A 138,586-nucleotide genomic window follows, 5' to 3' on the forward strand; every position below is an offset into this window, starting at 1 on the left:
GCAAGAAAAAAACACCGGAAAAAAAACCCCAAACCCCACTGTTTCCCCAAAATGCATGTTTTTGGAGGCTGTTTTTTAATAATGAGCATTATGAGTCATTTGTGACTCTGAAAATTCCAGTAAGTCAATGGAGTTGTGTCAGACCTGAATTACACTCTAATTTCGGACAATATATCCTGAACTACACAGGCAAACTCCCCAAATGTGGAAGGAGAAAAAAAAAAAAGCAAAAATGTGTGTTAGAATCTTCCATATTTTAAGACACTTTTCAATTGCTCAAATTAGACCCAAAATTGTTACTCCGTTCTAAAAAGACACCTAAAAACTTGTGATCTCTGGATATACATGACCTCCAAAGGTTGATCTGTGTCCTTCTTGAGTCATATAAAGCTGAAATCATACATAATAAAACCTGACAAAGTGGGGAAAGAACCACATTAATTAAGCAACAACAAAAAAATTAACAGAGTATTTTAAAATGTATCTAATTCCCCATCAGTCAAGCAAATAAGTAATAACTGGAGGTATAGCAGCCTTAACTACAGGCTACTATAGTTAGATAGCCTTAACTAGCTCTGGGAAGATCCAAGATCTGTTTTTCTCCTAGGAGGAATGTGGCGTTGCATCCACTAAGTTGCCTGACTGAGCACAGCCAAAGTGACTTTGAGAGATACGGACATAAATAGGTACATCTACTTTTTGCACAGCAAAGTCAACTTCCATCTGTTAACAATTTGACTTTCTGTCTAACTGGAGCCTAAGAAGAGTTTCTGAGAATAGCAAAGTGCAGAATTATTTCTCTGGACTTCCCATTGATCCAGGACTTTCACAGCATATTTTGGAATGTGGAGCAAATCTTTATACAGTGCAAAGTCAACAGCTAAGCGAGCAGACTAGTTTACACTGAACTGAGCAGAGTAACTCACTTATCCACGTGCTTCCCACTGCTTGCCGTTGGGAAGGAACAGTGGACAGAAACTAAAAGCAGCAGAACTTTTATAAGCAAACCACTGACTGCATAGTTTTTGTATGAGCAAATCACATCATCTTTTTGCTTCCTGTTCTACACTCTGAGGAGAAATTCCAGCCCCAGTACCAAGGAAAATGTCACTGTAGTAATAAAGCGCAAGAACAGTAGTAGGAGACAGAGCACCTGCACGGGTAGCAAGACTCAACTACATCAAGTCTTGAGTTTGCATCAGCTCTATAGTTGATGAGAGTTTGGTCTCCACACCCAACAGTCTTTAAGCATACATCTTGAACATCAATACTTAAAGCAACCATCATTCTACACTTCAAATAATTAAATTCAAGCCCATCTGTGTTCAGTAGCAGTTACACCTGCTTGTTCTCAAAAATACCAACAAGAAATGCAACACACACACACACAGCAGTCCCCAAATGTTGTCTCTGTAATTTTGATTGCTGCAGTGGCCTTGAGGGCTGACCCTCGGAGAGTTGGGTTTTTTATTAAAAGCAGTCATGTGCGACTCAGTGGTTCCAACAAGAAAGAGCAGCTGTCCATCCACTCCTCCTGTGAGGCCGTGAGTACAAAAGAGCCCTGTGTTGTGGTGTTTGAAATTTGTTTCTGCACAAAACGATAATTCATTTCAGGGGTGAGCAACTATGGCAATTGTGATGGTCCTCGGGCCACGGGAAGGGGCAGGTATGGAGGAGGAACCTGGGCCAGGTCAGGCAGCAGGGCTCGTCATCCAGTGCGTGGGCAGGAGGGAAGCAGGGAGGGGTTCACGCGTTTGCCTCTGCCCTAGGCCCCGTGCACCTCAACACCAGCTCTGCCCAAGCTCCTCCGGTGGTTTCCTCTTGCCTGCACCTGCGCGACAGAGCCGGGGAGCCTGGCTGCTTGCCGCCGCCTTGCCCTTCCTCCAAGCAAACAATAAGGTCCCAATTACACAAACACGCTGCTTGACTCAGGGTTGGCTCACATGCCTGACAAGCTACAAGATGAGGGCCCACTGTTCCAATATGGGAAGTTTCAACGCAATAAAAGCACATCTCATGTTGTACTGTGAGGTTTCATACCTGAAAAAGCCTTTTCTGGGGACCAGTGAGTTGGCACTAGCCACACAGCTCCAAAACAGCATGGGAATCGCCTGCCAAAAGACACCACTGAGTCAGAATTCAGAGGGTATGCCTACACTACAGTCACAACTGATGTGACTGCAATATAGTGTAAACATAGCCAGGCAAGCTGTAAATTAGCTAGCTTGGGCACCAGCTGTAGTCTAGCCATGGAGTTCAGGCTAGCCTAACCACTCAAGTATTTAACCAGCTTTTTGGGCATGTTTTCCAGCCAGCTCTGAGCTCCACGCAGTCACAGCTGGACTGCTACCAGCTCCACAGTTGACCAGTTTAAAACCAGCTCAGGTATGTCTGTGACTGCAGCATAGGCATACCTAAGCTTCTAAATAATTTAAATTCCTACTGTCTCAACTTCCACTCTTCTAAAAACTTGGAACTGCAACACTGGCTTGTATAAGATTAAACATTTGGGGTGCAATAAATACCATTTTAGGTTTGAAATTCATGGTTCTTTCATGACACAAACTGTTTTTACCAAAAATAATGACTGTTGCTGTCAGTGTGACCACCTCTCTCACACTCAGTCCAGAAGCAGTTGAGTACCAGGTGTACGAGGTGGCTATCTGACCTGAAACTCTGCAGGACACAGGAAGTTTATACACAGATATCCAAATACCTCCAGCATGCCTTACCCTGTATCTGTGGTCTAAGGGAAAAGTCCACTCATTTCAGTGGATGTTTTCCCTGCATACTACCGCTTGCTGGTACAGTGCATTTTGTAACACGGAGCACGTTGGAAGAAATGCCAGCTTAACACTTGTATTGCTTGGGAGCAGCAAGCTGCTCAAACATCGCTCCATAACCTCACATTGAATGAAGGACTGAGAAAATAACACAAAATTCTAAACTGTTTCTTTTTAACTGATTTTGGGGAAGAGGAATATGGCTTTTACCTCTAAAAAGCCATAAGTCTGTCTTCAATTGAAGTCCTATTCATCACAGTCGTAACCTAGCTGATTTCATTTCACCATGACTGGATTTGGTCCTTTACCAAACATCTGAATATATTATAACTTTTTATGTAACTTTTTAAACACAAATTTGTTCACACCAAAGATTGATACATTCCCCTCCACACACCCTAGATACCACCTCCTGTCAGCTTATACCAGTAATATAGTTCCTCTCCCTGGTGCTTTAGAGTCCTCAAGGCCCTGTCATGTCTAATTCTCCACCTCATGGCAAGCACTACAAACCAAAGGACACCCATGGAATATTCATTATTCTTTCAATACCAATAACTTTGCTTTCACCAGGAATAGAGTTGATTTTCACCAGAAGCTGGGAGGGGGCACAGCCAGGACAGCTGACCCAAGCTAGCAAAAGGGTATGCCACACCATATGATGTCATGCTTAGTATATAAAAGTGGCTGGCCAGGGAGGAGGGATCACTGCTTGTGCATCTGTTTCGGGCAGAGAACAAATTGCATTCTGTATCACCTGCTTTGTAGATTCTTTTATAAACACCATTGATGTCATTTTCCTCTCCCTGTGCTGTCCCAGTAAAGTGTCCTTATCCCAACCCACATGTTTTACCTTTTCCTTCCAATTCTCCCTATCCCACTGGGGCAGGGAGTGATGTGCAAGCAGCCGCGTGGTACTTAGTTGCCGGCTGGGGCTAAAACCACAGATTTGCACACCTCTGCTCTTCTGTTCTGAGACAGAAGTCATTCAGCGTGTCAACGTTTGAAATGCTGTGGGCATGATGGGAAGAGCAGGGATGGAAAAGGTGTTGCGCTGGGAGATGTTAAGAGCTGCCATCAGCCAGTTCTTTGATCCAGAAACACTTCCAGACCCGGTTAAAACCACTGGGTCTGCAAACCAGATGGCAAGGACTCTCTGTGTTCTCAGCTTCTCCCTCGTGGTTTTTCAGTTCCCATTAAAATCAGTAAGATTCTGCTCCCTTTGGAATTTGAACATCCCTTCAAATTTCTGTGTTGTCAGAATTTGAAAATCAAACACAGGAAGGCAACAAGATGCTGACAGGTGTACAATCTTGCTTGGCATCGCAAAAGCATCATTCACAATCCTCCCTCTCCCCTCATTTGCCAATGTAAATTCAAACTGACTTCACATGAAGACAGTACAATTACACCGGATTAAAACAGGTTCATCTGAGGCCAGAACTAGCTAATAGTTAGCAGGAAAACATAGTGAATTTACCAGGAGCAGCAGTACTAAATACTACTACTAAATATTTTGGCTTTTCTTATGATTTGCCATCAGCTCTGCCTTTGACCTAAGTGTTCTAGTTACCTGTGTAACCTTGCCAGTTTCCAGAATAAAAGAATGCAAAACTGGGACATAACTATTTTATCTTGAGCATGTTCATGCAAGAAAAATACAGCAGCTCCTTTCCACAGCCCTAATGAAATGTTTTGTGCCCGTGTGTACGTTCTAACACAGCAGTTCTGTTTATTTTATTGGCTTATAATAAAAAAATGACACTTTATGAGCTACATGATAGTATTTCAACAATACCTTGTTGTGACATGATATGGTGTAATTACTTAGCAGGAGATACTACAATTTATTGTTATGTCATTGAGTCATACCCTTCAGGGCTTCAGATTGGTGTCTTAACCTTGCTTTTTAAATCCATATAAACTAGCAAGCTAAGTCAAGGGATACATTAAAAGATCCTGTAAATAAAGACATAGACGAAACATGTGCCTGCACACAGCAGTATTTGAAAACACTTCCCCAATCCTTTTCTCTTCTCTCTTCGTTCTGCTTTTACAGCATTATTGACTAGGTTAATGATATTTAAAGAAAACAGAACTAACAACCCAAACATGCAAAACCCAGATATGTTACATTAAGGTCTTATTCAGGTGATCCTACGGAGTCAGAGATGCTCAGTACCTACCACTGGCTTTACCCACAAAATGAAGCAGGTAACCAGCCCCCACAGGGTGACCTCTCCATCCACAAGAAGCATCGCTTAGCTTTCCATCCGTCCATGCAGTTTGCACTGCAGGGCAAGGCCATGCCAAGCACAGCATCTGCCTCCTCCTTGTTGTCATTTTCGTACCATGTATCTAATCAGGAGAGAACGTGACTTTATATGGCACCCTATAGCAACTGTAAGCGCAATAAAGGGGATTAGTGACAGCACCTTTCCCTAACCAAAGGTCATAGGACAGGATATTTTTTCTTTAAAAAAGCGTTCCTCCGAGTGAAGGCCTTTGGTCTGTCCGCGGGTGTGGAGATAAGCAGCTCCCTCCCCACTGGCTGTACGTGCAATACGCCCCGATGAACACTCTGTCTCAAGCAGCCAGCGCAACTTGGGTCGAATCCAGCCTCCCCAGCCGCCGCGGCGTGCCCCCGCACCTCGCCGGGACATGTGGGGCCGCGCCGAGTCCAGCTGGGCCTCGTCCAGCCGCCCCCCGGAGAGGGCGGCAGGCACCGGGCGCTGCCGCTCCGCCGGCTGCGATAGGCGCCCGGAGAGGGGGAACTCTGGGCTAAGGGGGACACCTGCCCCCGGCCGGTGCCAGCCGCGAAGCCGGGCAGTGCGGGTGGGCGGGCCGCCGGGGGCTCCCGCCTCCGCCGAGAGGAGCTGGCAGTGCCGCTCCCCGTCTGCCCCTTGCCCTCCCGCGCAGAGCTGCTCCCCGGCGGGAGCGCACCCAGGCACGACGGGCCGATCGCAGCCATAAAAACACACCCCGGCACGGGCCTCAGGCAGCCAGCACTCCCGGAGGCTGAGGCCGGCGAACTGCCAAGCCGGGTCGGAGGCGGGCCGACACCTCTGCCCCACGCCCGCCAGCCTGTGCCTCGGCCCTCGGTTTGGTCACCACCTCCACGGCGCGACGGGGCGCGGCGCGGGCAGCCCCGCGGCGGCTGGGCCGGGGGAACCGCCGCCCGGCTCCGCGCCGCCCCGCTCCCTTTCCCAGCCCCCGCCGGCGAAGCCAGCTCGGCGGCAGCGCCCCAGAGCGAGCACCTCCCTTCCTTCCCCCCGGGCGCTGGGTGTTGCTGTTGTTTTGCTGCCGCCGCCGCCGCAGGTCGGCCGGGGTGGGCGCGAAGGGAGGGGAAGGGGTGCGCTGCGGGGCCGGGCGCCAGGCGCACGCCTCTGCCTGACACGGGCGGGGAGGAGGAGCTGGACGGGCAGGTTTGTCAGCGGGGCGGCGGCGGCCCCCCTCCCCTCCCCTCCCCGCGCTGCTAGGGATAATTAGTGTCTGTGCTAGTCCGTCTGTCCCCGGGAGGCAGGGCGGGCAGCGCAGAGTCACTGCGTGCCCGGCTGTTTGTGAGCGCGGTGACTCGCCCCGGCCCCTCGGCGGAGCCTCCACCCCGCGGGCGGGGAACCGCCCGGCCCGCCCGGCCGCGCTCCCCGCCGTGACCCTCCCACCGCCACTCACCCCGCCGGCCCGGGGAGCCTGGCAGGGCGAGCGGCGCCGGCGTCATGTGACAGCGCGGCCCGGTGCCAGGAGCCCGGGGGGAAGGCGAGCGGGCGGGCGGAGGGCGGGAGGCAGGGCGGCGGGCGGGCAGCTCCTCCTCGCACACAGACCCGGAGCCAGCGCGGAGGCGCCTCAGCCGCGGGGACGCGGGACACGCCGGCCTCGCGCCTCGGTGCCGCTGGAGCGCCCCCAGTCCTCACCACCTAGCGCGACCCCCGCCAGTGCGGGAGCCCACGGAGGCCCGGCGCCCTCGCACCGCCCGTCGAGCGTAAGTGTGAGGGCGGGGGGGGGGGCGGGCCGTACCGGCTGCGGGATGAAGGTGCCGGAGGACGAAAGTTTCCAGGCGCTGCGAGCGGCGTGGAGCCCGGGGCAGCAGGGGACGGGACGCCGCCGGCAAATCGGGGAGCAAGAGCCGCGGGCAGGCCGGGAGCTGGTGGGGACGGGATCGCCGTCCTCCCGCCGCGGCGGGGAGGGGGGGAGCATGGCTCGTCTCGGCGGGGGGGCGCGGGGGCTCGCAACAAAGCTCCCTGCAGGAAACTTCTTCCTGCGTGGCCTCCGGCGCGGTGAGGCGGCGGGAGCAAGGAGGCGGGGGGCGAGGGGGCTGCTGTTGTCCGGCGCGCCCGCCCGGGCGGGCAGCGCACCTGTGTGGCCGGCGGCGCCGCTCGGGGCCGGCTCGCCTCACCCGCGGCGCCCTCCCCCGCTGGCCGCGCTCCCTGGCGGGAGGGGGAGCGTGGGGCCTCCCGCCCCTGGCGGGGGGGCCTGCGGGCCGCCCGCCCCTCAGGGCCGCCCTCCTGCCGAGTGGGGCCGCAGCCATCGGGTCCCGCACGGGATATCGTGCCGGACGCGGCGGAGGTGAAAAGGACAGCGGGTTCCCTCGGTTCTGAGGGCGGTGGGGGAGATACCACAGCAGGAGCTCGGCTCTTGGCGGTTCCCCACCGGTAGCGCGAAGCCGATCGGCAGCGCCGCGTTTCCAGTTTAGCGCCCGGTGAAGTCAAGGATGAGATCGCCTGTCAAAAACATATCCCTGGCATTGCCGCCGAACCTTAGCGCCCCTTAGCCATGGTGTAGGCGAGCTTAAAACGCGTAGTGCCCGGGACAGCACCGCAGTTCAGCGCGGGGTTAGAAATAACGACCGCAGTGAGCTTCCCTTTCTGAATGCAGTGTTTCTGTAAAGCCGAAGGGGCAGTAAGAGTTACTTGCTTGGGACCCGTGTCAGGTGAGCCCCTGGCACAGCAAGGGGAGCCCTGGAAGAGGGAGGTTTAGCAACAGGAGCCTGTGCCAGGCGATCGCAGCACTTCGGGAGAGCTCGTTCAGAATAGCACAAGTAATCATTCAGGAGCTAGATGACAAAATACATTAAAGTCACTGTGTACTCCCCTGGTGACTGGGGTACCGTTCCTGCACTGACCCCCCTGTGTTACTTGCTTCCACGCCTGTGGAAATTCAGGAAGTGTCACTGCTGGTGGAGATGAACTCTGAAAGTTTCATTGTTGGGAAAAGCTGAATTTGGGTGGCTGACAGGAGAGCTTTGAAAAATTCATTAAAACTAATAACCTTTAACATATATTACCTGTATTGAAAACAAAGGATTATCCTGCTGCCCACGAATGATTTTTCCATAGAATACCTTTAAGATACACTGTCCTGATAATTGCATGAGGACCTGCTTTTTGTGTGAGGGGAATTACATCTGGATTTGATAATCCTGCCTGACACAGATTTACCTCGCACAAACTTTCCTCTTGTATTTTTAAGAATATTTTGTCTAGTATCAGAATACAAAAAGCCTGAAGCTGACTTGAGTAGCTTTTTTTTGTTTTTTTCCCAGGCAGGCAAATACTTTTTTTCCCCCTGCACACCCTGTTACAGATATGTTACAGACCATCAGGAGACTGGAGGTAAAGGTAGAAAAAGAAAATAAAAGATACTAAATAGTCTCTCCCTTCCCTGAGAAACTGCAAAATTTCCTCTAAGTAGCAGAGCTGTGAGGGAGCCCTTAGGTACTGTGAGGATTTGATCTACGCAACACCTGTTTAGCCAAAAGCAAAAGTCTACAGATAAATAATGATGTAGATTACAGATTAGTCAAAGGCTCTGAGATAATAGAGATGGGAGTTATACAACCACCAAATTACATATATTTCCAGTTTCAGTACAAAGAAACTAAGAAACTGATAGTATTGGCATAAAACCTACACATTGCTGTCCCGGCCAGTTGTCACCTCATGTGGGTGTTAAGTCATGAAACCCCCCAGCGATGATTAGTGTTACTGTAGTACTCATCCACCTAATTTTTTGTAACACCTTGTCACATTGGATACTACTAGATGTCCCACACGTGGTATATAAAGAACAGATGCAAAGTGTGTAAGAGAAAAGTATTTGAAACCCCAGGTCTGAAGGAAAGAAATGTTGAAGTTATTCTGTTGCATGACACTTAGCTGTGTTGTGCCTCCCCTCTGCCTCATGTCATCCTCTTACTTCATTTATTCAGCTGTGTATTTGGATGTCCTAAGATGACACCCGAGTGCAAACGGAACAAGAATTGGGTACACTGAGTGATGCTCATCCTCAGCTATTGAGCAGTACAGAATAAAAATCAGACACTGTCAAGGAGCAACCCCCAGCTTTACAGATCACTCCTGCAATGGTCTGAACCCCTTAGCTCTGCCTACGAAGAAGGTGTTGCTGTCAGGCTGGGCGCTGCCTGTTTGATGTCATGAAGCTATAGCTCTTTTTAGCTACTGGCGTTCTGTAAATCCACTAATAAACCAACTGGTCCTAGGGAAGGTTTCAGCTAATCATCATGACCTGTGGTGTCTAAAATCTCCTGCTCCCTTATGTTGAGGGAGCCTGTTTGTAAATAGGGCAGGTCCGCTGCATAGGGACAGTGTTTTTATTCACACCCAATGAACAAACACCTCCACCCACTGTTGTTGTTTTAAAAGACTCCAGCTGCTCATGAATATAGGGTCAGGGAGGGCCGCCTAAATGTTTCTCTGTGCTTTCTCCTCAGCTCAGCCAGCAGAGCTGTTTCCTGTTCTTTGTTTCAAGGCTGGGGTTTGCGTCACACATTCCAAGTGGCATATGTGGTGCTCTTTCCTGTTTCGGACTGTTTTCTGGGAGATTGGTAGCCTCGTCCAGGCCCCTTGTCACTGCCCCTCAACTCCCAATCCCCACCCAATGAGTTATCATGTCTCTGCACACTCAGGATTGCTTAAGATGCCTGTGTTATGTCATAACGAGGTTTCCAAGTTAACCTTTAACGCACACCCTCAACTTCAGTATAGTTAGGGGGTGAACTGGAGCCCTGCACTCCTTTTGCTCAAAACTTGTACTCGAATTTCCAGAAAGTTGTGAGCCAGTTTTCTGCTCTTGCTGGCTCATCAGCTGATCTGGAATGGTTCCATTAAAGTCACGGAGTTACACTGTTGTAAAGAGAGAAGAGACTCACATCTGTAGGCTCATAATTTGTTTTCGCTTCTGCCCTTACCCAACCTAAATGGCCCACCATAAGCACTTTGTTTTGCCAGACCTCAAAAGGAATAGGTATTTTCTCATTATACAAACTAGAAGATGCACTGTCTTCCAGAAGTAATAGAGAAAATGAGGCACTGCTGGCTTACTTTTCTTTGGAATAAATAGGTATGGCTGCCCCATATTTTGCATAAAAATAAATCTTTCACTCCTGTTTTTATATTTGTCTTCTCTCCCCCCCCCCCCCGACTGTTGCAGGCAGACATAGAGAAATACCAAGAGGAAATTCAGAAAGAGAACATAAATCTTTCTGTTGATTTGGATCTGACAGAAGATGAGCTAAAGGACCCAAGCCAAAGCTCATTGAAATCAAGAGAAAGACTTTCATTAACTTCAATGGGCTTTGGATCAGGCCTTGGATGAAAATGCAAGATGGAGTGTTTATTCTTCTCTGTCACTTATGGGCCAGAATATGCATGGTTTCTGTACACACACAAGTACTTCCACTTTTTCATTTTACCCCTTTTTTGTTTTTAAAGTAATTTTTTAGTTCTTGCTATTGCTGTTTTGGATGCCAAAATTTAGTTGTTTGTGATAACTGCAGGTATCTTTTAAGAAATATCCAAAATACATGCATTAAACTTCCTCTTTCAGGGCTTAGTTATATGTGAAAAATAATTTTTAATGAATTTTGTGCTTATCCTTAAATCAACTTGTTTTTTGTCTGTTCAGAAATCCAGATAACAAGAAGTATTTGGCTGCACAGTTTTGGTAAGTTGTTTATTTTCATTTGTTGTTGTCAGCTGTTTTTACTTAGTTGTTTTTCTGTTGATCTTGAATACCATAGATGCATTTATCTAGTAGAACCTGATAAAATACCTTAATTTTGGTACTGTTACTTTCCACAGGATTTCAAAAGTATTTCTTTTTTCCCCATGACAGAAGAAAAGTGTTGCATTTAACTGCATTTAATATTGGAAACTGGTGTATAATAAATGCAGTACATTTTGTGGTTCGCACCTTTTTGTAGCCAGAAGTTCTACAAAATCAGGGGCTGAGATTAAAATTATAATAGTTTTGTAAACCAGCTTTTTAATATTAATTAACACTGCTAACAGGAGGTCTTTTAGAGTTCTTTCATGCTGTCAGTGTTGAAGCTTTGTGTTCTCATTCTGAGGCTAGTTGCTTCCAATTCAGAATATGAAGTTTGGCAGGGCCAGTTTTAGGAGAGATTTAACCCTTCCCTATTAAGCATTCACTTGATGCCGAGGCTTCCTTTGAAGGTTTTGTAGCCATAGTTGGTATCTCCCAGGGGAAGGAAGTGTCAGTCAGCCAAATGGAAAGATAAAGCTCCAACAGGTTTTTAATAGTAAACTAAGTCAGAATGGAAAAAAAAAAAAATCAGATGCATTGTCTGCCTGTGATGCAGGCAGTGTGTGTTACCAGCAAACTAACCTGATCCATGAAGGCATGACAGACTTTCTGAGTCTATGCTGCTTCGATCATTTTCTCATTTGTACCCACTCCACTATCCAACTTTTCTCCCTGGTTTTTTCCCCCCACTTCTGTAGGTACATAGAAGTTCATCAACATTTCCCTGTATTCAAATCCACATTAAAATTAATCATTTAGGTCATTATTCATAAATGTAGGCTTCCTTTCTTTAGGATTAGATTTTTTCCTCTTTCCCATGCTATCAAAAATGTTGAATCTGTTTCACATGTTCTGTGAAATAGTAGAACCCTTTTTGTAAGAGAGCACCATTTTCTGTCATTCTTCCCTTTTAATAAAAATACAGGATTTGTATTTCTCCTATTAAATTATGTTCAAAATTAACCTCTTAAGGAAAACACAACAAAAAGACAGTTCAGTTTGGAAAGGAAAGATTATCATACCATTCCACATACTTCACTTGTTTTCAAAAGTCTGATCTTTTATCCTTTCTAGACTGTTTCTCCTTCTAAGAAGTAGCCTGAGACAGGAAACCAGACAGCAGCCTGCCGTGATAAGGGAGAATATTGTCTAATGGAGGTGCCTCAAGAGCTTTTTTGACTCTCTCCCTTTGGTTCAGTAAATGTAGAACTGAAGGTTGAGCAGAGTTCATGGGCTCCATTTTTTCTTGGAAGAGAAAATTCTTTATTAATGAGCACCACAAGAACTTTTTCCCCCCAGTTTTTAGAATACAAGAAAGCCATTTCCAGGCATGTGGCTTCAAAGAGTCTGCAGCAGTATTATTGTAAATTTAGTGGGAATGCTGATTAGTCTGCCACAGACCTGATCAATGATTATGTCAAAGCAATTCTAGGTCAAAGTGGCCTGAGTTAAGTTAGGATGCAGAACCCAGATTTTTCAGCCTGCTTGCAGTTCTGAAAGGAGGAAGGTAAAAGATTTTAAAGTCAATAAGAAAGAAATGTTCTACTTCATACCAATCGAGTAAAACTCTCAGCAGAAATTAGGTCTTATGTACCATTTTCCGTTTGCACAATATTTTAAAGTTTTCAGCAGTTATCATTGTCCAGTAAATAAATGCAGAAGCTGCCAATCAGTGAAATGTTTTCATGGTGTACTAGTTCTTCATGATTGTTTCCCTGCGGTTCTTCATGGGCTGCCTGCTCTGGTCCCTTCCCCCAGCACCATATCTGGGCTTTTGCTCCTTCCCCTGCTCTTGCTCGCTTTGACTGAGTCTGGCTGCTGTGCTGAGCTGGAGAGTTTCTTTGCCTGCTGCTATTTTGGGGCCCAGTGCAGTTAAGTGCTTGCTTACTTCCCATTAAAGTTAATGGAACTTTAGAAACACTTCTTTGCTGACTCAGGTCCTGATGAGCAACTAGTACAGCAAGTGCAACCATATCTTGTTACTAGCCCTGGAAAACGCTTTTCTTTTTCTAACCTTTCCAGGGAATCCTGCTCCCAGAAACTGTTTTTTCTCTGTCAGACTCTCTTTCAAGGTTTCACTGAAGAAGACTTCCAACCAGGTTCAGGAAACCTCCCCACCCTTTGGATTTCATCAGTGGAGAGGCCTCTGATATTATCACTTCTCCTTAGTATCAGGGGAAGTTTGACTTGAGGCTCACAGAAGTTAATAGTTTCAGAGCAACAGGCGAAGTCCCAAAGGGCCCGGGCTTAAGAAATTCGGCCAACAGGACTTGCACAGGCTACTAGATACCAACTGTGCTGCAAGAGCTGCAGTGTCTCTGTCGAGAGCACTCATGCAGTACTACTTTAGCAGATATCATTACATTATTCTGTAATTATACCAACAATAACAACCATACCTTGAACCTTCTAGACAAAGCCTCACTGTACCACAGGGCACCATTCCTTGCTCCCCCCCAGCACAAAGGCTGAGAAAGCAAACGCTGTGCATGCTTTCATGCAGGGTGAAGGGAAGCAGAAGTAATGGTCACCACCCCCCTGTCCTCAGCAAGAGTCAGGTCACTGACTGCTCTTCCAGGTATTTAACAAGAGCAAAGTCTCTGTGGTAGAGAGAGGCTTTGAAGTTGTTGGACATGCACAGTCAAAACTGGCCCTCCACCCCACCCTTCCCTTTTATAACGGGTCTGCAGAGTTGGTGGACCTTGAAAAGTTAGATGTACAGAGCAGCCCAGAGTAGCTGCAATGCAGTTGCTCCTCTCCAGCTGCTCTACAGTCCAGATGTCTAGGCAGGGTGCATTCTTGAACTGCTTTGCTTGTTCATCCAGGGTAAATCATCTGTACAAGTCCTTACTGTCAGAATACATGTCAGGTACCCTTAAGCTTTCATTTACTCTTCATTATATTTCTGAAACAGTAAACTATACCTGTCAGGAGGTTAATATTGAGAAGTCTTCAATCCTGACAAGGTGATGAGCTCTGATGATGATGAACTTCCCTCCTGGAAGGGATACTTCACTGCGTATTGGATCATAAGGGCAGAGTGTGTGTTTTTTCTGGCTTGCTGCCTTTACTGGACTTCAGATAGGAAAATGCAGGGGGACTTTGCCTGGACTTCTACCTTGCACCTGCCTTATTTGCATACAAAAACCTATTGCTTCATTTGTCTTTCTGAAGTACAGGGTGTGAGCAGAATCTTATCAAAAGCCATGTCCTGTTTGGACAAGTTGGACTGACTTGGCAGAGTTCCACAGGGTGGAGTGAATGGGCGGAGGCAAGAAAGTAAAACTGGGTGGCTTGTTAGCAGAAAAAGAGAGGGAGAGCAAAAAAAAAAAAAGAGGGTGGAATGTTTGCCTACTGGATTTTAGTTAATTATTTTGTTTCAGATTACATGCGTTTTAAATTCTTCTAACCCACATGAAAAACATCTTTTCATACAAAATAGTTTATCTAATAACGTGAAAGACAAAGGGCCTTGTTTCTTAAAACACTGAATATGAATATATTGTTGTTTCCTCACAGTTTTTTCCAGGGTACCTCAGGAATGAGAGGCGGTATTTTGATTTTCCAGAAATTAGTTGTATTTACTAAACAATTTGCGGGCTTTCAAACAAGTGCATTATGAAATCATTGTGTAAAGTAGAACCCAACTGTTTTTTCATTCCTCTGTAATAGAAACAGATGAGGCTGTTTACCTTCCCTATTGCCCCCTTCTCAAATGTTTAGGAGAGAGAGACTGGGAGGTTTTGAGTTAGTAGGCATCATTTTACAGAGAGACCAGAAGAAACTCCTGACTTCTTACTGGCAGCAGCATGCTTTATTTGTGTGGGAGTGTGCATGCACATATTTTTTTTTGGTGAGTGTGGCCCAAGCAATCAGTAAGGAGCATTATTTTTAAATACAAAGGTAATTGTTTTCTGAGTTTGTTTGCAGCCTTAGGAAAGTGTCCTCCTGAGCTAAACTTCAAATCCCAGACCAGAGGTGGTTTATATTGACTCTGTAGTGGCTGACCCCCTCATCTGGACCAAGAGGACCAAGCATTATGTATTAATTAATTGTCCTTTCTTGAAAATTGTTTTCCAGTCACTATCAAATGAAGCAAAGGAACCTCATGTTTCAGTGTAACATGTGATAAAGAAATGCTCAGTATCTGTACTATGATGCAGCAAAAAAAGTAACGTTTTCCTCTGCTGTTCATAGATGACTGCACCTGAGAAAGACTGAGTTACTTTTCACTTTTTCTCAGGGCATTACACTTTCTGTTGTCTATGTTAGACTAATTCCTGCACAGGAATTTAGAGTACTCTCAGAAACACTCAAAATGTATTTCATGACATGTGAAATGTGTATCAAGTGTCTTTCACACACTTTCTTGAAGTAAAAGGTAAAAAGGAGTATCTCTTAAACTGAAGAGAATCCAATTCTGAAACAATAAAAATGACAAAAAGGGTAGCCTGGAAGCATGATTGCTTGGTTAAGACAAACTGTTTTCTTTCTGTCTTTTCTTTCTCCCTTCCCTTCTCCATTCCTTCCTCCCTTCTCCTTCCCCCTCCCTCCCTCCACTGAAGTACAAATTGGCATGTCACTATCAATACAAATGCAAACTAAAAATTTGATAGTTTCTGGAAACCTGAAAGCAAGTAGTTCCAAATTCTTATATGAGGGAGGTCTGAGATGCTACAATTTGCTGTATTTTTTAATATCTAAAACTATAGCTTTTTTTTCCCCTGTTTTTTTATACACACACATGCATGAAAGGATGTGGGAGTGATGCATGTATTTAATGTATAGGTGTGAGGTATATTTCTGAGCAGTCTTCTGAAGCCTTAGTTCTAGCTATGTGAAATGTTAAAAATCTGGAAAATACAACTCTTCAAAGAAAAATAGTTAATAACCTTCTCACACACACTAAAGTATTTACAAAATTACCACAACTTTTAGCAAGTAGGTCTTTTTCAGGTCTTTTGACTTTTGTAAGAAGAATTATGAAGATACTTTTGACACTTGTTTCTATTACTCAAAATGTACACCGTTGTATTTCCATAAGTCTGTAAACTTCATTCATATGCCTGAAGAATTACAGACTTGTAACAACAACTCATGCCATCTTTCTCTGGAGGCTCTTAATTTTTTATTTATGAACACATGTGATATTTAATTGCAAGATTCTTCATTAATATAGGCTTACAGGAATTGTTTTAATTTGAACAGGTACATCTTAAAATTTTAATTTAAATTTCTGGGAGAATTTTGCAGCCCCAGCTACAAATTCTGTTGGTCAGCCTTTAGCTACTTCCTCAGGGGGAGGTTGCCTGGATGGTGTAGCCTGGCTGCATTCGTTTATTTCCAGTGCCATCTGCTGGTCAGAATTGAATTGGTGTAATTTTTTTTGGTTCTCGCATCTCAATAGAGGTCTCACCACTTCAGGCAGGGCTGTGCAGTGTGTGGTCAGAACCTGCTCCTTTAACATCAGTCATATCATGTGTAACCTCAAGGGATGTATAAAAGCTTGCCAACATCTAAATGGCATTGAGAACAACTTCCCTCTGCTTCTCTTGGTTTACTCTGTACCCTTACAGCTTTCCCCAGAAGATGTATCTCCTCCTTTTCTTCACAGCACCTTTCAAGTTGACCATAGCAATTGTAGAATGGTAGTTACAGCATGCTTTGTGCTGAATAGTTTTACTTCAGGCAGTCTGAGAGAAGCTGGAGTTCCATGGGTGCGGTTGAATACTGTAGAAGAAAACCCACCGAAGCTGAAAAGAGCACAAGCACCTGTTTTGAAGTGCTTTTCTTTTGCACACTTAGCACAATTTGTTGTTGAATTGTCACTGACTCTATTCTCAGGGAAACAACTGATGTATTTTTTATGTTAAGTCACTGCAACATGTTGAATGAATCTCACCAAATTAGTCCTGGATTTTAATCTTTGGTTTGCATTAATGTCAGTGGCAGTCTGATTTTTCTATCGGGACAAGAGGTACTCTTTCCAGAATCAGTTCCTTGTGTTACCAGCTAAACAAGATTGTTCTGAAGTTATAATGCTGATGAGAAATACATAGTCTAAACTGTGATGTGTTTATGCACTAATGACAGGTAATGAAAGGTGACAATTTTGTGGTCTTGATATGTTGACATACACAATAAAAATTCAAATCAACTTTCAATAAAATAAGCAGATGTCCATTTGTTTTAGTAGCAGTTGGGAAAATATAAATAAATTTAGGCTAAGTGAAATATTAAAGGAAGCCCAGTCAAATAGTGAAGAAGCTGTGTTAGAGATTAATGAATATTCGCATTAATCTAACAAAATATTAAGTTCTTCACAGTTCAGAAAGTTGGTTAGGTAGTTTCCTCCAGCTTTCTAACACCTTGTCTTTCCCCTGCAGGCCAGGATACCAGAGGCATCAGAACAGGTGACTGTAAAAAAGATGCTAATGTTTGACCCAGTCCCTATCAAGCAAGAAGCCATGGAGCCTGTTTCAGTGGTAAGACTTCTGAAATATTTTAGCCTTTGTGACGGCTGTAGAGTTTTTCCATCTTTAAGTTCATGTTAAGCTTTATCTAAACTTTGGACTGGTCCAGGAAGAGCTGTGATGTTTTATTTTGCTTTTAGGGCAATCAAATTTACAGTCTGGGAAAACTATTTCTGTAGTTTATGAATTTATTGCCCGTAAATGACCTGCCCCATTGCCTATGCCCACACTCCTATCCCCAGAGTAGTGGACAAAACATCCCAGTAGTTCATGCTGTTGATGGATGTGGGTTGAAATTAAGTTGCCAGACTTCACAGTGAAGTGGTGAGAGCCTGTGGTTTTGATGTTACACCTTTGAACTAAAGGAACAGCTGCTCATCGGCCCCTTTTCTTTTCTGGTCTTGAAAACATGTCCCTGAGGCTATCTCCGCGCTCTAACCAGTAGAAGATTAGTCCTGACACAAAAAAGTAATGCCTTTTTGCTGGGTAAGCTGGGTGCATTAACTTGCCACAGGAACAGATGAGAACCAGGGCAGTGGAGGAGAAACGGGGAAAAAAGAGGAAGGGGAGACTCTTTGATGGCATTAATTAAACAACTTGGTATATAAGGACAGCTCAGAGAAGAGTCTGATAAGCAAGAGCAGCAGGAACGTGTACCTGGGAGGGGAACAATTGTGATGATTTAGGCTGCCAGGGAATTACAGCCTTAGGAAGCAGTTCCATGTATCCTTTACCTATTCAGCAGCAGGCAGCTGCCAAAGGGAAAGGTTTGGGCTTTTCTCCCCCTTTCCAGCTTTTTGTCTGCTTTTTATGACAAGCTATTGTGTGGTCACAGAATGATTTGGATCCTTTATGTGGGCTTTTGAGTGGTCAGAATTGCTAACCAACCAAAAATACCCTTAGTTTTTGGTCAGATCAGGAAGCAGATCTGATGAGTCCTGCAGCTGCTCAGTGCCAGAGCAAGGGGAGGGGGAGGATGAGGGATCCGGACCTCCCCTTCCAGCAGGAGCCTGCAGTAAGATCAGATTAAGTGTAACATAAAACCACACCCTCAGAAAGGTTGATCAAGTGGAAAGGTGAAGTCAGTGTGCATAAATTGGAGTGCATTAAGCTTGTGCTGAGAACGGCATCTTTCAGTGAAAAGTTTGCTTCCTGGTTTATTTCAAATGTAGAACAATTGACATCAGTTTAAATCCATCTCTAAGCAGCCTGCTTTCTTCAGTGCTGTTAACACTTTTTGAGGGTTAAATTCATATACATTTTTAAATTACAGTTTGTCTTTCATAGGGTTTTTTCACTTAAGAGCAGTGATAGAAAAATAATTTATCACTGAGGGTGTATGACAAATTCCAGTATTTGGGTCAAGAAAGAACCTTAGTATTGGCCAGCCTGTCACTTCAATCACAATTACTGTATTATCTTAATAAAATTAGTGGCGATTAACTACAATGATCTAAGTATATCTAATGGTGTCCATCAAAGGCAGAAAATGGGCTACTTTTACAATAAAAGTGTAATTACAGAAGTAACAGAAAATCACTGTAGAGACACTGTGGGCTGTCATTGTACACATCTGCCTTCATCTCCCAAGGAAGGTGGCTTGGGGTGATGCACGAGAGACACAAGATCCTGCCCCAGACAGCTGTGTGTTTCTGCAAAACAGACAGGGTTGGTCCCTCAGCAGCTGACCAGGAGAGGAGTGAGCAGTCTTCCCAGACTGACAGATGAAAGAAAAACTGCAGTGGGAGGAACAAGGGAACATTACTGAGCCAAGTGCATTTCAGGGCTGTGGTTCCAAATGTTGCTTATTCTATATCACGTTCTCCTTGCAGAGGTGTGGTACATTCCATGTGTTGGATCTCTGGAGTCATCTTGGGTGTTCTTACAACTTGGTGACATCACTGACCAGCCATTAGAGACTATTCAGGGCATTTTACCAATTCTGTATTCTTTCCTTTTTGTTACTGCATAATGCAAAAAGAAAAAAACAACACAAACCAGGAAAGGAAAAGCAAGTCCAGAGGACACAACATTTTTGAGAATCTTACGCAAGTTACCCTGGTTTTCCTCAGGCTGAGGAGTGTGTGTTTCAGTTTCTGTACAGGCTGTTTAGCCCCAGATCCTCAAGGTCCTGGGTTCTGCAGCACTTCTTGGTGTTACAGCTCCCTTGGAGCTCTGCTGCCGTGGCTCCCTGGCAGAAGCTACTTTGGAAACACGTCTAAAGGGAGAAATCATGGTATGAAGAGAACATAGGAAAGGATAGCAGCCACTGAGTGTGTTAGTTTTCTTGACCTTGTTTTGAGAGGTGGAAGGAACTGTGCTAGTGTGATATTCCGGAGGTGCTGAGCATAGTGTTCAGTTCACTGTGGGCTGACATAAGACAGAATTCTTAAGTCAGGGTTTATTTGTACTGTATCTGTCATTCTGATAGCACTAACAGAATCCAAACTAAATTCAGTCCCTTAGGAATTATTCATTATTTTACCTGAGCATACACTGTCTGTAGGGGTACAGTCTGTCTTTTCTAAACCCTAGTAGTTGGGGTGAGAGAAGAAAATAAATTACAGCTTTGACACCTCTGTATTTCAGGGTGTGTGGCTGGAAGGATTAGCTATACTTCTCAGATGACTGAAGCTCGCACCCACAGTGTTTCATCACACTACGAACAGCTCATGCTATTTATCAAATTGAGTTATTGAACACATTTTGTGATAGTTCTTAATAAACTGGTGGCAAAGTCATCTGAGTCCTGCCTGCATATTTGCTGTGGGGATTGTTAAATGTTCAGACAAATGCTGGTTGCTGTTCAGTGAAAGAAGTTTTTTTATGTTTTACCATGTTTCTTTAACTTGAAGCAAAGAATTTTTCTTTGCCATCCCATTAGGCCCAAAACTATTTGTTTCACCCATTTTTAAAGGTAGTGATGTGCTATATGAGAGGTAAAAGTCTTAGGTAGCATGCTAGAGTGCAGGTTTTGCATGGTGAGAATGTTTTTTTTGTGTATTAGCTACTATTTGGATTAAATCCTGTTCATCCTTTCACGAGTGTAAGCAGGTTCTTCACCTGTCTCTGTTTTCCCAAGAGGCAGGATAAATTTTAAAGTTAAATTCATTTATGTCATTTAGAAAAGACTTGGTGGATTGCTTCGCAACAAAGGAGGTGTTGCACTGTGGCAGCATAACAGAATGTAGCACATCACATTAGGTTAGTGCTTGATAATGTCCCCTTGTGGTAGCAGCGGTCATCTGGGAGGTGAGAGGTGTGCTCAGGACATACTTGGCCAGTCTTTATTCTTGAGAGATAGTCAAGAGGAAGAGCATGGGCTTATTGAGTAATTGTACGAGCCACTGGATTTTATTGTGGACAAACAGTAAGGAAAGGTAAATTAATTGCTTTGTAAGGCTCAAAGGGAAAGAGTGATGATAACGAACATAAAAAATGAGCTAGCTGGAGACTTAAGGGACAATATGAAATACAGTCCTGCATCTTTATAGTAATCTTCTGTAGTGGCATACTATTCTGCACAGGGATGTTTAGGAAAGCAGAAATTACAGGAAAGTGGAAATTTGTTGGGTCATTTTCAATCCAAATCAGCCCAAAGTCCTACATACGCTGTTAATTCCCACAGTGCAAATCCAAGGAAAATGTTGTCAGCTTAAACACTTTAGGCAAACAGCCATGGTTTCCAGTTCTGCCTTGTTGCACTAGAATGCTTTGCTTAAGTTCAGGGACACGTGAGAAAAACCTGCAGTTGCAGAGTATGAAGTACACTCTTGGTTCTAGCTAGTGGCATTAGAAAGTCAAATAGCAGGAGTTGGGCTTTTTTCCTTTTATTGTTTGCCATTGTCAATGTGTCCTGCCTACAGAGAGAGACTGAAGTCCTCTGCACTCTCCCATCCCATACCCACCCAGGGGTACTGCCTGCAAAGGGAGCGAGAGTGAGTTACCAGATTTGAAAGCAGTGATTCGTACCTACCTAATGGCAATTGCTGTGTCCCAGGGAGCTAGAAACTGAAACTTCAGAATGCTTAAAGGTACAGGAAGCTTAGCTTTGGGACCAGGAGATAGATCTGAGGTGACTTAACTCCGAAGTAACAGGGTTTCAACCATGCTTCATTGACAGTGATGCAAAACTGTTGTCCATCAGAGTCTGGTTAACAGCAGATATTCTCCTTCTGCTGGTTGTAACATCCTTCTCATCTTTCTCACCCTTTTTTGTTCCCACACAGATAATTTTTTGCACCACATTTTTCTATCACAACTTTATCAACAGTTCAGCTAGAAACATGCCAATTTAAAAAGTCTCAGAAAGAAGAAAAGTTTAGAAGAATGATTATGCTGCCCCAAACTGCCAGAAAAAAAAAATAGCTGACTTTAAATCAGTGCCAGTTTACAACAAGGAGAACCTTCTATGCAAAATAATGCAAGGTCTATGAGGTAAAATACCAACTCGCTGCAATAATCGCCTCTTAAAAAGATTTTATTTTCCAAATTCTTGGAAAGCACTTTTTGCTTCTCTAACTATATTTTACTGAACTTTTCAGGTTACAGTTCTCTGCACAACATTTTAATAGTTGGGTAATATTTTTCAACACACTCAGGGTGTTACATGAGGAGTTGAAAGGATAACTGTTTATATAGTAAGGTTACAGCTTGGAGTAGAGCTTTTTCCTCTCTAGCATTCTTGCCGTGAAAGAAATGTTTTTAAGTAGCGACTCATCCCTGACGAACCCACGGCACTGTACATGCAAATGATGCTTAGTGGAGGAACCTTTACAGTTTGTTGAAGCTGAGTGACATTGCAGGGTAAACCTGTAGCAGCAATTTAAACAGAAGTGCTTCATATCTCATGTGTTTAAATTTGGGGTTTTGCCGATGCCCATAACTTGATCAGATTTAGTAGATACTGTTCAGTATTAAACTCTGTCAACATTCAGTGCCCTTCATCACTTAGAATGCTGATAATTCCATCATTTGGCTCAGCAGTGGTGCAAGTCTATAGAACTTGGTTTAGCCAGCATTGCTTGTGATAAATGGCCTTTCAGTAGAATTCTGAGGAACCAGTTACCATTGCAGATGAACATTTTTATAGGTTGAGTTTTTGCTAATAGTCATAAAGAGATAAACGGAGTTTCAGAGGTTTTAATGTAATATTTACCATTTGGAGATTAATCACCATTTTTGTATGACACTTTGAGTATTTTACAGAATAGGTGACTCACCTTTGTTTTTCATCACAGTGCTATATGAATGCAGCAGGACAATTTCATACTTTTCTAAACTCACTGTTTCAAACAGTAACTGAAAAGAAGAACAATACATTTGAATCACTTTGCAAAAGTTCATGTAGTTAACGTTGACATTTAAAATCAACTAAATGTCCCTCACAGGGAAGACAGAGGTAAGATACCAGGAAGTTTTCACCCAAAGAAAACAATAATTGAAGTGTCATGGAAATTATTGTATAAAGATACAGTAGTTTTAAGTTTTAATCTCATTCATCAAAGACTTCTTGGTGCCAAAGAATTCAGCAGGTTTTTAATATTGGTGTGAAACTGCTTAGCCTTAATGTGAAGCTTTACTTACCTAGAATCCAAAGATAGTATTTTATTTCAACACATTTAGAACACCTAAGGGCTAAAAATCCTGTGTGGGTGCATTTTCTGTCTTTCTGCTGCATTAGAACATCAGTTTCCATTTTGAGTTATGTTACTAAACAACCCTAGTTTTCTACAGTTCTTAATACAAAATCCATCTAGATAGTTGTTTAATAATTCTACGCTCTGCAGTGAATGTTAATGCTTCCTGGTTTACAAAAGTTATTTCCACTAAAATGTGGAGATCATCACATAGGTCAGGGTTAGCTTTGGGGTTTATATCATCTTGTAATGAGAATTGCAAGCTACCACTAACATGGATGTGCTTCCAACATGACAAATGTTTATTCCTTGTACTAGTTTTCCAAAATCAGACTGTCTGCTTGGCTGCTTGATTTCTTCACAACAAAAAAGTTTGGCATTTACCCTTTGCACTCCTGAGATTCTTACCCCTTGCTCACGTAGTTCAGCTGTGTATTTTAGTGCTTCTGGGGGTCAGATACACAATTGCTTTCTTTAGTGATGATTGTTTCCCAATTACTTAAGCAGTTGATTGGGACACATGACTTGCAACCTAAGTCCAATTTAACTCCCCTCTTCCTTGACTTCATGTTCCTCAGTTTATGGTTATATGCTGGGCATAGCACCATGTATCTCCCAGGGCAGTTAAGTAATGTGCAGCTTAGTGCATGAACAGCAGTTTTTAAGGGAGAAAGAGCTGAGTAAGCCTTCTTTTCATCATCTGTTTTGCGTTGCTTCTGAAACAGTTAGTGAATCAGTACTTGAATAACTTCCTATGTTTGAAAACTTAGGCTTGATTTAATTAACTTTTATTTAGAAAGTACATTAAAGTCCTTTATTGAAACTTTTTTTCATTTTGCCTCAGTTTTAGTAGCTGCCTTTCTGTATCATCAGTACTTGTGTGTGTGTTGATGTATAATTTGATTTTCTTTATTTTTTCCTGACAGTCATACCCGTCCAATTACATGGACCAAATGAAGCCAAACAAATACAGCGTCATCTATTCTACACCGAGTATGTTGCACAATAAGTTCTACTCAAGCCCCGAAGGACTATCAAATGGAATCCAGATGGAGCCAGTAGACCTTACGGTGAACAAACGGAGCTCACCGCCTTCAACTGGAAGTTCTCCTTCCCCCCTAAAATTTCAGACTGTGCACAGGAGAACTTCACCTGGATTGACTCTGTCCTCACCCAGTTCACCTCTCAGTAAATTCACACCATCACCCCCAGGAGTACAGCCTATTTCCATGCCAATAACAATCCCACCTGTAATGGCTGCTGCCCTTTCACGCCACGGACTGAGAAGCCCTGGAATACTCCCAGTTATACAGCCTGTTGTGGTCCAGCCAGTTCCTTTCATGTATGCTCCCCATCTTCAGCAGCCCATTATGGTGTCCACAGTTCTTGCCGATGAGATGGAAACTCCAAGTAGCATGCAAGGTTGGTGTTGCCAAAGGCCTTTATGTCATCTCGTCCTGAGAAAATAGCTGTGTACCCAAGCACTTCATTGTGTGCTTTTCACATTTTAGGAAATGGAACAGAACTCCTGTTCTTCTAAAATACGCAGACAGGGAATTTTCTGTGTAAATATTTTATCAAACTTGCCAAGGTTGTATTCTGTTCTGATTTATACCTGCCTAAAGCTGTTGTCTACTGAGATTTAGCCTGATAAAAACGTTGGTCTAATGAAAATTAATAGAGTTGTTTTGAATCATAGTTCATCAGGAGATAACTTGGAAGATTTTGTATTTTGGCATAAATTGTTGCACTAAACAGAGCTGGAGGATTTGTTTTGTTTTAACTATAAATTTTTACATATACTTTTAATTTCCATAACAGTCCGTATTTTTGACGTGTTGCCTTCCCTCTCCTACCCTCCCCCATGCAGTGCCTGTTATTGAATCTTATGAGAAGCCCACACTGAAGAAAACAATTAAAGTAGAGCCAGGAAGTGAACCCTCAAAGACTGACTTCTATCCTGAACAAATATCACCTCCAATGATGACCTCATTGTCTCCGCAGCAAGTAATGTTGCAAGAGTAAGTAGCTCAAAGTAGTCCCAAGATCAGCAAAGCAAAAAGCAGTTAATTGCAGTAGTTACCAGTTTTGAGTGGGAGTGTTGCCTTGCTTCAGAACAGGGGGTAAAGAAAAACAACCTATATATCCCTCCACACCCCCCACTCTGAAATGTGGAATTGATACTTATTTATATATTGCAAACAAATAGATCTGCCACTTGTGTAATCCATTCCTAAAGTAAAGCCAGTCCCAATCCTACAATTTACTGAAAGTAGGACTCCCAGTAAGCCAATGACACCTGTTTATGTAAAACCAGCAGCAAACTGGAAAGACACAGTAAAGAATTTCATGCCAATATCTGTATTCATGTTACCTAAAATACCTTTTCTTAACCTTCAGATTCTTGTAACTTTCTTTTCTTGGAGGACCTCTTTGTCTTTTAAAAAATTATGGCCACTTACTGGAAAGAACTTCCTCAGGCCTACAAGTTTTGTGTATGCAGTGAAATTCTGTGTTTACCTGAGGCCATTGTTCTGTGGGAGGGGTTTTGTGGCAGCTCAAGTAGTTCCTGAAGCTCACTCTCCTCCCAGCCACTTGTTTCCATCTCAGTACCAACTCACTGTGCTGGTACCAGTGCACAACCTGAATCACTGATTTAAATGGGTTTAAAACAGTCCTTTTTGCAGAAGGCAATGCAAGGGCTACAAAGATGAAGTAAGGTCTGGAGCAGGAACTTTTTAATTTGAAACACGAAAACTTTCTCATGAGAATCCATTGGCACCCTTCTGTTTCCCATTTTCCTAGGGAAAATTATGTTAACTTAGAAAATCATGGAATGGCCCAGAGCTTGGCTTATCTTTCAGGCTGCCAGCATGGCTCTCACAGGAGCTGAAATTGGAAACTCAGCAGGGCTTATGGTACATGACCTTAGAATCCATTTCTGCCCTGTCCTCCTACTCACTGTCACCCTTGGAGCAGTTGTATGAGAGCTCCTCGAGTGGGGAAAAAAGCTCTAAGCCAGACTCCCAAAACCAGTGTGGGAGTGTGAGGTGATTGAGAAAGAAAAAGAAAGCATGGGACGTGTCTGTTCTACCTTTGCTTTCAGAATGCAGCCTCTTCCTCCTGCTCATGGCCATTCCCAGGTTAGAAGGCACACCACAGCTCCAGGGCTAACTGCATTCTGCACAACCACTTGTGGACACCCCTCCTTCTTTTCAAGTTTCTACCCAGCTTAGATGCAGCTTGTAGAGGGCAGGCTTTTTGCCATTAACTAGTTGCCAGCTAGCTTTTCTAAACTGCATGCTTTTAATTTGAAAATAACTTTACATGTTTTATTATAATCAATATATAATAAAATAGTAAACATCCATGTTTACTTGGTGGTTACTTATCTTCCGTGATGAACCTGCAACACCAGGGAGGTCAGGTCTGTATGTACTCGGAGCTAACCTCTGCTAGTTCAGGGCTGTCAGGTGGCTTAGTTCACTTCTGTTCTTTGTTAGGCCCCTTGAGCAAGAGCAAACTAGTAGGTGATGTTCCTGGATACCCCACCCTTCCTCCAGGGCTGGGACTTCTGCAGCCTTGTCACTTGCATTAGTGATGAGCATTGATCATTTCACAGTGAGTCCCGTTTCCGCAGGAAACCCATCCGCTGAGCAGAGGATATAGAACTTGGTATAACGTGTAGGTAGCGTTGTTACAGAAGGTGTTTGAAGAGTCCATGTTCCCAAAGCATCTTCTCTGCTTGCCCATGTAGAGCATTATGTTTATGGAGAGCTTGTTCTCACATTGTAAGGGCTTAAATTGCTTCCTAGCTGTCCTGTAGAGCTGCAGTTCTTGCTTGTTCCTAAAGCAGCGCTCTGAAAGTTTGTAAATGATTGTTTTGATCTGATTATCATTTAAAAAATAATACACAGACAAACCACACAAGTTACAAGAGGAGAACCTAGACCTCCATAAAATTTCTAGTTGTTTCACAGCTTCATCAGCCTCTCTCTCTCTCTCCATTGTAAGCTATAGTTAGGCAATGATTTCTCATTTTTCATAGGCCCCAGCTGCCCAAATTGCACTATCAGACAGGAAAACTACATTAAAGGGGGATAGGAAACCTTCAGTTGCACTTCTAAGAGACTTATTTTGCTTTAGTGTTAGTTTTTGGCATGCACATATACAGTGTTGGGGCCATTTAGTGTAGGGTTTTTTGGTGTATATCTGATAATTGATGTAACAATGCAGTTATTTCTAGAATCAAACTTGAGGTAATAATCTCTGACCAAATATAAGAAGCTTCATTAACACAGTATTTTCTTGCAATCCTGTGTTTGCTTGCAAAAGTAAGTGTCAATGTCTAACTCGTGCTGTCAACATACTGTGGTCTGTTGGTTAAGAAGGATGAAAAAGCTGTTGAAATTCTAACATGATTTTTGGAAGATACTCTTGTCTATTAAAGAATGACACTTGAATGGTTAGATGTATCTGGTTGTGTAAGAGGGAATGAAAGAATTAGGGCTGCGGTTTTATTATTGGCACTTAATATTTACCTCTGATTTTGGACCCCACCTTAGCTATTTTTTAAAACTGCCACACCCTATCTGATTATTGATAAGGTTCTGTAGTCTTGCCAGCCTCCTTTCTTCTAAATGAAAAATGAGATGGAGACAAATTCTCTCTGCTTTTTTACATGCTCTTAGATTGAAAACCATCACAACTGGTGTACAGCCAATATCCCTTTTCTCCCTTTCTCCAGGTGTCCCCATAGAATCCTAGAACAGTTTGGGTTGGAAAGGACCTCAGAGATCATCTAGTTCCAACCCCCCTGCCATGGGCAGGGACCATATCTAGAACTAACCTCCACACATAAGGATTTAAACCAGGCTTGCTTCCTGTCCTAAGCCTGAGCTTCTCCAAAAGCACTGGTATGCAACAGCATTACTACCAAGTGTTGTTTTAGAGAAGCATTTCTTTGGAAGCTAAAAGCCTGCCTTTCTTGTCAAAGAGAAACTGTCTAGCATCACCAGCTGGGGTTTCCTGCCCTTACAGTATTTGTAGGTAGATTTAATGTGTACTTGAAGACTACATCACTCAGCAGTCCCAGAAACACACAAAAAAGAGAATTTGGCTCCCGATTTCAATAATAAAAGATTAGTAACAGAGTGAAACTTTACCCATATTGGTAATGCCCATCCTGCTGCTGTGCAGAGTAATAGAAAATCTTTTTCTTGCTGAACCACACAGGATTTTCTGCCTGTATTTTGCTGAGAGTAGTTACTCATTGTTTCTGAAAACTGGATCCTAAAGGAGCTTCCTTTGAGTAACCAATAACCTAGTGTTATAAACCATAATTCGATTGGTAAGGAAATGTGGAATACAGAATTGGAGAAAGGACGGGAGTTCTAAAAAGCCTCCTTCTGTGGCATGGAGGAGCTGGTCTGGCCACAAGGAATGCCAATATCTGCACATTATCTCTTAAGCTTCAGTTAAAAGCTAAAAATACATTAAAAGCACCATTAAAGACCAGCCAGTGGCTTGCAAAATGCAACTTCGTTATTGAGGTTGCAAGACTGGCAATGCCACTTACCTTTTTGATGAGCACACATATTTTCCAGCATTGGGAAGGAAGGAGGAATTGAGGTTGTTCCCAATCCTAGAGCAGGGGGTGCTCAAACCTAAACATCCACAGCCAGTGACAGCTTGTAAGATGCTCAGTGTGTTGTCAAACACACAAATGTTTATGTTTGTTGCAGAAGTGCATAGTTAGTACATGTCTTACCTGCACTGCACCTGTAGGCTTCAAAAGCCAAAAATGATGTTTATGAAGGTGGAGGGACAACTTCAGACATCCTGTGGGTGTGCCACACAGGCTAAACTCTACTTTTAGGAATTGACGTCAGTGGTACAGGGAGGCCGCACCCTCCTGCCAGCACCAAACAGGAAATTCTTAATTACTCTGTAAAGGAGTGGCTGGAACAATAAAGATTGAACTCTGCTTTGAAATCCTAAAGATACAATTTCTTTAATAGGATGGAATAGCTGTTTCCAATTACAAACAAATTAGTTACATTTGAAGGAAGAAGAAAGATTGTGAACTCAGAGTTTGAGAAGTCTGGGTCTGACTGAAAAATAGGAATTGGAAAGGAGCATTGCTTTATAAGTTTAAAAAAAGTTAGGGAGTAGTAAAAATGGCTACGTCATGCCCCAAAGTGAGCAAACATTTAAAAATACTACTGCCAGGACACAGAAAATTTGCAAAACCCTCCTGAATTTTTCGACATGCATGTAATGTAGTTCTCTCTGCCAAGAGACAGAGTGGTAGTGAATAAAGGGCTCAGTCATGAATCATATTAGCTGAGGTTTGCTGTGCTGAATGTTTCTCATTTTTAACATTCAATCTGACTTTGCAGGAATCACCCTTCAGTTATAGTTCAGCCAGGAAAGAGACCTTTACCTGTGGAATCTCCGGACACACAAAGAAAACGCAGAATACACCGATGTGATTATGAAGGCTGCAACAAAGTCTACACTAAAAGCTCACATCTGAAAGCTCACAGAAGAACCCACACAGGTTTGAGCATTGCTAGGCTTTCCTTTCATCAAGTCTGTCGTAAAATAGTAGGCTAAGCCTTTAGTTTGTGCTAATAACCAGGTGACCACGGGTGTAAATGGCAAAATGGCAGGAGTTAGATCTGGCATTGTTCTGAATGTAATTATAGGCTAAGCAAAAGACAGGAGAAACTCCCAACAAGAGACTGTAAGCCAAAGCAGGATCATGGTGTGTGCTGGTATGCTTTATATTCACTAGCTCTCTGCACGTTTTCTGTGCAGTTCCTTGCAGCTTACTCACTCTGTACACCCTGCAAACGCCAAATCAGTTCAAGTTGAACTACCTCACCTCTTACATCACTATTAAATTTGACTGAGACTTCCATGGGAGTAGCCCGTTTGCAGAAATCTGGGATGTGCTAAGTACAAACACATCTGCTTCATGTGGGCAGGCTAACCACTGGTCCAATAGTGCTCTTTTGTGAGGGAGTGTTCCAGTGAGTACATCCCCATCTCTGTTCCTCTTGGCATGCTGGATACGTACATCCATGGGTTTTACCAGTAATAGGACACTTCAGGGTAAAATGGAGCCCAGTTCAAGTCTGACTTAAATCTCCTTTACCTATTGGGCAGCACAGTGGTGTTAAGAAAGAGAATCACATCTGAGAAAGTAAGAATTGAGAGAACTTTTAAGTTGAGCTATTGGTGACAGTGGTGCCTGTGACTTGTACTACAGTGACTTTAAGAGTTATTTATACTACAGTAACTTTAAGACTTCTGCCTGCTGTGCTGAATGGTAGCACCACTCCTTTCCCCCAACTAATCTAGGGTATGAGGTCCTAGTTTTGAAAATACTTGAACAAATGTTTAACCTTTCACACTTCTGGGCTTGATGAGACAAAACAAGTGCTAATATGGCAGAGGGAGGAACAGAGAGACAATAAAAAATAAGTTGTGGCAGGAAACAAAATTTTGATCTGTTGACTTTGACTACCCAGTTCTTAGTGCAGAGCGTCCTGCAGCCCAGGGCTGTTTGGAGGCTTTTTGAGTTAAAGCACTTGTTGAAATTTGACAAGGCAAGAGGATAACTCTGTCAAGTACTTAACTGATGCATCTGTGTCTTAAACCCCGGCTTCTGTGTTTCTCTTTCCAGGTGAAAAGCCATACAAATGCACTTGGGAGGGGTGCACGTGGAAGTTTGCTCGTTCCGATGAACTAACACGGCATTTCCGCAAGCACACAGGAATCAAACCCTTCCAGTGCCCAGACTGTGACCGTAGCTTTTCCCGTTCGGACCACCTTGCCCTCCACAGAAAGCGCCACATGCTGGTCTGAATGTCTTCTGCCCCGACTCCTGCCCAACTTTTGGTTTTTTTTTTTTTACACTTGCATTTTAATTTGGATTCAGCTGGTCTGAATCTCTGAGTTTATACCATTAAAAGCTTATGTATGGTCAGTAACAGATGTTATCTAACCCTTCTATGTCCTTGCCACGGGTCAGACCTAAAGAATGTGAACACTTTTTGTTTTGTTTTTTCTCCGGGGGATGCTAAGCAAACCCTTTCCGCAGACAATATGTTTAATGTATCCATTGTGAATAAGGGAATTTGTAAACTAACAGCTTTTGTTGGTTTCTTCATTTAATCAACCCAGCATATACTGATAAAGTAGTAAATGTTACTGAAAATCCCAAATGCTAGTTCTTGCCAGAGACTTTTATTTCTGTGCCCTATGAGGGATACACTCATTTGATGCTTCACAATGCAATGAACAGACTCTTCCCAACCATGTTGGTTTCTGCAACCTGGTTAATGCGACAGTTTTAGAAATCCCCTCTGCCCAGACAGTGGGCAACGCTGTAGAAATACATCTGAGCAATACAGTTACTTTACAGACAGATTAATATCGTTTACCCCAGTCAGTGAGAAGAATCAGCAGAAATTGGTCCATACATTATATTGTGCATCTAACCCAATGTCATCGGTCCTGTATATTATAGTGTAGTATATGTCCTTGGTTTTATTGCCTGATGCCCTGATGGATTTGTTAAATGAAGACCTTGTGTGACACTGAATGTCTGGTTCCTGTGCAGGGGTATGGATGGGACACACACGGTACTCTCCTATGACATGGCATTAAATGATCCTCACAGAAACCCTCCGCACCTCATTTCAGGGATCTAGTCTGTCCCTCTACAATCACCCCCCCTACATTCCCTCTCCATAGTTGTTTTCCTCTTTGCCATACCTCAGAAAACAGCCAGCTTACATCAGAAATGCCCCAAGCTGTATTGTTGCGAGTGCATGCCACTTTAAAACATTACAGTGTTTAGAACTCCTAATCCCACACATGTTCATGAGAAGATGGCATCAAATATGAAGTGCTTCTGATGATAAATTGAGTCATGTATCCGTTTTGGATAAAAACCTGCTAAATCCCATTTGGTAACTGGTGTGTGACGGGTGGTCTCCCAGCAGTAGGCAGGTGAAGCTTTCCTGTGGATGTCTGTGGCAGCAAAACACCACAGCAGCAGGTGGTAACTCCCGTGTCAGTCAGCAAACACAACGTTATCCATAACCTGAATTTGAGCAACCTGCAGTTGACCCTAGAAATGCTCCTGTCTGGAAGCCCACTGGAAGGTTTGTCTGTCAGCTGGCAGAGGTGGTGTTGTGTGGGAACGGGGTGTATTTCTCTGGGCTGTCACGCAACAGTGTGTATTTCTTCTTTCCCCTACGTAAGGCAAACACCATTCCCTGCAAATTAAACATACTGAAGTCAGATTTTCATTTCTCCTGGAAAAAGCCACTGGAAAATGGAAGGGTTTGGGGAGGAGTAGTTCCGTAAAACTCTCCAGGAGGAGGCAGGTGGAGAGTCCACCAGCGGGTGGGTTTATTTGAGCTAGTGGAGTAGGTTGGTTCTGCTGCTATGCCCTGCCAAGTCCAGCAGCAAAATGAAGGGGTCTTGCAGAGTTTGAGCAAGGAGCCTTCTCTTGGCAACAGGAGCTTACCAGCTGCTCTGCTGATACCCACATGCCCATAGAGGTAGGATTTTCTCCCAGAGAAGAAGCGCTCCTACAGTGATTGCTGTGAAATAGAAAGTTTGGTTCAGCTATTGAAGGAATCTCACGTGGGAATATGGAACCCACAGTTATTAAAGGATTACAGCCCTGAACATGTGCTGTGTGGAGGGGAGAACAGGGATTTGCAAGGCAGGGCTGGGAACATGGCTGCAAAGCTTTCCAGAGGAAGATGCATATGGGCTGTTACAGCACTGTAGGTCCTCGCCACTTCGCTAGGCTTGAGGGCAGTTAGGCCAGACCCATCTTGTAACCCACCCTCACCTGCCGAGCGATGCAGCTGAAAAACCTGGGAGACGAATCGGTCTTGTCTTTCTTGGTTGGCCAGGTTGTTAACAAACATTAAAGAACTTGCAGGGAAGAGAAGGATGATAAGGAGCAGCTGTTCCAGAACGGGGGGTTTTGTTGGATATTCTGGATATAGCAGAATTGGCCTCCTTCCTTAGGCTCCAGGCTTTTGGTGGCAGTTCTGTGGAGGCAGACAGATCACTGACTGGAGAGGCACAGAGGAGACCCTGTGCCATCAGACACAAGACATTTAGTATCCTGGGATGAAAACTATTCTGTTCTAGAGGAAAAGCAGATGAGAACCTATAGAAATAACCAAATGGTCCTACTTTTAGCCTAACAAATGCAAACGCATAAAATCTGGTGTGTTTAAAGAACATTTCTTTCCAATGCTCCGTTTCCCTTTTAAGGTTTTCACAAGATATTTTCTGTCCTATTTTCTTTTTCCTCTTTTTTTTTTTAATTAGAAATCTAAAATCAAGTACCCTAAAAGCAGAACTTCTTTGTAACCAAGAGTTACTTTGAGGAATTTAGGTTATTTGCCATATTCTTTCATTAGCCTATGTACATTTTTCCTGAAAATACTTATGCTAATGGTGGGGAAAATACAGTGGAGATACAACAGAACTTTATCCACATGCCTTGTGATTTAGGGCAACAGAAATCTAAATATTAAATATAAATATTTGAGATTACTTCATGTGAATGCCTTGCTTCTAGGATTTTTCACTTGTGTCTCTGGTGTCTTCTTGTGGAATGTCAAAAAAAGTCACAAATATTCTTTCATCTCTCAGCTGAAAATGTGAATTTGTATCTTGGCTGGCTCACTGATTCATTTTAGCGACCTTTCGTTTGAGAGGTATCTTGTAATTTTTAAATATACATGAGTAAGTACTTTCTAAAGCCAGCCCTTCCATCTCTGCCCAAAGAGAAGCCAGTTTAGGGACAACAAGCGAAAACCTGATCCTGCAGAATGTGTCCTTTCAAAGCCTGCTGCCCTGTGAGGTGTGTAACAGATTACACCCTTTTACTGAAAGGAGCCTGTTTAAGGCACCTGATTACAATAAATTACTAGTTTCTAAGACAACTGCAAAAAGCTGATCAGGTGGGTTTATTTGAATATCCACAGTCATTCTGCACTGATAGTTCTAATGCCGCATCTTGTCCAAGTATGTTTTTGTTTCTTTCCAGGTTGGCAACACATAGATGAATACAAATCCTTCCTATAAAAATTTACGAAGCATGTTACATATCTTAAGAGGGCTACACCAGTTTTCATTGTATTTTACAGATATTAGCACTTTTTTTAAAAAGTACTTTAAATATTAGAGGGTCAAAATAATCTTTCTGCTTAGCATCTCTCACCTGCAAATATAGCAGGGATGTTATATTTACTTTAATACTTGCATAAACTATGCAGATTTTTTTAAAAATAAATTGTAATATATTTTATAAGCTAATAAGACTGGGTAATTAAAGGTTTCTAGCGTGCATTACTATAACTTTCAAATATGGAGACATTTTGGTAATCTTTTCTTACTAAAGATGTGAATGTGTAATGTACTTTCACTGTTTCTACTTTGGTAGTCCAACGGGAATTCAGTAATGACATTTTGTCATGTCAAGCTGTGAACATAAATTTGTACTGTACAGTCCTCAGTCCTCATACTATATTTAGTATACATTGCCTATGTATTATACTTGTCAATAATAAAACCCTCAGAATATTGTTAGTGGTCATGTCATCATATGCTGCACATACGCAGGTACAAGGGTGAGGAGTCCCAGGGGTCTCTGCTGGCTCTGGCAGCTGGCAGGAGCCCTGGGGCTTCTAGTTAGGGTGAAATTCCAAGTAGCCCATCGGTGGGTCCAGAGGACCAAACATGCAAGTTTCCAGTTTTTATCATTCGCAGAGCAGCTGTCTGGGCCTGCTCCTTGAGCTCTGCTCTTTCCAGAGCAGACAGTGCAGATGCTGACAGTGCACCCATCGATGCACATGGGTCCTGCTCATCCCCAGGCACACCCATGGGCTTTGCTGAGAGATAATGATGACACGTAAAACTGGCAAAGAGTGGTTTATACTTCCTCACCCCTCTTCAGATGCCGAAAAAGAGTGAGCCCAGTTCAATTCACTATGCATCTTTTAACACTTGCCCTTCTTGCTGAGGGAATTGCATCGGGGTGTTGGTGCTCTGCTGCCTGGGACCCAGCAGGTCACTCGTGTGAGCACCTATGTTACACCGTGGTAATGTACAGCAGAAACGAGGCATAAAAATAAAAAAAAATCCTGCCACCAGCAGGCAGAATTGAGTCACCATCCTGGGTGTGTTTAAAAAAAGGGTAGATGAGGTACTTAGGGATATGGTTTAGCATAGGGCAGGAACGGTTGGACTCAATGATCTTAAAGGTCTTTCCCAACTTTGTGATTCTGATTCTGCAAATGTCAGAAAACCAGGATTGCTCAGTGTAAAGCATGACAGTGCTCACAGCACGCTGTTGCTTTATAAGGCTCATCTGGTAGTGATCCAGTGGGTGTCTGCGCTCCACAGCCCACTCGTCAGGAGGGAGGGATGGCAGCAGCTGCTGTGACGAGGGGCTCATCCGACCCACAAGAGGCTCCTGCATTTGCTGGGCCGATCCGATTCCCCCTTGCAGTTTTCCAAAGAGGCAATCGCATATATTCATTCTATCTAGCCACCAGCAACCAGCGATAACTTGAGCGGCCACTGGGTGTTCCCCTCGGGCAGGGACAAGGCAGCGTTTCCCCGAGAGACGGGCATTCAAGAAGAGATTTCCGTCCTCGCGGCTCAGGCGGCCTTCCCGCCGTTTCACCTCCTCTCACAGAGTGAGAACCCCTCATGCACCGAAATCTGCTCAAGGGTTCAAAGAATGACCTTTGTGTCTCTACTGCAAATTGTAGCCATAAACCCACTTTTAACCTGTCCTCTACTGTTAAAACTCTGGCCTGGCCGAGCACTAGCAAAGTCGATGCACAGTGTAGCTTCCAGGTGTGCTGCCAGGCCTGTGAGCTCAGGGACATCATTTTTATAAATATGGCCCTTGGTACAAGGGCATTTCAAGTGCTCGAGCAGGTACTCTTGTCCAGAGGACTCCCAGACTTCCTCCCAAGAAGCAGCTCCATGAACACGGGTTTTTAAAAGAAATCTTCAACATTGTATTGCCTCATAAAACACAGTGAAGAGAATATTTGCTACATTTGACCAAAACAAAAAGTAATGAAGCCTCTGTGTACCCTCTCAACAGAAAGAGAGTTTTAGGCAAGAAGAAAATGGAAGTTCCAACAGAGAAGTCGTGAGAAACACTGTCAAACATGAACTTAAAACCAAACCAAAACAAATAAAACAACCATAAAACAACAACAACGAAATGAATCTGCTTTATCAGACCAACCCAGAAGTGTATTTCAAGGAGCTGCAGTGTATGGTGGGTGCAGTATGCAAATTACCAAACTGCTTGGCATGTACTGGAAAGATTTGTAAGGCAGGAAGGATGAAGGGGTATTACAGGGTTAACAAAACAATATGCACAGCAGGCTTTAGAAACTATTCCTTTCACACCTACCTACAACACAAGTATCAGAACAGTCTTAAAGATGAGGGCATCTCCCACAGCCCAGGCCCTGTACGGGTTGCTGTGAAGAACAAGTGATTCTCAGGGGAGGGTAAAACCTTCCTGACTCAAACTCCTGCAGAGAGTTAAGCTCCTCTGTGTCTTTGAACATGTCCCCTCATCATAAATAACCTGTGTTTCAAGCACACTGCACCCAGCAGCTCCCACCAAAGTGCTGAGGGTTTGGCAGTACACAGAGAAGGCTTGGTCCTGGCTTCAGGAGGGAGAACATCTCAGTTTTGTGTTGTCACAGAAGTCAGTAGCCAACTTCCCCTCAACTGAAATTAAGACTTAGTAGATATTTTTAGCCCTTCTTTCCAAGGGAAAGGGGTGAGACCCTGGCACCTTATATCCTACTGCGATACCCAGTTGATCTGAGCTGGTACATGGTTGCACAGTGGTGTCTCAGCACCTCTGAGCACCAAGAAGGTCTCCCATAGCTTCCTGTGCACTGCTTCACATAGCTACCACCGCACACGCCTGGCAGGTGCTCAGCCAGCCACCTCGGTGAGTGTTAAGGATCATATCCTCTTACTGGCTTGCTCACCTCACATGTCACTCACCCATGGTTGTGATCAGAGGGCTTAGCATTTCCATTAAGCCATAAGTGTAATTACAGAACTACTCATCACCAGTGAAATGACACCAGAAATTCAATAACAGCTGTAAAATGAGAGGTTTATTAGACTGTCAAATTAAATCCAAGCACAGCAAATTATTAGGCATCTCCTATCAAAAAAATAGCATTAATTAGTTTGATTTTAGAGAGAAGTTATTTTCCAATGAAAATTACCCCTTTTTCATCTGCATGATGACCCTCAGCTGATTAAAAGGGCAAGGTGGAAGTTCGGTGGAAGACTAGAGACAAAAGGGGCTTCACCTCCAAACATCAAGCTGCTATGTGTCAGAGAACAGGAAAACCAAGCAGTTCAGTATAACTTGATGTGATCATAGTTGAAAGCAGCAATATTATAAAACTATAAAAAATAATCAGGTATTTACTATTATTTTCAAAGAAATAGGAAATTCTATGAAATTATGAGTTGGTAGGTGAATGTGGGCAAGTGGAATGTTTAGCACAGCAAAGGAAGACTATTAAACGGGGAGCAATGGCTCCAACTTTCAACTTTTACCCAGAAAAGTTTCTGCCTGTGACGAAGGGGAAGACTTCCAGGAACGTAAGGAGGCTGAAGTTGTAGGGATACTGTGCCCTGGATATCTTGTATATCAATGTATGGGAAAGAATGTATACGAGAGTTTTCTTCTTTGTACTATTCAATTTTTGTATCATCCTTAAACCCAAGGAAGCAGATCCATGCCACCCTAAATTCCACAACATCCGTGTCAGAACCAAGATTAAGGGAATGCTTTGACAGACCCAACGACATTGAACCAACCACTATTTTTGTTACTTTCATATATGGCTTTAAATGGGAAAAGTCCAAAATAAAATGTAACCCAAGTCTACAAACATAAGTGAAATCACTGTGATTTTTTTCTCTTCTCGCTGTTGATGATGAGCAACTGCAGAAAACTTCTGACTACTTTCACAACTAGAATAAGCAATAGCATTGTCTGTAGGTATCAAAATTACATTTTGCTACAAACTAGGAATTCTGTAAAAAACTATAAAAAAATTATAGCTTAATGCAAGGCAGACAAGTCAGTTATTCACATACAGACTTACACTACTACTAGAAGATGCATCACTCTGCTCCTCATTTGCTTCAAAGGATTTTGGCAGTTTGATGCTAATAGCTGCCCTCAGGTTAGCCCAGAATAGGGGTTGCTTGCTCCTCTCCTGTGGCCATTCCAGGTAGGTTCGCTTTGCCATGAGAGCCTTCAGCTTGTGATACCTGGCAGGGATAATGTACGGAGGGATGGGCTTCAGTAAAATGAGGATTAAGCTGTTGGAATTCTCACTGAATAGTTTGTGATGGGCAAAGTACAGCTCATAGTGACACCACTCGCTCTGCACAAAGTTGGGAGACAACACAAAGATCGACTTGTAGCTCCTCTCGATGCACGAAATGATGTTCTCCACAATGCTCCTGCCGGGGATAAAGTTCCTCTCGTGCTGGCACAGCTGCACACAGCCCTCCCCCTTCTCCAGGTTCGGGATCAGCTCGTTCTTCACCCACTGCGAATCGCGCTCGCTGTAGGAAACGAACGCATGAAACTGCAGGGCTCTCTCCTGCTCCTCAGGGCTGCTGTGCCAAGCTCTACGCTTCGTCTGCGTCCACTGCCACGTCATCCGCACGTACCACGGCACATCCAGGTAGATGCAGAGGAAGGCCACGACAGCCACCAGCACCAGCGTCAGCAGCAGAGCTGTCACAAGCAAGAGTGTGGTGTTGCAGGCCAGTTCGCTCAGGTGGAAGTCCTTCAGCTGCCTTCCTCGCAAGTCCTCCGGGTACTCGCAGGTGTACGCCGCTGGCCAGCCAAACAGCCTCCCCCCGGACTGCCGCTCCACACGGATGAACTCTTGCAGCTCACAGGAACACTTGAACGGGTTCTGCCCGGCCTGCAGCTCCCTCACCCTTGGGCAGCGCTGGAAGAAGTCGGCAGATGGGGTGAGGATCAAATTCGCCTCCACGTTCAGGTATTCCAGGGACACGAAGCCACCGCACCCCGGCAGGTCAGCCAGCCTGTTCGCTGCCAGGTTCAGCTCTGCCAGGGACTTCAGCTCAGCCATCCCCGTGGGGACACTGGTGATCTGATTGTTCTGCAGGTCGAGTTTTTGGATGTTGACTGGCAAGCACTCAAAGACGGCATCCGTCAACTGGTTTGAGGACAGGTCCAACTCTGCCAGAGACTCAGCCCACTGGCACTGTGAGTCTGCTACATCGTAATGCAGCAAGTTGTGGCTCATGTCCAGATGTTTCAGTGATTTCATACGGCTGGTCATGAAGCTTACCTTCAGAAGGCTTTCAAATTTATTCCTCTGCAAAATAAGGAATTTCAGATCTGTCAGAGTGCCACAGTTCTGGAACAATTCATCTGTCAGGGCATTGTGAGAAAAATTTAAATACTGAAAGGAGCTGGTTCTATTGGGGCAAAGCATGTGTGGCATACATGCGTCGTATATTGTCAAGCTGGCGATATTCATCTCTGAAAACTGTCTGTATAGAATCTCCTGGTTGAAATAATAAACCTTATTGCGAACATGCTCCAACGTTAGCCCTTTCATGGAGCCACCCAGCGAAATTACGTGTTCCAAAGAGCCTAATAAAGGTAGAAATTCATATTCAGTCAGCTCCCCCAGTGGTCCCTTAAAAGTCAGATTTCTCACAGTCAGTTGCTCCACTGGTGAATACCAAAATAGCAGGAAAAGTTGCAAAATGATAGCCCATTGTAAGTCCACAGTGTCAAGCATGAGATCTGTTGTCTTGATTTTCTTTAGAAGCGTTAAAGAAGGAGAGGGAAAATCTTTGTAGCTCAAGCTATATCTTAAATTCACTATTTTTAAATTTTCTGATGTGGTCATTCCATCATACAAGAGGAAAAAACTGAAGTTTTGAGTTGCTGCAAAAATAATGTGCAGGCTCCTTGTATTCAAGGCCGTCAAACTCTGAGGCTCATACAGAGAAAAGTCTTCTAAGGTTAGGAAGACAATGTCCAGCTCCAAATGCGTGATATACCTGAAGTCTGACCTTCGTATCATCGTGGCACTTAATCCTAGGTACTTCAAATGAAACATGTTCCTGAATTCCTGACAGATGGGCAAGGTAGTAAACTTATTGAAAGAAAGATCTAAATGTCTAAGATATGCAAGAGTTTGACAGTAAACTTTCAAAATATTATTGTTAGATAAATCCAAGTACTCTAAATCTTCATTAAAAATGAAGACACTAAAGTCAAGCTCTGTAATTAGATTGTGAGAAAGATTTAATACTTGAAGGCCAGAAAGATAAATAAATTCTGAGATACCAAGTCCAGAGATCCTATTATGTGATAAATCTAATACATGAGTATGGACTGGGATGTTTTTTGGAACACTGGTTAGCAAACTGCTTGAGTAATTTGCAATAAATTCATTTTCCACAGTTGGCTGGATGTTATTCCACAACGTGAATGTAAAGACACAAGCAAAGGCATAGATATTTGTAAGGGATCTCATCATGCTTTCCAGGTTTAGCTTCTTTTTTTGCAGAAAAGCAGAAGCATATCTTTGTTTTCTGCTCAATATGTCTCAGTGATGAGTCCAGTCCTATGAAAAGAAAACAAGGATTTTGCTGAAATTGTTGAATGTTTGAATTTGCTTTTTATTGCTAAAATAAAATTCAACACAAGTTTCATGCAATAAACATTTTATTTTTACATACTCTTGAATAAGTTTTTATCAATTCCCCTCATCCCCATTTGTTAATTCCATTTATCAATTTTCTCAGTTAAGTAGAAATAGTCTTTTATAGTGGGAGGAATGCAATCAACGGTGGGTTAATAAAACACAGAGATGTTAGGAAATACGAATTTCCCAACAATCTTGAAAAATACAAAACCAGTGCAAAAAGACAACAGCATATTCAGGAGTAAAGGAGAATGCAACAAACCTCCCATCTACTCTTTCCATACAGCCTGTGTCCATACACATTTGGGGACAGAACTCCAAAAGTCCCACGGAAGCTTACAGGAACCAGTGCAAATACAACCTCTTCAACTCAGAAGAGACAAAGAATGTTCCTCTTCATGCCCCAAAGATCTAGGACACAGCCACACACCCCCTCAGTGTCAGCCGAGCAGAGCAGCTGATCAGCTTTGTCTTAGCTCTAGCACAAAGAAATGGGGGTCAATTTTTCCACTAAGCAAAGAATCTTGAGGAGGAATTGTACTGACTTGTGAATACTGTAGTGCCAGTCTGACCAAAAGCATCCTAACAGGAAAACTGCTGCATCACTGGACACTACGCATGAAGTGGCAGCAACCGAAATCTGAGAGAAAACAATGCAAAGACTCCAGGAATTCCTAGGTGTCCCAGGAAATTTCCTACATTGTCCAAATTACCCCACAGTTCCAAATTGATAAAGAACCTCTCCAGGGGCACTAAGGGACAATGAGTCTAGTTCTAAAGATCAAAAAACTCAGGGAGAGAAAGATTTTGTGGATATGGAAAATGACGCAGCAGAATTAATATCTGGCCACAACTATCAGCAGCCTGCACAGATCTGGAGAGGCATCAGTCCTAGCATGAAAAACCATGGGCATTGCTCTCATGTTGTCGAGCATTTAAAACAACACACAGACAACATGAAGTATGAGCAGCTCATAAACTGTTTCATGAGGCAAATATCCCCAGTTTTTTTCCTGTGATGATTTTGTCTGTAAAAACCCCAAAACTTTGAAATTCCACCAAAACTTTAAAATTCTTTTGTTAAATAAAACAATCAGAAGCCTATTTTTTAGTTCTAGGTTATAATGTGTGTTAGACCTAATACTTTGATTGACTGATATCAGAGCACATCCCTTCCCCTCCAAGACTTCTACCACACTTAAACAAGTTTCAAGTAAAGCATAAATACGTGTAATTAACATCACCAAAAGCAAGAAAAGAATAAATCGGTAAAATATAAATTTCTACCTCAGAGAATCCAATTGAGAGGTCAAACTCTGTCTTCAGAATTTGTGCTAGGGTACACTGTGTAGCACGGGATTAAAGCAATATTGAGGATCAACAGTTACCCCACCAACACTATTTTATGATGGTATTAAATTAGAGTTGGCTGAGAATGAAAATTGCCATACCAAACTTATTTCTTTCCCTTTCTTCTTTGTTGAAATTCAATGCACAGATCAGCATTTTCAATGAAATTTCAAACTACAACAATTTCTTCCAACAGTGAAGACACACTAGCACCTGAGATTTAACAGAATCCAAAGTACACATAACAAAAAGAAAAAAAAATACAAAAAATGGAGCAAATATAACCCACCTTTTGTGTCTGGAATTCATGTCTGAACAAAGGAGCAGCAGAAGTCCTCTGCATACATGGTTCACATCCTCTAAACAGAATTTCAAACACATGTAATCTGCAAACTGGGGAATCTCCCGTGAGATGCTATTTACTTAATTATTACTGCCCCAGGAAGTAGAAAGAACACAGTTTCTTAGATAAGGTGTATAACTTTCCTTACCATGCAGGTACTAAGTGCACAAGGGAAGGAAACTTGTAACAGTATGGACTCAAAATACATTTGCCTCTGTAATATTCACATAACAACAGTTTAGGAAGAAACAAAAGAATCTGTGGCACAGAATATTCACCAAGGCAAGACCGTTTGAATAACTCTGCATTTCTAATTTCATGTCTGCTTCTGATGGCTACACATATGTTCTAGAAATTCACCAGCTGCACTTCCTTTTTTTGCACACACAGAAAAGAGGAAGCAGAACCCTCACCGCCAACTTCTCTTCGTATCAAAATCTTTTGTTGCAGAGCTTTACCCTGCTGAGTTATTTTCCTCAGCAAGCAGACAAATTAACATAGCACATGGAAGAAACTTAGATGTCCGAAGCTAGGGGCAGACTGGCACAGTTCTAAAGCTTTACAGGTCAGTCATCTTCTCACTGGTGAAGCCTTGGATGGTTATCAGCAATACCCCACATTGTAGCTTCCTTCAAAAAATTGTAAAAAATTAATTATATAGAATAATGGCTGTAATACGAAAGCTGTAAAGAAGTCAGGAAGAATGCAGCAATACAGGTCCATCTGGAGATGGAGGAATCCAATCAAGCAGGCATTCAATTAGCGTTTTGAACACAGGCATGAGCCTAGCAGACAAATCCACAGAGCAGAGAGCGAGTGCATTGCAAAGCCAGATGTAAATAACCAAAACCAACACCTCCCTCCCTTAGGCCTCCAAGCTAATACAACATGCTTCAGTGAGAATAATTAGCAAAGAAGCAAGCAGCAGGTATGAATACATGAATGAAGATTTACTTAATCTTAATGAATTTTAAGATTAGATTCATGAAGCGTGTAATGAATTCTTCAGGTACGAGCAAACTAGGGGGAGAGGGGCACCTGGGCTTGGTGAGGACTCACTCTGGAGCTTACCTCACTCCACAGAGCTGCACCTTGGAGGAGAGCTGAAGGCAATAAGAGATTCAGCTAAAGAAGCTAAGAAGTATGAAAATTCATTCTGGATAGCAGTGCCAGTTGTATTTCAAGCTTGCACTGGATTCCTTTGAAACTTTTCTTTTGAAATTTCCTTTTCAAATTTGTAAGGAAGAAATTAACCCTTTGCTTTGCTGAAAGAAAACTTCTGCGTTTTGTTTTGGGATAGGTGAGTCTGAGACCATTCTGGTTTCCTCAGAGCAGTGAATGAGTAGTATGTAACAGAAAACTCTGAGACACCTGTCTCTCAAGACAAGACCAGGGAGGATGAGTATTTGTCAATAAGCAGCAAGTGTCTGTGTGTCAGCTGATACTGTCCAGTCAAAGGAGAAGTTCCTGTTGCTGGGCATTAATCCATGAAAATGAGCAGACTAAGGTACTTGTTGACCGAACAATAATATCACAGTTATGCAAACCAGTAGCAGTTTTACTTCCAGTGTAATCCATGAAAAAATTCTGCTGCTTGGAAAACAAATACACCATCAGCCTTTACCAGAACTGACTCCAGTGTACACAGAGATGTAAAAAGCAAAGGTATCTACACCCTCAGTTGTGCTATGTTTCATTTCCTTACCACCCTTCTTTATGAGACTTCAAAATGCAGACAAATAAACTGTTTGCTGTAAAGAAAAATTTGCAACTAGTTAAAATAAACCTGGTACTCCTGAGCACCTCTGTTAAATCATTAGGAACGTTACATATTTTTACTAACCAATTCAGCAGAGGTTTGTTTGGGGCTTGTTTCAGTTTACTGATTAAGTCATTTTGCATGATAGGCAGAAACTGGAAGCAGTGTATTTTTATTCATACATCCTGCAATGCACTGGCTAAATACCATCCTTTCCATAGTCAGCTTACGTACACTCATGCAGATGCCTTCTTCCACTTCTTAAGTTTATACTGCTGGGGGCTGGTTTTGCAGTTGATTCTATCAACGTGCACCTATCTTCACAAGCAGCCTCTCCTTTCCTGTATGTTGTGATTACTTACCCAAAGAGGAACTGCCACTACACGTGGCTGAGTATCAGAAACTGTTCAGCACCATGCCCAAAGGTGAGAGGAGTATCTCCAACTGGAAGTGAAGAAAGGAACTTACATGTGCGAAACGCTGAGGGAAAACACACACAGAGCAGGTGGACTCATCCAAGCACTCATGGAAAGTTAGCACAGCTATTAAAGGTTGCAAAGCCAGTGTTTGGTCATATGGAGGACCTTATCTTCAACTCTCATTGTCACAACTTAACCCTGTGTGTCCAGTATGCACAATAAGGGCTAAATGCCACAAGCTAAAGTGAGTAGAGATCGTATCACATTTATGCCCAAGCCTATTTTGCTTGGTCATAAATAGACACAAGGATCAAAGCTGTGGAAATCCAACTGGTAACTCAGAGCCACTTTGTAGAATATGAAAATTTCTCATTTATTGTTTTATCAATATTGCTTCCTCTTGACCAAACAGTGGCTACAAAGGAGCATTATCGTCAATCACAGTGTGTGTTTCAGAAAGAAAAACCAGCCAGACTGGTGCCCAGAGTAAAAACACAGGCTTCACAGAGGTTTTGAACCTTCCCCTCAGCAGAATGCCTTAGCTCCCAGAGAGTCCCACTCCTTCCCCTCAAATGCCTTTCCCTGCTCTAACCTACAGTTGAATTTCAAGGATAATGCTTTGTAATGTTCCTAAAGTTAAAAAAATGCTGTGCTCTCAGCAAGGCAACCCATACTGCATCAAGACTCCCAGTTCATTTTCCTTTACACTATATACTATTTAAATATACATAAAAAACATTTACACTTTCACTTAATTTGGCATATTTTCTAAGTTTTGGAGGGGTTTAACTCTCATGTTATCAGTTGCGTACATTGATATTGTGTGTGTAAAAATAGCATTCCCTCCAGTCACCGGGATGACTAGTCAAATGCCAGGAATCTGCTCTGATATGGTATCGGACATCACACTACATATACACACTCCCTTTTCCTGATAACTGGAGTGCATTAGCAGTTCCAGATTTTGGTGCAGAACCAGCTGCAGATTCATGTCACCAGGGTGCACAGAAAAGGGTAGCCACCTTCCAATAAGTGCGGATGAAGAGGCTGACATGGGCTGTGAGACTACACACGGCCTCATCTATGGGAAAAATTTCTTTGTGGATTGTAACTGGTTTTATAGAAACATTCAGAGTATGGCAGGGGCTACAATAATGGTTTGAAATATTCTGATATGTATCACTTGAGAAAAAAATTTTCTCCCGTGGAGTAAAACTAGATGTAGTAATTCACTGCATGTGTATCAATTATCTGGCACGTCATGGACAAAAATCTAACAGTATGTGGGCTTTTGGTTCCAAAGTGTAAGTTTTAATTGCTTCCCACACTCATTTCAAGCCTTCTTTCCCAACATTATTCACTCAAGGAAACCTGTAATTATATATTCCCATGTATGATCACATTCGCTACATTGCCAGAGGTCATCTAGTTCCCAAGTTCTTTCCAAAGTGGCAAAAAATTCCCTACTAAAACCTTCCACTCCTGAAAGAAATAATTAATTTCTGGCAACAGCTATGCGCTCCCACCTGAGTAAAAGCTGGAGCACTCTCTGATTTCAGAAGGTTTCTCTGTCCTCTATCCAACAGAAGCAGCCATATGAGTTCTTAAAGCTTCACATACAACAGAGGAACGTTAAATGTATTCGAGAATTTTCAAGGGTTACTGACCTAAAACTCTATCAAAGAACATTTTCAAGCAAGCCAGCTGTCCTTGGTTGTAAGAAAGGGATAGGCAAACCAAGCTAGATCTGTTCATCTTCAGTTTTCGAAGGGTTAAATGAATCATACACTGAAGCATCAGTTGGGGCAGGGGGGGGTGGGGGGAAGAAGGAAGCACAGAAAACATGTATGAAATGCCTCAGTTTGGTAATAGGCGTGTTATATTAGTTTTGAGGCTGAGTGGGATGAGAACTAAAAGTGTTAAATTTGATGCCTACAAATCATGAACAGTTGCTCACAGCTCAAGACTTCAAGTCAAGAGACCTCAACCTGCTTAGACCTCAGGGAAAAAAAAAACAGAAGTGTTAAAATATTGAAAGATGAGAATGAGAGAAAGTGCTAATGTTCCATACTAAATGAGAATTTCATCTTACCAACCCTTCTTATCTTGTCTTCATGTTGAAACACATTTTTGAAAGGAAAACTTCCTGCTTGCTGGTCATTCAAGTCTAGTATTCCAGAAAGCAAACACCTCCCCCTCTGGAGGCAAACAGGAAGCTTGCTGTGATCCTCTCCAACAGTTGCGAATGTTTGTCAGAGCCCAGGCATGTTTTCTGGAAGCCCAATCAGTACAAGTACAGGTACAGGGACCTGATGTATTCCTATAAAGGTGATCAAGCACTGTAAATGTGACTTGCCTTTGATTCTGAGAATAGAGGGTCTTACCTGCTGTCCCAAGATGTGGCAATTTTTTTCAGCCTCTGACTGGTTATTGCCTTTCTGATCATAACTCTTAGCTACGCTGCGAAAGATACAGTTTCAGCTGGAAATTAATAATAACCATAAAGTGAGACAGATAAGTGAGAAGAAAAAAACCTAGAAAGGTAAAAAAGCCCCTGTGATGCAGAGAAGTCAAGAGTTTCTCAAGATGAAGCCAATGCCGATGAAGGCAGTTCTGTTATTGCAGATACCCACTCAGTCCCTTTGGTCAAGGTACCTCAGGATCAAAATCATACAAGGACCCTACCAGACGATGGGAATTAGAGCTCTGGTTGACAATTCACTGCTTCTTCCTCACAGCAGTGCCAAGCTATGAGCCCCAAAAGGCAAAGTAGCTAACCTTTACTTCTTTTTTCTTTTTTTAAGAAAAACCCCCAAACCTCTCTTTCTCACTCAGTCCTCTTTTGTGGCATGCCCATTTTCATCCACCAGTGCTGGATGTTCACAGAGACTTGTATCTGGGTCCTATTCTTAAGCTTCACTGAATAGAAGAAAACACCACTCAGGAACCATCTCAAGCTCTGGACTTCAGACATCATCTCAGGATGTGTAATTTTTTTTTCTTGCAAACCAATTTTCTCAAAAGAAGTCCAGTGACCAAGATGCCTGAACTTTGTCATTAACGCAGCTCTGCAAACTCTCTAGCAACTCAAGCATTCTTCCACATGACTATACCAACTGCTCCCGATTTTATTCTGCTGAGAAACATTCACTGCAGTATTTCAAAATCCACTTCCAAAACCACTTGTGATTTGCTATTTTTGAATCAATTACATGAGACTTCCAGTAAACTGAGCTGAATTTCCCTTTAGCTATAACACAACATACACGAATATGTAGAAACAAAGTTCTGCAATGGTAAGTTAACTACACTGACAACCAACAGAAATCATAAAGTATTTATTGTTAAACCAACAAAAAAATGAAACTCCATTAAAAAGATTCTTAATCTCTTTCCCCACATGTCTTTCCAGTAACCATTGGCAGGTTAATACTAATAGCTGCCCTCAGGTTAGCCCAGAATAGGGGTCGCTTGCTCCTCTCCTGTGGCCACTCCAGGTAGGTTCGCTTTGCCATGAGAGCCTTCAGCTTGTGATACCTGGCAGGGATAATGTACGGAGGGATGGGCTCCAGTAAAATGAGGATTAAGCTGTTGGAATTCTCACTGAATAGTTTGTGATGGGCAAAGTACAGCTCATAGTGACACCACTCGCTCTGCACAAAGTTGGGAGACAACACAAAGATCGACTTGTAGCTCCTCTCGATGCACGAAATGATGTTCTCCACAATGCTCCTGCCGGGGATAAAGTTCCTCTCGTGCTGGCACAGCTGCACACAGCCCTCCCCCTTCTCCAGGTTCGGGATCAGCTCGTTCTTCACCCACTGCGAATCGCGCTCGCTGTAGGAAACGAACGCATGAAACTGCAGGGCTCTCTCCTGCTCCTCAGGGCTGCTGTGCCAAGCTCTACGCTTCGTCTGCGTCCACTGCCACGTCATCCGCACGTACCACGGCACATCCAGGTAGATGCAGAGGAAGGCCACGACAGCCACCAGCACCAGCGTCAGCAGCAGAGCTGTCACAAGCAAGAGCGTGGTGTTGCAGGCCAGTTCGCTCAGGTGGAAGTCCTTCAGCTGCCTTCCTCGCAAGTCCTCCGGGTACTCGCAGGTGTACGCCGCTGGCCAGCTGAACAGCCTCCCCCCGGACTGCCGCTCCACACGGATGAACTCTTGCAGCTCACAGGAACACTTGAACGGGTTCTGCCCGGCCTGCAGCTCCCTCACCCTTGGGCAGCGCTGGAAGAAGTCGGCAGATGGGGTGAGGATCAAATTCGCCTCCACGTTCAGGTACTCCAGGGACACGAAGCCACCGCACCCCGGCAGGTCAGCCAGCCTGTTCGCTGCCAGGTTCAGCTCTGCCAGGGACTTCAGCTCAGCCATCCCCGTGGGGACACTGGTGATCTGGTTGTTCTGCAGGTCGAGTTTTTGGATGTTGACTGGCAAGCACTCAAAGACGGCGTCCGTCAACTGGTTTGAGGACAGGTCCAACTCTGCCAGAGACTCAGCCCACTGGCACTGTGTGTCTGCTACATCGTGACGCAGCAAGTTGTGGCTCATGTCCAGATGTTTCAGTGATTTCATACGGCTGGTCATGAAGCTTACCTTCAGAAGGCTTTCAAATTTATTCCTCTGCAAGATCAATGTCTCCAGTTTAATTAATTTGTCACAATTTTGAAAAAGAAAATCTGTTAAATCATTCTTAAAAAAATTTATGTATGTAAAGGGACTGTTGGCCGAAGGACACAGCATATGTATCATCTCTGCTTCAGCTATTGTCAAAGCTGCAATATTCATGTTAGCAAATATCTGATACAGGTCATCTTGTGAGAAGTAGAGATCGGTGATTACAACTTTCTTCATTTTGAATGCTTTCATAGAGGTACCTGAATAGTCAAATTTATTTCGTGAAATGTCCGACAATTGTGTTAAACTCTCAATATTCAAGTATTCAACGGATGAGTGCCACACAGTCTGAAGAACTTCAAGAATATCATCCCAATCCACTGACATATTTGTCAGTGTCAGATTTTGTAACCTGGAGCCCTGTTTGAAAGTAGACAATAAAGTGATTAATTTTTTTACATTGTGATTTGTGATTTCTGACAATGACAGACTTTCAGTAGTATTTTGTATCACAACCCAGTCAAAATTATCCTTGGACTGGTGACTATTTGTATACAGAAGTGTCAGGTTCTTTATTTTTTTGTCAGAACCACCTTCTGGAAAATTGTTAGACATAGATGTAAAGAGTTTCTTTTCCACAGACAGGCTGACATGGCTCCAAAAAGTTAATGCAAGCAGACACTTGTAAAGAAAAATGTTTCTGAGAGATCTCCTATTTTCTGTCATGCTGGTTTCTGGTTCCTTGGTGATGCTGAAGATTTTTGTTATCTGTCCATCTTTGTTCTAATCCTGTAGCAAAACAAAAGCCAAAAATCAAATAGTATCATTAAGTCGCAGTGTAGGAGCCATGAGAGAAATTGATTTTTTAGGTTTCATTTCTTACATCGCCATTTGACTCAAAAGCAATGAAGACACCTATTAGCATTCAGGAGAGCCATTTTTTATTAAGAGGACACCACTGAAATTTCTATTTGGTAAATATGATGTATTAATTTATTAATGAGTTTGTTTCTTCTACAACATGTCTGATTTCATAGGTGACTAAAATTTGCTGCTTACTTACAGAATTACTGCTGTGATTCAATGTCTTATGAAGGCTTCCCACAACTGTATACATTTCAATCTGAGGGCAGAATAGTCATCCTCTTCTCAGATTCTCCCCTGAAGGGTATTAACTAGACTCATAGACATTTTAAATGGATTTGTGACTACAAAAACCTGGACTGAAGCACAGGATAGGTGAGTTCAAGAGAGTGAATCAAAACCTGAATGTTTTTAGGTAGCTGAGATTGGCCATTAGTGCCTCTTTAAAGTGGGGAAATCAGGGCAAAGGGTAGGATGTTCCATACTTCTGTGAACTTCTCTATGCTATGGAGAAGTCCACAGACATTTGCTTCTTGTCTGGGCTTGAGCATTTCCTGAATTTAGACTCTGAAAGTAGGGTGTCCCCATATCTGATTTGTTAGGTGTACATGGAGGACACCAAACACGCACTGAAAATATTTGCATGCTGCACAAAAACATACCAGTTGTAGAACCTCTGTACGCAAAATCTAGCTCTGATCTAAGGATGCTGGCCCCAAATGTCTCTAATGAGAGAGAGAGGCTTATTTAAACATAATTTAGAGGAAAATCATAGCCATAACTTTAGTTTTATTTTCCCTAATGGAGGACATTTTTCCTTTCTGAGTGTAGTTCAGGGTAGCCAGCCTCCCTTTAAGTCAGCCATTGCAATACCGCCTTAAATCTCCTTTGAGATATTGCCAGAAATCCATGACACTGCCTTTCTGAAAGAGGAACTGGTAAGAACTTAGCTAACATTTTCATATGTGTAAATCTTGGTTTAAAGTTGTTTTCCTTTTCCAGATTTCTGAAACATTTTTGTTTCCTTGGAACATTCTTCCCCACTTTCTCCCATTATTTTGAAATCGTAGTTGCTGTCCGAAGCTTTCCATAGTGCTTATTCCTGATGGCATCAGCCTTCAACTTACCCTTGATATCAAAATGGCTAATTGTGAGTTTGTACTTCTAGAGACTCTACAGTGGGACAGTAATATTGTTACTTGTTGGACTAAAGCTACAACCTCAAGGACTACATCCTCTGTGCCATTAGCCACTCCGCAAGCTTTCTTAGAATCACATTACTGGATCTAGACTGTACATTTTCCTTGATCTAACACAACTGATGTTATGAAACCTCCACAGTACAACAAAACAGTCTGCTGGGTTCTACTTCTGTAAAGAATGCATGAAACTAGGCTTGGAAATCTAGAAATAGTGGGGCAATAGATCAAAACTTCTCCCTCCTTTTCCCAGATTTTCATTTGGAAAAATTATATGCAGTTTTAACATCACAGCCTCAAAAGGCACTGTGCAGAGACCAACAGATAATCAGCACCCTCTATCCTGTTCTTCAGACTGTCTGGGCAATACTTCTTACCTGTATATAATCAAACAAAATATGCAGCTTCAAGAGAAAGCTTCACCTGGGAAAAAAAAAAAATCTACTTTCAATTTATTTTCTTCTTTGGACAAAATTTTAGCAACATCCAGGGTCTAGGTGGAAAGAAGGATATGATTCATAAATCCTGACATTCAATCAAATTATTTATGAGTAGCTTCAAGCCTTCTTTAAGACATCCTATGAAGCAACAAAATTAACAACTGTTATAACATATGACCCATAATTTGGGAGCTAACACTGTGGAAATTGTCCTTTATAGTCATATACCTTTTAATTCAAAAGTATCTTCAAGTCTTCAAACTTGACAAAAAGAACATTATCAATACATAAGCACAGAGACAATCCAGTAGAGAAAGCAAACAGAGATCACTGCTACAAATTGTCCAACTGTTTAATTACAGCTTTAAGAGCTTTTCCAATATAAACTTGGTACAAACTGACTCAACTTACATACAAGAAACCTACAGAATGCATTAGGCTATGGCAGTTCCACATTAAGGCACACACTCCACAAGTTATCAGCATAACACAAAACTCAAATGTTAAAGATATGTCTTTCATGTGGAGGAAACATACCACGCTAGACCCACTCCTGAACTGTACAAAAGGGATTGCCATAAATATAAACCACTTTTAGCTGACTAGCAATCACATAAAACCAGTAAAATGAAAAGTTGCTCACGAGAAACCACCACTGTCCAAAAAAGCAGAAAAAGAAAAGAACAAAACTTCCTGTAACTCTATCCCACTGTGCAACATTACTGAGGAACGCCCAAACCTTTTATATAAACGTTTCTGCCATCTACTGACGGTTTATGAAGTGGCATTTGCTTTCCTCCAGATGTATTTTCCACATTCAACATGACAGTAATTTCCTCATTATGTAAGTATTATTGAACTATGAGCTTGCATGCTTTGCAACAGATTAAGCAAGGAAACAAAAAAAAAAATTACCAACTTTCCTCACCAAATTATTGTGAAAATAAGTACTACTTCTGAGCAAACTTTGCACAGAAATTCAAATGTCTTTCTCTCAGAACTTAATGATCTCAGTCTTTTTGCATGATTCTGATTTTTTTTTTCTATTTAGCTATACCGATTTAGTTGTCAAGTTCTTATCAGGGCTGCTTTATAAAATTACTGTTGTCTTATTTTAATTTCCATTTAATGAGAATGAAAAACTAATCTCTCTCTCCTTGAGCAGTGTTATTATTGGGTTAAATAGTGGGCATGGAAACAGTGGGTGGGGTCTATTTTTTTTTAATTAAACACTGCAGCAACTTCAGTACTGAATGCCTAAACAGTTGGGTTATTGTCCTGGCAAAGATATAAACCAGTCTCTCTTTATTTCTGTCTAATGGTGGTCAGAAATTCCATCTTAGCTGAGATCTAAATACAGAACTGCCACCCTACAACCTGCCTTTCTGGGTTAGCATACCATAACACATTCATGATTTAACAGTTCAATGATTCAGGAGGCAGAGGAAATAATCTTAAAAATTACTTGTTTGCTTTAAAGCTTATTCTGTACATCATATTTCATTTCTCAGCTTCAATTGAAAAGAGGTCATCCAAAAACAGAAGGGAAAGACAGGACAGGTAGTGAGCGACAGAATATGGACAATTCATATCCTCTGCTGTCATGCAGAAGAGCTTTGTGGTGGTACTCTACGATTCTTTCTCCCATTTCTGTCAGTACAGACAAGAGTATTCACATCTGGTTTCCAAATGACACTTTATAACGTTGTTATAATGTTGTGACACACAAACATCACCACTGTCTGACCTTAGCTGGAAAGATTTTGCTATCAATCCTTAGGATGAGATAAAATCCTAAGGCAAGACCGTGCTTCTAATATTCATTCCTGGATTGGAATGTAACAGTTTAATTGCTTGAATGTAATCAGAGGTATATTTGATTAACATGTAATAACTGCCATAAATTAGGGACTTTATTCAAGAGTATCTCTTCAATTAAGGTGGCTACTGGCACAGTTTGAGTTCTCCAGTTCTGCCTACATAAATAAGCATACGTTAAATAGCAAAATAAGTAGATTACCATTAATTGCATGCCATTAGCCCTCAGATTTACCAATGTAATCGCTGGCAGAAGAAAAATATATTCCTGAAATGGTAAGCATATTTCTGTATTTTGTTAAAAGTTGCCAAATGTAGTTGCTTCCTTCCACATCTTCCTCACATTTATATATTTGTTAAAAGGCATGTATCTTTTCTGAAACTCATTAGGAAGATGATGACGCTCAGCTTTGAGTAATAACAAACTTCAGCGAACTCTGACATTAGTAGAAGTGTTCAATCTCTATTGCTCCTTTACTCCAAAACCATTTCCAATATTAAGCCATCTGCAATATTACCATAGTGAGAAAATACAAGTGAAATAAATTACAGAAAAGTGAAAGACAACTAGAAAATGCAAGTGCTAAATTCAAGAAAGTAATTTAGGAATTTAGGAAATGGAATACATTTTTCTATCTCAAAAACCAGGCATTTATGCACTTATAATGTTAACTTCATCCTGTAGTAGTAACTTTATATTACAATTGTGATTAAAACTGTCTTAGAGTTTCAAAACACGTGGCCTCCCAAAGAAACTGCAAAACAGGCAGTGTAAGACCCACTTTACAGTTAAAATTACCATTCAACACAAGGAACAACAGTCTCTAGCTGTTGACCTTCATCTACCATGATTCCTCAGGCACCGCCCTTACTGTTCCACAAGCTCTGCTGAAAAGCTGAGGGAAATCCTTAGGGCCCGTCTAGATTTAATTTTCAACAAATACATCTAACTGCCTTTGAAAAGGATTTATTTAGCGGCAAACATCTGTTCTGCTACCACCTACCTTGACGAGAAAGCTCAGGTATATTTTCTTTTGCCTGACAGCATGGTCTGGACTTGCGAAGCACCCTTCTCCGACTGGAGCTTTATTGTGTAACCTCCTATAGCAGCTCTCGTCAGTGATTCACACGCCTTATTTTATTTACTTCCTGCAGCAACAGTATTTCTTTCTCTGGCACAGGAAAACCAGCGATCGAAAGGGTGCTGCGGTGCATGTTGGCCCTGCCTTTTAGCGCGGCAGAAGCGCATGCTTTCCCTTAAAACGAAGGGACAGAAAGAGGAAACGGTATGAGGAATTAAGAGACAGGAACCACAGGCTGTTGGGCAAGAGCCTGCAATCCCCTTGTTCCCGCGAGTGTTGCTGCTGGCGCCCGGTGCCGACTCTACCTTACTGCAAGTCTCCGGCCGCACCTCCCAGTTCCCTGTAGCGGCAGTTCCTGTAAACACAGATATAAGGAAGGTGCCAAAGGGCATCCGGAGCGCTGAGCCTCAGTTGTTTTAATTTCGCGGCCACGCACGGCAGTGGCAGAGGTTAGCCGCGGCTGGCTTTGAGGAAGGATTAAACATCCTACAAAACCGAAAAACAGTGACGCCAGCTCAGCAACTGTGTAACGGTGTGAAAATGATCACGTCAGCCTTGGCAAGTTTAGCCCTTTCACCTGTTGAGCGAAGACGTGGGGGCCGCCCGGCCGCTCCCCACCCCCAGGGAGTCCCTGTCCGTCCCCCGCGCCCGTCAGCCTTGGCCGACGCTTCTGAGGGGGTCCCCAGCGTGAGGCCGGCCTCCCGCACCAGGAGACCACCGTGTCCCACAGGCGTCTGTCAGCCCGCGCCACGCCGACCCCATCTGACGAGCGCGGCTGCAGAGCTGGGGCCCGTGAGGGGCGATCATGGTGACCGGGGCGGCTCTCCGCGGCGGGTCGGTGCTGCCGTCCCGACCCGCAGCCTGGAGCTGGGCAGCGACACGACAGCGGCGCAGAGCAACCCGTTCGCAACAGGCGCCCGCCTCAGCGAGACTCAGAGAGAGCGAGGGAAGAGCAACCAGCCCGCCCTCCTCCCTGCGGCCCGGCCGGCCCGCGGCTGCCCGGCCTGCTCAGCCTCCTCCCCCCGCTGCTGCCGACGTGGCGGGGCGGGGAAGGAGCAGGGGGCGCGCCGGCAAGGGGACTGCTGAGCGGTAAGGAGCGTAGCGATTTCTTCTTTTTCTCCCGCTTTTGAAGCAGGCTGCGGGCTCCTCACTAATAACTCTGCCCCGGAGGGGATTTCGGAAAGAAAAAAAAGCAATTAATAACGGGAGGGGAAGCCGTGGCCGCCGCGGGTTTGAGGGAGCGGCGCTCCGGCCGCTCCTGCTTTGCCCTGGGCGTGGGGGCAGGTGGCAGCGGGGCGCTTGCGGCGGCACCGCGGAGCGCGTCGGCGGGACGTCGCCTCTGCTCCCCCGGCCCGCAGCGTCCCGCGGCGGGAGCAGCGACAGCAGGCGTCGAGCAAAAGGGGAGCGCGGTGCCGCCCGTCGGGCAAAGTTATCCCTCGCGGAGGCGTTGATCCGCTTCTGAGGGCGCCTGTCAGCGGCTCGGCTTTGCTCCCGATGCCGGCGTAAACTCCTCGGGCGGCGGGTCGGCAGGTGCCACCGAGCCGCGACGGGAGCTGCCGCCACAGCCGGCCTGTGAGGGCCGGTCGGCCCCTCGCCTGCCGCCCGGTCCGGAGCTGACCTTGGCATCTCTCTCATGAGCTATCTGCAGAGAGTAATTCCCTTTGGGCGGAGTTTTCCGAGTTTTAGATCAGTGTAAGCTCACGTATGGCAGGTTGAACGATGCCTTACCCCAGGTTCAGGTGTGGCTTCTGGCAGGTGTGGTAGTTTGCAGTTACATGCCTTGCTCCCTTGAGGAAGATTTGGCAGACCACTGCAGGGTCCTTGGGCCAACTGATCCCCAAAGATGGCCCAGTCCTCTAATAATTCATGTGCACATCAATTTGTGATCCTTTACAAATTCTGATCTAATCCCTGTGCAAAATTACGACAACATGTATGTACAGACTTTACAGGTTGTAGTAGAGCATCCTCATATCTCATCCTTGGAATTTGCTTTACAAATAGAAAAAATTTCTTTAGGTGATGTTGCCCATCACACAGTGACTACTGTTTAAACAATGGTGATACTTACCTACACTGAAGAATTTTATAGTATTTGCTGTGTTTGTAATGGAAGACTGGAAAAACTTGTGGCAGATGTAAAGATTCTCACTGGTAAATGCATGTTTTCTGAAGGTAATTAAGTTACAGTGTAAGCTAAAATAAGTGGCACAAAGTGTTTATTTGTTTATTTTTCTTTTCAACCAAATGCTATTCTTGGAACTGTTCAAACAGCTGATCTACATCAGTTAGATAAACAGGCTGAAAAGCCACATATGTACATGATTCTGTAGGCTTTAATAAACATGTTTCTTAGGCAGACTTCTTCTAAATCCTACTTAAAATTTGCTTTTTACTTCTTTTTTTCCTGTTCCTGTCTCTTTTACAACCTAACAGGCACAAACTATACGTAATTAATATGGGAATCCATGAAAAGATGGAATCTACAGAGAGGACTCTCTGAGTTTGTTTTATGCCATGCAACTCTTCATATAGTCAAGAGATTACAATTACAACTCTTTGTCAGGGGTTGTCTTCTGAGTAGACTGACAGGCATACTGTTATTGCCAACAAATTAAGTGGTAGTAATCAGTGTACAGTAGTCCTTTTGGACTCTGTCAGTGCTGCTCTGTAATCAGCTGCAGAGCTTGCTCAATGGCCATCTCCTTCCCTTCCTGGATCCTCAGCCTGATGAATATGCAGTGGTGGTAAATACTTAGAAAAAGAAAGTCGCATTGTAGGATAAGGAGTAAATAAGAGAAAATGCATTCATAACATACAAAAAAAATAAATAACTGTACCTCACGCAATCTTACATTGGTTTCAGAGTTGAATTTTAATCACACAGCTTAATTCTAGAACTGATGCCTGGACTTTCAGCAACACGTAGGAAGTGCTCTGTTCTCCAGCAAGTAAGCCTTTGAGACAAGTGATGCAGAAACAGTGTGAGCAATGACCTCTTCCATCTATAAAATGGCTGCAGGGACCATGGCCTGTCATGTTCTCAAATTATGCTCCATCTCCAATACATAAATATCACAACAGTTTTAGTCATGCTGTATTTGTCATCCTACCCTCTATCAGTCAGCAGTCTATAGGAGCCTCTGTGAGTGGAAATGATAAAAAGGGGAGCAAGAGCGGCTTGGTTATTGTAGCTCAGATTATCCTGTTCTCCAGTGGTCTTTCATACATGTCTAATAGGGAACATAGGAACTCAACATGTGGAAGCTCTTGTATTTGATACGGGGATCCATGCTTCAGGAGGCCTTACATCAAGGCTATGTTGGTTTTCAACAGTAGCCTATGGTAAATGCTGAATATTTTATAGACATTCAAAAGTTAATGGAACCTAAACCACTTAATTTGTTTTCTATTTTCAGAATTGAAAATGTCTGAAGACATTTGTGATGCCAGCCCATCTGAAGAAAAACCTGAACTAATGGAAACGCCCAGCGGTGAGGTACTGCATCGTGAGTCAGTACCACACCTCGTGGAAGCTGAGATCTTGCATGAGTCTTCTCAAGATGAACATGGACAGGACACTCAGAGTGCCAGAAATGGACAGGAAGGAGACATATTAATTAACGAAAACCCTTTGACTGAAAAAATAATTGAAAGTCTGCCTGCTAGTGGAGAGGCAACTGAAGACATTCCCACTGAGTGCAGTGAGACCGTAAGCCTTGACACAGAACCTGAATCTGAAGAAACATCGCATGAAAAAAGCAGTCCAGTAAGGAATATTTTCTTTTTCCATAAAATCCTGCCTCTCCCTTCTTTGCAAGGACAGCATTTTGTTTAACCTACATACTACTTTTCACAAAAGCCAGAGAACCTACATGGGAATAAAATAAGTCAAATAGCAACATCAAACTTTTGGAAACTAGGAACAGTTGAATTTCTCTTTGCCAGTATGATATTTAATTGGTCTTTCTATCTTGGTGGCAGTAAAACTATACCAGAGCCTAAATCTTATTAAGAATCTGGTCCGTTTTGTATAGATATAATACTCCTGTGATTTTGTTATCTGGTGGTCTGTACAAATCTGCTTCATTCAGTTCACAGAAAGAACCTAGAAGAGGACAAAATTTAAGTTGCATGTGCAGCACTGAATCTTGTACTTCCTAATTTTCAAGTCATCGACTTTACAACAACTGTATGTTTCATAAGGCTCAGTGAAACAACCTGGAGTTTTGGATTTGTGATCCACAAACCTTTGAGAATCCTGTGAGTAATTGCAGGAAGTTAAGAAAAGAAAACTAAGAAAGCCAGGGGTTTTTTTTATGGTCTGTGCAGCATCCATGGCCAATACATGTGACATAGCTCAAGATGTTCTCATCTCCACTGAAAATTTTTCAGACATCAATACATGGGGGCTGGGCTCGATGACCTACCTCAAACGAGGTGATAGGGAATCTATATGCTGCACAATGCAGAGCTGTCTTGGGATACTTCAGCTTTTGGTTTTGAGTTGGTTGTTTAGGGACGACGTGTTACTGAATACTTTTTTGAGACAACGGTTTCTTAATATGATTTAAATACATAATGCTGTTAATTGCTTAATACCACACACTAATATAAAAGGTGGGCACCTTCCCAAACAGGTATTACAGTTAGTCCTTCAACTAGAAGTTACACTCTGCAGTAGAGCATACAGAACCCTTTATGGAGCCTTTCAGTCCAAGCCTGCAAGGCTAGTTTAATCCACTCCAGAAGGCAGTTGTTATTAGCATACCTGACTTCATATTGAAACAGCCAAATGATCAGTTTCACAAACATCAGAGGGAGGTTGATGACCTTGGTTTCCTCCAGGGGGAAAGAATGATACCTTTCATGCAAGGACTACTTTTTGTAGAAAAGCTTAAGCCTTTGTCAGAGGAGCTGATAGCGAAGATTTTGTCAGTCATCATTCTGGGTTATTTCTCTGTATGTTCTCTTTGTCTCTTGAGAATCATTCTTCAGGAGGCATCACCATGATTAGGGAAGCCAACTAATTTCTTACAGAGTGACTATTTTCAGATTGTAGACCCTTGAAAGCAATGGCACAACCATTTTTTTCTGGTATTTTGTTGCCTGATGGGTTGTGTTTCCTCCTGCCTTTGGAAAACATGAATTTCATACAGTGGCATAATGTTTTTCTCCTTATAGGACACAGATGCCTCATCTAAAGCGAGTAGATGGGGAGCTTGGGGTACCTGGGGAAAGTCTCTCCTGTCATCAGCTTCTGCCACAGTGGGTAAGTGTTCAATCAGCAAAGTATGTGGAAATAAATCATAATTTTAACAAGTCCCTAGACACATTAATGTTGTCTCTTAAAGATTCGTAGGCAGTTTTGTTCTGGTATGCCTGGATATCATGGGTGTTTTTTTTGAATAGGAGAAAGCACCTTCCTTAACTAAATTATTTCTTCAGGTCAGATTATGGACAAGGTACCAGGTTTGTTTGTAAAGTTAGTGAATTATGTCATTGTGGCTTCTTCACACAGGGTATGTAATCTGATAGAATTACTATCAGCCAAAGGCTTGTGGTTTTTGAAGTCAAAGCACTCCAACCCAGATCCATGTGCACATGTTTGTGCTCTACACACCACGACTTCTATCTGGACAATATGAATTCACTTCTTGTAAATCAATCCAGTTTTCATTGACACACAGTGAAACTGTTAAACTCTCACAGCAGAATTCAGAGAGTACCACAACACAGGAAATCATAGACCCTGAACTCTCTCTCCCTGCACTCTCATTTCTGATAATATGTCACTACCACATGTCCTTGTGAAGACTTTAGGCAAACACATTGAAATCTCTCATAGACAAAAACCAAATCATGTGAAAAACTGGGTACCAGTGGGAAAAAATTTCTCACAGAACCACTACTAAACAGTTAACTAATCAGTTCTCAAAAGATTCACAAACACCTTCAAAATGAACTTAGGAATTTAAATTGTTAGCTACTAAAAAATAATGGATTAAGCAGAAATACTGGGTTTATGATACCCTATAAGGCTAGATAATTCTCTTCCTTATCCTGCCCTGTTCCTGTTCCATGGCCAATAAATTATTTTTGTCTGTTTCTCAGAGGAGGAGGGAACTTTCCCTATCTTTTTGTTTGGGTTTTTTTTTTTCACTAACACCCACACTCAAGGCTTCATAAGTACCTTTTCTTTCAGACAGTCCAACCAATATCTCATTAAACTCAGGATGGGTTTCTAAGATGCCCTTAAATTGCGCTGACCCAGCAGTGTATTTCTTCCTTCTCTTATGCTAAGAGTAACCTTCTTGTAGTGATATGGGGAGCTGGCCCATGGGACCAATTTTGAAAAGCAAAGATGAAGTAAGAGCTGAATCTTCATCTGGATCAGTTTGTAGATGCCCTAATCCTGGCTCGCCATTTGATCACCCAAACACCACTGAGTGGGAAACAATTGGAACACACAGAACATGCCGATGAGGACAAGGGCGGCTTGACTGTCTATGGAACTGCATAAGTGTTCTCACCTTGTATTTAACCTTAAAGTTTAGTGTTTCTCTTTCAGACTTGAAGAAGGGCCTCTATGTCCAAAAATTTGCCAGTTTTCCTAAAAAAGGGTACTGCTTTCACAGACTTCCACAAGCCTTGCCACTCCTACATTCTCAGACCATCATAACAGCAGCATTCTGAAAAGAATTTGGCTTAGTGTAAACAATTAAAGAAGAAAATTTATGTGCATAAAAGTAATTTTACTGTTGAACAGTTGGAATTGTAATCCTGATTAATTCTTCGGTTCACTTTCATAGCTGCAGTGATGGTTTCTTGGAACAGAAATCTTTCACGTCATTCAGTTTTTGCCTCTGAGATAGTCATATTCATATTGCATTCTAATGTTGTTTGTGAGTAACAAGATTATTTGTTATCAAACAGTTACTGCTCTTGCAGGCTTGCAGTGGCAATCTCACAGTCTTCTGTTGCTTAGGAGACTTGGCTTCACTATGCAGTTACCTCAGAGTCACAAACTGTATATGTTTTCTGTGAGGCAGTATGGCCATAGATATTTTCTTGCCCAGCTGACGTGACCTTGCCTGAAATTGCTGAATGCTGTTAGAAAAAGTTTGGGACACAAACAAGAACGTGTGTTGTATCTCTTCTTTCATACCTTTTTACAGCTGTTTGTTGTTTTTTGTCTATAAAACCTGCTGCAAGCATTGCATCTCTGTGGATTTCCATGCACTTTTTAATGTTGTGATTTCATTTTTATATAGGTCATCTAATATCTTGGCTCATATACATTAAAAGTCATGCTTAATTGATACTGGCTTCTTAACATACTATCTGACTGTACCAGCATCATAGAATGCCAGGCTGGAAGGGACCTCAAGGATCAGCTGGTCCAACCTTTCCTGGCAAAAGCTCCATCTAGACAAAAACAAGGTCTAGACAAGGTGGGCCAGCACATAATCCAATACATCTTAAAAGTGTCCAATGTTGGGAAATCCACTACTTCCCCAGGGCGATTATTCCAATGGCTGATTGTTCTCATTGGGAAACATTTTTCCTTGTGTCCAGTTGGATCTCCTGGGGGTAACTTGTACCCATTACCCTTCATCTTTTCCATGTGACTCCTTGTAAAAAAGGAGTCTCCATCTTGTTTGTAGCCCCTGTCTAAGTACTGGAACATGGTGACAAGGTCTTCCCAAAACCTTCTTTTCTCAAGGCTGAACAAACCCAGTTCTCTCAGCCTTTCCTCATACAGCTTCCTCATAGGCTTCTCAGTGCTGTGATCATCCTGGTGGCCTTTCTCTGGAAACCTTTCCAGCCTGGGGTGAAAACTGAACACTATTCCAGGTGCGGCCTGACAAGTGCTCCGTAGAGTGGGGTAATGACTTCTTTATCTTTACTGGCGATGCCCTTGTTGATGCAACCCAGCATCATGTTGGCTTGCTTTGCCACTGCAGCACACTGTTCACTCACACTGAGCTTGTTGTCTACCAGGAGCCCCAGGACCTGCTCTCCAGCCAGGTAGATCCCAGCCTGTGCTGCACTCCTGGATTACGTTTTCCAAGGTTAAGACCTTACACTTGTCTCTGTTGAACTTCATGATTTACACAGAGTGTAAATGTATGAAAAAGTTTGTTGTCTAGGCAGCCTGACTTGGTCAGATTGTGTGACATTGTCTGTTTTGAATAGGTGTATCATCACCATGAACACAGTTGGAACAGGTCAAGGTGCAAAGGAACATTCACATGCAGAAAACAAAAAAAGGAAATGTTAAAGTAATTTTAATTTTTCATGAGAACGATCGCACTATGGCACACTGAAAGGCCCATCTACTATCTAGTTTCTGGCAGTGACCAAGAGCAACCGGGAAAGAGCCTAAAACTAGATGTGTGTAAAGCAGCACTTTCCCTGGTTTTCTGTTCCTGTTTCCTGGAATCTATAACTTAGACTTCCTGGCCCTGGGATCAGGGCAGCACTGAGTTCCCATATTGCTACCTAATAATTTTGGATATAACTTTTCTCCATGAATTTATTAAATAGACCTTGAATTAAGCAGATATCAAATACACATTCTTCTATCCCATAGTCAGATACTTCGCCTGTTGTGAATTTTTCCTTGCATGGTATCCTGTGTCTTATATTGGATCCTAAATCTTTAGGACAACGTTTAAATTTATTTTCTATGACATTATACCTGGGATGCTAAATCAAACATTATAATATAGTTCACTGAACTCAAGGTACCTTGGAAGACCACACAGTCTTAGATTTGCTCCAGGAAATCAGTGCAGCAGGTAATAGTTTACGCTCCTGATATAGAGGGTTTATTTCCTAGTTGTTTGTTATGGAAATTCATGCTTGATCCTGCAAAGTACTTACTGTCTGTCGCAGACAGATGTGAGACTGCATATGCCATATACTACTTCAGGATGATAATTCCTAGCAGGAGTCAGAGAGAGGGGAAAAAAAAAAAAGCTATTGGTAATTTCTCTGACCTCTCTTTTTATTAAATATTTATTGTTCCCCTTCAAGTTACTCCATTTAGTATCTGAGCAGTTCAACCTATACTTCATCTCCTATTCCACATCAGAACATAGGTTTGCCATGATCCAGTCCATTCTAGTGTTGCTTATTCCTCAGTGTAGCAAATGATGTAAGTTAAGCTGCTTTTTTGAATCAGACTTATCAGCAACACCTTCAGTATGTGATTTTTCTGTTGCTTTGTCATTATCTTTGTACAACACAGCTGCTTGTGTGGTTAAGCATGACAAATATTTACTATTCCTTACGTCTTTCTTCAAAATTGTGCTCTATAAAAATAGCAAAAACAGTTTGAGATGGGCTAGATTGTATCTTAAAGGCCTAAATTTAACAAATAGCATAGAACAGCCCTGGCTGGAAGAGACCTCAAAAGATCTTTTAGTCCAGACTTTTGTGGGAAATGGTGCCTAGATGAGATAATCTAGCACCTTGTCCAGTCACATCTTGAAAACCTCCAGCAGTGGGAACTCTGCCACACACCAGGGGAGGTTGTCCCAGTGAATGATCATTCTTACTGTAAAAAAATTATTACTTAGATTCTTTCTCTTTAAGATGGAGCTGAATGGTTATTCCCAGCATCTCAGTTTCATTATCCTTCAAGCTCTGATTTAGAGCTCCCAAACAGATTAGTGTTTTTATTGCATGGCTATAATTGGTTTAGTATAGCTGATTTTAGTTTCTAATAAGGTAGTTTCCTTATAGTTTCTATTTTATCTCTCTTTAACTGTGCACAGATAGTCAGCGATTGTTTTGGTGGTGGGTTTGTATTTTAAATAATGTCTGTTGTCTTTGAACGGAGTTTGGAATTATTTGGATCAAGGTCCCTGACACAAGGCAGATGTGATGCTCCTCTACAGAGCAGTCTGTAACGCGTTTGGATTAGCAGCAGTCGCCGCCTGAACCATGCTGACTGCCTGACACTAGATGTCACACTAAGAAAGTTATTGAATCTGCCCCAGTAAGGTGAAGATTTTTCTTTTTTTTTTTTCCTTTTAGTAAGTCAGTTGTGACACCGTCCAGTGTTTTAGTAACAGTGTTGGTAAAACTCTGCTTATCACAGTGGGTCCGCAATGCAGCTAAGCCACTCTAATGGCTAGCAGCCACTGAAATGTGCAGTCCTGCACTGTTCTTTTCCTTACATTTCCTTGTTTCTTCCTCCTCCTTTGGTCACTGCTCCTCAGAGCTTCTGGTAGCCCAGTTCAGGAAGTTACTGACATAAGAATAACTCTACAGGAAAGAAAAAATTTATTTTCTGCCTCTTTAGTTCCCTGAACCAACTCACTGAGGTAAGTGCCAGGACAAGCAGTAGGGACAAAGGGAACATGGAAGGAGCAGAACTTCCCATTCCAGCACCAAGAAGCTATTAGGTCATCTTAGCTGCAGCAGCAAACCTTTTATCCAAAAGGCTTAAGTGAGCCAAAATATCTTTGCGGTCTATACTTGAAGCTGGTGACTTCTGGTTGTAGAAACCACTTGTATGCTTGAAAGCTTCCCCAATTGGGTTTTTTCCAACTAAGCTATCTGCTAGCTTAATGAAAAATTACTACCTTTTCCTACAAGCCTTGCCTTTCATGTGTTCTGTTGTCTTGCATGGATTAATTTTGGCATTCGCAAGGTGTTTCAGTTAGTTAGCTTTAAGCTGCATTTCCAGTCTAAGTCTGCTCTCTGTCGTGCTGTATGCATGTGCTTCCCTCCATGTGAGTTTGTAGGTTTTTACCTTTTACTCAATGAAAGTAATGACTAAAACATAGGAACCCAGATATTTAATTTATGTGGTCTCTTTCTCATACTATAAGGCTCCTTAATGCATCTCTCTCATCCATTGCTTGCAATCAATATTCTGCTGCCTTGATTATTTTGTGCTTGTGTATCTTCCTCATCTAATTCTTCACCTACTAGAATGGCACATGGAAATATCAGACACCCACAGTTCTCCTTGGTATGCTGCAAACCTTTTCTTGTCACTCACTATGACAACATGAAATGTCAGCTGTGACCTCACTGCGTTCATGAGCTCGGATATTATTACACATAGGTACGTGTAATGTTCTGCGTTGCATACCTCAGATTGAAGTCTGTGTGAAACAGAAACAGAAATGCTTCAGAAAATGTGAAACTAAAGTATTGAAATTATATAGATTTATTTTCCATTCTCTACAGATTATTTCCCTGTTGTGAAAGAATGAGATTTTAAAAAAAAAACAAAAGCTGGATGTGATGCTTATGTTTTATGTAGTCACAAAAAGGACAGTTAATTTCTTCAGAAGACTTTACCCCCACCCCCACTGTATAAATTCAGCTAATTAAGGAAAAACTGTTTTGTGGCTGAAATCAAATGGTGGTCACAACTGTTTTGTAAAGAACACATTACAGCTGCTGTAGCAGCAAACCCCTTTTTCACAGCTCCCCCTTTTTCAGAATATTGAATACAGGTATCTGATGGGGGGAAATTGCGGATGTGCTTTTGGGGATGCCAGTCGCATTTTCTTTTCACATGGGTTTATGATCTAGAAGAGGTTGAGAGCCAATAATCTGTTGTAATGGCCTTTGTGCCTATTGCTGTTATTAAAACCTTTTACCGTTGCAATGAGATCTGAAACTATTCTCATTCACTGTCTTAATTGCAGTTATTCCTGATTTACAGACTGAATAGCATAGGTAATACCAGAATCTAGCCTGTGTTTTTAGCTACAAGGAAGAGAATTTTCGTAAAGCTTTGAAGGGGGTGGAGTGCTAATAGGACAGCCTCACAGTGAGCACAATGGGGACCCACTTTTTTGGTACACAAAACCAGACCACAGCTGGCTTTTCCACTTACCTATATACTTCATATAGTGGAGTGATTCCCACCCAAGCTATCTTTAGGTTTCTCAGTCAGTGTCAGATGCTAATGTAAGGCCTCAATCTTCATCTTTAGCTTGAACTACACGAAACTCCATTCATTTTATTAGAATGAAATTTGATTGGTTGTTCATCAGAAATGTCCCCATGGTGCAACACAGGTGATAAGACTGTGGTAGCCAGGGACAAAATCTCAAACTCACCTTCCCTACCTGTACCACTGAAGCAGGGAGTCTCGTCTGGGACTGCTAAATTGACAAGGGACAGCGATTCCTGCAGAGAATGGTTTAGGTTTGGGACATGCTGAACTGAACTGCTCTCCAGAGGTGTGTGTTGGGCTCTTTCAGCTCTGCAGGGAATCCAAAGCTGCAAAGCTGGGAGGTGGAAGATAAGAAAGCCTGAAGTGAAGTGGGATGGATCTGACTCAAGCGTTTGCGAGTGCTGTAATCCGGCCTTGGGCAGATCAGACAATCTCAAAAGGCAGGCCACATTTTTAGACAGCGCTTGCAAAATCGTCTTTTTTGTATGAGAGAGAGTCCACCTAGCAAGAGGAACAACAGTATTCTGCTGAGATTGCTAGCCAATAGAAAGAAAAGAAATCATGTAGGCAAGAAAAACAAAAGCAACAATGCTGGAAAAAAATGCATGCTTTCTTAAAAAAGCAAGTGGTTAACAATACTCATTGCACAGCTTTTCTGTCTCTGCTGTTACAGATGAATAAATGGAGGCATCTGAGATGTTCCCAGGTTTACAATACCAGCTCAGCTGCATTACCACACCCACTGCAACAAAAGCAGCACACCTCTCTAAAACGTAGGCTCATCTCTTGTTTCTATGCCTTTTGAAACTACAAATAGTCATTTTAATTTTCAAAGTAACATGTTCTTTGCAGTGTTTGTGCATGTATGTGTATCTAACAGTGCTGACTTGCTTCAGGTGTGGTCTTCTGATCTCATCTGGTTTTGTTGTAGGCAAACATACATGCCATACAGATTAGTTCAGCAAAACTGCTCCTAGCTGACCTGAAACATTTTTCTTATCATTCTAGTATGTGTAACCACTGCCCTGGAAAGACTGCCTCTTGTAAGTCTGCAAATATCAGAACAGCAACTGTGTGCCTCCTTTTCTTGGAGGCATAAGCTTACCTGCAAAAGTGTGAGAACTAGATTACAGAATGTAAAAAAAAAGAAAAAAAAGAAAAACCCTCAAGTTTAGATACAGAAAAAAAAAAGCTGGGAAATTAATCTGGAAATTCATAACTCATGAACCGTCAAAAGTAAAGTTTTGCTCAATGTTCATAGTTAATTTTTTGTATGATTACAAGACAATAATATTTTGTCCTGAAGTGGGGAACATGGTAAATATTAGTTGGCCAGCAACAAACTATGTAAAGGACGTGCAAAGTTCTGCCTGAAGGACCACAGTGTTAGCACCTTGTGTGCGTTGTAAAGGAGTTATAAAGAGGGAGAAAGAACAAGAGGGGCCTCAAGCCTGCAGACCCAGCTCCGTGGCTTTGTTAGCAAGACGAAAGCTAAAGCTCACCAAAAAGGACCCTAATGAAGCGGAGTAAACTAAGTAAACACCAACAAATGTCTTTGAAGCCCACAGAGAGAGAGTATCGTGGTGGGGTAGGTGGGTGATAATGAGTTCTCATATTGGAAAAACTCACCATTCCTTGGAAACTCTATGAACAAACATATATCATGAATGTACATATATGCCCTGGATAGAAGCTGTGTAACAAACTCGTTACGGTGTGTGCATTAGGAGGAGTGAGCCCCGTGCTGCCCAGCGCTGACATAAAGAATATCTGTGTCACAGTCACCAGGGCTGCTGAGCTTTGAATTAGGCTTTTCATGGGCTCAGTTCTAAAGTTAAGTCCTTGAGAAAAATTTCGTCAATAGAAATAATAGAACTCTTCTGCTCATTTAAACCATTGTGAGCAGGAGAAATGGAAAGGAAAGGTGAACTGGAGTATCTTAGTACATTAATTTAAAAGCACAATTCATAGTAGTTTAAGCACGTCCCAGAAATTTGTAGAGTAAGTAAATGGCTGCAGAATCTATTCATGCTAATACTGTCATTGAGCCACTGGAAATGAGCAGGAGGTTGGGATTAGACAGTCGTACGCTGCCCCTCAGTACCTGCGCTGGAACAGGTTTTGCGAAAGGCAAGAAGTTACCCAGCAATGACTAAATCACTGTGGTGCATAACCTGGTATGCCCTGTACAGTTGCATGTACTGCTGCATTCTATAAGGCATGAGATAAAACAGACAAAGGTCATATTTTCTTTAGGCAGCTAAAAGCATTTACCTGCCTAGTCTCTCTGTTTCAGTATAAAACATCAGGACCCCATGCAGTTTATGCTGTCACATAGAAAATTGTTTCTGCTCATCTTTTCCTTAAGGGACATCTTTTCTTTGTGTTTACCTCCTGATACTCCAGTTTTCTTGTATGTGTAGTAGTGCTGCTTCACATATGTTTTCTAGAGTATATTTATTGTTGAACTCATAGAGCAGCTGATGTGCTGCTGGAAATTCACCTGGAAATCAGAGTCATAAATCCAAACTTTCCTTCTTCCTGCTCCAACTGAAATGGTTTTGCTGCAACTATCTTTAAGCAAATGTTCAAAACCATATTTCTATGACTACACACACACACAATGTATATGTATATTAAGAACACTGCAGAGCACTGGAAAATGATGGGCTGTTTTGCTGTAGTTAAACTCAGAAAAGATGCTTTGAACTTTTGTAATAGAAAGTGCACCTACCTGATTCTGGGAAAGTACAGACAGCATTTAATGGATTGTTATGCTTGAGTTCATGCCTTAGATGTCTAGGTGTCTGCCTGAGCATCTGTATTAATGGCTTTTCTGAAATCATTTATTTATTTACAATTCAGTTTAGGGTAACAAAGCAAACAAGTATGAAATTGGCAGTGATACGTCTCCTAAGCAGTTAGGCAGATGTGTATTATTAGAAGTGATCAGCTTTATGTGAGATGCAGGAAAGGTGTAATGTGCAAGAAAAATAAAGCAGGGTCACTGAAGACCTCATTTTGTGTTGGAAAGAAACAAATATTGCTCACCTAGTTGGTTGTTTACTTACTGTGTCTCTGCTGATGTGCAGAAACTTCCAGCTAAGGAAGATGTGCTAGCTGCATCAGAAACGTATCATGAACATACTTATGGGTATACCCAGAAGCAGAATTGGCAGACAATTTGGGAGTAGTCTTTTTTATTAGGAAGCTGCTGCCTCCTTTTGCTGACTACCAGGCAATCCCACCTTATTCTATAGCGGGATATTACCAGTCCATAGGATCTGCTAGTGTAAATAAACTCTGTGTAGAAAAGCTGCAAAGCAATCCTGTTATATCAGAATTATTCAGAAAAAAACACTGATAACACATATGCTCTACATTAAACTAGACCATTTTACTAGAACAGAGAGTTAGGGAATCACTGTAATTTACCACCAGGTAAAGGTGGTAAAATATCCGTTAGGAGATCAGCCACCAATGGAACAATAACTCTGTCATCTGGCAACAATAGACTTTACAAATTATATTTTAATAGCAGCTTTGAGGAGAGACACTTTAGAGTTTTACTTCAAATGAGCAACTGGGATGCTTAAATCCTGAAATAACTTGGAGGATGTGGGTCAGTATTCCTAAAGTACTTTTACCTAACATAGCGCCTATGCAGTAGACTGAAGGCCAGATTCCTTACCTCAGCCCTGCAGTCACCCACAGTCCATTAATTGTGGGTTAATTGTTCTTGACTTCTGAAGACTGGGTAAGGCCAAATCCTGTGGCATTAAAAGGACCACCAATTTCTGTGTAAACTGATTGTAATAGAATAGTTAGCATTTCAAAATGGGAACTAAACCTCCATGTGCCACTGAAAGAAGTGTCAGATCCAGTGTCATTTGCATTATATTTCAGCTTTATAATTTCTAGTCAGTTAATGTACTGGATATAATGGAAGAAGTGAAATAGTAAACAACTGAGGTAAGTTTAATAGTTATTCTGATTGTTACCTTTCATGGGGTGTAAGAATACCATGCGCTGTTAGTAATTAAATTATCAAATTATATAATCTAAAAGATGCTTCTGCCACAGGTCATGGGATAACAGCAGTAAAGGAAAAAGCAGGCACTACCCTAGGAATTCATAATGCAAGTTCAGTGTCTTCGGAAACAGCAGAGCCTCCTGCAGCTGAAACACCCATTATACGTAAGTTGGACAAAACTCTCTGACACTGCCAAATTAGTTCAACTTATAGAATTTTAAGATTTTGATCACAGAACCCAGATTACTGTAATTTGTGACTTCAAAGTGTGCTGTAGCTTGCTTTTTTTTCCTCCTTTTGTTAGAAGCAGAAGATTCTCTGGACCAAAGCTCTTTCCAGAATGTTCCTTCTCCTTCATCTGGATCTCGCGGCATGTTGTCAGCCATCACTAATGCTGTACAGAACACTGTGAGTCATTTTAGCTGGCCTCTCTGCTCTTTTGTATTCTTTGTAACTTTTAGGTGCAACTTCACAGTAGGTCACATGTAACAGGTCCTTTATTAAGTTGTGGGCCTTTGTAAAAACAGTCCTGATGTGAGGCTATTGAGAGTCTTTTCCATAGCATAACAACTGTATCAGATTTTAAAATTAAAAAAAGTCAAACACAAGTAAGTTACTACTTTGGCACCAGTTTCCTATAGTCTTCTCCTAAACTATATAGAATTCTGCAAATTCTTGAGAAAAGGGTTTTTTTAGTAACTGTAGTACCATCATCTTTTTTGGGTTTTTTTTACTTCCAGAGAAAGTATGATAAGATTGGTTACCGTTTTTGAAAGCAGATAAGAAAATGCCCCATTTGCTTATTTGAAGGCTTTTACTAAACTCTGTATTGTTAGTCCCTGGCCCTTACCTTCACCTCTCTATCTAGTCTCTCATTTCATACTAGCCTTGCCGGAGGGTGGTCCAATTGCAGACTTGGTGAGGCAAAATCTTCTGTCCACGGTTCTTTCCTATTACACACTCCATGTATTTTCTGTGTGCTGCACTTCATTCTTTTCTGGTTTTCTGTGTTTCAGGTTTTGCAAAATCCTGTGCCATACTGTTTCCAAATCAATTTTTCTGTCATCTTCTTCCCCAAGTTTTTTACAGACTATTACCATAGCAAATGCTTTCCTCTGAGCTTTTCAGCATGGTGTTTCCCTTGAAGTGAAAAGACTTTATAAGCACCAGCTAAAAAAAGCATAGGAGACTGATTCCCCATTGAGCGTGTTTTACAAAGTAGCAATTCTTTTTTAGTGCATATCCAGTGCACTCTGACTCATCACTCTGATATCAAAGATTATGAGAGCAGAGGGAGATTCATATAGACTCTTCCTGAGAATGTTGCTATAAGCATGGTAGGGCTTCTGGGAGCTGGACACCAGTAAGATTGCCTGAGCATTGCATAAGTTTTTCAGATAAGAGAAATGTGCTCTTATGCAAATCTAGAGAGGCTGCTATACCACATTGATCAAAGTTACCAAACAAAAAGAATAACTTAAGGTCTCAGTAAGTTGCCTGTATTGCCATTGAGATTTTAGTATGGTTTTCCATTAGATATCAGGTTACATCAGCATGTGAGTATCTGACAGATGCATAAAGCAGATTGAAGTGGAAATCTTTAGCCAGTGCAAATTCTTCTTCATTGTACATGAAACATTGTGAGTGAAGGCTAATGCTAATACAGAGGCACAGGGTGAACAACTGTATTTCAATAGACAGTTGCAGAGTCATCTCAAGATAAGGCAGGGTCATCCTGCTCATGATGGATTTTGATCCATGTTATTAATATCTAAAATAGATATTCCCACAAGCTAGATGCCACTTTGGTGGTATTATTCATGATTTTTTTTTATTGGAACAGGTGTTACATTTCATCCAGTGTGAGTCTTTTAATTAACTAGAAATATTTGTATAGTTCATTTTTTCTTTCTGAAAAGGTATTCTGAACAAAGTAACATAATTTCATAAATATATCAATCCTGTTGTTAAGTAAAGCATAGAAAATCTAGGGACCTGAATATTCAAAGAGGGTGTTGGCAAAAGCAATACTCTTTACAGTCCATAGTAGCATAAAGTGAAAAGAAAATAACCACATTGCATTATTTTATACAGGGGAAAAGTGTATTATCTGGAGGCTTGGATGCTTTGGAATTTATTGGGAAGACAACCATGAATGTCCTTGCAGAAAGCGATCCTGGATTTAAGAGAACCAAAACACTGATGGAAAGAACAGTTTCTCTATCTCAGGTTGGATTTATTTAAATAGAGCTCTGACAATGCAGTTTCAGGTTGTTTTTCAAGAATTTCGGATGCCTCAGGGAGAGGCTTTATTTATTGCAATAGATATTGGCTAGGCTTATGGAAGTAAATACTCTGCTTTATATTTGCTCCACTTTCTTTTCTTCACAGATCCGGAAAAGATTATGACAAATCATCTTTTCTGCATAATCACATGTACAATAGCTGATTTTTATAACATAGTATATATGGTGATGAATCATTACATTCTGGAGACAGAATCAAATTGTTGGCCACTTTTAAGAAATGTAGATAGGAATATTCCAGCATAAATGCTTCCCTTGGAAATGACTAATACTGGAATGTGCAAGATGTTTCATTAGGAATTAAAGCTGTGAAAAGTTGCATTGTAATGTCTGTCTAAACTAGTGGTACCCTTAAACAGTCATGACTCATACTTTTAGAAGTTCAGAGTCATGATGAAAACAGAAGTACAAAATTATTTTAGCTCTCCAGGCACTGTGTAGGGAGGCTGTGGAAATCAATAGGCGTAGAAAAAAACCTTTAATGTTACTACCCGTTTACTTCCTCCTAGAGAGGAGTAAAGTAGTTTTAGTTTAATAAGATGTTTTGTCTTCAGTGTTGGTCATTGTAAGTGCAAACAGAATGATAATTGGCCAAAAACTCTTGTTAAGACCCACATGGTTAAACTGAGCTTTTGAGAATACCTCATGAATTCACATATAAAATCTGAGGCAGAAAGTGACAGAAATAGTTCTCCTGGGTCACATAACACAGTGTCTCCCTTTTGGTGATTTGTACATAAAACTTTGTGAGTGATGTTTTGAAGGTGGAGACTGAAAAATCTGCCCTCATAAGTCTTTTCTAACACATGAGTAAGTGAAGACAATATTGTAAAAGTTTTGAATGATGCAATAGTTTAAGAGGCAAGATCTCACCTGTATTCAGAGGCTTTTATGTGACATAAAATGCAGATTCATTTACCAGCTTTACTGTAGCAAATTCATGAGAGGCCGTTTCTTCCCAGGAATAGAAAGAAGGAATAGAAGATCCTATTCTATTCACTATTCTGTCCTTCTTACACATTAATAAAGGTGTATACAAGATCACTCCAAAATGTTGCCAAGGATATAGAGTGTGGTTCTGCCCCACCTTTGGTAGAAGTCAGACCTTATTAGGCCAATCTCTTATTTGAGTCCTACTGCCCCATAAAACTGACTTTAGTGTCTGCTAAAAATATTTTATAGGAAATAATTGTGTAGCTGCATTATTTAGTTGCAAGTAGGTATGTAGGTCCTGAAAATAGTATTCTTGCCATTTTACTGTCAGTGGAACAAATTGCATGACTTTTTAAGGCTGTGCATTAAATAGTCCTTTTAATTTTTCTTTCATTGTAATTGGTGGTTAAAATTGTTATATGGCATCCATAGCTGACACTGCTTTGGAGAACATAGGCAAGATTATTTGTTCATTGTTTTGTTTTGGGGTTTTTTTTAAAAGATGGTTAGCAATTACTGTGGGGAAAATCACACTTAGAGTACTACTTAAATATTTTATTAGAGAAGTTTATCAAAAAGTAGATATTTCAGCTTTAGAATTTCAGCTCTGCAGGTGTGACACAGTCCCAAATGTTATTACTACTTCCTAGGCAAGCAGAAATTAATAAAATCTGTCATACCAACAGCACTACCAATAAAACCACAGGAATGATGTATATTTTTGCAGCTGTTGCGAGAAGCTAAAGAGAAAGAGAAACAGAGGCGGGCCCAGCAAGTCACAGTTGAAAGAACAGCACATTATGGGCTACTTTTTGATGAGTTCCAAGGTTTGTCTCATCTTGAAGCTCTGGAAATCCTGTCAAATGAAAGTGAAGCCCAGGTACAGTATGCAGACAGCATAAATCAAAATGGTTGGTAAAAAATTGTTCTTTACATTCTTTTTGCTCTGCAGGTGCATGTGAAATGAACAGCAAATTTTTCATTAACTTCAGAGAAAGCTGGATTGGTCCCATGGGCCAGTCCTGGGCTTCAGGAAATCCATCTCAATACATGTAAAATGTAACTCCAAGATTAACTCAAACTAAATAACTTTGCTACTGAAGGTTATTTTTGTTAGGACCATCTATCAGCTTGTGACACTGTACAGATGTCTTTTCAGAATTTGAAACGGGCTTGATGTCTTTCAGTTTTGTATCAGGCACTGATAGTTACATTCAGCAATTCCAGACCTGAATTAATTCTGGATTATTTATTCAATTCCTGAGTCTTCCTTATTGTGTTAGGTTTTAAACTTCATAAAACTCCCCCAAGATACTGGAAGTATACAAATGCTGTATGTCTTTTTGAAGAACATGTTAAATATATTTTTGAATTTCACCTGTCAGTAGATTAATAGAACTATTTTAGATTCCCAGCAGTGCTATTTTGTACTGAAACATTTTTCTGAATAATTTCTTAAAATGCAGGTTTTCCTCTTTTTTGTTTTTAGTAATTAGCTCTCTTTGCCCTCCAGATTATTTTTAGTAAGAAATAACTGATTTATTTTTTAAATGCTTTATTTGCTGTCACAAATGGAAGAAGCTTGTTTTAATAACAGCTAGGTGCTTATCCGTGTTGGGCTTTGGCTTTGCACTTAAGTGTAAGTACAAAAATAAATTCAAAGCCTACATATAAGGTTTATGGGCCTGTTTTGGGGGGAAAAAAAAAAAAGGAAAAGAAACCCACACAACAGGAAAAGATAAATAGAAATCAAGCTCAGGTCAGTTGCATGTGTTAACACTGTTTTTCTTTTGCTGTTAAATACCACAGGGTAGGGAAGACTTATGCAAGTTGTTACCATGAGGTTTCTGATGTGCTTCATGTTATGTCCTGGATAACCAGTGGTTCATAGAATTCTGCCAGTGCTCTTACCTTAGAATCATGGAATCGTTTGGGTTGTAAAGGACCTTAGAGATCGTCTCTCTCCAACTCCCCTGCCTGTCTTAATAGGAGAGGTGCTCCAGCCCTCTGATCATCTTTGTAGCCCTCCTATAGATTCACTCTGACAGACAGCTCCATGTCCTTCTTACGTTGGGGGTCCCAGAGCTGGTCACAGTACTCCAGGTGGGATCTCACCAGAGCAGAAGGGTAGAATCCTCTCCCTTGACCTTCTTTTGGTGCAGCCCAGGACACAGTTGGCATTCTGGGCTGCAAGCATACATTGCCAACTCATGTTGAGCTTTTCAACAACCAATGCTCCCAACTCCTCCTCAGGACTTCTCTGCCCAGCCTGTAGTTGGGTTTGGGATATCTGACCCATGTGCAGGACCTTGCACTTGGCCCTGTTGAACTTCACGTGGCTCACATGGGCCCACCTCTGCCCAGATTCCTCTGGATGTCATCCCTTCCCTTCAGCGTGTGGAGCACACCACACAGTTTAGCATCATTGGAAGACTTGCTGATGGTGCAAGATGTTAAAGAGTGCCAGACAATTAAACTGTTTGTTAAACAGTTAAAGTTGTTGAAGGTGCACTCAATCCCACTGTCCCTGTTACCAACAAAAGTGTTGAACAGTGCTGGTCCCAATACCAGCCACTGAGGAATGCTACTCCTCACTGGTCCCCACTTGGACATTGAGCTGTTGACTGCAACTCTTCAGGTGTGACCATTCAACTAGTTCCTTATCCACGAAGTCATCCATCTGTCAAATCCATGTCTCTACAATTTAGAAACAAGAATGTTTTGGGGAACAGTGTCAGATGCTTTGCACAAGTCCAGCTAGTTGCTCTTCCCTTATCCACCAACACTGTAACCTGTTGCAGAAGGCCACCAATTTAATCAGGCATGATTTCCCTTAGCGAAGCCATGTTGGCTGTCACCACTCACCTCCTTATTTTCCATGTGCCTAAGTATAGTTTCCAGGAGGATCTGCTCCCTGATCTTGTGAGGCACACAGGTGAGACTGACCAGCCTGTACTTCACCAGGTGTTCCTTTTTTCCCCATTTTAAAAACAGGGTATGTTTCCCCTTTTCCAGTCAGAAGGAACTTCACTGGACTTCCACAACTTCTCAAATCTGATGGAGCATAGCTTAGCAATTTTCTGAGCAACTTGCTAGCAAGTCTTCTTTCCTGTTGTCTTTATCCAAGCAATCCCAAAATGCTTACTACAGTTTGCAATTAAACCAAAGGTTTATAATTCAGAACAAATGTTCTGGGAGAAAGTAGAGACCTGGTGATCTTGCAAGGCTGGTGTAAGTTTTGTGATGCTCAACACATTTTGGTGAAGAGAACTAAAAATGTGTCTACATAAGTTGGAAGGTTAGAGCCAAGATTTAAGGATAATGATAGTTTGGTATCAGGCACAAGGAATTCCTTGTTTTCCTTTCTTTTACAGATTCAGTCATATTTAGCAACACTTGATGGAGAGCCATTGGAGACTGTGAAAAATGATTTAATTGCTATAAAGGAGATTTTTGTTCCAAAGGAAACGGAGGATGAAGTGGCACAGACACAGAAGGGTAATTGGAAACACAGACCCTTGACCATACCAACTGTCATTACTTCTGCATATAGTAATTAAAAAAATTACAATCACATCTATAATTTTTGATATCCTCATAGTCTTCATAAGCAAGTCACAAAAGATAACACTCTGAAAGTTCTGGAAGCTGACCAGTGCTTAATTTTGAATTTATATTGTCATTTAATTGTGAGAGAGAGAAATTACAAGGTAAGGAAGTCTTGTGTTACTTTACTGTATCATCAGTGGAAGCAAAACAAAAATAAGAATAATAACCTTTTGGATAACTGAGGTTTTCTTGCAGAATCTGTTTATGAAATGGTGTAATCTGAAAGTTTAGAAGTGTTTAGCAATGCTTTTCTCCTTAGCAACTTCATCCTTACTTTGCACCCTCCCCTGCTAGGGAGGGAAATCAGAGTGTAGTAAAGGGACTTAGGAACCCTGAGCTTTTTGAAGGGAGGAAACACAGTGGCAAAGCTGCTCTCTAGGTATTGCTTGGCAAGATGTGGCATGTGGAGCGTGAGTTAAAGTAGCAGAAGCGTGCCAAGACTGTGACATAGTGCACAGCATCAGAGAGAATGAGACCAGCATGGGAGTCATAGATCAGCTCACAAAAGCAACAATAAAATGGGTGGGTCCTTTGTTTAAGGGCAAAACAGGTGTCTTCAACAGGTCAGGAATTTTGGCATTCCTCAGAACAGAAGGATAAGAACTTAAAGCCACCATAGTTCATGTCTTCAGGCCTGTGAGATCCAGACCAAAGCTCTTCTAGCTAATAGAACAATACCCTTGGTGTCACTGAGGAGTGGCTCGTGCCATTAACCACCATATTGTGTTTCAGAAACACAAATACATAGAGAAGATATTTCTTCTCTTGATCTTCTCAGGGGTGCTTTGTCCATAAAACCTACATTTTGCAAGATGATGAGTTGTGATTCCTCTAGTCTTCATGAAAGTTAGAAAAAATGTGTTAATATCCACATATTCTAGCTGGAAAGTCTTTCCTGCTCAAACTACTTTTTCTATCAGTGCTTACTTGGAATGCCTGATCTTACAGGGACCTTATTGCTTCTTCTGCAGGGGAAAGCAAGTGTTAAATGTAATCTTAGTCTGCTACAGCATTGTGCTAGTTTTTTTCCCATTGTTAATTTTTTTTAAAAAGTGGGTTTGTGAGAAATACAATTCAAGAAAGTGTATTACCTGCTTAAGAGTGAGGGTTCATGAGATATCTCTTGTTCCTTAATTTCTGTGAGAAATCATTCCTTGCTTTGAAACCAGCCCCTGGGAACACCTCTGTTTCTTGCACAAAGTGATGTTTTCTCTGTTGATCAGAAGTTCTGTTTTTTTCAGTGAAGCACAGCTGCTCATCACGCTCCTTGCAACATTAACTGGCCTTCTAAATAGGCTGACACCCAGGCAATCTGCACATTAAAAAACCTGAAAAGACAAAATCAGAGTGTGCTGCAGGTTTTCCCCTGCAAAAAGAAATCAGCAATGAAATGTACTCTCCTCTCTGTGACAGCAGAAAAAACAACCCCACACATGTTGTCTCCACCTTACAGATGAATGGGTATTACTTCAGGCTGCAGTTCAAAATTACTCAAGTCCTTTAGTGCAGTCAGGCTCTAGATGTAATAGTATTTGGACTGTAGATAAGTTGCTGACAAATCTGTGGTCAGGCTCCTAACGTGGGGCATGTGGCCTTTACTTCTTTCTTCAGCCTCTCACCCATAATCCATGGTACATGCAGCACTGCATTGAGTGTCCTTTATCACCACACAGTGCTTTGACACATCCCCCCTAGACAGGGTCCTAGGCTGGGTACCCTTCACAGAAAGATGTTATCTTCATTAAGAGCTTATCAGAATGAGAGAAAGCTTCTTGGGAAAAACAACCCTTTTCCTGAGTTTGTTAATGCACAGGATCTTAGGTGCCTTTAAGTGCATCAAATGCATAAAACCTTGTAAAACAAAGAACTCCATTAGTAGGTCCTTACATGACAATTGTCTACCATTGCTAGTTAAAAACACTGTCCAGCACCTTTACATGTAATGTTGTCTGTGGTTTGCATGTCTGATGGAGCACAGTTTTATTAAACAGTTTAATGCTTTATTCAGACTTTGGTTTGCCAATCTTCACAGAATTTCTGTTGACTGCACTTAGTGTTCTGGTTATTACAAGTTTAACTCCAGGGAGCACACCTGATCTTTTAGGGTCTAGATTTAAGTTGTTTGATTTTAATTTTTAAACTGGATTTTTTTACCTAAAATGACTTCTTGGGACCTTAGGCTTATTTTGCTGGTGTAATGATTAATATTTACACCAAGAAGATGGGCTGTGTCTAATGTTAGCAAAAATTTTAAACATGCTTTGGCATCCAGCATAGGAAAAAGACAGTGAAGGCAACAGGTTGGCTGATCAGGATTAAATGTCTTGCTGTAAAGAGGCAGCTTCATTCTAGTTTGTGTTCTTGGCTCAAGCCAGTTAATACAATTAAGGTCCTGTTAAGCACATTAATAGGTTTTACACTTATAAAATCAAGTCAGTAAGCCATATGCTCTTTCAGTAGCATATTTTTTGTTACAGAATTATGTACTTTCATTTAAGCTAGCTAATCTAGCAGGAGGTAGCAGGGTATGTTAAATTCTGTGGGGAAATTCTGAGTTTTAATCCTGCTTGCTAAACAGTTTAAAACTACAGCTAAATCACCTTCAGTAGTATTTTAATTTTTGCTTCTTAGTTCAATAAAAGTTGGGGTTTTTTTTCCTTTATGTAAGGAACCCAGTCCCCTACAAAAGACAGAGATCAACTAATGATGTTTGAAAACATTAAATCTTACCTAGCCACTGAGAAGTATTTGTAAACAAGTTAATTACCACTTACTGCTAATTTGTTACCACTTTCTTGTCATCAAAGTAATGTTATTCATATGGTGTCATTTGTCAGTGCTATATATATTCAGTAAAAAAAAAGAAAAAAGACTAGCTGGGAGGAAAGCCAATACTTTGCATTAGAGTGTTTGAAAAGGGTGGCTGCTTGTTTTATGTAAATTCTCAGGATCCCTTCTTATCCTGGACTCTCAGGATCTTGTTCAGAGATATTAGTGCTGCTTTTAGTTTCCACCTTAAACACCTTGAGTTCTACACAAGAAGAAATTACAGCAGTAATCTTGAAGAGGTCTGTTTTGGGAAAGGTTTGGGGCTAGGCTTTGTTCTTGGTAACTTTGGAACTGGAATTGTAGGGTTTTGTGTATTTGCTTAACAGTCAGGTGCAAAATCAGTAGGAAAAGAAAGGTAAAGATATTTCCTGACACAAGTAGGAGAAAGGCAGATGCATACTTCTCTGTAATGTTTCCTTTCACTTTGATTATGCAACCTTTCCACCTGTTTTTTCACTGCAGCTTCTTTTCATTTATTTAGGAAGTAATGAGAGGAGAATATAAATAATGCAGTAGTTTTACCTACATTTTGAAAGCCATTAACAGCAAAAATTTCATATGTGAGGTAAGGGGATATGGTAACCAAAGTGAGGATTGGATTGAATTGAGTACACCAGTTATCAACAATTTTGGTAGTGCTGCATTGATCCAGTGAACTGCTTATCAGCTGTCAGCATGCTGCAGTTCAAAACAATTTGGCATTGTTTTAAGAACAAGTGAATTCAGTGTAGCCAAGAGATGTTGTAGTGCAAAACCTGAAAATCCTGTTACCAAAATTTACTGATAAGGGCAGCAGTGAAGTGAACTCTGTGCATCTCTCTGGCCTCCCAGAATACATTCTTCTTCACCTGCTACCCAGCTGGTGAGAGGAGAGCTTAGTCTCTTGGTCACTGCAGGTAAAGAGTCTTTTTGCTAATTACTAATTTGGTTTATAGCACCAAAGATGGGCACTCTACCATGAGGTGCCCTTCGCTCTAGGAGATTGTAAGCATCAGATTCCACCATGTTTCCACATGTTGCAAGATACTGTGTTCTGTGCACAGTCCTACCAAAATCCCCACACTCACTGGGGAGCAATGGCCCTTCACTTTTAAGCTCAGTACTAAAGATTTGCATAAAAATGGAAAATCTTGGCATACCTAATAAATAAACAAAAAAGTGAGAATACAGCTAGATAAGAATTCATTTTTGAAGTGGCTGGAGATTTATCAGGTTCAGTATGGGGACTGAAGCCTTTTAGTGTCATCAGGCTAAAAAACCTGGATTTGGTTTATACTCCAGGAAATGTTAATGGAGATTGCAAACTCTGTAAGTGCAGATGAATGAAACCAAGCCACATACTATCTTTCTAGAGCTTACAGCATGTTGGAGTATGGCAGCTGCAAGTAGCCAAAGAAATACCAATAGTAAAGGTGAAGCTTGAATATTAGTGGTATTTATCTTTGCTTATAAAACTTTGGAATCTAAGTACAGATTCTTTAAGGCTCATTACTCCAAAGTTGAACACACATTCTTCATTTAAGCAAAGGTCAATGTTAAAACAGTAAAAACCCCACACTTCTTAGCTATGGTTTGTAGGCAGAGCAGCAGAGTCATGTTCTCCAGCATGTTTCCTCTGAAATTTGTTTGTATCCGTCCCCGCTGCAGTTTTATGCCTTGGCTTGAAAGAAGAAGTTAGTATCTCCTCTTCCTTGGTTATTGTCTGGGTCATGGTTTATTTTTGTGGGTCAGGAGGTGGGTGTTTGTCTCTTTTCCAAAGTAACAAGCAATAGGACAAGAGGAAATGGCCTCGAGTGGTGTCAAAGGAGGTTCAGGCTGGATATTAGGAAAAAAAAAAATCACTGAAAGGGTTGCAAGCATTGGAAGAAGCTGCCCCAGGAAGGGGTTGAGTCACCATCCCTGGAGGTATTTAAAGATGTGGATGTGGTGTTTAGGGACGTGTTTCAGCTGTGGACTTGGCAGTGCCAGGTCAATGGTTGGACTCGATAATCTTAAAGATCTCTTCCAACCTGAAAGGTTCTGTGATTCAATGTATTTCTGTAGGCTTGCTAGGGGTCTTACAGTTTCTTCTCCTCTTACCTGCTTTTATGAAACTTAGTGGGATTTAGACTGGGATAGAAAGAGTAGTCAAAGTGTCAAGCTAGCATATCTGGCAGTACAAGTATGGTGTTGCTTTTTGTCTTCTTTGTTTGAGGGCACACACACACCCACACCCACACACACCCTCCCCGTTGTATCACTGTCCCTGTCTTTCAAGTGCTGGAGTGTTTGGGGGAACTATTTGATTGTGTAAAATATTACGAAAATAAAACCTTAAAAGTTTTCTTCTTTTATTTATCAGCAGATATGGGAGAAGAGTTTGTCAGCATGCTGACTGAACTGCTGTTTGAACTGCATGTTGCTGCCACTCCTGACAAGCTTAATAAGGTTAGCACCTGTTAGTGAGCTGCCCTCTGTTTCTTGGACAAAGAGGAAGGGCTTTGTTCTGAAATCTGACACAGAGCAACACCTATGTCTGTTACAATCAGTTCAGAAAGCAAAGTAGGGGAGTGTAGCCCTAAAATGATGACTCCAGGAAACGTTTCTGTAGAAGAAATGAGATTAGTAAGGTTGCAAGGACAAGCTAGCACAATGGGCTGTGTTAGAAAGCCAGGGGTGTCTCAGCAGAACAAAGTTCATGGGCACAGCAGGTTTGGTCTTCGTGGTGGGATCAGTGTTGAGGTTCAGAATTATTTTCTTGCTCATTGTGAGCAAGAGAGACTTCTGCAGTCCTTCTGAGCCAGAAGCAGAGTCTTGAATTTGTCTCACCTCACTTTAGTCATGGAAAAGTTAGATGGCTAGAAGGTAGTCATGTCACTAGTCACATTTGTACTATCAGGTTCTTTTAAAGGTGATTCGCCTGCTAATCTTAGGCTTTTTTTGATTGATTGTTTTTAATTTGGGAAGATTATTTCCATGTTAATTTCTTGAAAGATATCTCATAAAGCTGAAATATCAGTAACTTGGTACTAACACCAGCACTACGTGTGGGTTAGGAATATCACACCTGTACAGGAATTACCCCTGGCTGATTTGCCTTTATGCAATCAGAAATGCTTCTCCCAACAGCTTCTTAGATATACACATAACTGCATGTTACACAGAGGCTTGATATGTTTAAACTTCTGAATGTAAAATGGAAGTAATTTAATGTATTGTTAATGAATGTTCAGGAGCATCATTGCATATTCCCTATTTTAACTGAATGTTGGGGTTGGGTTCTTTGTTTGGCAGGCTAGGAAAAAAGCTTATGAGTGGCTGGAAGAAGCCAGTCTTTCCACCCCTGGAGACACAGAAGAGAAGCTAATAGAAAAGCCTGGAGAGCCTGGTGAAGAAAAGACTGGTGGTGAAGAAAGAGAAGATAAAACTCACAGTGATAAAACAGAAGTAGATAAAAACAACAACGTGGAGGTGAAATAGCTTTTGGAGGATAAGTTTCATTAAGCAGATTGTCTTATTTTGTTTGATAACATTACTTCTTTATCTTTGTGTGTTGGCTTTATATGTTGTCTTTATTTTTTAAACTCATGGAAGTATTAAGAAATATTAATATATAACATCACTGTAGACCTAACAGAAAACTAACTTAGATATTTTTACTGTTTCTGTCCCAATAAGTAAATATCAGGGTGGCAGACCCTCTGCTATTGCTGCCACATCGTTTTTATTTTTTTATATCTATGTTTTTGTGTTTGTGTGAGTGTGTGTGTGTATACAGAACATGCAGTGAGCTGAGGCATTGTGTGATGTAATGGTGTACTGCTGATAGCACATTGGAAGTCCTATCTGAACATTCCTTGGCAGCTCTTTCTGTCAGTGACAGCACATGAAAAAATATCTCAAGCTTTATTTAAATTCTTAAATAGTTTAAATCACAGACAAAACAGAAATGCTATTTAGGCAACTCAGAACTTACTGTTACTCTCTCTGTGAAAGACAGCACTTAACACTAAAGTATTGTGTCCATTTAGACAACCCTTCTTTGATAAGGTTAATTGTGATTGAATATATTACACCAAGCTATAGCAATATGAAATGTGGTTGGTATGTTTGTCAAGAGAATTTCTCTATCATGTTTCCTTACAAAAAAGGTCCAAAGAAGGAAACAGATTTACACTGTATATATTACAGATTTTTTGTGATTGCAGATTTCCAGCTGGCATCAGCTTGTGAAAGCTCTAACACAATAGTAGTAGGTAGAATTTTTTATTGTTGCTGATAAAAGCCACGTTTTTACTGGGAGTGTTATCTGTTTCTACCCTGGAGACTCACCTGAGGGATGACTCAGTACTTTTGGCTCCATGTGAAAGCAATTACAACTTATTCCAGAGTTAAAGGATCTTTGTAATTGTTAGGGGTAGGTTTTAAAATGCTATGTTAGAAATATGAGACCCTGAGCTAATTCACATCCAAGTCAATGGTAGAGTTGTTCTTACTGGTTTTTAAGGATTTTTCTGTATTTTATAATCTGCATGTGTATCATTCTCCACTGTGGTTTGTGCAGATGTCATTATGGCTGATACTACTTCGCTCCCTATGTGGTGGCATTTCCAGTTGGGGTTGAGAGGGCTCTTGTGTTTAGAATTATTTTATATGTATATATCTATATGTATTTTTATCAGTGTTGTAATTACTGATTTTATTATTCCTTGGTTTTAATTTAAGGAAATCTACTTGCTCTCCATTGGAAGTCTGGCTGAGGTAACTGCTCGTTGCATTGAACAGCTTCATAAAGTAGCAGAATTAATTCTACATGGACAGGAAGTAGAGAAAACAGCTCAAGATCAAGCAAAAGTACTGATGAAGTGAGTATTATGTATTTCATATATGAACACTGAACATTTGGTTAAAGCTCATGAAGTTCTGTTCAGTTTTTGGCACTCAAAGACATGCTAAGGTTGTGGATCAACAAACAGCATTGGCTTTAGGGCTCCTGGGGCTGAATTTTCTCATGTAATGAAGTCACAGAGGCTGCCTGGCATTCTTTGAGGTGGCTGACATGCTGAAAGCTGTTTCTGCTCCAGCCAGCGGATGTAGTGCTAATTTTAGGCTGCATTTCCTGTTCCCTCTGTAACGGATACTGTGCTGGCATTTGCAGACCTTGCTTCTCGAGCGCACCACGCGGCCTTACCTGCAGATGGGTTCCTTATCTAGTGTTTATCTGCCAGCAGTATGCAGAAATCCATCTGTCCCACTGTGAACAGTGAGACAGCATTTGTCAGCAGCGTTGTGGTAAACCACGACCGAACGGCCATAGGTTGAAGGAGCCAGGTTATCTAGTGGGACTCAAATTCAGATCTCAAGCTCTCTGCAGTTATGGATTCTACTGATTTTGGCAGACTTTGACGTTAAGATGTTGCAAGCACTTCAATCCTAAGGAAGTATTTAAGCAAGTGTCTGTTAAGAATGCTAGTAACAGTAACTAAGTCCATAGGAACACTTCAGTCTGAACCAAAGTACTTGAACAAGTATTTTTCAGAATTAGGACTAAGGTATGGGACACATTGCAGGGTGTGGTTCTGTGTGATGCACTTAGCAAAACTGAAACATACAGGAAAAGGACTAGATCTCCTTGTGCTCTTGTATTTTGACTGCAAGGGTACTTCCTCCTTCAGTAGAGTAGATGTTTTATTGCTTAGTTAGGAAACTTCTCACTGTTCTCAATAAAGTTTGATTTATTTACAATATTATTTCTAATACAATATTGTGTTTCTGCAATCATCAGAGAAACAATAGTTAAAAGAGAAGTTTAGAATTTTAAAAATTGAAACACTGCCCTATCAAAAAAGACTAGTGTTTGGGCCAAGATGACATCATTTTGCTGCTGGAGTCAACAGTGGAATCAACTATATTATGAGCAAAGTCTACCCCAAAATATTTAAGAAATCATTAGAAGCAAAGTTGCCTTAAGAACATTCTTGGTTCCCAAGGTGAAGTGTGTGCCTGGGGCAGTCACAGGGGGTTTTATCTGTTGAAAGGACAAGGCTGTATTTTTATATTTATCTCTCTTTTTTTTTTTTTTCAACCAGTTTAACAGGTGCCATGTGCAATGAAGTTTCATGTTTATCAAAGAAGTTTTCTGATTCTTTAACAGCAGCTGGGGTAAGATAACAGCATTTTCTGTAGCATTTGGTTTATTAAACACAGTTCACTTCTTATAACAGAAGCTATTTCTCAAGTCCAGTGGCTTTACATGACATACTAGCAAACAGCACACTTCTTTCCTCAGATCAAGAACACAGAACTTTTTTACAGCAGACTCCCTGTTGCAGAGAAAGTTTATAAGCCTTGATAAACTGCAGTGTGTGTCCTGCCTTCTCAAATCCTTCTAGACACCATTTCCCATTTTTCCTGATCACCACTCAGCACTTACCTTCTTGTACTGAAAGGGACCCTCATTTGAAGTTCCACAACTTGATGATACATTCTTCTACTCAGTCTATGCTTTTGAATGCATTTGTGTAAAAGTCATTAACAGATAACACTTCCAGTACCTTAAGCTGGTTTTATGAGCTGTCTTCTTAGCCTCTGCTAAATCCCCTGGCCTAGGGCCACTGTGTTTTCTGAAGCTTTAAGAGATTAGGAAATCTGTTTGGTCATCCATCAAAAAAAAACCATTCTTATATCTCAGGATTTTTCGTTTGGGAAGATCCATTTATCTGTGAACATCTTTGCTAGAAATAGTATCCTGCCTTTCAAGATGTTTCAGAGATGACTGACATTCTAGCAGGATCCAAAGGCAAAAATTGTGCTTTGTGCTTTTGCTGAAATTGTTCTTTAAGCATCAGAGAAGAAGGAACTCTCTCCTGATTACTCCATTAAAGCGTGAATATACATCAAAGGAAATTTTTCCACTTCTCCCATGAGCTCTTCAGCACATCTCTGAGCAAGTTTTTTCAGAGATATTTGTAAAGAGCATGATTTATGGGGCTGCTTTTATTCCAGATCATTTACATTCCTTCCCGTTACTTTGGGAGAAACTGCTGATTTTGCATTTTGGGATTATACTTTAGTGTATCTTTGTGTGATATTGCAATAAATACACACAGAGACATATAAAAATACCTTGAACATGAAATACTAAGCTGGCCCAACTCAGAAATTTGGAAACTGAAGTTTTCTTAAGCATTGCACTAGGTTTTTCTCTTACCAGCCCTGTACTCACTTTTTAGGACCAGACTGCATAGGAAATTGAGCACAAAGACACTTCCCACTGCCAAAATGCTCTATAGAAGAGAGTTTTATTGGGCAGTTTTAGTGGGAGATATGGGCCCTTTGCTTATCACAAGCAGTAGAAAAGTAAGGAGCATGAGGACTGTAGAAAACCTGGGAACCATGTCCCAGTGGTTCAACTTGCTCCTTAGCTTGCGGGCAGCACCCACGTTCACAAACCCATTCCAGTATCCTGCAAAGTGCATTCACTCTTGGGGAGCTGAGAAATGGCTCAGGACAGAAGATACTGGTTTTTCCAACATGGTGCTATCCCTGGAGTGCTCTCTGTGCAGTTCCAGCACCAGCTGTAGTGCTGGCTGTGCACGGGGTCTCTATGTTGCCAGCGTTTCTCAGTGAGCAGTAAGGCAGAAAGAAGAAGTAACAGCTTTGCTTGCTATGCAAGAGCTCTTCCAAACTTTAACTTACTGATTCATACAATCAATAGTATGTGATACTTCCCTCTATATGCTTCAGTTCATTGACAATCAACTAAACAGTGCACTCTGTAATGGATTTTCTAGTAGCTGACAGTAAAATTGCTCTTCTTTTCTCTAACCCTTTTCCCTTTTTTCTGCCATCTTTCTCCAAACTAAAACTGAGGTGTTTCAAGTTTCTTTGAATCTGAAATATGAAAGCTGCGAGGTTGTAAGTAGGAAACCTTCAGGTAAATTAATTAGTCTTGTGTTCCCCTTGTTCTAATAAAGTCTATCATTCAGTACTGGAAAAAAAGCAACTTGTGGTGGAGGTTTCTGTCATTCTAAAAACAACATGATACAAAGAACAGAATTAAAAAAGAACTTTTGCCATTTTACAAAGCAGAAGAGCTGGGAAATGTTTTTTTAGCCTCTGGTAGTGTCACTACTCATTGTACTCATCTTTGTTCCATGTGGTGGTTGAGTCAAATGCAATGCATGCTGAGCTGTATTTGCTGGCCAGCCTGTGTTGCCCAGCTCAGTATGTACTGCCTTTGGTCTGGGGGTCTGAGTTACACGTGCTTTTCCTGCTGTAGGGGAGCTCATGTGGGCCTTTCACTTCCTTGTAACCACAGGTATTGGTGAAACTCCTAAGGGCTTCTGTTTTCCTTCTGACCTGTATTTTTCCTTCTTGTTTCCCTGAAAATGATCAAGGCTTTAAAAAATTTTGTAGGAGATCAAAAGGACACAGACAAACAGATGGATAGACAATGTCATCACATAAATCTCCTGTCCATAGGAACCAGGCAGCTTGAAGCTCTGTGGTACAGAAGTGGATGAAGAAGTAAAACCCCAGGCCCGTCTGAGTTCATTGTACTCAGTGACAGAGATACGTAGGGGCTACTGAATTGTGTATGAAGCATAGACACAGCTAGCAGGAGTACTGTGATATACAGTCTGAATAAGAATCAAGGTGAAGCGAGACCATTACAGAATTCATAAAACCACTTCTCAGATATCAATATATTTCTGTTAAATGTATTTCCTGTCCTGGCATTTCATTCCATTTTCTGGTTTACAGAGCAGCATGAAGGCAGAAGTTCTTAACCCCATCATCGACAGTGTGCTATCAGAGGTAAGCCTTCACTTTTTTCACATTAGGAAATGTTCTAGGAAAATGATTTAGGAATGAAACAGCCACATTTGTGGCTGAAGAAAGAACTATATAAAAAGTAATGACATTGTCATTCAGGCTGTTCAGTGCCAGCTCATAAACCTCTCGGGTTTGTGTTCAGCCTTTCCCACAAATACTACAGCAGTCATGTTGCATGTACTGAGGATTCATAAGAACTGTATGGCTGAAGTGAGACCAGCTGGCTCTGAAGTCCTGCTGCTGTATTGGTCAGAGGCAATTCACAGCGTGCTCTTTAACCCCTTCCTGAGCTGTTCTCAACTTCCCTGGGATGTCTACCCTTACTGTTCCATTACCTACCTAAGGTATTGTAAAGTACTTCTGACCCACAGATAGTTTCAGACAATTCTGCTCTCTCAAGTTTGAGGTGCAGGTGTGCTACAGGGCTCCACATCCATGGGCATTTAGGTTTCTACAAAGATTCGCAGTGTAGCAGCAGGGTTGGTCAGCCCATGGATAACCACATGCCAGCCATCACCGACAAATTCATGAGTGATTTCTTTTATTAGACACTATGACATATGAGTGACCTCTTCTATCAAACCCCATGAGCTGGTTTTCATCAGAAACGCACAGGAAAGTGAAAATGTGCCTTGGTGTTACTGAGAAGAGGTCAAGGAGGAGTAGTGTGCTCATAAAGGACTAAAATGCATACTCTCTGCAGCACAAATTCTTTTAATTCTGCTAATTAGATCATGCTTCCCTTCAAACATAAATAGACATATATAGTAGTGACCACAGATTGTCATTCTGTAACTAATAGTTGCATTCCCTTAAAAATGAGGAAAAGATTGGTTTATGATAAACAGTTTTGCACTCAGTTAATGACACCTTTAAAGAAAGTCGTGGAAGTTGAATAGATCTATAGTAAAGATTACTGCACAGTTTCTTTTGTAACAGGGCAAATTTGCTGTCACAGCTGACACATCTTTCCATGCTCCAGGAATTGCAAAACCTGGGAATGTCCAGAATTGTGGAATACAATGTTCTGTACTTCTTACATCCTGTATTTGTACAGCCCAGGTTCATGGAGAATTACAAGCTGCTATATCATTCAGTATTAAAATTCCAAAAATAGTACTGTGTGTTAGAACCATTAGAATAGTTCAGATTGTTAATTTCTGTGACACTTCTTCCACCTACAACAAATTCAAAATCAGCCCCGTTGATGGGAAGACTGCTTGGTTTGTATTTAAAAAGTCAAGTTGCTTGTGAACTGAGGCATTTTAATCTACTCACATTACAAACAAAACTGCCCGAGAGGTGGAACCGAGGGGAAGTCAGATTTTTATGTGGTGACTCAGGCTGTCCCTGTTACCTGTAAACTGTTGTAATGAATTCCTTTTGTGTTCTACAGATTCTAAAATCTTGTGTGAACATATGTTAATATAGCATGATGTAGATGTTAAAAAAAAAAAACCTTCTTATTTGAAAAGCACAGTGTAATTCCTGCAATAATGACAGCTTTACTGATGAACCACGTGTTTTATCTCCCCATTAGGGCTGCAACAGTGCTACTTACATTCAGGATGCTTTCCAGCTATTGCTTCCAGTCCTCCAGATTTCACATATCCAGACCAGTTGCTTGAAAGCACAGGAGTGACAGTTACCCAGCAGTGGTCACCAGAGGGCTTAAGGAAACCACAGCCCTAGTGTGCTGGATGGGTGCAGACAGAAGATGCGGTGTGAGGGATGTCTGGCCACTCTGGGTCCTTTGGAGACACTAAACGCGGTTTTGCACATACAATATCGATCGACATTTGTGACTCTCTCAGACTTTTAGACTTTAGAATTAGCAAAGCAAGTAATTTCTTCTCCATTAGGCTATATCCTTTGCATTAATTTAAACTGAAGTTTATTGATACTAAGCATTGACTAATAAGGGTTCCAAATTTTGACCCTTTCAGTTGCAGATTAGCATGGAAAGGTTTGAAAAACTTCTCAGCCCAAATGACCATTTCCACTGTTTGCATCCCACAGCTACAAATGTGGATTTCAAAAATGGGTTTCAGTATTTCATTTTAGCCAGTGAACAAATTGTCATAGTGTTCTGCATGTTAAATATTTTTTACAGAAGCAAATAATGACATCATCATAATCTGTACCACCCAACGCTTGGGGTTGAGAGAGTTGTACAGTGATAGGCATTAATTTTACTAATTGAAGATTATGGAAGATATGCACCTTCTTATCAAATGGAGTGACTGATACTGACAAGTCAGAAATCCAGGTGTCGGGCACAGAAAGGAAGATGTGAGGAGAAGTTAGGAGAGAACTGCCTGGGTTGGAGAGGTCATGTGTCAGAGCAATAACCTCTTGTCTGTGGCAGTAGCCTGACAGCGTAACTGAGCAGCAGGCAGGGCATTTCATAGTAACACCAGCAACCCCTATTTGCCTGGGTCCTTAGCTTAAAATCCTGGGCTGTGAACCTCAGAGTTTGTTTAGACTAGTTTACCTCCTAGACAGGAAGAGCTTTCCAATACTTTATGTAGCCTGTTGTCCTGGATTTTCATGGTTTATTACATTTCTGTCAGCTATTTTGTATTTTTTTCCCTTGATACACTCATAAATTGTATTTAAATGCTTTTTAATTGTAGTTAACATCTGAATACATTTAACCATAGAAGCATAGTTTCATGCACCATAAAAATAATGGAATAGAGCATGAAGAACTAGTCTCCTTTTTGTTGGAAGGGTCTGTGTTTCACACAGAGTAACTCTTGTGAGTACAACTAAGAGAGGACAGAAAGGTCTGTTTGTGTCTTATGCTGTTGTGGTCCCCGTTCTGGTGTCACACATGATGTCACTGTTCCATCTTTTGTTATTTAGAGAGGAAATCTTAACTGTCCCTGAAATAAGGTTTATTACACAAAAGTCTATTGCCTGCCACCATCTGGCATTGCTTTATTTCTGAAAGTGTATTACAAAATAATGTCTGGTTGAAGCAAAACACTTCAGCTCTGCCTTCTACACTTGGAGGGGAAGAAGCAGCCTCATACCTAGTAGACCTGCGTGGCTGCTGGAAGAGACTCAGACGTGTTATGACCTGACCAGGGGTCACACTTGTGCACACACTCTGACCCAGAAGAAACCTCCTGGGTGCGGATTACTGAGCTCCACATAGTTGATTGTGAGCAGCTCCCAGCCTTAAAGATCTGGAGAGCAGTGAAAGCGTTCAGCAGCTTGTGAAGAGGCCTTTTTGTTTGAAAAGGGGTTTTTTTCTGTTGCTCGATGCTGGCAAGGAGAACATAATATCTGTTTAACAGCTTGTTTGTTTTTTAAAATTAAGACTGAGGAGAAAAGGTGTTTCCACCTGTCAAACATTACATCTTGGATTTATCTTTCATCTGATCGTTACTTTTCATCCAGACGCCGTTCTGTCCGCGTTGGAGTAGGGCTCTATATCAGGTGTCTGTAAGTGTGGTGTTACTGCCAAGTGAGTCATTCAGCCCAGCCACGGCTGCTTTGTACTGTTCCTGTGCCCAGTTAATGTTTTCAGGCACAAATGATTTGAGTTACTTTCTCATACAGACCTTTCTTATTCTCCAAAATACAGTGCAGAACAGAGAGTGTCAAACTTGTCAGAGAAACATATTGGCTAATAGTGGTGCCTTTATCAGAGGCTGAACAATGGAGTATTAGACAGCCTCAGGGGATAATGTTTAGAATCCTTGAGGGGCATTCTTAAGGCAAAGATTGCTTGTCTGAGATACTCCTCACTAGAGCTTTCACTGTCTTGCTTAAATTATGTACCGAATAAAGTACCTTACCCTGAAGTGAAAGAAGCTGTAAAAAATATTTACATCTACCCAGTGTAGGAAGGGAAATAGGGCAGAATATGAGCGTAGGGATACTTCATCTGATCTCAGATGCAATCGTCTTGTCCCAGAAAAACTGAATGCCATATCTTTAAATCAATTTTAGGTAAATTATATTTCAGTAGAAAAGCACTATGTGGATGTACCCAGAATATTTTGTTTACACTGGTTTGTGTTTTTCCATCAGTCAAATAAATCATGTGAGATACTGAACTGAGACAGTTTATTCCAACAGAACATTATGAAGAATAATGTGGTGAGGGGACGTGTTCAGGGAAGTCTGTTGTTTTCTGGTTTTGTGTTTTACCTTTGGAATGATAAACGTGGTTTTCCTGAGAGTCTGACACAGACGCTGCCTTACACTTCTAAGGGAGACTGCCTTTCTTTCACCACCACCTCTTTCCAGGTCAGTACACTGGCTGAGCCTTAGTGAAATGCTGGGGTTTAAGTAATAACCTCAATTGTGACCATTACCAGCTCTCGTGAGCAGACCTGGTTTTCATGTCATTCCGTTCACTTTTGACCACACCTTTTTATGCAGAGACAAAGGAGACAAGCTCTTGCACCCATTCAGTTGAGAAATTTGTCAAGGTGAAACCAAAGTCATGTCTGCACACCTACAAGCTTGCAGATGATCCACTACTGCAGGTCATCACTGAAGGGTGAGCTGGAAGTAAACCGGTAACTCACGCGCTGTGTCTGTATATTAAAGGAATTTGCCTTCCCCCGGCCTTGGTGAACAAAACAAATGGAGCTGTAAGTTGTTTGCTGCTTCTTAGGGTGTAGGCTGTTCATGTGTAAACATCTCTTCCCCGTGATTTGCTCCTACGCTCCAGCATCCATTGCCAGAGACAGCTAAACAAAAGAACTGTCTCTTCCACTTTTTTCATGCTGCTTAGATCATCCTCTGGAGCCGTTAATATCTTCCTCTAACGTGCGCCTCGATCACACAACACCAAATCACAATTGTTACAGGTTAAGATGCTTTTTAATGATGTTTTGGTGTCACCCAGCAGTCAGGATTCGTAACAGCTCTAATGAGTCTGAAACACCACAGTGTTTGAGTGACAAACACAGATTTTCACCTTATTTCTGATTCAGAAAAGTGTTTTTTATCACACAAGCAGCCACCCAGCTCATAGGATTATCTCTGAGACGCTCCACTTCTATTGCAAATGACAGCCCTGTCCTCTCTGTTAGTCTCAAAAGAATGTGAAGAGTGGAAAAGGAATTTCCTGAGTTCTTTTTGAAACCATCTCAGAGTAAGGCTTAACGTGACACCATCAGCCAGTCTGACCTACTTTGAAATTCTTACAGTCTGGCTAGAAAGCCCTCTGGACTTTAAACACGTTTTTCTATCTCAAGTCAATCTTTGTTGCTGAGAATATGAGGACATAACCAGCTGCTTTTAGTGTGTGACCTGTGCATTTTCCATGCTCCAACTCCTACCTCAGCATTCGTAACACTGACGACAGTCGGCAGCTTTAGAATTAAAAAACTGAAAATAAAATGTCAAAAATTGAGCTGCATTAAAAAGATGAGAGGGGGGAAATTATTTTCAAAGGAAAAAAAAAATGAGGCCATGCTCTCTGGAAACAGCAACAATTTTCAAGGTTGGATTAGAGGAAAGTCTCCAAGAGAATTTCTCAGCATTGTTCAGAACAAACAAGAGATGACATCCGATTAGTTCCAGCAGAATGGGAATAATGGCACTTCCAAAGTAAAATGAAAACCTGCTCGAACTTGAAGGAAGCCAGTCAAAGCTGAGGGCATTGGAAGAGGAAGAGCTCAAAGGAAAGAAGACGTAATTTGATCCCTCCAGACCTGTGTGCTTGGGCTCCCATTATTGCCTGCACCCCAGAAGTCCCTGAGCACACACTGGCTGAGAACTTCTCCTTAGTCTCCCCACTTTGATCTCCTTTCCACAGCTTCCCTGTGCAGCCTTCCAAAGAGGTGCTGTTAAAGACTCAAAGCAGAGTGCTAACTCCTCATTCTGCCTTTCAAACCCTTTACTCGAGGAGTGAAGGACTGTTTCTTATGCAACGCTGTAATAATGTGCAAAAGGAGTTAAAATCCTGCAGCAAGGGCTGATCATAATTCCTAGTGAGCTGAATTTGCTGCTGCTGTGAAGAGGGAGGCGTGAAGACGTTACTCAAACATGTGCTGTTTCTCTTTGGTGCTACAGGGATGGGGCTGAAAGGCATTTGACAAAAAGTGCTATTCTGGAGCCTGCCAGTGTCGCCCAAATGAAAGCCAGAACACTGGGTAACTCAAACAGCTGTTGGACGCCTCCAGAAGCCTCTCCACCCAGTTACTAGGCTTGTGAAACTGTCATCCTACACCTCCCGCGCTTGCTTAGCTCGGGCGCTCCATCAGCAGCCTCTGTGGCGCTGGCAGGGTGGTCTGTGCCTCCCCTCCAGTCCCCTTACCGCTCCTGCGTGGTTGTACACCGCCCCTTCTGCCTTCCCCACCGGTTCTGTTCACCCCACTCTGCCCCACCTTCACATCTCCTTCCCCCCAACTTTCTCAGGTTCTTCCCTCCTGCCTGTCCCTGCGTGCTTGAGCAGCTGCCCCAGGACATCCTTCTGCTCCTTACCATGTTTGGGTTTGAAAAAGCCAGGCACAAAGACAAGGGGTTAACGATACATGGGAAGAGAAAAAACAAGAGGCAGAGAACATGAGAAGACACTAAACATGTTGCTTTTCAGTCTCCTCCTTCCTCCTCCAGTAAGAGGAGGTTGCACTAGAGACTGCTTGAGGTTGCTTCCAACCCAAATTACCTTATGATTCCTTTTTTCCTTAGCAGCATCTCCCCATTCTACCACTGTTCCCTGTGGTTTGGATCATACTTGCAAGACAAGGTAAGTTCCACTCAACAGAGATTAAAATCTTAAAAGCAGCCTCTCAGGTTTACTCGTTCTGTGTGTTTTGTAAAGGCACCTTGAAAGACTGAACCTGCCAGGGTAGTAAAACCAAACACTGGGAGAGCTGTGGGGTAACCGGGGGTAATAAAACAGCCACAGTTGAGTCACCCAAGGAAAAGAGGGGGGTTATAGGCAGCAAGAGCAACACAATTAAATTACAGGAGAAAGGAAATTAAACTGGGGTCATGGGAAGCAGGGCTGTCCCTATCAACAAGATCTCTGGATTACTGGAGGGGAAGAGTGATAGATAGTGCCATCACTTGAAGCATTTAAACGCTGACTAAAATAGCCTCAGCAATTCTGCAGCCAGTGGAGAGAGATCTGTCTCCTCATCTGTAAGCTGCTGTATAGGAAGAAGAATGGAAAAAGAAAAATAACAGAAACAAATGGTGAGAGGTTTATTTTAGAGGCTGTATTAAAAAATCCATTTCTGAAAAGCTCTAAGTTATTACCACAGACAGGCAATAAAGCCTCAAAAGCCCCCAAATCAAGAAAGTCATCATTTTCTCTGATTTATTTTTTTTTCCCTACAAGATGGTAACAAACAATAGAAACAAATGCTTCAGACTTAGCCACTAAATATAAAAAATTCCATATGGCCTCAAATCGTTCAGAAGCTAATGTTCACCACTATTCCTATTAAATCTGAACTGCTTGGTGCAGTATAATGACTGGAGAAGCAATTTCAGAAAGCTTCAGGAGGGAAAAGCTATATAAATGTGAGGGATGGAGGTTATGAAGTATTAACATGATGCGAAATTGCTGCAGATCATATTTGCAATGGGCAGTTTACAATCTGTTCATCCTGATGGATTTAGCACAGGGGAGTTTGAGGTCCTGGTGCTGCAGTTTCTGCCTCTGCCTGGTAATGGATGGTTACATCGTACCCACAAATAACGCCTTAGCACCAAACGAGCCTGGGACCCTGCTCAGCCCAAACTGCTGCACTGCACTCAGAGGAGCAGCAATAAATGGCAGATAGGGAAAAGTTCCAGGAGATAATGAGCCCAAATGCTAATGACCTCAGCTAGTACCAACCATAGAAATGCAATTTATCAAAACACATGAAACCCATTTGGTGTCTTAATGAGCTATTAAAAACCAATAATAACGATTTTGTGGTTTGAAGCCAAATTACAATTCTTCCCCACTTTTTTCTTTGTCCACTAAGATGTCGCAGAATTTAGGGAGACCTTCCTGGTTTGCTGGAGAAATTAAAATGTGCTGCAGGCGGATTCTCTCCCTTGATCATTCGGCCACCTTCCTTGACAGCCAGAAGTTGTATCTTTCTAGCATCTTAGTCACTCAGAGCACTGAACAGCTGCAAACTGTGCTCGATTCATGAAAGCAGAGGATCATTTCTACCTTTAAACAGTCTTTTGTATCCTATGGAGAATAAAAAATAAGTGTCTTCTCAGACAGAAAATGAAATCATTGCAAGGATTATCTCACATCCAGGTGATTAAGTATAAATCCTGAATGATCTGAAAATAGATGTGAAATCTATACTCTCCTACTGAAGCTGATTCTACAGCACAACATGTTTGGCCATCGTTGAGAGTTTCTTGATACCAAAGAACTCTGATGACTGATGAAATGGTTTCTCCACTAAAACACATAGTTGGCATTCTCATGAAAAGATGGGTAACAGCTCCACAAAATGGAAATGGAGGCGCTGTGGTGCAGGATGCATCTTCTTCCATCCAGTAGTCATCATACTTCATATGGTAACTTCTGAAACAAGCAAACAAATCAGGAAAAGAGGGGTTAAAAAAAGCGGTCTTTTCCAATTTCTGGTAAATGTCATTCCTTTGATTTTCACAGTAATGAATTCTCCCTCTTTATGGGAAGACAACAACATAACTAAGTGGCAGACAAAAGCTACACATCAGATTGGAGTGAAAGACCTAAGCATGGCCCCTGCCAACAGAATGGTGGTTTAGGTACCTGTCCTGCCGAGTGCGATACAGAGACCTGAGTGAGCACGGGACCTCACCCACCTCCAGAGGAGTTTGGCAACCAGATGGAGAGCAGAGCTGGGAGCTGCCCTGGAGAGCACTCACCACATCCAGCTGCTGAAGGGCACTAGCAAGGTTTTCCTTCAAGCGTCTCTGGCTGGATTTCTGCAGTGTCAGGCTCAGCCTGGAGCTCTCTTTCAAAGGCATGTTGTGATTGATGCATTTCCTTCAAGCAGCTGAGCAGGCATCAGTCTCCTTCCCTCCTGACAGTGAGATGAGTTTAGTGTGATACCTGTCTCTGCTCCAGAATCTCTTGCTCTCTGTTAGCATCTGGGCACTTCTTCATGAACTACTCCACCTGTGGCACTGCTCAGAAGTCAATCTGGGGTATGAACAAGGTCATACTGCAGCTGAGCCACAACAAACTAAATTATCTTAATGGGAAAAAATACAAGTGGACCAATCTGAGCCACCAGCTGGGCAGAAGAATTTGCAGACCTGTGCACTCCTGTGTAGTAGGACAAATTCAGAAGCAATTAAAGAAGAGCAGCCTTTTCCACATCACCAAGTGAAAAATATTGCTCAGTAACCATCAACAACACTTTTGAAATTTGGACTGCAGCTCCCAAAGTAGTGTGATGAGGAGCCTTGAAATGTGCAAGTGCCCAGACCCAAATCAACTCACTTTAGTTTTCAGGGAGCTGTGCCACGCCAGGGGTAAAGGCCCAGGGTTTCTGTACTTGCTCTCACGCTGAGTGAGAAAGCAAATGTAGCCTGTCACCCGCTCGTGTAGCTACAGACCCAGTAACAACAGCTGTCTCCCTTTTCCTTTACCTCGTAGGAACGGGGGTGGGAAGTGTTTCTTTGGCTGTGAAATCACAGTGGAGGCAGCAGCTGCTGAAGTGAGCTAGAAAATTACAAGTGTAGGCAGGATACAAGGCATCAAAAATTGATGCTGGCTAATGGAACAGGGGGTCTGAGCAGCCCGCACGGTGCCCACTGCAGTCGGTTCTGCAAGCGAGCAGGAGCGCTTCCCTTCAGACACCGCCAAGTGTCTGCTTTGGAGAGAGGCACGTCCTGCCATGGATCTCACGCAGGGCTGGGTGCTTGTGCCAAGCACCCGGGACTGTGCTCAGCAGTCTGACTCCGTGAGCTCTGGCTGCTGAGAGGAGACTTCAGTTTAATGTACGGTTAAGACTTCAATCTGTTGTGGAAGCAGGAACAGAGGAGGAATTGCCTATCATGATATTTGAAAAATAAATATGTAACTGAGTGGCTGCATTCAGCCCTGAAAACAAGTGGAAGCTGCATGTGGGCATAAATCTCGTTTCAGAGTTATCTACAGGAATCCATGAAAGTATAAAAATGATGCTGTAAAAAACGGCCAATGGACAAGGCAGTATGTCAGCACTACTCAGGTCTCCTGCCTTCAGCAGCATCTCACCCAGTTTCATGATGACTTTAACCACAGCACTGTCACTTCTGAGCACTGAAATGATGCTTTCTGGAAAAAAATGTCAAAAGGATAATTGGAAGGATCCCAGCTATTTAAAATCACACCTACGGTTCTTTACAAATACATGCATGATTTATTGAAGCAGCTTTGCTGTAATCTTCCTCCAGCTCCTGAGTACATTCTAGCCTTTGCTGGAATGTTTTGAACTGAAAGTTTCACTGTTTCCCCTGCATAATTTGTATCTGCTGCTTTTTGTGTGGGTGTCTTGCTCAAAGACAAATGAGAGATGGATTCTTTTGAATATGAAAACATTTTTGAAAAGCCACAATCACATAAGGAAAAGCAGACAAGCAATATTTTTAGTTGCCTTCTCTGTTTGTGTTATAAAGTTCTGCAGTGATGGCCTTTAAAGATCTCTTCAGGAAGGCAGCAGGGTCCTGAGCCAAAGCCCAGGTAATGCCCTAGGATTTTCCTGCTGTTAGGGTACACATACTCTGCACAGTTCAATTTCTGAATTGCTTGGGGAGGGGATCCTTAGAAAATGACAGCAGTGATGATGCTCTGAACGTCGCTGGGTAGGAATCAGCCTCTCATACATAGTCACTTGCTGATCTCTTGTGCCAGCTGCCCCACATGGGACACTTTGTGTCCACGTGCTTTTAGACTGTAAGAGAGGAAAGGTACCCATCTAATCTACTTCTTCTATTTTTGAATTTCTGTGAAAGAGGATTTGACCATTTTAGGCACATACATGTACATCCCACAGTCAGTTACCTGTCATTTTGTCCTGGTTCTGACCAGGCCAGAGTCAACCTCCCCAGGCAGCCAGCCCAGGTGAGCTGAGTTAGCCCAGGCTGTTTCCACACCACCTGACATCACTCCCCATAAAAGGGGCTGGGTGGAGAGTGATACTGGTTTGGTGCTTCCAGATCAGTCTGTGGCTGTGGTGTTGGGCTGGCCCTTGCATTAGGCAGCACTCTGTAGTCATGGGGTTGGTAAGGTACTTTGTGTTATTGCTGGGTGTGGGTGTGATTGGCTGTTATTGTTTTATGTTCACAGTGCTTTTGTCAGTAAACTGCTGTTATCCCAAACCAGGGAGGTTCTGTCCCTTTCTCTTCTGGGAGTGAGCAAGCAGTATGGTGCTTAGCCAGTGGTTGGGGCTGAACCACCACACATTTACCTTATGTTCCAGTTTTATAATCCATTTCTCCCGGAGATGAGATTTTGCCTTAAATTCTATTCTATTGGTTGGGAGACCAACTTGTCTCACTTAACTCTACAGCTGCCTTGTCACCCAGAAAGAAATGGAGAAATGTGAAGCACCTCGTGCATTCAAGGATCTCAAAGCTCTTTACAAAGGAAGAGGAATTGCAGGTGGTGAGAAGCCATGTACTAAAATTGTTGGCAACTGCTGATGTGGAACTTCCATTAGTTTTTATGCAGCCTTTGACGTGCCCACCACTGTTTTATTAAGAGAACTGATGGGTGGCCAGACACTAAGGTGCTACTACTTCATGCTACACACATGTGACTTTTATTCCACCCTGGCCACTGTAAGACTGATGTGCACCTTTGTCATTGAAGAGGCCGGTGAGAGCTGCACAGCCAGCCTGCCCAGGCTCCACATGGCTGCACCATGGAGGAAAGACTGCCACAAAGGTGAGACAGACACAGAAATCACTCCTTGGGACTTAAGGCTCTCTTTTAGCTCAAACCTCCCCAACATAACAGTGACTTCAGGGCTAACCACAATCACCTTGCTGAGTGCTGTAATACCTGAATCAAGTATGTTCAGAAATGTTAAGTCTTCTTATGGTTTCATGTGCTGCATTATTTTAAGTAATGGGGGCTAGTAGCCTCACTTCAATATATAAATTCCATGCTTATCCTGGTCTGCTCTCTCAGATTTCTCTCTGTCAGTCCAGCTTCTGTCTGTTCATCTGTCACAGAAGAGCAGATTCACTTAAAAAAAAAGGCAGACCCAGTTATACATCCCACAGCATTTTAGAGCTGCTAAAAATAATGGTTGATACAAGTGGTGCTTTTAAAGTTAAAAGTATTAGCTGATGCAAGTAGCACTTTATAAAGTTAAAAGCACTACACAAGCTCTGTTTTAGCTGAGGATAAACAGTTATTAGCGTGGTGCGAATCAGTAACGAGGTGTCACTGGAAGAGAGAAAAAGTTGGGTCTGCAGAGCCTTTTCCTATCATGCTGTCCCCTGAACAGCACTGCCTCTGAAGGCAAATATTTGCCCTGAATAAAACATTCATGCTTCCCATCTAAATAAACAGCAGCCTTGAAATTTGCAGCAATTAATGTCACCTTTTGACAGCAGTAAGGAAATACATCTACACCTGTCATATGTGAAGAGATGACTGTCTTAAAGCACTTGAGAGAGTTGGCTCCTTCATTTTTTCAGGACAGTTGCTCATGTGGTGGTTTAATGAAAAATGGCAGAAACAGAGAAGGATTCTTGACTTCAGCACTCAAATGTAATAATCACAGTTACTGTGAAAATACACAGAGACATTAAGTGCCCTGTGCTGAAAATGCTCCCCTTTGGCAAAGGTACGAGTGCAGAAGCTGGTATGTATTTTTATTAGCTGAATTAGCTGTCAGCAATAGTAACCTGCCCTAGTGAGCTGTCAGTGAGAGTAACCAATGAACAGGAGCAATGGGGCGTGTGTGTGTCTCTGTGCACACACACAAATGCAGATATATGGTACACACACAGAGCGTGTCACTACAGTGATGAACGTGACTGCAAACGTGTGGGGTTATGTGTGCTCATAATGTATATCAATAAACTTACATTCTATTAGCAACAGTAGTGCCTTAAATATGAAGATATTAAAAGACATCTTAAAAAAGCAAAAAGAAACATATTTTTCTGACATAAAAAGAAAAATCCAGCAGAAAGTAGCAATGTGTCACTGATTACTGTTCTCTCTCCATTAACAGGACAAATACTCCCCTGTTGCAGATTGGAACAACAAGCAAATAACATGCCTTATGCTTTGCTCTCCGGTCTGATCTGGATTTCAACTTACTAAATTCCTGTGGCTACATCACAGAGCCCTTCAGCTCTCGGTGTGTCATGCAAAGGGCCATCGCTGAGGCCAGCAGCAGGCTCTCCAGCTCAGGATGGATGATGGCAGTGGTAAGAGCGAGCCTTGCTTTTCCATTTCCTCCCACTTAGAGCTGCTGTCAGACCCGCCACACCTACTGCACAGTCAGCCTCCTTACACTACAGTCAAAGGAACACACTGTGCTGTGGTTAATGCTTTCTCTGAGTGCAGCTTCAGCTCGCTGGTAACGAGGAAAAGCCTAACTAAAGTGGTTTGCCTGTCCTCATCCTGCCTGATTGATCCAGGGCAGGCATGGAGGTCCTCTAACAGACAGGACTGAAGCCAGCTCTGAAGCAGAGAAGGGGAGATGTAAGCACTATCCCTAGGGGAGCTCTACAGCTCAGGCTAGAACCCTTCCTTGTTTGACCCTTCTCTATCCATGGTCTGAAATTCAAATGCTTCAGCAGAGCAACTGGTAGTGTGATACAATGATGATGCTCCTTGATCAAGAAGCTCCTCATACACACTTGATATCTTCACTCCACCTCCTTCTTGGCAATAAACCAGGTTTTATCAAGTTAATGGAGTTCACAACTGTCTTTGTCAGTTCTGGGAATTTAATCATCTTGGTGTTTTTCAGTCTGAGTGCTCAGCTGTTCACGTGCAGCACTTGTAATGCAGCCAGCTCCTCCCTGTTGAGCAAACTAGTCTTCAGTAGCATTCTAGAGACTTTATAGAGACAACCCAGCACTCATCATCAGAAGAGTAGCCCATAATCTCCTTCCATGGCCGAAGTAACCCAAAGGGCCTTTAGTGAGCAAGCTTTCCTGTAACTGCAGTGTCATTAGCCACTAAGCCTCCCTTGAAAACAAGTAGTTGTGAGTTGAATCTGACCTTGTCAGAAGAAGGAAGTGTTTCTTTGCAGGAAGTGAAGCAATACAAGCAGGAAGTGCTTCTAGCATTTTCAGAGTATTCAGCTTTGAGGCAGTATTTGTTTAAGAAATGTTACTCAAAACCTAATGTGATGACAGGCAAGATCTAGATCTAAGTTCTTGCTTCTCCAGCCACACCCTTTAATAACCTTTCCACACAATGTCATGTAATGTTACAATTTCATGTATTCAGCATTAATCCCATCACATCTCATTCAGCTTTCACCTCACTGCCTTACTGTCCTTACAACAGGAAGATACCTGGAAAGCAAACCTGCTTCTATACAGTGCAGCACTGGAACAAAGTATTTGGGGGTTCTCAAGATACTGAATCTTTCAGTTACTGACCCAGAGATTAGGAAGGGGATAACTTCATCACTAGGTGTCCTGGATCTCACAGAGCAATCAAAGATCTGTGAAGTTGTTCCATCTTTCTATCCTTTAATACACAAGACATGACAATGAAAGCAAAAGGAGTGCTAGCAGGTCAATTCCAACAGTTGCTCCCACCTGTAGGAACACAGTTGTATTTGCACAGGAATAGATGACTATTGGTAGCAGAGGGAAAACTGATTTTATTTCCCTGCAAGCTAGGTATAAAAAATCACATTTTCCAGTTTGTCATTTCATTTACTTGGCTAGAAGTAGCAATCTATTTTTAGCAGACATTGCTTACTATTAATTCTAAAAATATGAGGCAAAACAAAGTAATTGGAGTTGTAAGATATTTACTTACCTTCTACAGTTGATGCACCCACATGACAATGCTCTTGTTCAGGAATTACAGGCAGTATCCTTCTGGACTGTGCAGCAAGTGGCACCTGTTGTTTGCTGGTTTTCACTGTTGACAGTTAAAATAATTTTGTCCATATTATTAAACAGCACAAGCATCTGCAGTATGCTGAATGCTGAATCTGCAAGTTGGAAAAGAACCGAGATCTCTCTGAACTCAAGGCAGAGGTGGACAGCCCGTGTTTCAGTGGGATTTCAGTGCCTGGAGGTGCAGATACCTGCCAGAACTCCTAGAATCACTAACGATGTTTTGTATTTAACTTCCTCTTGATACCAGTGGGACTACAAACTGTTTATCCTAAGTCTCCTTGGGAAGCAGCTCAAAGGCAGGCAATTGAATTGCTCTGGGAAATTGTACTAGTAGTGGAAATACAAAAGCACGTGAACACGGTGTAACGGAGCCTCCCAAGACACGGAACCCTGCTGCTGGCCAGGTAAGCAGGCACAGCTGAGACGTGCAACATGAACTTTCTGATTTGCTTCAGGGCAGTCCAGCTTGCCACTCAGGAACATGTGATGTGGCCTCAGCTAACTTGTCAGAGACACACAGGGAGAGGTACTGGGCACCATCTACTCCTTAACAAAGATGACAGCATGTGCCTGAGAAGCAGGGAAAGGTGTGGTGATGCCTTTAGCACATTGGCAATGCTGATAGTGATATATCTTACTGGCATGCAGATAAAAAGGCACAGAAACCACACTGTTAGGCTAATGAAGTCAGGGTTGTTGATATAACACGTTTTTCAAAGAACACAAATAATACCTTAACTCCATGCCCATCCTGCCCCCAACCATAACCTCTGTAAATCTACAAATGGGTTTTCTTCTGAGTTGCTAACAAGAGGATGAACCATGGCACTAGTATGTGGCTACATCCCTTCTCCACTTGCTGCATCACTTGGGCTTCTCTCTTTACAAACGCAATTAAGAAATAGAGTTTTGATCTTGGTAATTAGGCAACTGCATATGAAACGCAAAGTTAAAATAAAACTGGCATGCTTTTAAAAATAGGAATGGATCTTGTTTCACACTCAGGATCAACCTAGAGGGAATGTAGGCTGCTTATCCCTCTGGAGCCTGTGTGCAACACTGTTCTGCATGCAGACAATCTGACAGAGAAATGGCCCCTTGGGCATCAGTGCTCAACTGAAAGCATGCAGGCACTGTAAACAGCTCCCTAAAATTACTTGCATCCTGTGGATTTTACCCTCCCTTCCAAAACATAAAAAAGACTCAAAGAGGTAATAAGGCCTCACATTTTTCTTTAGAAATCTTGTGTCTGAGTTGAATGCTGTGACAAGCTTTGCCTTTCTCAGCATTATTCATCTAAGTTGCAGAGGACAACATAACTATTCATCTATGTCAGGAACTGAGAAGGGTCAGAATCAAACAGGTGATGCTTCACTTGGCCAAGATTAAAGAGATTTCTCCTTTTTTTGGCTTTGCATCTATTTGCTGTTGTAGAAGATGTCTCTTGCCTGTCCTCTTTGCTAAAAAGAAAATGTTATGCAGAATACAAGGAGGAATTCATGGGAATGCCAGTCCTGATACTACTGAGCCAGCATTTCTTCTGTTTCCAACCTGTCAACTAACCCAAAGCTGTAGCAATACATCAGAGAGATGGCAGAATTTCACCTGTTCCCTCTAATCTTGGAGAGAAACTTACTTAATAGGATAGCACAGGAAACAATACAGGAATTCAAATGACTGAGAGGAAATTTTTCTTGTTGTTTCTTATGTGCGTATTACAGCTGTGAAGCCCTCTTACATCAAAGCTTTGGATGTCACAACAATCTAAAGAGTCCAGAAAACAACTGCAGGCCAGCAACCCCATGTTTTTTTTTTTTTCTATGGTCATCACAATGATCCTACAATGTCCATCTTTCAGGATGAGTTATAAAACTACCATCCATCAGAATGAACTTTGTGCTTCTGTGAGCCAGACAAGTGAGTCAGAGAATCCTGTATTTGTATCCTGAAATGGAATGAACCAAACTATGACTCCATGAGCCAGTGAGCTACCACTAAAAATGAGAGAAGTGTACTGTCTGAGTGTTGGAGAGCAAGGCATCGTGTCTGAACTAAAGTTGCCCACACAGGCTGCAGAGGAATGACATGAGGACATTAACACTGATTCCCTGGCTGCACAGTCCCACTCTAGCACAGCAATGGCAGCAGGCCTTTCTTTCCAATGGACCTTATGCTGCTTTCAAAATAGAATAAAAATAATCAAAGAATGTCATCCTTGTGCTAAGAAAAGTAAGTCTAAATGGGAATTAATAGTGGTAAGCTTCTGGTAATAAAAATTCACCTTAAGTATAACAGATATAATTATATTAATGAAACCACTAGTATGAAAAGACCTTGCTAGGTAAATTAAGTCTATGTATTAAATGCCCTGATTTATGTAATTTGTTTCCTGGGGGTTTTTTGTGGGGTTTTGTTGTTTGTTGTTTTTTTTTTTTTTTTTTTTTAACAATGTAGTGTACAGTTCACACAGAGTGGCCTGCTCCCAATGAGTAATTCTGTGCCATGTCCCCAGGCTTGTTTTTTTTTTTAGGATACAGTCATATGTGAATAGCTATACTAATAAGTTGCTAGTAGTGGAAAAAGTACTAAGGTGCTTTAGTGGGCTAAGGGAACATAGGAGCAGGGTAAGTATAGCTGCCTTCCCTCTCTCTGGACCTGGGGCTGCTTTAGGCAGTAAGCTGCACGTGACAGTTCAGCAGTTTCTATCTGAGTTCTTTTAAAACACTGTGGGGAATACTGTCAACTCCTAGTTGCTATTATTAATTTATTAACTTGTTCCAAAACACATACTACTGGATCTTGAATTTGAGAAAGCTCTTCAATTTGTTACCAAATTCTTGTAATAAAAGCTTCTTACGTGGGAATCTCCCTAAGATTCTCTGTCATGAACCAAAGCAAGGAACTGATTTTTATTTTATGGACCATTTCCTATGTGCTACTACTATCAAGTCCTATTTAATATAAAAATCCTCTGTGTCTGGAAATACAGATCAGCCACTTAAAGAATACATACTTCTTCCCTGAAGAAAAAGCACCTTGTACTCTTTCCCTTCTCTTGTGGCTGCATTTAAGGGCAACTGTGTTTTGTCAACTCATGCCATTCAAGGGACTGTTTTACAAAATTGCAATGTCAGGAACAGATCCAAAGTCTAGAAAACACCCTCTGCACAGCCCATGCTCCAGTGCATAGTTTTTTTGATTAACAGCACAATGTTTAGTCAACATTTATGACTGGAATGCTTTAAAGCTCCCCTATGCTCACTCTCTGTGCCTAATCCTTTGTACTACCATGAATTTGGAAGGCCGTTATTTTAATACTACCCTAGAGAAAATTTTTCCTCCTTTCCTCTGGCCACCAGACTTAATGGTAATTAATGGAACCACTAACAGTTTCACAAAACTAGCATCCATGCTGTAAATTATCACTTTGTAGGACCACAGAGAGATTGACAATAATTTCCTGAGCCTGACTAAGAAATCATTCTCGCCCTCCAAGTATAGGTTTCCTCATTCCCTTATCCTTTCTGAACTTTGAATAACCTTTTAGTACCTATATATCTTTTCATCTATATGAGATTCTGTCACATCCTCTCAAATACCTAGTTACTTGTTCTCATTGCAGTGTTTCCAGGGTGGATGTACTGTCTTCAGTGGATCTCAGTGTTTTGTTTCAAGATTCCAAGCTATGTACTAATGATAGCAATAATATTATTAAGAGCTGTTGAAGAAGTCATCTGCAGCTATTGCTAATCCATTATCACAGTAGCAAATCTTAAACTTAGCAACTGTGGTAAAAATAAACTCTGCTCATGTGGTCTTGATTCCACTGTAAATTATATTGGTATGAATAGGGAAACTGACTAGATTGACTGGAATTATGGTGTGTGAAATCAAGGAATTGCATATAAAAATAAAATCCATTACAGTAGTTCATGCAGCTAAACATATTTCTGAGTTAAATGGATAAACTGAAGTGGGAGGAACAAACCAACCAATATGGGATTCCTGTTCTCTTCAGTGAAATCTAGTAAAGTGAGATTTGAATTTCCATAAAACTCCATCATCAAAAGTGCCTTTGGATATACAACACTGGAAATGTCACTGTGAGCACGCTGATAAAACAGGTATGGTATTAGTGAAGCTGCTCAAGACAAAAGATGTCAGAAAGATAATTCCTTTCATGCAGGATGAAAATAATGAGCTCATAAATACATCTTAGAGGTAGCCAGTGCTTTAAAAGCAAGAAGCATAAATTGTGCTCCCAGGAGAGATCAGGCAGACAGGGAGCTATTCTCTCTTTCCTTGGTAAAATTGAAATGCCATGACTTACTGAGGGGTAGAGAAAAATGATTGAGTCTCCTCTTACTCATGAAGAACTGGCAAAACAAACAGGGAGGGACCCAAGCCTGGCCAAATTTGAAACCATGTTTTTCATTTGTTTACTTTGTAGTTGTTCTTGGTTTGGAGGGAGGTTGGCATGCCATTCAGAGCTGTTATTTTATATGTCCACATTTTTTTTAAAGACAGAGCTCCCTTTGTGAAACCAGAATCCTTAGAATTTATTAAAGCATATCCCTCCTCTACCAAATCAGTCACTCTCAGAGCTACAGCTGTTAATTTCCCTTCACACAGAGATTTGTTACCAAATCATAATATCTGGAACTAAAACTTTGACTTTTCCCATGGTATTTCATTTATCTGTGCTAAACACACTGCACTCTCAGAAGACCACATTTTAATTCCCATCTGAGACTAAAAAATTGTACTTTGTGGGGATTTTTCCCTTGAAATAGGCTACAAAGTGCTAATAGAGTTGTTCCCTGAGTCCTGCTTCCACCATCCAGTGCATCTTTGGTAGTGGATTTTGTCAAGAGTCCTGAACACACAGAGCATACAGACACTCATGTACATGCCTCTATACTTCTGATGTGCACACAAAGCACTCAGCTACCCAACCTCAAACGTGGCACAAAGCATGATCAAAAATTAAAAGGAGGTAAAAACCCTGAAGTCATTAATGCAACACATTTGGAAGACTGTGAGAAGCATTCCCACATGGAATGCATAAGTGTTCTTATAGTTTCATCATTATAATTATTTGTGATATAAAAATGTTCCCATAATGTAAGTGAGGTCAAATTTAGACAGGATCAAGATAACTCTGAAAAAAAACTGAAGCAACCTCTGACAGGAAAGACTGAAAAGGTCTTTCTTGATCTTCTCATGCCTCAAGATTTGTTAAGTTTTAATTTTACTTTTCTATTACTTACCAGGTAAAGGGGGGATGTTAGCAGCAGATACAGTTTTTCTTGCCTCTCTAGAACTCTTTCTTCTGTGTTTACAATCTGTTTTAAACAAAATGCATTATTCTCAACTATAGAATGACATATGGCACTGATTAGATGGAAAGCTGGTAGACCCCTTAAACTGTTAAAAAATTTTCATGAAAATCACACAGGAGAGTTTTGAAATAAGGTGATGAGGAGAACCTGGGGCCAGATGTTTTATATTTTCATGAATGAAATTTTCTGGAAATTCCATTCAGGTTTACCCCTTTCAAACGATTCCTTCCCTCCTCTATACTGTATACCTGGAACAAATTTGCAAGGTTATCAGAGAAGTACATGTCCCAGGAAAGATTCAGACTCATGCTGCTGACAGTGGAATAGCAAGGATGGAGTGTGCTGGCATCCTAGGAAGCTGATAGGTTCTTTGCAAGTGTGGGGGTGTTTGTTTATCGTTGGAAGCACAGTTGAAGAGCAAGCTCTATACCACCCAGAGACAGAGCTGGGCTGAACATCTCTGACTGTCCTCAGCACAGTTCATAAATTCCTCAGTCTTTCCATCCTTCTGCTCTCTCAATACTGTGCTCTTGGTGGGGTTATTGCAGTTGATGGTGCAACTGTTATGGTTAGCCCTGTTCTACAATGATAGCAGGTCAGGGCTTAGCCTTTGATGACAGGCTCGCTCCAATTCTACTTAACAGAATTGACTTTTATCTTTTCCTTTTGAGAACACTGGAGAACTTAATCTTTAAGAAATTCATTAAATTAGCATTATTTAGGTCATGATTTTTTTATGAATAGCCAGCAGAGATCTAATGTGCTGGAGCCCTTAAGAATGCACTATAACAGTTAATGTCAGAGGAAGCTCTAGAAGACAAAAGTAGAAGGAAAAAGGCAAAAGGAGTAATTTCTAATTTAGCTCTTTTGTCATGGATTGGTAGTAACATCTACCAATTTTATTTGGAATTTTATTTTATACACTCATGGAAATAACTTCATTAATGTTTCAGGGATTCTCAAAGTCTGCCTAGCAGAATGTCTTGGAAGGTCTCAAGAGGAAATGAATAATTCTGTATTTCTTAACAACTTTCAGTAGTGCTCAGAAATTAAGAGAAAAAATTATCTGAATTATGACTGTAAAAATTCTTAGCAGCTGTTTTAGGCTCAGTAATATTCTGCTGTAAAAGGCAGTATGTAGACTTGCAATTATAGGTGTCAGCATAATATATACACATAAGGAAGACAACCCTTAAATATGATTTTTATGTGCTTGTCTTTTTGCTAGTAACATACTGATGTTGTTTATAACATTACATATTTAACTAAAGAAAACACTATTCTTCTATTAACAGAAAATATATTCTATAATCAAATCAGTAATTAGAAGCCTCAAAAGAGCATCTTCTCCTCCCTGCTTGTGTCCATGACAATTCTGAAAAACCTTAAGAATAAAGGCATTAAATCACTAATCATCCCTGCTAACAGTTCTGCATTTAAAATGCGAAGTTATGACTCAAAGCATAGAAAATCATAGTCACGACATTTATAGGTAGCTTTGAAATTACAATAAATGTCCTTTAAATTAGAGCATGTAATAGCTCACTTATAAAGACCTAATTTACACTTGGTGCGATTTTTATATACATAAAATAGGTCTCAGAATTTGGGTCTAGCAATAAGTAAAAGATCATGCATTTTAACCAAGGTAATCTCGTAAGGAGCTTCTTTAATCATTGTGGTGGTGGTGGTGGGGAGAGGCACAGATTTGCTATTTTAAGCAACTGTTTTGCTTATTCTTTTAAAATATATGCATAAAATATTTACCTTATGCAAAAAATATCACATAAAGGTTTTGTGGGGGGGAATTCTTCTTCCTCCTGTTCAGTTATCATTAAAGCTAGACTCCTGTTGCTCCATTGTTACAAAATTGCCTGTGGCTATAGTTAGGATGATCAGGGGAATGGATATGGCTTATAATTTTTTTACTACCCCTGTGACCCAGGTCCCCATTTGGCAGCTCTGGACTACAAGGGCAATGGACATCAGCCTGGTAATAGCAAGTAAATGCTGGTTCTCTGGAGGCATTCTGCTCACTGGGGCTGACACTGACCAAAAGTGTCAGGAAACTGCTGCAATTATCACAGGTAAGAGGTTAAGTAACATGCTTTTCACACTGATGAAAGGGAGTGTGCTTCCTGTACCACCCACCTCTGACTGGGGATGAAAAACAAAGATCAGCAGTTGACAAGCAGTCAATTTTGTACATTGTTTTTGTGCAGAGGACTTCATCTTGATTGCTTAAAAGTCTCCTGCTCCAGCAACTCCTACACTTTTATTCTTGCTTTCCTCATTGCATTTCTTCATTCTTTCATTGGTAGAAAAAATACTGTACATCCTGATTCAGCCCACAACCCAAGTAAACTGCATAGGAAGAGCCTGTCTTGGCTGGTAAAGGCATTTTGAAGAAACATTTCTTTCAGTCTCTGAACTAAGGACAAGTTCTTTCATAGCAGAGTTTTAATCAATCACTAGGAATAGCCAATAGTGCTGATTCAGAGATGGCAGCATTTTTAGTGTTTGCTGAAATAATATCAAAGAGAAGAAATATTATCTGTGCTTAACCCAGCTCTGGGGTTAAGAAGGCATAGCTTGGTTGGCCTGTGCATGATTACACCACCATTGAATTTAGATAACCAGTTTTCAGGACAGACAGATGAGTGCATATATCCTCATATGTATCCTGTAATTTTTCTTGAGCATGACCTACGATGAATCATCTTCAGGAAGAAAAGGGTATTTCAGCCTGGTTGTATTGGTCACTGGCATTTCTGCCTAAAACCTTCAATGCAGTTCAACTGCAATTGTTTTATGTACTGACCAAAGATCATAGACCAACAAGCATCTGTCAAAAAAACTATTTCATTCACCATCAACAAGCTTGGATTTGCATCCACAGTTCAGAAGTGAGAGGTAACAGTATCAATCATCTGAGTATAAGAAGCTTTTACCATTTAAAATATTGGTGTCTGAACCACATTAATACTCAACAGCTTTGTCATCACAAATTAATACATTTTTCATTGCATGGAAATTTGTGCAGATCAACTCTGTGTTACTTACATTTTTGTTTATTTTCTTGGACTATTTTGTAGATGACGATTGAAATAGTGAACAGAAAAACTACTGGGATCATAGTGAGCCAGATGATCTTCGCTGTACACATCGGATCTGCCCATAAAATGTAGAAGAGATAAAGTGAAGCAGGAAATCACTGGCAGAAAAAAGTAGGACAATGCATCTTGGTAGGTTTTTTGTCACCACAGATGAAAATTTAATGCAAAACAAAAGATGACACCTTTTTCTTTTAGCCTTCATTGCTTAAAATTGTTTCCTATTTTTCCTATTTTCCTATTTAGCTTCATTTTCACCTGTATCTTATCTTCCCATGACTGAAATAGTTATACACAGCTAAGTGAAATGAAAACTCCTGTTTGTATAACTGTTACATGCAACTGAGCCAGGAAGAAAATACTTCTAAGATCTACTTTTACATTTAAGGTAGAACAAGGGCAATATATATCCCCTCTTTATTTAGATGTAGCACAGAATAATTGGTCCACAGTCCAACACTGACCTGTACTGCCATTCTCAACCTCCTGGTCTGTCTTCATATATGGAAGAAAGTAAGATTCCCCATACAGAAATTGTCTTAACACAAAGTGAGGAAGTGCCACCAATAAAACCCTTTGGGGGAGTTCTTTTAGCCAAAGCTAAATAACTTGGGGGAAGAATTACCGTGGGAATGGGTGTAGGAGGTAGGCTGCTCTTTTGGACAGCAGCTGCTGCAGAAATGCACTCACATTCCATGGGGAATAGTTCAATAACTAGCACAGGCCAGGACTATATACCACAGAGAAAGGATGTGGGGAACTTTCCTCCCTGGCTGTTTGAAAGACTTTTCAAACTTCTTTGTTAACTTCTATGTTAATGCATACCTTAGCATTGTCAAATAACTAATTTAAAAACCAACTATGTTACTATGACTCATATAAAATCAAATTACAGACTATAGCCAAACCACTGTTTTTGTTTCCTTGATTTAGAATAGTATAATTAGACCTAGATCAACTTGTGTATCTTCTCCCCTGAGACGTCATGAGGTAACTGTGAATAACCCCATTGCTCTTTGAGGCAAGCACAGCTCATCCCTCCTAATTCAGCACATACAGTCATTAGGCTCCTTTCAAACAGAGTATGGTACCCCATCTTGTAGTGACTTGTATATCAGCCTTGCTCAGATAAACCCCTGAGCACTGCTCTAGCTTTGTTTGAAGTAAATAGAAAAAAAAAGATAATGCATTGTTAATTTTAATTGTTAATTTGAGATAACTACTGTCCAGGCAAATTACCATTATCTTACAGTTTTCACACAGGTTAGCGGGGCAAGGTACAAGCTACACTCCTGTCATAGCTAGACCTCCTTAATTTTTTTTAAAAAATAAGCTGCCCTCTCTTTTATCTAGGATTTTATCTGAACTTACTCAATGCAGGTTTAGCCAACCCCAAAACACTTCTTTTTTTTTTCTCCCCAGCAAAGGTAGAACATAAAACGCATTTGCCATACCAAACTAAATTAATGTAATAATTCAGCAATTCCCAGATGGCAAGTGTTGGATATAGACGTACTGGAAGCCATGACCATGGTCAGGCAATCAGCCAAAAAACTCCTGCAACACAAAGAGAAATTTAAAAAGCTGACAGGCTGTCTTCTGGGAAAATCAAGCTCAGCTCAGCTGAAGATTTCTCTTTTAAGTGTACAGTACGAGGGCTGTGCAACAGGATGTTACAGTATGACATTAGGAAAAGTCAAACCTGTCTCCTGCTTCTTCTGTCACTGAAATTAATTTTTATTTACCTCCAAGGCAACAGGATTATGGCATTATCAGGGACGAGGGAAAGAAAAAAGTAATACCAGGTTTTGTCATACATGCAATTTGTGAGTCTGTCACCGCTAAGCAAAAAATTGTACACTTACTTTGCTGTGTACACTTACTTTTCAAGGGGAAAAAAAGCCACAGCTAAACCTGCTTCAAATCACTACAAAAACCTGTCAGCTGCCTACTAAAAAATGTCTATTACTAAGGGATTATCAAAATTGTATTATTTTCTTGTGAAATACTTGAATACTTCCAAATGATTCCTGAAAGAACTACCTACTGGATATTTGTTATGAGATTGATAATGTTTCTGGTTTGATTTCCATTCTGACTCTGCTTTGTAACTTACATTCCACATAAGACTTCAGTTGCAGTGAAATATTTATACAGTCACTTTGGTCTTCCATCATTGCCACTAGACAGGAATGATTTAGGTATTCTTCAGCTGCATTTCTTCCTCTGACTGTAGAGTTGTTGATGTGCATTTCCAGCATGTAGAAAGTAATATACTCTACTTCCTCTTTCTTGGAAACGGTAGTGAAATTAAAATATTTATAGAAATAAATATCTTCTCTTTCCACTTCAAGTGAGCCTTTTGCTTTTGGAACTAAAAAAATAAAAAAACCTGTTATACAACATGTAGTAGACAAGGAGACAATTCTCAGAAAGAATACAAATAGGTTCTCTGGCTCCTTTGCAAAAAACACACAGTAGGCTTTTGCATTATTGATCATGATAAAAGGGACAAAAGGATGCCATGTAAAGTTATTCTGAGCAGATCTGAAGAGTATTGATTATCTATATAGAATATATTTCCCCTGAAAATTAATGGCCCCTTTTTTGCTTTACTACCAGCTTCAGAGCTTTTCAGTTTCCTGTTGGTTTTTGTCTGTTCTCAAAGGTAACAGACAAAAATCAGGCTAGGAAAAAAAAAACAACCAAGTAAAAGCCACATGATGATAGAGATTTGAAGTGTACATCTAGTCTATCTGCTACCAGCTGCAGAAGGTCCTTGGTTTGCTTCAAACCACACAAGCTCTGAGACTTGCACAATGTCAACAAGAATCATAGGTAGGCAAGATACTGCAAAAGTGTTTAGACCTGCACAGGTAAAACAGAACTGAGCTTGTCCACATATTTTCTGTTGTGTTTTTTCCATTCTGGTTAAGACAGCAATTTTGTAATATTTCTAATATTCAGGACTTGGCCTGTTCCCCCAGTTGCTGACAATGTCAGGAAAGCAAAATTCAGAGGCATCCTCTTCCCCAAAGGTTTCCAGACACTTTGCAAGTGTATAGGGCACAGAAGGAATACACTGCTGCTGCTCTGAAAAGATGTGGATGTTGCCAAACTCTTCTCTGTATTGCTGTGCCAGTCCTTATTCAGTGCTGCCTTACATGACACATGCAAAGCCAGATCTGGTACCACACAGTGATGGATATCATAGACAACAAGTGTGAAAATGATTATTTCTTTGTATAGTTGCCAGATGAATAGATACCATCTTCAAATCAGCCCTTCAGATACTTGCTCACAACCTATCTAGAAGTAGATTTCCACAATGACATTTAAAAGCAAATTCTGCATAAAAACTGATCATAAACTACAAGTCCTTAAAAATAAATGAAATATTTTTTTTAAATTTAGCAAAATTAAAAGAATAAAGATGGGGATATAAAAGGGTTCATAAAAGCCAGACAGCAGAGATCAAATTCGCAACAGAAATATCCCAGGAGGCTGCTGGTTAAGGCACTCTTTTCTCACAGCACCTTCTTCGCAGACCAATACAAAGACCCCTGAAGATGACAAGCACCCCCTCCCCAATTTTATACAAGATCCTCAAAGAAAAGAAATCAGCATTTTGCTACTGACATGTTTCACTGACAGCCAGGAATGAATGCCACTGATAATCTGTCATAAAACCTGCATTTTCTAGCCATACAAAGACAAGCTAAAAAGAGCCCATTGTTCATAGATTTGCAAGAACCATAGAGATCCAGCAGCATATTATAACTACCAAATAAAAAAATGTCTTTTATGTTGTAATTATCAATTTCAAAATTAAGCATTTCTCTTCCACTACTTACTTTCTTTAACTCTTGACCCTGATCCTTTGCGATCAACATTCACTTCTCTCTTGGATTTACACTCGGTGTGTTTAGTGTGGGACTGCTGTTCCGTCCTGGAGGACTGGCAAATACACGCAATGTTTTGGAAACTGGAGTGGTTTACAATGGCCTTCAGTAAAATAACCTGGTTTTCTCTTCTTTGTTGTGCTGATGTGTTGCAAGAATTGTTAAAAGTACAAAGTGGAAAAGTGGTGTCGTTTGATGAGCAGGTATCCACACATGACAGGATTACAGTGTCAACTGTAAAAACAAAAGTAAAGAGTATTATATTAGCAAGACAGCATAGAGGACACATGGATACTATGGGCATGGCAGCATCACGTGTTACACCTTTTACCCATCTTAGAGTGAAATGGTGAAATGCACTTTCTTTTTTGAGGGTTATGGCAGCACATTGGACCCATCAACAAGTGAGAGAAAGCAAGCAGAGTTTTCCCACAACCTAGAGACTGGATTTTATTGCTGCACTGCACAAAATCTCTTGTAACACTACCTTGAATTTGTGGTGCTAGCTAGTCACATTTGTGTTTCAAAGCTGCTCCAATTTCACTGTGCTTGAAAAGAAGATGAAAGCACTCATGTTTAAAGGGGGAACTCAGCACTAGATCTCTGCAATTGCAACACACCAGTGCAATTATGTTGTAAAATAGGTATAATTAGAATGAAAACTTTCTTTCCAATGACAGTGAAACCACGCAGTGAAAATACAGACAAATGCTGCTGAATGCTCTGACCCCACGCTTCATGTTCTCTTAATTTGTTTCAAAAGACACAAATTTTAATTGTGACCACTGGGTTTGGTATTCGCAGTCAAGTTTCAGCATCAGATCACCATAGCTAGAGCACATTAATGCAGTTCTGGCAAGTAGCAAAAGACACATAGGATTAATTTTTAATGAGTGTTATTTTAGCTGTCTTCCACATTAAAGTAGGGCTTTATTGTACAAATCATGCATCTTTACTTGAGTTAACTTTGAACTATTTTTTCAATATGAAAAGTATTTAAGAATAGAAAACTTCTGGGGCCCTGACATGAAATACACATTTATGAATACAAATAACCACACCCCAGAGTCGATGCACTAACCTATAGTTTTGTAGCTCAGCAAGTAGTACCCTTCTCTCTCTATAAAAGGGAAAGTTTGCTTCTAAATTCCATTATGAGTAACTGGAGTAACACGTACACAAATCCTTATGTATATAGAGAAAAACAGCCTTTAAATGCTCCAGTTCTCAGCTGCAATCTGACAGTTTCAACAGGCCATCTGTACTCACATCACAGCAGGCTGACCTCAGAAACTCTTCAGTGGAGGATTTCAGACAGGATGCAGAAATAAAATCCAAAATCCAATGCCAAAGCCAATTATCTTCACTTTACTAACACTACATCAGAGAGTCATAAGCTCCTTATAAAGCTTAATAATTCAAAATGTAAAATGCACATCCTGTGCAGGTAAGAAAATCATTCATTTTAATTCAAAAAGGAAAAATGTCAGATAAAATTTAGGGCCTGACCTTTTCTTGAAGCAAGTTAAAACATTTTCCTTGAAACACTTATGATCTGACTCACAGAACCTGGAGTGGAACAGACTCCCGAGGTCAAATTCTTCCAGCTGAAGGAGGCGTTTTAAGCAGAACGTCTCTGTGGAGGTGAAGCCAGGAGCAGAACTGAATGCTCATTCTGCTCTCATGGCAAGGCTTGTGTGCATCTGGGCAATCAGTTTGAAACCACTGCTGCAGCTCTCCAGGTCAGCTAATGGCAATTCCCTACCACACCACTTTCACCAAGAAGTTTGCACACAGACTTGGGAATCTGCTGCCTATGCTGTGAAAGGGGTCTGTTTTGGACTTCACACAATGCTAAACAGGCTCCAGAGCTGCCCATGAGCCATGCTGTAGATATGTAAAAGGCATGCTATCTGAGTAGAAAAAGTTTGAATGCTGTCCTGCTAGAGAGGGTGCTTCCTGTCCTCTTGAAGTATCTCTACTGAGAAACTGATTCAAATTACAATCTGTCATCAGTAAACTGTATTTTCTTCCAGCTCACAGGATGGTGGACTTTCAAGGGAAGGCTATCTATTGTTGAACACTGTATGTAGGGCTGCAAAGGAGTAGACTTTCCCAGTGGATTACATGACAGACAGCTGTACCCACAGGAGGCTTGCTCCTTGCTGCAGGACTGGGAAGCACCCTCCCAAAGGTAAACGGCACCAGAAATGAGGAAAAGGTTTTGTGCAATCTGAACACAGACAAACTGAAGAGTTAAGAGGATCACTGAGATGAAACCATGCAAAGTATCTCTAGGAAACTGCTTTATATGCAAAGGTCTGTAACCTGCTTGATTTACTTTCGGAAGATCTGTGAAATTCCTTTATTAAGCCTTCATTTACAAGGGGTTTTCCATAGAAAATCCAATTCCATTAAAAAGAAATTAGTCACAGGGAAGATATGAATTTGTACAAAACTTGATTCTCATTAGGAAAATCATTAATATTTCATTTTGGATCTTGCTTGACTTCTTCATTTGATCTGTTGTATTCTGTTCCAAATCAATTCAGCAGTATATAAAATTACATTTTTTTATCACCTCCTTAAGGAAATGATAGCTGTCACATAGTATTGCAGAGATACCAGGTCTGCAGTACAAATTGGGGAGCACACAACTGACAGATTAAAGGAGATACACTCCATCAAGTAGCTGGACCCAGAGGACAGGACTGGGATTGAGAGCATCAGACTCCAAACAACAGCCTCCTGTTCTAAAGCAATGTACTTTAAAGGTTCAATGACTCGCAACCAAAGTGGGTTGCTACACAAATATAAAGGGAACATTTCACTTATGGCAATGCTGAACCGTATTCTTTTGATAAATTTTTAAAGGCTTGGCTCTTCACAAATTGATTTCCCGTGAAATTTCTGTTTAATGAGAAATTTGCATTTTTATTCCCACTCCAGAATGGATATAAATGCTGGAACTTCCCCTGGGATAAAACATCCAAGTTTCACTTACTTCTATCTGTGTACTTTGCTCGCCTGCCACTTCAGGGGTTATATTAAAAACCTGAAGTACCTACAACGTTAATGAGATCTTAGAAAAGCCTGTGGAATTGGGAGGTCTCTGCAACTCCTTTAGGAACTCCTCACAGAGGAAAATACAGGGACTGTGTTTCTGTGTGGTGAAGCTTCATGGGGTAATCAGCAATTTGACACATCTATGGCAAAGTAATTCTGTACATTGTAGTTTTGCCACAACATCTGAAATGAAACCAGTTTCCAACAGGTTTTCAATGAACCAGAAACACAAATTCCTTGGAATTTTCAAAATGAATAGCTCATTTACTTTCTCGTTTCGTTTGGACACTGTTACACAGTCTGTTACACAGTCGTATAGTTTTTAGAACATCCAAAATTAGGCAATGATTCTAATTTCCAAAATATAATTCAGTGCTGCATTCTGCTCGTATACTGCACAATCTTACTTCAGACATGCTGTGATTAATATCATATGTAGATACCAGAATTGCAGTGACTACCTATTGCAGCATAAAGCATCTCCAGGAAGAGCAATCTAGGAAAGTTATCATGGAAAAATGCACAATTACTCTTTGATGTCTAACAGTAAGGTGAATGTTTTCTTCTGATAATAGCCATGTCATTGTATATTTGCATAGTCGGTGCTAGCAAATACTTTGATTACTTCTACATGGAGGCAAAACATTAATTATTCCAACATCTTAAACTGATGCATCGATTTTATGATGTTTGAAACTTGTGACAGCTTACCTGGTTTGTTTGTTTATATACTAAAAAAAAATCTGCAAATTATATTCTAGTTACTATTGTGTTTATTCTTTGCAGTTACTGAAAACAGAAATTTAAATATAAGTAACCTAATCTGTATATATTTTCCCCAGAAAATTATGGTTCATAAATATTTTATGTTGTCATGCTTGGGAACACACACCATTTGTCAAAGGGATGCTTTTACCGTAACATTTATCTATTCAAAAGCTTACTTAAGAATAGATGTGACAAAACTGTTTTAATATTAGTTTATTTGTGGATTTTAAAGAAAGCCCTGAATACGTAATTTACACACATAGATTTTTCATGCATCCTAAATCCAGTGTTGACCTTTAGGATCATGAATTGGGGATTTATGTTAAAAGAATTGCGTCTCTTCTCCGCTACTTTTTGTCAGGTTACCACTGCATATCTCTTTCACAGACAACATCTCATATCAGATAGTAAATGTACACAATTTTATAGGCATTTAAGTATAGAAACTTAAAAAGAGTTATTTTTTAAGAGATGAGTACCTGCTATAAAAAAATAAGCATTTTAACTACTTTTTTAATGATGAAGATAGTGAAAGTACAATTGCATGGAAATAGTTACTAAAAAATTAGCTGTGTATGCAAGTAAATGACACGGTCATTTCAAATTTCCACAGATAATTAACTCTGTCAGTTAAAAAATGTAATGAAAAATTCTCTATGCTTCACAAAGTCCATATGAATATAGCATCCTAGCGATCGCTTTTAGGAAAGCACATGCTGACTCTTCAGTTGCAATCAGACTTTGGAATCAACAAAAGGCTGTTATAAAAACTGATCACTCACCTTCATGGATTTTGAAAAATTCAGGCAAACAAAAAAAAATAATGGTAATTATTCCAAGTGCTAATCTGAAGACTTCTGGCTTTCTCAAAAGCAAGCACATGTCACCGAAGCACTCCCATCTACCACAGTGGTGGTAACTTCCTTCCTGGGTTAGCTTTCAACTTAGCGCACTTTGCAAAAAAAGGTCTTTGCATTTCCTTTTCTAACAAATTTTCTTTTTACTTCTCAGTACGTTAAGTCATAGAGAGCTAAGTTCTGTTCTTACACTGACATAGATGAGGATGACTCAAGTGAACACACTGAAGATAAAACACACATACCGTGACAAAATAAGAAAAATCTTGCATAGAAACTATTTTACTCATTTGGGGTGGTTTTGTTTTAGGAACACCACCCCCTAATGGCCACTTTCATATACCTTCTAATCAGAGAATGACTCATTGTGAAGGAATGTGAGTCAGATATGGAGATTTTATTGTTTTATTTATATACATATGCATTGGGGACAGAAGGAAGATGATTTTATGTAATACAGAATCTTTAAGAATTTGATAGACTATGAATTTGATCATCATTTCTGATCTGGCCAATAAGTGATGTACAACGAACCAGTGTGACATGTTTGTATTACCGCTGCTGCAGTATTCTTAAAAGGTAACAGATGTGTTGTTCATCTGAAGAGCATTTTCAGTGTGTATGTTACTATCACAAGAAGACTGGATAGAGCCATGACTATTTCTACACTTAGTAGTCACAATTTTTCAACTAAACTTATACAGTTATAAAAGCAAAGGTTTTCATTCTGACAGCAACCATGATATACAGATGAGACTGCAAAGAACATTTCTGAAAGAGTATATACAGTAGGAAACAGTTAATTCAGAAAGCTCTCTTCTGATGGAGTCTTAAATATTGAGTACTACCAAAATACAGCAATGCTGTTGAAGTTGAAATAAGAAATGTCCTAGAAAGCTGAAATGTCCTCCTTGTCATCTAGCTATCTCAGAAGATGAGTAAGCCAGGTGGAAGCACATACAGTATTTATTCTATAGAAAGATGAAAGCAATAAGACCAAAGCAAAATGAACTGTGTTTTTTTGACAGTACGGTACAACAGAAGTAATAAAGATACAAAAAAACCCCATAGGTATGAATTTAAAAAGTAAAATATACCTACTGCACAATTTGTATTTGTCATCCGTTAGCAAATTAGCTCTACTTTGTGAGAGACTCCATTGCTGCTTAAGTATCCTCCACATTAGTTGTTTATATTTTCCTGTTTTCAAGGTTACATGGTGTATACCCATTCTTTTTGCCCAGAAGGAATAGAGAAAATACTGTAAAATAACAGGAGAGCTTTGTCAATTAATATGTCTATCTATCCCTTTCTGATACACTCAGACTTTCATCATTGTTGGCATTGCCCACTGTCAGAATAGAAATTTCCCTGTAGATTAGCCTGATATAATAAGCCTGTCGAATATGTTGAGTTTCAGATTCTACAGAAGGTTTCCAAGAATTCACCGGTAAACAGATTGTGTAGGATTGTTAGATGTTTAAATTACCTCTTTTAGGGCTATGTGATGGCACATAATAGTTAAGTTTCTAAGCTCAGGAGGCCCACACGTGATCTGTCCACGCATCCCCTGGGGACATGCTCAGCTTTAGACACTACTACCCTTAGGCAGTCATGTGTGTGTCAACTAGCTGAGCCCTGTGTGCACTGTGTGGCCTAACCTGCCAAACGATGTGAAAAACAAAGAGTTTTTCTCCTCGGGGAAGTGATTGCCTCAAACTACCTAATAATTTTTACACAGCCGAAACAATGAGTACCTTTGAAAACCCTATCCTTTCAAATTTAGCTAAAATTGGCTACAGCACTTAAAGTCAGCTGGGGTGAAAACCAGCAGACAGATGAAGCGCCCAGCCATGTAGGCCACATTTCCTTTTAGAATTAAGACAGCACTATATGCGTCATTACTGCATCAAACTTGTACCGCCACACCTCAGCAATGATCTCGCACACCCTTAAATCAGTTTTATCAATTGGAGGCACATCTGACTGTCACACAGTCTATTAATTTGGAAAATTATTGTACCTTTGGATGGTGGAGGTCAGCAGCCAGGCATTGAGTAACAAGGCTGGCAAAGACTGGAGTGTGTTTGCCCATTAAATGGTGAGTACAGGCTGCCTCAGCACTGCACGGTGCCAGGCATCTGAGGAGAGGTTAGCGGCTGCATGCTGTGTCACTGCAGATTTATTTCATTTAGACGGGGAAGTGGAAAGTTATGGAAATGCTCAGCTTTGTGGTTTTAGAAGTTAGGAAGGGTTTCCAGGGGCAAGATAAGGCCTTTTATATGGTTAACCCACAAAGGGGGAATCTGACCCCCCTCCGCCGTTTCACCTGCCCCGCCGGAAGAGGGTGCGCAGCACCCGCCGCTCCGCACCCTGAGGGGATCACCCACGGTCCCGCCTCCTCGCCACACGCGGCCACGCGCGGCCCCCGCCTTTGGGTGCGCGGAAAGCGGCGGTTGGCTGACTGCGGCGCGCGCCTCCCGCCTCGGGGCAGGAGGAGGAGCCGGCGGCCCGGCGGGCTGGGGGCGTGGCGTGGCGCGGCGCCCCGCCCCGCCTCTGGGTCCCATTGCCCCGCCCCGCCGTGGAGCCGCCCGAGCGCGCAGGGGAGGGGCCGGGAGCGGGGCCCTTGGGGACCCGTTAGCGCCGGGTGGGATCGCTCAGTGCCTGCGGCCTTCCCCGGGAGAGCGGGAACGCTGGCTGCCGCCGGGGCGGGGCGGGAGGGGACGGGAGGGGAGGGGGGTGCCGGGGCCTCCCTTGCGATTTTTTTTCTTTCCCCGCCCCCTCCTAACCTCGCCCCCTTCCCGGACCTTGAGAGGTGAGAAGGGCGGTCGGGGCTTCGCAGCCAAAGGAAGGGTCTGGGGCTGCCGGGAGAGGGAGGAGAAAGCAAGGAGGAGGGCGAGGGCTAGCGGGGGGCGGGCGCCCGCTGTCCCTCTCGTTAGCTGGGGTCTCGCCTGCCTGCCTGCCGGCCGGCTGTGGGGAGCGGCTGGCAGCTGCCGCCCCGAGCAGCCTCCGGGGGGATGGGGGAGGGGTAGCGGTCCCGGGCTGAGCGCGGGCTGGCGCTGGAGCAGCCCCTCCGGGAGGGGGCCCAGGGACAGCGCTGGCACCCCGGCGGGGGGGTGACGGCCTGATGCGGGACGGGGCGGGGGCTGTCGTACGGCGGGGGCTGCGTCCCGCCGGGCGGGGTGGTCCCCGCGCCTGACGCGGTTGGAAGAGTTGGGAGCAGAGAGCCGGTAAAAGCGCACTTAAGGCTGCAGGCTGCTAGGTGGTGTTCGCCCATTCGGTTGTCTCCTAACCGGCACCGTCACAGTATGAAACAGTGAAAAACTCTTCTGTTTTTTAATTCGAGGCCGGTCGAGCAGAGTATAACAGCGGCTGCTAACTCACCGGCACGGGGAGGCTGATATTACACCGGGGGGGAGGTTGGGAGGGGGGGAAATAAGTGTCGAGCATCAAACAACTACTGTTTATATGTATTTTTGCTTCATGTTTTTCTTTAAAACCGTTCTGTGACTTTGGGCTCAGAACTTGCTCCCGTTCCTCTGTGCGAACAATGATGAAATGTAGCAGTCCAGTTGAAGTCTGTCCATCTGTGGCTCCTTGTCAGGGTGTTCCAGCAGTAGTGCCCAAACAGGGAAAAGGGGAGGTTTGGGTTTACTGGTTTCTTGTACCTGAAAGTTAGTTATGAAATTATAGAAGCTAAACTCCAAATACATTCTTATTTTCAAGTAAAAATACCATTAAAGTCTTACTACCGTTGATAGGAATATGAATTTGGACTCATGGTTGTGTCGCTGTAGCTTTTGCATCTAGACAAACACGATGAATTGTGGGGGTGGATGCTTTTTAAAAACAAATCACAAGATGTTTTTTTCATGAGCATTTCCTTAAGTTCATTATTTTTGCCAGAGGTATTTCTGGATCAGAATTTCCAGAGACATAGGTGGATGAATATAAAAAAAGAAAAAGTTCTTGAACTTAATAGGTGCATTTGTGGTAGGGGAGATTGCATTCCCATCTGATGTTCTTCCTGTTTTCCACTTGAGGAACAATGCTAATTAGAGTAAACCAGGGTGAAAACAAAATAATAATAGGATCCCTCATCTGAGCCAGATAGTATTTTCCTCTACCATATGTCAGCTTTATGGACCTGTCCCTGAATGTCAAAGCCAGAGCGTTTTCTCCATGGCAGAAGATTTTAATACATTGTGTTTCATAGAAATGCGATGTCTGCAAATTGAAAATAGAAAATAACTTGAGGTAAAGATAAAAAAATCTTCCATGAGACCGTTTGACTGTAGATTTTTTATCTTCCATGTAGTTAAAAACTGTCACCAACAATGACAGTTTATGTTGACGAACTCATTCTAGCTCCTGTATCACTAGTGCTTTTAAAAAGATTGTTCTTTGATTGTGTTGGTTTTATGTAGTTTTGTTGATGTATTTCAGTGTTTCGTGATGTTGTAAAGATGACCTCATCAGACACAGTATGATTCAATAATAAAAGTTTGTGTAGCTCTTAGGAAATTTCAATATGATTTTATATTTCCCTTGCAAAATTCTTAGAATAGGGAAGTTTGCCTCATCTCCAGTTGAGTAAATCATCTTTTATTATCACAGTCTTACCAAGTAGAAGAATGTATTAATTACAAACTTAATTATCCATGGTTTGCTTTTTTTTCCCAACAACAAAGTTATTGTTAAACTTCCATTGAAAATGGCCATCAAAACAACTGCTGATCATAAATACATGTATTAATTGTCTGTATGCCCTTAAAACCTAATCATCTAGGAGGGGTGAGGTTATGTGCTCAAGGTGCAAGAATGAGGTGACTTCATTATTGAGGCAGCTAGTAGAAAAGATCAGACCATGAGAAGGCAAATATTAGGGGTTGTGTTATGGGTGCAGGTGCCTGGTGGGGTTCCATTTTCTTTTGCTTTACAGTGTAGACAGTTTGGTGCCGAGCTGAAAGTAGACATACACTGTTTCAGCAGGGTAGGTTTTCTGCCCAGAGCTCTGTCTTTCCCTGGAAAATTTTTAGTGGCCTGTAAATTGGAAAGGGTGGAGAACCACTGTAAGTGTGAATTTCTATAGAGCTGCTCCATTTACTGAAATGTGTTTAGTGGTGGTACTTGGCTTTATTCACTAACAAAGCCGATGTTAGTCTTTGGCAGCAGTGTTCAGTTTAAGTGCTTCACGTGGCAGAGCAATTCTTCACTGCTCTTTCCTGGAATTACAGCTGGCCAAAGACAGGAGTGAAAATGCACTAAGGTTATTTAAAACAAACAAAAAAATCCCTGTCTTGTAACCCAGTGTTTCCTGAGAATTCATGTATTTGAATTTCGTATCAATTTCCCATATTTCTTTGGAGTCTTTGTTGATGTAAGTGTAACTTGAAGCTGTGGAAGGAACTAAGGTGACAGTTGTGCAGTTACACACTTCTGTTGCCTTCCTCTGAGAAAGTTTAGGAATTATGGGGCAAATGGAAGGAGGTTCTGTCTGAATAGAGTATGCAGTCTGCTTTCAAAATTTTAAATTTTTTTTCTCCAGTGTTTGGTTCTTACTTATTTGTGCTGCTGTTTTTCTGCCTCTAGATTTTTTTTCTGCTACCTCACATTTTTGGAAAGAGGAAGGCAAATGGAACTGCATGATTCTTTGAACACCTAGAGATTGTTCCAGCATTACAGGTAATTACTGTATTTACTCAAGTCTGTCAGTAAGTTGTGCTACAAGGAATGTGATTTTAGCCCACAAAGGTACTGGGTCTTTCTTACCTCTGAAGCTTCATCTTTTTTGTATTCCATATTTTGTGAGGGCTTCCTTCGGGTGAGCATACACAAGCAGGAATTGACACTGCTTTTATGGACTTTACATCCCAGTGTAACATTTTTATGTGATTTCATCACTTCTGCTCTTTATAAAAGCATGCTTTGTAGAGCACTGCCAGCATTACTATAAATCTCAAATGTAATCTTTTCAAAATGCTTGAGAAACCTCTAACTTTAGATCTTTAAAAATCATAGGCAAAAGAGGAAAGGTTGATACTGAGAGAAAATATTGCTTTAGAGAAACGGTTCTGGATAGAGGCCCACCAACTGCACAGTCAAATCTCGTAACTCCAGTAACACTGACTAGTTTTCACTTTCTTTTTTTTGAAGGTGGTAAGACTATTCTAAGCTAAAATAATTTTCAAAGAGAATGGCTTTGACATTTACACAAAGCGAAAGGATAAAAGAATGTTGAAAACATGAATGCATGCAAGAATCTGGCTTTATCTGAACTATCTAAAGTAAAATACTGCTAAAAATAGTGGTGATGATGAGAAAAGCAATTCAGTTAATTTAGGAATACTCCTTTTACTGAAATGAAAAATCTTTCTTGACTGTGAAATCTGCTTTGGGAATGTTGATAAAGGAGTGTACAGTATTGTCAAGAATTTATTCACATGATGGTACAAATACAGAAGAAATGTAGATGGTCTTTCTCACTGTTCATGTCATCATCTGTCATATCACTGGTATTTTACCATGTACATAACATTTTTAACAGTAGATGCTTCAATTTGTTGTGTATTTTCATAACTCTCATTCCTGATAAACTTTTTGGCATAGTATTTTATTAATTGTATTTTGGGGGATTATAACCTTTGACTAGCTTTACAGAAGCAAAAAGGCTAGAGGAATGTTGCAATTCTACATGCTAGAACAACAGGAAGCCTGTTTCAAATACATTTAGCCCAGAGTGATAGCTGAGCATCAGATGCAGTGTCCTTTGTGGCTATCTGCTGAGAAGTACTTCTAGCCTAGAAGTACACAACTCTTAAGACGTAATTTTCATTACAGGTGATGACAAAGTACTTGAGATTCTGGGTGTAGTTATTACAAGGTCTTGCTTTTAGTATACTTGGAAAAATATTTCATAATAGCACTTTAGTATTCCTATTTCCCTGATGTCAAAGAAGATGATGCTTCTAAGACATATAAGCAGCTAGTTCCAAGTTTATGGTTGCCGAAGTGGTATGGACATTGGCAAGTAATTGGCAGTCAAACCATTGGCACTAGCTATTGTAATCATCAGCACCAACAATAGAAGAGTTGTCTTCACTTTGAGGGTGACCGAGCACTGTAACAGGTTTTCCAGAGAGGCTGAGGAGTTTCCTTCTCTGGAGATACTCAAACCTGCTTGTACACAATCCTGTGCAACCTGCTGTAGGTGAACTTGCTTTAACAGGGAGGGTGGACTCAATGGTCTCCAGAGGTCCCTTCCAACCTCTATCCTTTTGTGATTCTATGATTCGGTGTTATATTAATCTACTGTGTGTTTTCCTTCAATGCAGGTTGATATAACACCAAGACGAGAACCTCTCACTCTGCATTGCTCTTGTTGTGGTTGGTTGACCCTGGCTGGAGGCCAGATGCCCACCACTCCTACCGCTGCTGTCCTCAGCTGGACAGGGGAGAAAATAGATAATGAAAGGCTGGCAGGTTGAGATAAGGACAGGGAGAGACCGTTTAGCAATTACCATCATGAACAGAACAGACTCAACAAGGAATAAAAGGCATCTAATTTATTACCAAATTAAACTAGAGCAAGATAATGAAAAATAAAACCAAATCTTAAAACACCTCCCCTTGCCCCTCCCTTCTTCCCAGGCTCAGCTTTATTAATGATTTCTCTGCATCACCCTGAACAGCACAGGGAGATGGAGGTTGCAGTCAGTTCATCACCAGTTGTCTGTGCCGCTCCTTCCTACTCAGGGGGACATTCCTCACACTCTTCCCCTGTTCCAATGTGCCTTGGTCCAACCAAACCTTGATTGCCATAATTGCTGGCAAAAAAATAGGGTTTATTTAATTTCTGGTCATAAAGGATTGATCTCCAGGCCAAAGGCTTTTTTTCCTTTCCAGTTTCTTTCTCTCCTCAGTCTATAGCCTTATTGATACCTTCTGCCATAGGTGACATCCACAGTTTACTGAGCTTTAATAATTACTGTGGTTCACCAGACATTACTTTGAGAACAGACTTTTTGTTTTCACTGTTTTGCAGTAGTTCAAAATATGGTAGGTCCACCTACTAAAATAGCCAATCCTCTCCAGATTGTCAGAATTTTTAGCCTTTGCCTGTGCCCTTTTCTCTAGTCACTATGGAAGTTGAAAAGAATTTGAAGCAAATGCCAAAATGTACTCCAAAGAGAAGGAACTGAAAAGGTGGATGACTATGGGAAAAATCCTTATTCCCATCTTACTGCATGGTAGAATGACTAATTACTAAGTAGGGCTGCTGATTAATAATTATGTCTTATGGACTATGCTGGCATTTTTCCAGAGGATAAATTTCTGTGAAGTTGAGAGGTATTGATTTCAATCTGTTCGGAGGAATACTTTGCCAATTAATTACCTCTTCTGCCTATTCTAAGTGCAACTGATGTTAAAAATCCTAATGTCCTCTATAACAACAGGATATACTTTGAAGAATTTTTCATTAGTAGCTTGGATTCTTACAAGGGCATCCATAACATTTTTCAGAATTAATAGGAAATTGTTTATAATGTTGTACAAGAAACTTTTGCAAAACACTGAAATTTAAGGTAGAGAACTGACTTCATCTCATTGAAAGTGTTGGGATAGACTTGGCTCACTGCCTTAGCTGATACTTTTGTTAAAATAGTCAATATAGTTGCATTGACTTTACTGAAAATAATTTTACCAAGAATGTAGCCAACTTGCTTAAGATTTGTTGTGTCACTTAGACCAACATTGTACTTTTGTTTTTGTTTTTTTGTGCTTCTGTGGCCCTGTATTACACAGTCAGTGGTGATGGGTTTTTTTTCTTGAAGGAGTGTATAGTTCTGGACATCTTTTTAGTTATATTCTACATGCTTGTCTGCTTAAGGGATAAATACCTTTTTAATTTTGAGAAATGTCACCCCTTACAGTTTCAAAAAGCCGCAGCTTGCCCCAGTGTTTTGCATAATTACAGTCTTTTAAGCCACTGAAAAACATCTTGAAAATGTAAGGTGTTTCTGATGCCTACGCTTACTGGATTTTATATGGGGGAGAGGAGGAGCAGAATGTGTCTTACCTAAAAAGAATGAAAGCCTAAGTAACTAACAAAAGTGCTGTGAACGTTTTAATGTTTCAGACCTTTTTCTTATAATCTTCCCTTAGTTATTTCCTGTATGTTGCAGTTGAAAACTTTCTGTTCAGCTGGATAGGCCTTCTGTCCACAACAGTAAACCAGTTCTCACCTTGGCAAAGTATTACAACAGTAATATTGGAAAGGACAACATTAAATGAAAAATTAATTCATTTTGTAACATGCTGGGTATTATATGCTGGGTATTAACCGTGACTACTTCTTTCATCACTCTTTGTTTTATGATTATAGTATTTTGTGTTTCGTTAAAATCAAATCCCTGCCCTCCAATCTTAGTTCTGATTAGAATTTAAAGCAGTAAGAGGAGAGGCTCAGCAGGAAACACTTTGTTTAGTTACTAGTGGTTTCTGAGTTACAACTTTATTCTGAAATGCCATATTAGTAGCAATTACTGAAAAAGAAAAGGAAAATAAAAGACTATTTTGAAAAACTAAACAGAAAATAGCTCAACTTTGCAGTTTTAAGTTTGCAGTTGAGTGAACTGTTTCTGTTTTAAAACTATTTCTGCTCTGGTTTCTACTAGTCTCTCTGAAGTTCTTTTAAAATTTTTTAAATCAGTTTAATTAATAAGCAGTATATTTTAAAACCTGGACTTAGAAGAGTAGGAAATACATTCTACTCTGTTTCTCACAATTTTTTTCTGAGTAAGTGAGAGGGTTCAATAGTACACTCTGCTTTGCACCCCTTTCGTGCTCGGTGTTGCTTGTTGGCAGCCATATTCTCAACTGCAGGAGCTGTTTGCACATAATATTTTTAATATTGCCTTGGAATAAGAAGATCTTCTGGCCTATCAAACTGTAAGCAGTTTCACTTTCTAAGCACTTATCTTTTTTTCCCCTAGCACTTTTGAATCCATTTTCTGTATACCTTGTTCATAAAAGGGAAAAAGCAATGAAGGAAGAGGAAAAGAGAAAAGAAAAAACAGTGGTCAAGGTCTTTATACCATCCTGCTCTCAATTGACTTCAATGCTATTGTGCATTTATAGCTATTCAGAACCAACAGAGGAAAGAACTAGTTGATTTGGGAATAATATTACTTTAAAAAGTGCACAGTCTTCTTACACTAACTTTAGCCTCAGTTTCAGAGCCAACAGAACTTGTCAAAGTCAGGCTGAAGTGTAGCCATAGAACAGATGCAAAGACTCACAGGACCTGCCTATGTAATATGGTACATATTCGGACTGTGCAATGAGACAATTATCAAGGTTTACTGACCTGAACTGTAAAGAACACAAGTAGTACTGTGGCTCAATTTCCAAATGAATTGAATGTACAAGTATGTTTATGGGATGAGGAGGAATAGTAGAAGCGCTCAGGAAGGTGAGGGTTTTTGTTAGTTTTTTGGTGATTGGATTGTTTGCAAACAAGTTCTTGTTACTAGAATAGACATTTTATCTTGACTTTTGCACAAATAAGTAATTAGCCTGACAGTTGCCTTCCAGTTAAGTAAAATATTCTATGTTAATTATTCATTATATCTATATGCATTTGTCTGGTAGATCTTCTAAAATAATATTATAATATTCTAAAAAGAAGTACTTTTGCATATTAAATGACCACTTGGTCTTTGCCAAAGATGAAATCAAAGTTTAAATCTTGCTGTTTACATGCAGGAAGAGAAATTGTATTTTGGATGTAAATGTAATCACAAGCTTATGCATTCAAACTATAATTAAAACATTAAGGCAGTAGAGCATTTCAAGATGTTACCATAACTGGATAAGGCTTGGCAATCTCTCCACCAAGAACCCTAGCATTTTAAGCTTGAAAGTATTTTCCAAGTAAATAAAAGAAATTAAACAAAATTAATGTATGAGTTTATAAACATGTGGGCAGATCAAGCGATAAGTAATAGAACTTCACCTTCTTGTATCTCCTCTCACTTCTCAATAGCTTTTTTTCATTAACAAGTAAAAATTATTTCAAATTTGTACTTGCAATTCAGTTTATATAAGAAACTGACCCATGTTTTGTTCAAAGAACAGCTAGATTAAATGATAGTGTCAGTAAATTTTCAGGCATTATTGTTTGAAAACCTACAAGCTCAATGAATGAGAAATACTTTTTATAAATACTGAAAACTAAATTAGGAATTCTTAGAACTTCAAGCTAGTGGGGAGAATAGACGGGCAAATGATTGTAAGCCATCTAAATCTGATGAGATCCATAGGTGGTAGAACAACAGGCTAGTTTTGCATTTCCTTTAAGATTTAGACAGAGTTGATAGGAGAGAAAGAAACACTTGGTAAGCAAATAACAAAAGGATGTTTTCCCTTTTTCTCAATTCTGCCTTGTCCTGACAATTTAGCCATCTGTGTTCAAGAGTTTTCTCTTGTTTGAACATGCTGTGTCAGTAGTGGGCCTCATGCTCCTGGAAGCACCAACTGCCCTGTTCCTTCTGGCAGTTCATTTGTGTCGCTGTTGTCCACTTCTCATTGTGCAGAACAGGAAACGCTTCAGGATTCCTCTAAAAACAGGGTGAGACAGCTAAGATGGGGGATCAGTATGCCTCTTGGGGTAGCTCAACAGTGACCTCTGCAAGTACTTCAGTGCTTTAAAGGTTTAGTATGTGGTCTAGATTTCCACCATTATTGCCTCCTTTCTCAAGGTCATTTCAGTTTTACATGATTGTGGAAGGGTAACTTGTAGTTGTGTTGGAACAATCTGTCAGTCAGATACTGTGATGACTTTTGTTCACTGTGTTTCTCAATTCTGGGCTTAGGTGATACTGTAGTCACTCTTCATACTCTGAAGCAAAAGATGGGAAGCTTGCAAGTCTTAAGTTTCCCAGATGAGTTGGATTTATGTCTTGAGGTTTATCCGTTTCTCCATAATGACATTTCTGCCTACTTGCCAATTTCGGTCAAACTCTGACAGAGTGGAACCTTTATAGTGCTTAAATTCCTGAAAGGTTTCGAAAATATATGGGTAAGTAGGGAAGGACAAATAAGTAATGCTACTTGACCTGCCAGATGATGAGTCTGTATGCTCCTGGATCTGAACATGACAAAGGATTTGCTTGTCCTGCCTGTCCTGGTACTTAGTAGGGAGGGATGTCTATGCATGTAAGACTGTGTAAAATGAAGCATGCAGGAGAACTGGCGTTATAAATAAATAATAGTGGGAAACTGAGGTTACTTCTGCATGACACTGGAAAAGGCAGAACTGAGAATGCAAGAAACCAGTTTTCTGATTTTATGTAGGAATACATGGTGCCTTGATAAATAGTTTAATATGGGACTTGTATCCAAATATCATAGAATCATAGAATCATAGAATTGTAGGGGTTGGAAGGGACCTCAAGAGATCATCGGGTCCAACCCCTCTGCCAAAGCAGCTCCCTAGGACATATCACTCAGGCATCCAGGCGGGTCTTGAATATCTCCAGTGAAGGAGACTCCACCACCTGCCTGGGCAGCCTGTCCCAGGGCTTTGCCACCCTCACTGTGAAAAAGTTCTTCGGCATGTTGGTGCGGAACTTCCTGTGCTTCAACTTGCAGCCATTGCCCCTTGTCCTATCCCCACAGACCACTGAAAAGGGGCTGGCTGATTCCCCCTGCAATTAGAATTAAATAGAATTAAAGAATATTTTTCCTTATGTGCCTTAGATGTATATTATTTTCAGCAACATAGACTGAGGACTCAGTTTTGTTTCAGAGTGAAGGGGATATTTAAATACATGGTGATTTGTTCTGCATGTTTTTTTCCATGTAATACTTCCTTGAGCTAAATCACTGGTAAAATCAATGGAAGCCTTCAATTAACATCTCTAATTTAATCATGTTGCTTTTATGACTTTGTGAAGCTTATTGTAACATGAAAAATGTACTGCCAAGACATGATGCTTGTAATTAAAGCAAGTAATACAAAGCATTTTATTGTGTTTTTATAAACAAATATATGTCTGATCCAGTTTAAATATCTCTGGGACTACTTGATTGTGAATACTGCTCTCTGGTATTGATTTCTTGTTTCAGTGCCTAATTTTAGATTTACAGTTACTGTTGTAAATGTCAAATAGGATGCAAGAGTTGGGTCTACCATCAACAAGATAACACTTTCTAGTAATGTGTATCTGTCAACTACTGGAGTGTGTAATTATAAACAGGGGTTTTAGTAGTGATTGGTGATGGTTCTTCTCATACATCCCTATTTGGAATATGAAGACTTAAATGCTTTTTCAAAAATCTTTGCTATAATACGTATATTTCATGAGAAACTGAAAGAATTTCTCTGTGAGGTGTTTCTTGTGCAGTCGCTGCTTCATCTGTGTTCAGTGAATTGTGTAATCAACACTGGCAGGCTGAACTAGAAAAATGTTATTCTGTACCATACTGATGTATTAAAGTAAATCACATATATTTAGAGTTGCCATAGAAAAATGTTAATACCATACTGGAAGGAGGAGAACTTGTGCATGTACAATATCCTTTGATAACGTCCTAACAAAATGCTTCTAAAGTATTTGTTTTAAAAGTTGGAGGTACATTTCCATTTAGTAGCATGGACCTGATGTGTTGAATTCCTTTCCTCCCGTGCATTCTGTTTACCATGCTTGGCAGTCATCTTCTGTACTTGTTAGGATCACAGCCACAAACTGGCAGCAGGTCAAAATGTTTTCTTTTTCATCTGTCTAACCTAGAGCTTACCAAAATGGTTTGTTTCTATCCAGCTGTTACTTTTAAGGCTCAGGTGGCATAAAGGCACTTAACTGACGTGAGTTAAAAGGAGAATTAGGATGCTCATTTGATAGGTTATGTTGCTTTAGTATTACTTGTATGATAAATGCAGATTGTTATTAATTAAAAGAAGCCTTTACTTGTAAAAGAACCATTCCTCTGGAGGTCATCTGGTACAGCCTCCCCCTTCCCAAAAGCGGGTTGCACTATCTCCAAGGTTGTAGAGTCCACAACCTTCTTGGGCAACAATGTAGGGTGTCATCCTCACAGTGAAAAACTGTTTCCTCATGTTTAGATGGAACCTCTTGTGTTCTAGTTGTTGCCTCTGGTCCTGTCACTGGATGCCCCTGAAAAGAGCTCGGCTCTGTTGTCTTTGTACCATTCCTACAGACATTTGTACACATTGGTGAGACCCCCCTGAGTCTTCTCTAGGCTAAACAGTCTTGGCTCAATCACACTTTCCTCGTACATGAGATGCTCCAGGCCCTTAATCACCTTAGTGGCACTTCACTGGAGTCTCTCCAGTATGTTCTTCTTTTTCTTGTACTGGGGAGCCCAGAACTAGACACAGTACTCACCAGTGCTGCATAAAGGGGAATGATCACCTCCCTCAGTTTGCTGGCTACACTCCTCCTAGTGCAGCCCAGGATACCACTAGTCTTTGCTGTAAGGGCAGGCTGGTGGCTCATGTTCAACTTGGCAAACCCCAGGTCCTTTTCTGCAAAGCTACCTTCCAGGTGGGTGGCCCACAACGTATACTGGTGCATGTGGTTGTTCCTCCTGAGGTACAGGATTTTGCACATCTCTCTGTGGAACTTCATGAAGTTGCAAAGGCCCGTCTCCCTAACAGAGTCAGAGGGCAGTCAGTGCCTCAGCCATGTCCTCTGTCACCAGGGCCCTTCCCCATTCAGCAGCAGGCCTACATTTTCCCTAGTCTTCCTTTTGTCACCTGTCACCTATAGAAGCCCTTCTTGTTGCCTTTGACATCCCCTGTGAGATTCAACTCTGGGTGGGCATATGCTGGTAGCATTCTCTGTATTGCAAGGGTTTTTATGAAGTTCTGTTTGACATCTGCGATGTTCTGCACAATTGGGTTCCTAAAGTGTCATAAATGTGTGTCTTGTGTCAATGTAACATTATTCTTAAAAAATAAAGTTCTGCTTTTCATGTTAATGAGATGTTAGTAGGGTTCTCATAAGCATTAATTGGATACTTCTAAACATGGATATGAATCTTGGAGGCATTCTGCCTTTTAGCGTGGTGATGGTTAGTTTTATACATTGATCATCTATGTTGCCTTTCTGTGAACCCTGTATTCTACAGCATTGTTTTTGAGTTGCAATGATCAATTGCATACAAGGAATTCCAGATCAGGTCACACCATTTGTTTTATAAATATGTAATAAAATATGACATCCTCATGTATTATCCCTTAATGCAGCTGAAAGTCGCAGTTGGGTGGTGGGGTGGGGGGTGTTAACTGGAGCTGCTAACTAGACAGAGGTCCTCATTGAGAGAGAAATAATGAGTCTCTTGAGGTATCTTTTAGTGTTAAATCATTCATTTAGAATGTCCAAGTCTTATCTCAAAATAGTTTGTTTCAGTAGCTGTGGATTGCATAGCTTGACTTCTAAATACAGTGTAAACTTTTGGCCCTGAATGTCTGTGTGTTTCTTAGGAGTTCGTGTAGTCTGGCATGGAGCACTATCCTGTATTGCCTCACCATTGGCAAATAAACTTCTTCACTGTTCTACTGTGTTGTAATCCGGTAATTTTCTGTATAGGGCCTGTGAGTTCCTCTACTTTTTACCAAACAAGCATCCACTCTGCTGGTATCAATGTTCACCCATTTTTCTGTGGGTTTTTGAGGAAAACTCAATGCCTCTAAGTGAAATAAAGCTGCTACTGTCTTGCAAAAATGTAAAAATACCTTATTCAGTTTGACTGCAGATTTGCCGTTAAAAGTGCCCTTGGCCATGTTTGTATTATATTGATAAAAGGAAACTATTTCCATGTTATTTTGTTTGAATTTACCACAGTCCTTCAATCTGTGGTATATGGCGTCTTGTAGTTTTGTTAGACAATAGCTTCCTAAACTAATTCTAAAGAATGGCTTCACTTTTGGTAGGAGCTCTTTAAATACAAGAGTGTTTTTGTTAACACTCTTCCTTAGCAGTGACATTTCTAGAGGAGATGATTAGTGCTGGTGTATTACTGTCTCTACCTGTTTTTCGTTAGAATCAGCAGTACCAGTATCCCCAGAGTATGTGAACTGGGAACCTTTTGCTTGTCTTAATCCTCGCATGGCTACTGGGTTTGTGGTTTGGGGGATTGGCCTTTCACAGTGTTGTCCATTTGGTGTTATGACAGAAAACCCACAGCTCACCAGGGTACAGACTTTTTGAGGGTGACTGAGGTTTAGGGCACTTAATGTGCTGTTTACTCAGGAATAGATGATGCAGTTGGGGTAGTACTTGGCTAGACAGAAATCAAGTGTTAGTGTTTTAACACTAAAGAAACAAATGTCTTGGATCACAGATCACAGCTATTCATCTGTATGAACCAGTATAATGATTCCTGAGCTAAAAAAAATCTAGGGTCTGACAGTGTGGTCTTCTATTACATATGAACCTTTTCTATTCTACCTTTTCACTTTTTTTTTTTTATTTTTCCCGTATCTGAATAAAATACAGAGTAGCAGCCAGGTTTGCTGTTTATGGGTCTTTTCATGCTACTGTTAAGCTGAGTGCTCTAAAATCAATGTTTCTGAACATATGGCTTGCACCTCTCAAGGGAAATGTGCAATGCAAAGTGGCAGAAAGTTGCAATGTAGTGCCAATAATTTGGCTGCCGCTCACTTCTGCCAGCCAGAACAAAGAATTTAGGTACATTCAGTTAGTAACTGTAGGGGTTTTTCTCCTGGATGAACTATGTTGTTGCCACTGTAAGGCACTTTTCACATAAGCATGAACCAGAAGTGTTTGTAATAAGAGCAGTTTGGGAGAGGAAGTGAGTATTGTTTTATTGAACCCTAGAGCATGGACATGGCTCTCTTCCTGAAGTCTTTTAAGAGCTATTTCTATATTTTTTTGTCCTGGAATGCAGGCATAAGGAAGAAAGAAGAAAGTAAACATTTACCATATAATTTAACAGAGGCATAGTTATAAGCAGAATTGCACTTTGGGGTTTGTATATAGCAGGTTTTGAACAGCTATTTTAATGCTTAAATTAACATATTTAAGTTTTAAAATATCTTTTTTAAAATGTTAATTTTGAAAGCCTTTTAATGATGTAAGTATGCATTTGATTAATTGATGAACATCTTGCACTCAGTGAACCTTTCTTATGCTTTAGAATACATATCTAGGATTTCCAAACATGGGCAATAGTATTATTTCAACATAGTAAGTCTAGTTCTGTCTAAAATATCTTTTTTTATATTTAATGCTCGTGTTAAGCAGTAAGGTATTTTTGAGGAAACAACTCTTGCAGTCAAAACAAAGACTTCAATTCTTTTTTTTAAATTTTCATTCTCAATTGGCACTTAGGGAATA

General features: G+C 41.2%; 5 protein-coding genes across 7 annotated transcripts; 2 read left to right on the forward strand and 3 right to left on the reverse strand.

Moving 5' to 3' along the window:
* The first annotated feature begins 10,640 nt into the window (after positions 1-10,640).
* Positions 10,641-31,473, forward strand: KLF3 (KLF transcription factor 3). Of its 2 annotated transcripts, XM_084266823.1 has the most exons (6): positions 10,641-10,742; positions 17,231-17,329; positions 23,883-24,378; positions 24,827-24,977; positions 29,358-29,518; positions 30,650-31,473. In XM_084266823.1, the coding sequence occupies exons 2-6, from the start codon at positions 17,273-17,275 to the stop codon at positions 30,829-30,831; spliced, it is 1,047 nt and encodes a 348-aa protein (XP_084122949.1). In that variant the 5' UTR covers positions 10,641-10,742; positions 17,231-17,272; the 3' UTR covers positions 30,832-31,473. The 2 variants fall into 2 exon arrangements, with proteins under 2 accessions (XP_084122949.1, XP_084122950.1); XM_084266824.1 differs by lacking the exons at positions 10,641-10,742; positions 17,231-17,329 and adding an exon at positions 21,626-21,754.
* A 6,680-nt stretch (positions 31,474-38,153) lies between these two features.
* TLR1 (toll like receptor 1) lies at positions 38,154-40,613 on the reverse strand (the record flags this gene model as incomplete). The annotated part of the gene is made up of 1 exon (XM_084266972.1): positions 38,154-40,613. The coding sequence occupies one exon, from the start codon at positions 40,611-40,613 to the stop codon at positions 38,154-38,156; it is 2,460 nt and encodes an 819-aa protein (XP_084123098.1).
* A 7,362-nt stretch (positions 40,614-47,975) lies between these two features.
* LOC311193729 (toll-like receptor 1) lies at positions 47,976-49,997 on the reverse strand (the record flags this gene model as incomplete). The annotated part of the gene is made up of 1 exon (XM_084266661.1): positions 47,976-49,997. One exon carries the CDS (start codon positions 49,995-49,997, stop codon positions 48,036-48,038), a length of 1,962 nt encoding a protein of 653 aa, XP_084122787.1. The 3' UTR covers positions 47,976-48,035.
* An 8,104-nt stretch (positions 49,998-58,101) lies between these two features.
* On the forward strand, positions 58,102-90,775 carry FAM114A1 (family with sequence similarity 114 member A1; the record flags this gene model as incomplete). 2 transcript variants are annotated; one of them, XM_084266999.1, is made up of 13 exons in its annotated part: positions 58,102-58,443; positions 59,859-59,946; positions 70,690-70,803; positions 70,944-71,047; positions 72,734-72,868; positions 74,606-74,758; positions 77,253-77,376; positions 82,658-82,743; positions 83,590-83,766; positions 85,021-85,160; positions 86,385-86,457; positions 89,062-89,115; positions 90,674-90,775. In XM_084266999.1, 13 exons carry the CDS (start codon positions 58,102-58,104, stop codon positions 90,773-90,775), a joined length of 1,692 nt encoding a protein of 563 aa, XP_084123125.1. The 2 variants fall into 2 exon arrangements, with proteins under 2 accessions (XP_084123125.1, XP_084123124.1); XM_084266998.1 differs by having other exon boundaries at positions 82,661-82,743.
* Positions 90,776-102,802: 12,027 nt separating this feature from the next.
* Positions 102,803-121,224, reverse strand: TMEM156 (transmembrane protein 156; the record flags this gene model as incomplete). Its single annotated transcript, XM_084266758.1, has 8 exons — positions 102,803-102,948; positions 104,066-104,160; positions 104,995-105,031; positions 109,422-109,496; positions 112,557-112,664; positions 114,723-114,980; positions 116,461-116,742; positions 121,125-121,224. The coding sequence occupies 8 exons, from the start codon at positions 121,222-121,224 to the stop codon at positions 102,803-102,805; spliced, it is 1,101 nt and encodes a 366-aa protein (XP_084122884.1).
* Positions 121,225-138,586: the final 17,362 nt, after the last annotated feature.

Source organism: Gallinula chloropus, assembly GCF_964237585.1.
Source record: "Gallinula chloropus genome assembly, chromosome: 7".
In the NCBI taxonomy this organism is placed as follows: domain Eukaryota; kingdom Metazoa; phylum Chordata; class Aves; order Gruiformes; family Rallidae; genus Gallinula; species Gallinula chloropus.

Coding starts and splice junctions, on each gene's coding strand:
- KLF3 (XM_084266823.1), top strand. CDS start 17,273: ATGCTAATGTTTGACCCAGTCCCTATCAAGCAAGAAGCCATGGAGCCT. Junction 24,379..24,826: donor AACTCCAAGTAGCATGCAAG/GTTGGTGTTGCC, acceptor TCCCCCATGCAG/TGCCTGTTATTGAATCTTAT. Junction 29,519..30,649: donor TCACAGAAGAACCCACACAG/GTTTGAGCATTG, acceptor TTCTCTTTCCAG/GTGAAAAGCCATACAAATGC.